Source organism: Camelus dromedarius, chromosome 25 (genome assembly GCF_036321535.1).
Source record: "Camelus dromedarius isolate mCamDro1 chromosome 25, mCamDro1.pat, whole genome shotgun sequence".
NCBI lineage: Eukaryota > Metazoa > Chordata > Mammalia > Artiodactyla > Camelidae > Camelus > Camelus dromedarius.
The window spans coordinates 17,744,296-17,857,255 of record NC_087460.1 but is presented as its reverse complement, the minus strand read 5'-3'; the positions used below and the strand labels follow the sequence as shown (position 1 = coordinate 17,857,255).

General features: G+C 42.0%; 1 protein-coding gene, 1 long non-coding RNA gene and 1 other non-coding gene across 8 annotated transcripts; 1 reads left to right on the top strand and 2 right to left on the bottom strand.

The window, feature by feature from the left end:
• The first annotated feature begins 241 nt into the window (after positions 1–241).
• On the top strand, positions 242–14,206 carry PTHLH (parathyroid hormone like hormone). 4 transcript variants are annotated; one of them, XM_031443878.2, is made up of 5 exons: positions 1,475–1,574; positions 2,498–2,750; positions 3,269–3,391; positions 9,192–9,638; positions 13,728–14,206. In XM_031443878.2, exons 3-4 carry the CDS (start codon positions 3,291–3,293, stop codon positions 9,616–9,618), a joined length of 528 nt encoding a protein of 175 aa, XP_031299738.1. In that variant the 5' UTR covers positions 1,475–1,574; positions 2,498–2,750; positions 3,269–3,290; the 3' UTR covers positions 9,619–9,638; positions 13,728–14,206. The 4 variants fall into 4 exon arrangements, with proteins under 4 accessions (XP_031299737.1, XP_031299738.1, XP_064335229.1 ...); XM_064479159.1 differs by having other exon boundaries at positions 1,476–1,574; positions 9,192–9,614; XM_031443877.2 differs by lacking the exons at positions 1,475–1,574; positions 2,498–2,750 and adding an exon at positions 242–291 and having other exon boundaries at positions 9,192–9,614.
• LOC105103526 (uncharacterized) lies at positions 10,222–108,636 on the bottom strand. 3 transcript variants are annotated; one of them, XR_010377832.1, is made up of 8 exons: positions 108,428–108,636; positions 86,456–86,514; positions 85,031–85,171; positions 82,516–82,624; positions 52,830–52,973; positions 13,598–13,777; positions 10,821–10,956; positions 10,222–10,726 (listed from the first exon to the last, which is right to left on the bottom strand). It is a non-coding gene; the product is annotated as an uncharacterized LOC105103526 (long non-coding RNA). The 3 variants fall into 3 exon arrangements; XR_010377831.1 differs by lacking the exon at positions 86,456–86,514; XR_010377833.1 differs by lacking the exons at positions 85,031–85,171; positions 86,456–86,514.
• Positions 50,397–50,469, bottom strand: TRNAG-ACC (transfer RNA glycine (anticodon ACC)). Its single transcript has one exon. It is a non-coding gene; the product is annotated as a tRNA-Gly (tRNA).
• Positions 108,637–112,960: the final 4,324 nt, after the last annotated feature.

Below are 112,960 nucleotides of genomic sequence, written 5' to 3'. Positions count from 1 at the left end.
ATATGATGTCAGAAAACAGCCTTTTCAGAAAGGTATATATTGAGGGTATATTTGAGGAGAATTTCTACTGAAAGTAACAAGCAGGGCAGCTTAAAAGAGGTACCTGCTTTCTAATAATTGCCTTGGGTGGAAACAGAAAGGCTCCTTACAGGAAATTTTTAATTCATTTAAGACTTAATTTTACTTTTTTTTGAAGAGCAACAACCAAAAAAATTATTTCTGGAAGCGGCTGCTGAGAAGATCTCCCTCCTTTGGCCAGAAGAGCAGAGAAGATTATAAATCAAGGAAAAGGTGAAGTAATAAATTAGGAGGAAAGCTTAGGTATTCCAAGTATATAAAGACTATTTATTTTTCCTGTGTCTATATTTTCTCTTTTTGTGGAGGAGAGGAAATTCTAAAAATATCTGATAGATGTTTTGCCATTAACACCAGAAAAGTGTGTGGGGGAAAAAGAACGGGTGGGGGGGTATAGAAAGGGGTTGATTTTGTTTAATTAGTAGAAAAAGCAACATAAATCAAAGCAGTCTATTGAGGCCAGTCTTTAATTTGTTCTGAGAGTATAATGAATTTATTTACAGTGTAAGTGATTTAATATTTTCAATCTGATTTTTGTTTCAACCTTTTATTGGGGGAGGGTTGACTTTTTAAAGCCTGGGTAGCTTGAAACTTGGCTAAGTACCTTCGGGTTTTTTATTGTGGAAGCAAATATTATCATTTTAATGTTAAACAACTTGCAAGTATTAAATGGCCCGTTTGTGATTTACTTTTTTTACAGATTTCCCCTGCAGATCTAACGATTGCATTAAGGCTTCTGTGTCTTTTTGGAAAGAATTTATTATAAACCAGAAAGTGTTAGCGGTTCAAAGATTAACATTTCTGAGTGCTGATACTTTGTCTTTTCATGCCATGCAAACAGGTCTAACATTTAGAAATCCTTAAACGTTCAAGGGAAGTTGTGGAAATTCCCAGATTTTTTTTAAGTAGGAGGAAGCCAAGTTTTTTTTTTTAAATAAGTGTGAAGTTTAAAGTAATCAAATGGGAAAGATAGGAGTTTCTGAGAAGAGCTGACACCCTTCCAGACTAAGCAGCAAAACGTTAGTTGAAGCTAGTTAGCTAGCAGTTAACGACGGGGAAAGGGAGCCGAGATGAGCGAGGGTCGGTGAGAGGGCGCTATTTCACCCAACCTTGGTATGAAATCTGCGGAACATCAGCCAGAAAGCCAGGCTTGATAAAGGTCAGGCGCCCTTAATCATCTCACATCTCTTAATCACACTAGCCTTCTACAGAGTATTGAAACCTTGCAGGCGGATTGTCTGTCTAGAAGACAAACATGGCTTGAATGCTTCCCAACCACCCGCGTTCATTTCAGAAAGATAGAGGAGCCCGCTGGGCGGGCGTTCACATCCGCTGCAAGCCCTCCCTAGACGACACTGCCCAGTAATTCGGAGCAGCCTTTCTTCCCCGCCCAACAGTTTGGGAAGAACCCCTGCTTTCCCTTCGCTTCTCCGAAGCAGAGAGATAGATCCGCGGTATATGCAGGCTGAAGCGACACGGCTAGAGTCATCCCAGAATATGTAACAGGGGAATTGGGGGCCGGGTGGGGCGGGCGACAGAGAAGGTTGTCGGGGGAAAGGGTGGGTTAGACTCCTGTCGGTGGGCAAAAGGGCCGCGTGCGCTCCCCAGGAGTGTGGCTCCCCCTTCGCAATTCACAAGGGGGTCTCCATCCTGTGCGCGGGTTTTCTTGGACGAGTTCCAGATGTCCTCAGCTGTTCTGAGACAGCAAGAAATGCCATCTCGACCTAAAGTCTGAAACCGTTTTTACTCTTCTAAGCTAAGGGTTCCCCCCTCCCCCAGCCGACGCTCCCCGCTCATCCTGTCCCAGGAAGGGGCTAGGGAGGAGGGTTGCCATCACGCTCCCCGAGCTCCCAAGAGGGCTTAGGGCTCCTAAAAGGCACTGGCAAGTGGCCCACGACCTCCCCGCCGAAGATGCCGGGCGCCCGGCTCTCCGCCCCGGCTCCTCGGCCTCTTCCTTGCCAACCGCCCCCGGCGGCCTGGGCGCCCGCGCGTCCCGAGGGACTGGGCTGCAGCGGCGCGCCGGGGGTCGTGGCTCCCGGGCCGGTCCGCACGCCCTCTGGGACTCGGCTCGCAGATCCGCCGCGCGGTCCGGGACCGGAGGGGCCCGGCGGGAACTCGCGGATCCGCCCACGCCCCCGGCCGGGGGATAGCGCGGCGGGGCCGCAGCTCTGGGGTGGGGCTCGGCGGAGCTCCGGGCAGCGCCGGGGGCGGCGGAGCGGGGGGGTGGGGTGGGGATGGGGGGTGGCTCCCCGCCGCTCGCCGGACGTTCCCAGCTCGGGGCTCCCCTCCGCTGGCTGCGGCCGCGCGGGGCCCGCTCGGGCCGCCCGTCGCCGCCCCCGCCCCCCGCGCGCCCGCGCCCTCACTCGCCCCGCGCGCGTTCCTAGGGCGCCACCTCTTTGCGACTCGCTCACTTCTCCGGCAGGTTTGCCTGCGAGCGTGTGAACATTCCTCTGCTCGACTTTCCACTCGCCTCCAACCTGCGCCGCCCGGCCGGCATGCCTCCCCGGCCGTGAAGCGGGGCCGCCGCCGCCCCTCCGCGCCGCTCTTAACCCGCCCTCGCTGCCACCTGGCCCTCCTGATCGACGACACACGCACTTGAAACTTGTTCTCAGGGTGTGTGGAATCAGCTTTCCGGAAGCAACCAGCCCACCAGAGGAGGCAGACAGACAGCTTAGGTATATATATGTGGGTCTCGCTGCAAGTGGCTCGGAAACAAGACGGCCCAGTCCGCAAAGAGGCTGACTTCAGAGGGAGAAACTTTCTACTTTTTTTAGGAGGAGGTTAGCCCTGCTCCCCGAACCCAGGAGAACTGCCGGCCAGATTGATCATATATTGCTATGCGAGACGTGTAAACACGCTGCTCATCACTGGTGCCTGTATAAAGCCATTTCATTTAGGTTATTATTTCAGAGGAAGCACCTCTGATTCTTTTTTTTTTTCTTCTCTTCTTCTCCTTTTCGGTCCCTTTTTGCCTGTGGGTTGGAAAAAAAAGCACAGTCGGAGTAGTTGGTTCCTAAATAAGTAAGTGCTCAGCGGCTGCAGACAAAGTTTTTTCTTCTTCTTCTTTGCAACTTGGGAGATGCCCTTGAAGCTGAAGGGGCTATTTGAGAGCCGGCTGGAGGGGGAGGCAGGGGAGTGCGGGGAGATGGAGATGCAGCACTGACGCTTTGGGCCCCTTTCCTTTCCGTCGCAGGTCCCCAGAGCTAGAGGATACGATGCTGTGGAGGCTGGTTCAGCAGTGGAGCGTCGCGGTGTTCCTATTGAGCTACTCGGTGCCCTCCTGCGGGCGCTCGGTGGAGGAGCTCGGCCGCCGACTGTAAGTACCCGGTCCTCCCCCAGGGCGCCGGGTGAGGGATCGGGAGGCCAGTGGGAGAGGGCACCAGGCTGGGGCGCTGCCGAGGGCTCGCCGCGGTCACTGATGCGCCTCGCCCGGGTTAGCGAGCGGAGAGATCCGCTACCTGCCCGGGGCTGAGTCCGGGTCCTCGATCCCGGCGGGAGAACTGGTTGAACGTCAAGGGAAGACAGGCACATTATATGTGTTTCCAAGCGAGGGAGCATTTTCCAGAATCTCTTCTAGGCAAAGATCCTCTGCCTCTAGGGAAAGAAAAAGGTACTTTCAGGACCTGGGAAGATTTTGAAACCGTGAGGATTCCAAGGGGCTTAGATCTAACGCACAGGGAGCTGAGGGATCCCGGCGTCAGACGCCTGGGTGCACTTGCATACGTGCATACTGAATGTGGGTGGCAGATTCTGTGTGAAAAGCAAAAACTTTGCGTCTAATTTTATTATGAATGACATAACTTTAAGCATATAAAACGGACCACATTACATAATGTAGGCATATTATATAATGAAGTAGTAACAACGTTGCCATGGCACCGCTCCAACGTTGGTATTGATACAGTTCAAGAACGTCTGATTCCAAAGTGAGTATTGGGTGTGGAAACTTTTTTCCGCTTGGAATGATTGCTAACAGTTCTTGAATCTGGAGTCAAATATTTGCATTGTAGACTGAATACTTGTATCTTGGCATTTCCATTTTGGTGATACTTTAAGGAAAATTTTGACTTTAAAAATAATCATACATCAGAGCACGTCGGAGAAATAACACCATGCTGTAAGACTGAAAAGTTGTAAGAGTGGTGGTGTAACACTGCCTTAAGAATCTGTTGGACCTAGCAGTTTATGCATGTGTGTAATCCCGTCCTTGGGTCATCTTGAAGCTGCAGTCCCTGTGTTCAGGATGGGAAAATCATAAAGTTTGGGTACTGAGAGGAGTTTGCCTCTGGAGAAGGAAGCAAGGAGAACTTTTACACTAACAGTAAAAACAGCAGTATCTAATATTTACAATCAAGTTCCTGGTGTTTCCCTGTAAATTTCTGAGGGTGTACAAAGAGGCAATTTCTTATATGGGCCTTTGGTCTATTATTATTAAAGCAGAAAATCCTTAAGTGAAATTACTTTAGACATGTCTGAACCTTGGCACCAACATGAAAATCTATTATGAATCTCCTAAGGCAAATTGTGTAGAACATTGTACTGAAGATAAAGGTGCACTGTATTCTTCAAATCAACATTTTGCTGATGTATTTCTGCAGATTGTCTTCAGATTTTTCCGTTCATTTTGAGACTTGTATTTAATTCAATTATGTAAAATCTATATGTAAATATAGATGAAGTCTAAATTTTTTAAAGCACACCTTAATACTGCATTTATGTGGCCAAGAAATACTGTCTTGGAACAGAGCCAATTTTTTTTCTTCGGAGTTACTTAGAAATATCTGTTTTCTCTTTTGAGAAACTGTAAATGGACCATGATTAAATCTACAGTTATGACATTAGAATAGTGCTAAGTTAGTCCTAAAGGCTATTTTTAACTCTTTCTTTGTGGCACCTTGCAAAATACACATCAGAAACCATTTAGCAGCCAGAGACTCTGTTATAGTTTTGTTTGTGGGTGAAATATAATATTGCAGTTAAACACTCACACTCAGCAGATGGTTATAAAACTACCACAAAACATTCTTATAGCTAATGGCTAATAGATCATTACATTACAGCCATGGTTTTTCAGAGAGGCTGAAATCATCAGTAGATAAAGATGTTTCATCAAATTATTACAGCCAACTGGAGTTTAAAATAGCAAGTCATTATTTTTGCATTATCGCCAAATAACAGTAAATGTTATGTGCTAGACAGAATATTCGTCTACTATTACAATAAATCAACCTAGTTTCTTGAAAGAAATTTTAACATATAATCAAATCATATGACTCTCCAATTACTTTTCACACCAAATATGAGGGAAACTGCTTTAGATGTTTTTTCTGACTAGGGGCTAACTTTAAGGGAGAGGAAACTGTTACAACAAGAACACTTCCCAGGCTACACAAAGGAGACAATACAGGTTGTAAATCTCCTGACCTGCGAATCCAAAAGACTTTAACAAATGAGGCTAGAGCTTGAGTAAAAGTTGGAAGCCTACGGACGTTCTTGTCCAGATGAACATGGCTGTTGGCAGGTGGCAATCTTTGTGCTTTAAGTTAAAGAAAGAACCCCAGCAGATTCGGAAACCTAAACCATCACTGACTGATTTGCTTGGGAGCCAGACTGGGTCTATTCCACTTAATGAAAAGCATAACTTTTAGCTGAGTCATTTGGGTTGGAAAGGACTTCTGGTGAGTCATCTTAACTCTAACACCCTAACCCTGACTCTTCCATGTACCACAGAACTTTTCTTAAACCCAGACTCCTTCCTTGGGAGGCTAGCATCAGCGCGAGTGCGGGCTGCCTCTTCCTGTGCCGAAAAAGGAATTCCCATCACTCCGGCTATTCCCTGTGTTCCTTGAGAGCTCCTTAGAAATTTAATCTTCTTCCCTGAAAACTCCCTTGAGAGTGATTTCTTTTTTAAGGCAGAAGAGCTGTATTTTGACCGAATTTAGAGTTATCTGTGTTAAGCATCTCCTCCATATTTTTGCATTTTTTTTTTTACAATAATCCAAGGAGACCATGAACATAGTGTACTTGTTTTTTCATGTTGGGTCTGTCATAAATGCCATGTGGACCATTGTGCTATGTAACGTTTGCAGGCATATAAAGTCATGGACTATCATTGAGGCCATATTTGCAACTTAAATACTTCAGAATTATCTAACTGAAAGGCTCCCTAATTAGAATTTATTGCCCACCGCCTGTGTATCTCTCATTTGTACATGCTAGTCATTTATCCTTATCTCAGCTAATGTCTTATTTTGAAAATAGATAGAACACTCTGTGCACCTTCTTGCTTGTTGACAATAAAGATACTATCATATTCCTGATCCTCTAATGCAGTTGCTCAATCAGAAATTCATTCTTCACAATATTTTACATGCAGAAGTCTTCAAAGTAGTAAGTAAATTATGTAATGGCATTTCAGATTTAGCATTTAAGAAAACTTATGTTTTGGGGGGAAGGGTACAGCTCAAGTGGTAGAGCGCATGCTTAGCATGCACGAGGTCCTGGGTTCAATCCCCAGTACCTCCTGTAAAAATAAATAAACTTAATTACCTACCCCCATCAAAAAAAAAAATACAAAAAGAAAACTTATGTTTCCAAATATATTAATAATTACCCCCTAAAGGCATCATCTCACGAGAGATGTACTGCCCTAAACTGGACACAGTGTGCCGGAGTGTAGGCTTTTTAATAAAACAGAAGGATGGAATGATCACTCCATTTCCCATGAGAACTACCCCGGGAAATTGCCGTGCTTGAGTTAGGAAGGCTCTGTGACTCACAGTTGACAGGCTCGCCAAGATGACAGGCACATACGCCAGTCAGAGGGGACATGAGCAATGGTGGCTTGATTGGAACAGACCAGCTATTAAAAGTTTTGGCTTCGAGTTAAGCTAGAATGGGCTGTATTATACATCTGTAGAGCAACACAGATGCATGGGTATCTGCCAGGGATTGAGAAAATAGAAAAAGCTCCAAATCATACAAAGGATCACTGCTTAAGAACTTCTTTTTTAATGTGACATATTTTGCTAGGAGATTATTAAACTGCACTACTTATGAAATATGCACGTATACCCATCCTGTTCTTTTAAAATGTTATTAGCTGGTATAATATATTGTAGCAAAGCCTCAAATTTGTACCTTATTAGAAGTTCCCAGGATACTAACTATGGCCACAAATTAAGTGAATACTAATCTTGTCACATGTGGCACCTTCAAAAAGGAAGAGAGACTCCTTCATGCCTCATTTAAACCAGGCTCCTGTTAAATTCCTTTCCATTAAGTCATGTCTTTCTTGAACCAGCTACATGGCTTAAAGTCAATGCACACACTGAGATGCTGAAAGGAAGCTGGTAGTCAGGCCATAAGGTTCAGAGAAAGAATGCTGGTGTTTTCGTGTCTTACCCTTTTTTGACTCACAATATAACTAGACCATCTCTCATTCCCCCGGTGCTAATCCGATCTCTGCAAATCCTGGTTCTTGATTTTGGTGATCAAAGTGTACTTCCTGGGGCAATAAGATTGGTCTTCAAGGAAACCAGGCAGTTGCTGTCCATTCGCCCATTGCCATGGTTCGCACCGCAGGCTCTTTACTCCCTGCCCTTCCCTTCTTGTTTTCTCAACATACAATTCAGCTTCAGCAAGAGAAAAGGTCGAGGAAGTTGAAAAACAATCTTGGTTTTTAGAATCAGAAGCCTTTGTTTTTGGAGCCCTGGTTTTGCCTGTTTCCATCTTGTACGTAAGTCTGAGGGCTTTAACCTCTCTGAACCTCACTTCCGCCATCTTTGAAATGTATTATTGTCACATTTCTCGGGGGAGTTAAAGAAGTTGTATTAATGAAGGTAAGAAGAGGCCAGATAAACCCATCACGGTGTCAGGGAAGTGAGACTTCATGACATGTAGCTCTGAGAAGTACCTTCAGATTCTTTTGAAAGTGAGCCACTTGGAGGGTTATTTCGGGGGTAGAAATTGGATTTAGGTGAAGCATAGTTGAAGCAGGCATAATATGACTAATGAATGTATGTAATCCTTAAATGTGGTTAATAAGGACACACAGAATAATAAAAGCATACACGAATGGACATTTAAGCAAGAGTCAGGGTGTCATCTAAAAGGATTGGCAGAGAATTTGTTTATTCTTTTTCACTACATTTTCATTAGAATGTTGTTGTTTAAATAGAAAAATCAGTTCATATTTGTTCCTAGAGGTATTTTTAAGCCAAAGAGTAAGCAGAAAAGTGAATTTCTCAATTCAGAACCAGGGATAATAAATACCTTCTGAAATTTTAAATTTAAAAAGAAAGATGCACAGATAAAATAGAACGATCTCACTTAATTTAAACACCCAAAGAAAGCCGTTTTAAAGAGACCACCCACCACTTTATAGAAAAATATTCATGCTCTGACAGTTAGCCTTCAAATACAGGTTCTCAGTAGCCCATAGTCTAATATCAATCATGTTCAAGTTCAGTCTGTTTGTCAGGTGGTTTCCTAGACAGGAATCACTGTTCACTTCATCCTTCAGTCTTTGTTTGCTTTTACTCAGGCTTGCTGTTCTTTGAGATTCAGTATTATTATTACTGAGGGTGGGGGGGTGGGGGGGCACAGTACGTCTGTGTGCACACGGGCTCCTGCACAGGTGTGCTTGGGGCGAGCCCTCAGGTGAAATCAGCCACCTTTTTATTTCCAGACTAAGACTTCTGGATTTATTTCCCCAGCACAACTCTGAAAAACACAAAAAGAAGCCCAGGGGTTCCTGTCCATTTCTTTGAATAACTGAATCATAATATTTTAAATCGAGAACAGAGCATAGAAATCACTGAATCTGATCCTTTCCTTTTAAACAGATGAGGTCCTTGAGGCCCAAGAATGTCCTTGTTCTCACCAAGGTGACAGACCCAGAGAGAGGCAGAACTGGGACTCAAGGCTGGAGCCTCCGAACGGCCGGCTCTTCCCTTCCCGCTCTCCCCTTCCCTGCTCAGCCAGCCTGCTGCCCCTTCCCCTTGTGCCCCATACCGGCCCAACTAGACAACTAAAGGGCTTTCCTCAAGTCTTTGTGGTCTCTACCAGCTACTAAAATGTCATTGTTTCCTTCTTCTGCTCTTTTTCCCTTAAAGCAAAAGAGCGGTGTCTGAACACCAGCTCCTCCATGACAAGGGGAAATCCATCCAAGATTTACGGCGACGATTCTTCCTTCACCACCTGATCGCAGAAATCCACACAGCTGAAATCAGAGCTACCTCGGAGGTTTCCCCCAACTCCAAGCCTGCTCCCAACACGAAGAACCACCCCGTCCGATTTGGGTCTGACGATGAGGGCAGATACCTAACTCAGGAAACCAACAAGGTGGAGACGTACAAAGAGCAGCCACTGAAGACACCCGGCAAGAAAAAGAAAGGCAAGCCTGGAAAACGCAAGGAGCAGGAGAAGAAGAAGCGGAGAACTCGCTCGGCCTGGCTGACCTCGGGCGTGGCTGGGAGCGGGCTGGAGGGGGACCACGTGTCTGACATCTCCGGGACATCGCTGGAGCTCGATTCACGGTAACCGGCTTCCAGGGCCCGTAGGTGAGGACACCCTCTTTCGTGTCCTCAGATGGGATGTGTAGCCTCCATTCTGCCCTGGTTGGGACAAACCCAGCATTTCTTCTCTTTCTGTCTCTCTATCAGTCACTCCATCATTTACAAGCTTACAAAGCCAAGATGGCTCAGAATATTGCCTGCCTTAAAGCAGGGTGCTCTTAACTCCTTAACACACAGGGGTTAATCACCCGCTTCCTTCTCCACCATTACACCCCAACACCAATCCTTTAATACCTACTAAATCATTTTAAATTTCACTCAAGCTTTAGGAGCTAGTGACCACTTCATCATTTGTTAGAGAAGTATATTTATTCCCCAACTCTCACACCATGTCAAACTTTAGTTTTTCTTTTCTTTTTCTTTTTTTTTTTTTCATCTCAAGAGAGAACACAGAAGACTTTGCTACAATCTACAAACACTACAGAAAAATATCTTTACCAAAAACAATTCTGAGCCATTCAGATTTTTTATTTAATTAAGTTTATTGAATTCAATTTTACATTTATTTTCATTTAAATAAATTAAAATGGTTAAGCACATGCTTTCCATTTATTTAATTAAATTGAACTCTGGTTTCTACCAGTTCAAGAAAGAAAATCATGATTTCTAAAAAATGTTAAGTATAGATTTGGGAAGGATATAAGTTTTTCTCACGTATCTATCTGTCCACTGGCAAGTTGAAATACTTTTTCTAGGGTATTGTAGGGGGAACAATAAAACCACATCCATGTGGCTTGTTTATCCTTACCTCACGGATGCTCACATTCACGGACTTTGGGGCTATATACCTCAAGTTCAAGTCCTGGGACTAAACTTATTAAAATTCACAATCTTGAGCAAGTTACTTGGTCTTTCTAAGACTGACTTTCCTTTCCTGTGAAATGAAGATATTGCTTATACCAACCTCTTTGGGTTGAGTGAAGATTAAATGATATTACACAGGTTAAATGCCTGTCATAGCGAAGACACTCAGTAAATTGCAACTTATTATCATTTTGGTGCTTTTAGATCCCATTCTGGTTGTAACATCCATCCATCCATCCATCCATCTCTCAGTTTAGGTATGTGTGTTTCTGTGAGGCAAAAAAAGAGGCAAACATTAATCTCACTTTGTAACACAGAAAACCAAGACCTCCCACAGTTAAAGGAACTGAGCAGACCCGGGACCTGGGGTAGGCAGTCCTCAGCACTGGGTTTCTTTGGCTTCTTGACACTCAGGCCCGCCCTATGTCAGTGCCGCTCTGTGCACGTGCATTTCCACTGGTAGGATCTGTTTTGTTTCTTACTTTTCAGTGCAGCACTTCTGTGGGGGTTTGAGAGAAAGAGGAAAACAACACAAGGATGCATAACACGCAGCTAATGAGCTCATTATCAATCCTTCCTCTGACTGGTAGAGAGAGGATTACAGCGTGGTGTTTCAAAGGGGATTTTGATCCCATTTATCATCACCACATCTCTCTTTGAATTTAGTTGACAAAACCCGTCAGGAGATAGCATATAAACTGACAATTATATTGGCTAGGTGGTACAGCTTCAGTATTCAGTGAGCACTAGAGAAATCTTTAGCACAGTGAATGGCTCATTGTCTGAATACCTAAAGGATCTATAAGGGGTAACAAGCCCTGTAAATCTTGGCTGAATGCACAAATTCAGCATATTTTAAAATACAATCTTAATTGTACATAGTTATAACTAATGCAAGGGCTTTGCTTCATTACCAAAGCCTGTTTTTATCAACTTTATATATGTAGTATATATATTGTGTGTAAGTTATAAAAACAGAAGTAGAAATATGTTTTAATGAATTCTATTCATTTAAAATTTGCAGTGCTCTTCAGTATCAGGAGAAATGAAAGCCAGCACTCATCAATTCTTACCCCAGAGCCATCTCTAAGTTAAAGTAGATTGAGCAAAACTGAGGCAGCGCCCTCATCAGATCCAGACCTAGGACTGAGAGAAGCGGCGAATTCTGCTTCTGTTTGCTCATCCCTGGTTCTAAGGGACGTTCATGGAAAGCGCTGTTTGGCAGCCAGATGCTGGCATTTCCCCAGTACAGCCCAACCAGAGGTGCAGGGAGGAGTGGGGAAATTCAGGAGTGTATTGATGAGAATACATGGAGCATGCCAATTTCGTAAGCCAAATAGGACCTTTTCAGAATAACTCTTCTGAAGTTGTATACACAACCAGCCTCTTATTAATGTCCTCCGTTTGGTCTCTGTGCATCATGATCCGACAACCTGAGAGGTCTGATGATGTGGCAAGCATGAACTTTATGGTAATACAGGTAGTATTTCTTAAAAGACACTGTTGTCCTGATACTAACTGGCTCCTCTCACATGAACCCTTCAGGGGGAAATACGTGGCTTTACATTTTTTTTTTGGAAATTAACATTTTGGAATTTTTGGTGTTGCAAATGGGATGTCCAGATACAGGAGGACTCACTTAATTGAGACGATGTATTTTTGCCTTGGCAAACACTGACTTAGAAATAATATAACAGCTTTTCAGTACTCAAAAGAGCCCAGACTCTGAAGCATTGTCATACTCACATGGATGATAAACATATGCATTTGTTTTGGGTCATGGTGTATGTTTTACCTGGCTGTTCCATACATGCCTCTGTTAAAGGGAAACCAGGGGGAAGGGTAACAAGCAAACTGGCTGGGCAGGGCGACATATAATTAGAAGACCTCTTCCTGGGTCCTTTAATTTATTTCCTTTGCCTCTCCTACTGAGGAAATAACTGTTCAAAAGACTCTGCATCCCCTCCTTGCTTGTGTCTTTCATAGACTCGATTCATTAAATACCATTTCATACAAAAACATCTTAAAATCGGTACTGAGTTTGACATTTACCTCTTGGGCTGTATTCAAAACATCCATCCATAGCCACTCATCATTTAAAATTTTAATCTTAAACTTTTTTTTTCCTTCGCAACTAGGAACTATTTTATCATCCAAACCATAAGTATTGGTCAGTTCCTTAAGACATGAAAACACCCTGAATGCCCAGCTTGCTTTTCATTCTTCAGGCTGCCTATAAAATCCCTGAATGGTCGAGGGTTTGCTTTTTGGTAGGTCTCACGGCCATGTAAAACTTTGCCCCTAACTCTGGCTGTTAATGCAATGACACAGCCAATCAGACTCCTTTCTGTAGCTGTTTCCTGGACACCGGTGTGTATTCCCTGAAAGAGGCCACACAGAGGGACGAGAACAGGAGGAAGAAAACATCTCCACCCTTAAATCCTGTCATTACAGTGCCTAGAAGACAAGGTGTCAATCCCCAGTGGTAAATTCTGGATAATAAACACGGTGATGTGAAATGTTGCTATTTTGTACTTTTTAATTAATTGATTCTTATTCTTCAATTTAAAATAGGCTTTCCCAATTTCGAATGCAAGATCCATTCAAAATTGTATCTTAGTTTTGGCTTCAAAAGCTAAAATCCAATAATAGCTTCATTCATTCCTGTTTAAGGGTGGCTAAAGAAGGGCAGATGTCCTCCAATCATCAACCAAACATACTTTGTTTAGTTACACATCTTCCCAACATTTACTCCAAGTCACACACTCTACCTTCACAACAACCCATTGTCTTAGTGAGACATTGGCCAAACAAGAACCTGAAAAAAGCAACCTCTGCATCACCTGCATAGGGCATGACTGGGGATAAACTTCTAAGCAAGGTGCCTTTAATGATGGATTGCACAGCCTTATTTCTGAATTCTCAGATTTGTGTGTCCCTTCTCATCCCAAACTTGCCAATTAGCAGCTTTGGAAAGTTCTCCAAGGGTCTCATTTTTCTGACATAGAATAATCAGAAATGCGGGCCCTTTTTTTTTTTCTGCACTACATTGACTGTTTGATGGATTAAAGACTCTGCCTTTAGCCAAGCTCTAGAGAGACAGGTGGATCCCACCGGCACCTCCTGCAGGAGATACTTACAAGAAGTGCCCTGAATCTCTTTCCACTGTGACTCTATGTTCCTTAACTTATAATCCTTTATTTTACGTCTCTTCCTTTGTAAGGAGAATTAACCTGTTTTCTCCTCTTCTTTCCCTTCTTTCTTTTGCAGGAGGCATTGAAATTTACAGCAGAGACCTTCAGAGGACGTATTGCAGGATTCTGTAATAGTGAACATATGGAAAGTATTAGAAATATTTATTGTCTGTAAATACTGTAAATGCATTGGAATAAAACTGTCTCCCCCATTGCTCTATGAAACTGCACATTGGTCATTGTGAATATTTTTTTTTTTGCCAAGGCTAATCCAATTATTATTATCACATTTACCATAATTTATTTTGTCAACTGATGTATTTATTTTGTAAATGTATCTTGGTGCTGCTGAATTTCTATATTTTTTGTAACATAATGCACTTTAGATATACATATCAAGTATGTTGATAAATGACACAATAAAGTGTCTCTATTTTGTGGTTGATTTTAATGAATGCCTAAATATAATTACCCAAACTGATTTTCCTCTGTGCATGTAAAAATAGCAGTATTTTAAATTTGTAAAGAATGTCTAATAAAATATAATCTAAATTACATCATGATTCAGAAGGTGAATTATATACATATATACATATATCCTTTAAGATTTCTAGTAGAAGGAATATGATGTAATTTTTTAACTGTATTCGAATATGGTCTTAAGTTTAATATGTTTATATTGGTACAAATTCCAAAATGTTCATATTAGCTTTCAGTTTCAAAACCACTTAAAATATATTTTGTCCGAACTTTAAGTTCAGTTCGGTAGAATGGCTGAAATATCTAGACACCGTTTTATGAAGTACATCCAACTTGAAGCGAAGAGTGGAGAGGGCAGAAAAAAAGCAGAGAGAAATCAGGCGGAGAAATTTAAAGAAACTTAGTCTAGAGAGTCGGCCAGAGCTTGAAAAATCGGGAGAGAGGCAGATCAGGAATTTTAAGGCCAGGGGTGATTTGAAGCAATGTAAAGTTTCATTTGAGAGGGTCTGCCCTTACATACTAGGCAGAAAAGAGCTACTGGAGCATTCTTCCTGTTAACATTTCCTGCCAGAGAAGGGAGAGAGACTCGGGCTTGGGACATGCGCAGCGACTCAAAACACCTTCACTGGTGAAGACCGCTTTCCCGTGGCATCTGGGTTGCAGGTTAGTTGCAGACGGCATGGGTGTGATGCCACGTGCAACCCTCTCCCCATTTTATGTATCATCCTAGTTTCTTGCTTCTATGCTAAGATGAAAACACAAACATCTCCCTTCTCCAGAATCTTCTTCTTTGCAGCTTAGAACTCACCAGTAAAAACCCAACACAACAAAACAAAAAGCCTATGAATCAAGCAAGCACATATTTAGGAAGTACTTTGTTTGTGCTCAGTATAGTGTTAGGTATCTGTTAGATATTTGGGGCAGGCACAGGAAGCCAAATGCTGAATCCAAGACTCTCTCGTTACGGCAGGTAAATTATGCACACATCTACATGAAACAACTGAACGCTGTACGCAAGAAACTGAAATGATCCAAGATTCTAAGAAAATTTTAAAAGGGGTGGAAACACATAAGGAGAGACTAGGCTGAGTGCTTGTGAGGAGAATGATGTTTCTGGGAAGGCGGATCTAAGGCTGAACTTCTTCATATTTTCACTTGAGTCCCTTAGCCTTCAAAACAGGGCCCATCCTGCTATTTTGGGTAAGAATTTTGAACCTATGTTCTTAAGCAAATACGAGAATTTGTGCTTAGCTTCACTTATGAATTTGTTGGATATGGTTTGTATGTCTAAGGAATATTCAGAAGTTAAGGCCAATACACTAAAACCCGTATAAAGCAACCAGCTTGGAGAGCCTTAAAACCAGATTTAACCACATTTTGCAAAACTCCATTCAAAACTCTAAATCTTAAGATTGCACCAAATCGTTATGCGTTGTTCACATGAAAAGTGTTAAAACACTAGCTTGGTAAATACTTGGACACTGGAGCAAGGAAGCATCAGATTCAAGTCATCTTTAAGCTTTCATTCACAACTAGCCCATTCCTGAAAAGAAAAGGGGGAAGTGATACCAATTTTGACCAAAACATTATTAATGCAATTATTGCCTTTAGTCAAATCCTTGGTCTTCAAGCTGGGACAAAGAGTAAAATCATAGGATAAGGGATGGAATAGGAAGATGAAGGAAGCAAAAAAAAAAATCTTTGGAAAAAAATGTCATTTTTTATGACATTGTTATTTCTATGAAAATAACTGAAATATACAATTTAAGATAATAAGTGTTTGAATGTAAATCAACTCTTAGCCAATTACAGTCTAAGTGACTATGGCTCATCCTTGACTTAAGTAATGTTTATAAAGCAGTAACAATTTAAATAAAGGCAGGATGGACTAAGTATTCTGGAATTAAGAAAATAAAACCTAATCTCTCTATTGCTTTCCTGAAGTTTTAACCAGACGGCAATCTGGTATTTAATTAGGTTCCTAATGCATGTTTTTGGCCACTGTGGCGTCCAGCCACAAAAGACAAGGAGTGGTACTTACATGTGAAAACCCTGTTCTTTTCCTCTGTATTGTCTTAGCCATCATTGCAAAACAGTGATGAACACTAAGTGGTGAACCCAAATCAGTGTCGACATTACTGGTCCTGGAAATATCTAAAATCAATATTGGCATCTCCCTTCCTCGTGACAAAAATTAGTCGGGAATGCAGGCAGCCTCAGTCTGAGAAATATGGAGAAACTGAAGCTTTTCTTAGAAGAAAGCATGGTCCCCCACCTGGCTGGTTAAGAAGTTTGTTTTAATTTTCCATTACGTAACCTTCGTACCTGTTGAGCGAGGCAGCTATTTAACTTTCTGTATCTACCCTACAAGGACAAAGGAATGTTTTAAAATTCAAAAAGTTCTTTAATATACTCTATATAATGGACCCAACAAGAAGAACAAAGTCAAGTGTTACTTTAGTTTTATCTTATCGTCAGTTCATTAAATACATCCTGAAATGTGATTTAATAGAGGCCCCAAACTGCTTAAAGAACACAAGTCAATGCCTTTTGTAAGAGATTCTGAGATGCTTAAACCATCACAGGGCATTAACGTTAGGATCATCTAGAGTTTAATTCTAGAGTATCTTACAGCTTAACTGTTATTTTTCCCTTTGGCCACAAAAATCCATGGAAAAACCGAACAAGCTGTGGACAGAAACAGTATGTTGAATTTCAGAGGGTTCCTCATCTGCAAACGGCGGGCACTTTTATTGAGAGTTCTAAGTGTTCCCAGGAAGTGTTCTCCATACACCCATCATTAAACAAAGGGTAAAAGACATCCCAAGCACGAATGTTTGCCACGTCCCTTTATTTAATAACCCAGAAGGTGTTAAGAGTAAGGCTACTCTCAAAGATTCTACTACACAGTTAGCAAAACATGGACATATGGTAAGCTGCTCCTAAGACTCAATTGAACATTTCAGGGGGGATAGTAAACACTGGTAGCTATGAAGATTCCAAAGGCTAAAGGTATTACTTCAATGAATTATATTACAATGTGTTCTGGGTTAACTCCCTAAGGGAAATACCACTCCTTCCAAGTTGTCAGTGTTACTTCCCTAATTATTTTATGAACTTCTTCAGGACAGGAACCTTGTCTTATTCAATATACACCATCCAACACTCAACAACAGCATTAGTACATAGCAGGTGCTCAATAAATATTCACTGAACAGAATTTAAAAGGTCTTTCGGTTTCTAGATGAATGGACTGAAAAGCAGAGTTCAGCGAAAAGTCTGCCGGAGGTGGGAGATGGATCAGAGTTGTATTTCAGACTCCCACGTCACGCCATTCTTTAATTTGGATAACAAGGAGCTCAAAGAATAATTAACTGCTCCAAGGTATCAACTGTTCACCAGAGTGCCTTTTGTTTTTCATCTTCTGGTTTAATAGGAACTTTTCCAGCCCTAAAAGTACAAGAAGCAAGCATTTGTGTTGAGTATACAGCAACCTCCCAGAGGAAGGGAGGAGAATTTAAAATACCAGGTTTTCTTCCTATGAATACACTGCACAGAAGCTACCTACAGGGCTCAGCCGTGCAAGGAAGAGGCACACCGCTATTTTGTCAGAAGATTAATGTACACAGTTCCCAGCCAGAGCCACCCAGCATCAGGATGAGAACATTCACATCTCTGTGCAAGCTCCGGATACACTCGTATTTACCCACGCAAAGCACAAGGGATATGTTTTCAAACCGCATTTTAATTAAACTTCAAAACATCCCCCAGAGAATTTCCTTACATTTTCCTCCCAATGGGAAGACATTTACAAATTACAAAATGGGTCACCCCTGAAAAAATGGATTGTTTTAATGGTGACTCCTACTCCTGGCCAAGTCTACATTGCTTTGGGGTCTGAAAAGCAAATCATTTGGGTTGTCATTGAAGAACTGTTGGGAAGTGGCTCCAGGGAGCCACTCCATGGACTACAAAATAAAAGCAGAAACAATAACAAGCTACGCCATGTTGGATTTGGTAATTCCATGTACTCATTACTCTTTCTTTCCCCCATCATGAGTTTCAGTAGACCCCTTGAGTCAATGCAGAATACAAACAATACAGGGCAGCATTGTTTCGTAACTGTCTGTAGGTGAAAATTTTTGAAAGCAGACATGTTTTCTTAAGATTTTTTCTCTTCAGACGGCACAGTGAGAGATTCTTCCTTGCCCTCTTCCTCAAGAATCAGAAATTGTATTCCATTGCAATATTTCATGACATTGTAACAACTAGTATGCCATAAAGCATAAGTTTGTTACCGTATAGCCTAATACAATCGGGCTAATATTTGTTTTCTATGAGTCATGATGTACCGGTTGCAGTAACCTAATTTACACTCTCATTTAACTTTTCCGAGCATCTCGTGAGCGAGGTGTCAGTTGCCTCATTTCACAGGTGATGCAGTTTGGCCGTAGACAGATTAGACAACTTGCCCGGGAGCACGCAGCTGGTCACGGGGCAGAGAAGGGGGACTCAAAGCCGGTGGCGTCTGACTGACTCCTGCATCTGGAATCCCTGTGCCATTGCTACAGCGTTGCAGTAAAGCTCCATTCAGAATAGACCTCTCTGAGACAAAACTATTTGGGTCTTGCTTTCGGGAAGTTCAGTGAACTCATAGGTCTGTTCTGCTCCATTCTCTTCCCTCTGTGAGGGCGTCATTTACCAGCTGCCCTTGTCCATAGCATCTTCTAAGGCTGACTACAGCCTTATATTCCACGAAGCTCATAAAGTGTGCTCTCTCTCTCTCTCTCTCTCTCACACACACACACACACACAGAAACATACACACACACCACACACACACACAGCCAAGAAGCCCAGGTGTTTGCACAGCCCCATGAATGAGCAGCTGTTGCTTTAAAAGGAGGGCGGCAGAGCAGGCGAGGGAGCGCTGGCTGGCAGGCGGGTGTGTAAACGTATACAGAGAGCCACTTTCTGTAAGAAGCCTAAAACGTATTTAAAACGGGACCACCTCAGAGATGAAATCTTCCCCCTCCTGTTACCTCTCAACCTGCTCCAAAACTGCAATATTCCGTTTTTCCAAGTCTCCCCCGCTCCCCCCTCCCCCTCGCGCTGCCCCTCCCTGGGGTTTGCTGGTCTCTCTGTGAGCACTTGGCACTCCGCGGAGCAGCTGCGTTCAGCAGGCAGAAGCGGCCTCTGCATTTCATTCCTTCCCCTACAAACAGACGCGCGTGCCCAGTCTGCGCGCGCGTCCAGCCCCTGCCCACACCGGGGCACGAGGAGCGAGCCAGCATCCTTTCTTTCCGACGGGTTTTCCTCTCTGGGTTGGCTGTGGGCTACTTGATGTACTTTTTTTTTTTTTTGCATTGACTGAAAAAGAGGAAAGAAAAGCTTTCCACTGAGATCCCCTTGGTTGAGGGCAGAAGAATGCCGTTGGTCACGGGAGGGCGCTGTGGAGGGGCCGAGCCCGGCCTGATTTGGGTTTCAGCTTCTGTCTGTTGGAAGTCACCCTGGGGGGGGGGGGGGGGTGAAGGTGACAGTCACAGGCCAGCTCCTGGAGGCGCCGACTTGACTTGGGTTTGCGAGCCCCGGCTGCTTGAAACCTCCAAGAGTCTGAATTTCCCTACCTTTTGAAGTCAGTTACAGCCTTCTGCTTCTGCAGCTCTCGACCGAATCGCGAAGCATCATGCCCAGCCCAGAGCTGCCTTTCTATTTTACAATAGGTGAATCTTCTAAAGAGATGCAACTCAAATACATATTTTATTACCCAGAGGAGCACACAGGTCTTAGGGTAATGGCTGCACATACTTTTATTAATTCACTGATTAGGGGTAAAAAACCGAATCTTTAGCTTTTACTGTGCTAGACTATTAAACCATGTTTCTCCAATTGGCTATAGCATTCGTTACCGATCTCCGATCTCCGTGTCCTGCATTTTCCAAGAATCACATAGAGTCATACGCCTGAGCAGTGACTGATGGCTGCAGCATGACGCTAAAGGCAGATTCAACTCTATCCTTCCCCGTGGATAACTGGTTGTCCTGATAACCACCTGCTCTTACGGTATCACAATCAAGAGGCAATTAGCTGGAAAAATAAATATCAAAACAGACTAGAGGAAACTGATTTGGTTGTTGAGCTCACAGTTCACATACTTCTTGGTCTTTCCGGATGCCATGTTGAACCTACCGTTGCTTATTTTAGCTCTTCTGATTCCAAATATGATCTAGCCACTCATTTCCTATTGAGTTTATGTTTTTCTTTGAGGGTTGGCCCAGCAGCAGTCTACTGCCTAGTAAATGCGTATCTTGTTAGTTGGGAGTGACTGGGTCCCCTGGAAACACCTTATTCATTGGAGTTGGAATTGCATCTTCTTGTATTCAACACAGACCATAGCTGAATACAAATCCCAGACAGTGTCAGTCACTTTTTACTGTAGTTGTAACGGCAACAATAATGCTAACCTCTCATGATTGTGTACTCAACCACTTCGTAATAGTGTCTTCGCAGAACCAAGTCAACCTTCGGTAATCCATAATAAAAATTCAAACTTTGAGTGTCTAAGGACATGCAATGTATTCTGTGGTAGTAAAATTGCAGGGCTTTTCTCATAGCTGAGAAGTTCCAGAGAGGTTCCACAGAAACGTAGGGTGCTTTCCTGTTGTTCCAGAGAAGTCCACATGGCAGGCGCCCTCTTCAACATGGATTCCACACACTTAATAAACATTTCTCATGAGTCAGGCCCAGAGGACACAAAGATGACTGAGGCATAGTCCCTATTTCAATAAACCAATAGATTACTTACTGCAATTGAAGGCTTTGGTAAGCTTTCTGCTGGTACCACCTGGAATTAGGAGGAGAAATATTTCTGCTTCAAATACTGCGTCCCTTGTTTCGTGAACACATGTTGTTTGTCTTCCCAGTGAAGGGAAAATATTTGTGCTTCCACTTGAAAACTATGCAACTAGATTCTAGAGGAAACTCTTCTGGGTTATCAGATTCTGATTCTGTGGGAGTTATTTCATAATTCTGTGAATTGTGGGTAACTGGTCAGAACAAAACAATTCTTGTCTATAATTTTGGCCTGTCGAGGTTCAATTAACTTCTTCTCAACTCCCCTCCCCTTGGAGAAAAAAATAGTTTTGCTTCCATTTGCACATTCACTTCAATCTTTTTTGAATGTGTTGTAATATCTGTCTTGTCCCCTCATTGATTAGTATGGGGAACAAATCTTTAACGCACGTTCATTTATATATCTATATACTTTTGATTTTTAAAAATCATCTTGTAATACCAGTGTCTTCCACTTGAGAGGTCCACTCTTTCTCCATTCCATGTGTTTTGGGGGACAAGAGGGTTAATGCAAAATTCTAGTCCATGGAATGGGTAGATGACCCAAACTTGGTCGAACAGAGAACTGCATTATCCCTGATTGGTTTAGGGATGGGCACACAATCAAAAACAGCCAATCAGAGTTTCAGAGTTCTCCCCGGGCTCTTCTGCTGAGCATGATGGGAACGATGTTCTTGCTTCCCTGGCATTCTTGGGTTGTAAGAAAAACATCTGCGTTTTTCTCATGTTCATCGTCTTCCCCAGATGCGTAAAGGAAGCTGCCCAGTACAGGAAGGAAAGAAGGCAACTCAGAAAGAAAATCAGAGACAAGAGATGAAAAAAGATAATCCTGACACCACGGTTTGTGATTTGGATCCACCTGTTCCTAGAGTTCTTAGTCACATGGCAAGGAGCAGTGGGGGGGGGGGGGGATGGGAGGGGAGGAGGAACAACCTCCTTCTCCTTAAATCAGTCTGGTTAGGTTCTGTCCCTTAGGTCTAAAGCATTCTGAAAAACAAGCCTGACTTCTGACTTTTCCTGATTTTTCCAACAGCAATCTCTCTACTGCAGAGAATGTCTGTGAGTAGTTAAGCTGCAACAGCAGATCATTTGAAGACCACAGAGATAAAGGAGTAACACACTGCTCACTTTTATGAGGACAGGCTTAAAGCAGCAGGCAGCCTCTTCTGGGGTTTCTCGTTACCACACACTTTCCAAGGCAGCAGTAACTTCTTCTGTTACCCCTGAGTTCACAGTTCTTTTTTTTATCATCCCAAGCAGACTACTACATCTTCAAGCACTGTCCACCCCTCTCCCCAGCCCAACAATACGGGCTACCTTTAGTTGAGTTCTCCAGAGAAATAGAACCAACAGGAGAGGGAGAGAGACATTGACTCGCTATAAGGAATAGGCTTGTGTCATCGCGGAGGTAAGTCCAAGATCTGCAGTCAGCAATCTAGGGACCCAAGACAGCTGATGGTGTAGATCCAGTCTGTGATCAAAGGCCTAAGAACCAGGAGAGCCAAGGGCGTCAGTTCCAGTACGAGTCCAAAAGCAAGAAAAGATTGATACCCCAGGTTGAAGGCAGTGAGGCAGAATTCTTTCTTGTCAGCCTTTTATTCTATTCAGGCCTCCAGCAGGTTGGATAAGGCCCCCCCAAAGGGAGGATAGTCTGCTTTGCCCAGCCTACTGATTCAAATGTTAATCTCATCTGGAAACATCCTCACAGACACACTCAGAAATAATGTTGAACCACACATGGGCACCCAATAGCCCAGTCAAGTTGACACATAAAATTAACTGCCACAGTGGCCTGTTGTCTTCTCCTATAGCACCCTACAAAACAGAATCAAGACCAAGAAAAATGAGGCAACAAAGGGTGACTCCACAAATCAATAAATATTTAAAACAGTTACATAAAGGAGAAGCCATGTGCTATGTGATGAAACAGTAGGGAAGGGAAAACTCTTGGGGTAGCCAGCAATTAGCTTCTCTTCTGTTGCCTGTGAACAGTTTCCCTATAGCATCAGATTCACAGTTCCTAGTTTAGCAGAAGGAAAGCCCCAAAGATAAGCAGCCTCAGCCTCCAGAGAGGGCAATGTAGCAATCCATCATTGTCCCGGGGCTGTCTCACTCACCCCACTGCGAGATGCTTATCAAAGTAGTCCTTCAACCACAATCATAGTCCCCCAAGTTTCAGAAACACAATTTGCTCCATCCTGTACACCGGCAGTGATGTTTTAACACCCTGCACAACTACCCACCCCTACGGTCTTGCTCTGGCACTCTGTATCTTTCCTACAGATATTCTTTTCACACTGTATTTTAAGTGCCCAGCTACTTCTCTGTATCCTAGTAGACTGTAAATTCCATGATGACTGTATCTTTTGCTCCATCACCAACATAGAGCATAGCTTGGCCAATATTAGGTGTTCAGTAAGAGTTTGTTGAACAGGTAAGAATATGTTACCTCTAGACTTTAAGCTCCCTAAAGGCAAGAATCTTATCTACCTCACCTCTTTTATTGTAGGTTCATCAAAGCAGTGCCTGAAACACAAATATATGTGTGTATTACATTATTATGTATTATTATTATTATTATTATTATTATTAATTACTATTACTACTACTACTTCTCTTGATTTTTCCCACAGGAAGGCTCTGACAAACCACCCTCCTGATTATGGGCACTTAACCTAAATACTTGGGTACTGTAACCTGAATTGCCCCCAGTAGCATAAACATTTGTCTACTCATCATTCAACAAAAATGGTTTACTTGCTTTCAAATACACCATATTATAAATATTTACAGTTACATAAATTATGCTCATAGGGCTATAGTTTCTAAAGTCATTTCTTTTCTCTTTTTGTTTCCCGTGTTCATTGTTTTGACCATATCCTCTGGGAGCCTTACATTGAAATCCTATTACACTTTAAGTCAAACACAAATTCCCTCATATTTCTTTCAAAGGCTTCTCCCAGCATGACCCATCCTCTAGCTGTTTTCATCCCCTGCTCTAACCTAGTCTTCACCTTCCAGACCAACTAAATTTATTGTCATGTGGTTCCTTCCACTGTTTCTTCCTCTCCTGGCTGTGAGCCTCTTCCATTTTTTCCATATCTATGGAACAACAACCAAACCACAAGTTTCTCCTCTTTAAATCACAGCTCAAGGACCAACTGCTCCAAGGAGTTTTTTTCCCACCCATCTTCCAATCCATCAGATCATCGCTGACCCTGACTCCTACCACAACCTAACCTTGAAATGACTGAATTTATAAGTATGGTGTGGCTGTAGTCCAACTTCTGGATTGCGTCAATACTCGTGGCTTGATCTCAGTATTAATCAACGTTAAATTTGGAAAGAATCAAAAGAAATATTCAATAGTCATTAAATCACCATTATAAAATTTTGCCTTTCATAGTGAAGACAATTAGGTATATTTCATCTGAGTTTAACGACTCTCTTCCCTGCCTTGCTCCACAAGGGTTTCGAGATTTCAACAACACATGGCAAACAATGACAATTAAAAATAAATATCAAGACCAGGGGAAATGTGGATAGAACAAAACACCAAGATTTCAGAGAAAACTGGAACATAAGTAACCAGGTCATAGAGTCCTCCATGGTTATTAAAGCCGAACTGCCCATTAAGCTCTGATCTTGGCGCTCAGATTATTCATCATTAAGCCCTATTTTTTTACTTAATATTTAAAATGAATCCACCCTTTCAATGATGTGAAAATGATCAGGTTACTAGTACTTTTTGGAGTCGAGGTTGCAGTATAACTTAGTGTTTTCAAAAATGTTTTGTGTGAAGCAAAGTTCCAAAGACGTGGCATAAAAAGGGGGGGTCTGTGTTCAGTTAGGGAAGCTTTGAGTAGCCCTGCAGAAAATAACCCTATTTTAGTTTGTAAAAACCCAGGACTCCCCAAATGAATTCGAACCCGAGCCCCCAACTTCCTCCCCACATAACATTCCACGGAAGTAGCTTGCAAGTGGCCCACTTGGGAAAAGCCGGTGTAGCCCGGCAACAAGGAAAGCAGAACCAAAACACCTTAAGATGCTTCAGTTGCATTTGTAATGTTTTAGTCCACAAGTGGGTGTACAGGTATTCATGATTTAATTCTATATACTTTTTGACATGCTTGATTTATTTCCTAATTACAAAAACAAAAGCAAACATTAAAAATATCATCTCCCTCCTGGAAGTTTAGCTTCCCCCAAAGCAGGGAGCAGAGAGAAAGGGGTGCTGACTTTAGCCGTGGGGTAACCTCCACAGCATGTCTCGACTGTTATTTGGAACAACAATCATTGTAACAGTAACCGTAACAGCAGCAAACCTTCAACTCCTATCAATTCATTTCGCCTTTACAGCAGCCCTCTGCCTCAGCACTGTCCCTGTTCACATCTTACATATGAGGCTCAGTAACTCGCTGCAGGGAAGGGGCAGAGCTGGGATGCCAGTCCCAGCATCCTGACTCCAGAATCTACATCCTTTACAGGGCCCTGTATTGCACAAACCCCTATGTGACACAGGGAGGTCAAGGAAGACCTCCTCAATATGGAGACTTTTGAGCAAAAGCTTGAAGGGGGCAAAGGAAAGAGGAATGAGGGTGTCTGGAAGAACAGCATTCCAGGCAGAAGGAACATCAAGCCATTGCCCACGAGACAGGCTAAAGAACTCTATAATACACTCAAAACCCTTCCCATCACCCTGGACTCCATTTAACCTTCATTTATCCATTTCTTTAGTCCCCCCATGCTTTTTACTCTCTCACCTCTGGAATTCCTCTCTACAACTACTCCTCTCTAACTCCTCAAGTCCCTACTTTTATCAGTTTAACTTCTTTGGGCCTTGCTTTATGCCCCGTCTTCTGTTATTTCTTTGACTGCCTCATACTTGGACTGTTTCCCATATATTCCAGACCTCTGCTTTTCTTCCTCCCAATAGCTAGCATTTAGTAGGTGCTCCCCCTGGGCCGGGATTATGCTAAGAACTCTGCTGGCGTCATATCACATAAATCCCATAACCATCCAAATGCAATAGGTTTTGTTAGTGCCTCCGTTTGTATGGATGAGGAACCTGAGGCTCAGAAAGATCAAGCGACCCAGCCAAGGTTACACAGCAAGACCTGGGTCCAGATGATGCCCAAACCCTTGCTCTAAGCGTTCCGCTCTTTTGCTGATCAAGCACTTATCACGCTGTTCTGTTACTGAAAGTTCGCATAGCTGTCACCCACCAAGCTTTCTGAGGCGAGGTCTACGTCATGTCCCTTAGTGTGTGGCATGGTTTCTGCTACACAAGCTAAATAAACACATGTCCACTAGATGAGTGAGACATAGCAGTTGTCTCCGTAAGCAGGCATCCTTGGCTGCTGGAGCCCCGAGGCTGGGACAGAACCCTTGGACGAGACTTAATTTGATGTTTAACAGAGGCACCATCCAGGTACCCATTTTTCCTTCAGCCAAACCGCAGCATGTGTATTTCAGATTCTGCCTTTCTGCCCACTCCACCTCCCCTGCCTGGGTACCTTGACTCCGAACGCCCCTTCCCTGTTTTGCAGGCTCCAGTGGAGACATCTTCTTCTTTTGTCTATCAAGCTTACTCTGAACAGCCTGACCCTTGGTCACAGTCTTAGTTCATGACAGTCCATGACAATCTCTCCAACAATCCAGAACTTCGCCAACAAACTGCCTTGCCGAACATTCCATAGGTGACTTCCTCGCTCTCCTTCTGACTCTGAGCTCTTCTCTGCACCCCTCTGATTTTTGTACTTAATGTACCGGATGTATTTGTATTTCTGGTCCATCACGTCATAAAAGATTCTTCAGTTGTTCTGCTTCCCCAAAAATTAATGCTTTAAGAAAACTTCAGTGGCATTTAGGAGACATTTGTTAAAATAAATTTTAAGTGTTAACTAAAAAATGCTTCATTCAAGTGTTATTAAAACTTTACTTAACAACCATGAATGTACAAAAAGAAGTAGTTTTAAATATTTTGGTGTGGGAATAAATCTATGTAATATTTGAATTACTCTTCTATCCTTTAAAACTTTATAACATATCTTACTCTGAGTCAAGTACATTTTCTTGTGTCTATTCTGAACATTTTGTGTAGGATCAATATTTAAGGAAAAACAGACTCTGACATCCATATGTGATCATTTCTTCAACATAACAACTCCTAAATAAATAAACAACTCCCAAAAAGCAACTCCTAAATAAAATAAAACGTATCAATCATTCAACACACACGCAAGTTTTTTAAAACTCACACCACGGATCTGATAGGAGATACTTGAGTAATGATGTTTTGATAATTACAGATCTATTTCATTAGCATTAGATTATCTTCATTCGTAATAATGTTAGCTAAGATTGTCTGAGCATTTCTGAGGAACCAGGCACTGTAAGTGCCTTGCATGCATTATTTTGTTTGATCCTTCAAAGCCCCTGTGAGTTGGTAGGGTTTTTATCCCATTTTTCAGAAGAGGACCTTTAGAGTCATTGGTCCAAGGAACACGCACCTAGAAAGGTCATGGTCAGAATTAGAAGCAGGCAATGAGTCCAAAGCCCTTCTCTGTTTTTCATAAAAATACGGATTCATCCATAAGTTGAGATATCATTTGAGAATTTAAAAATCAGAGTAGATCGTGAATTGTCTTTACAATTGATAAACTGGAAAAAGAAAGGAGAAAACTCAAACGCATAAGGTAAGATTTTGAAATATCCTACATTGATTTGATGTCTATTTTTTCTTCTGAAAAAAATTAACACTTCCCATTAATTACAAAATAGTTTAAAGTTATGGGATAAAATCCTTATTTTATACTGTGTCTATTTTAAAATGTTTAATTAACAAGCACCACAGATTTTCTTATATTAAAACATTATGGGCATTTTTGAGTCTCAAAATATACCACCTTTGGCCCCTGAGGATTATCTGATCATCTACTTTAGGAAGTTGCTTATTGCAAAATAACAAATTGGCAAAGAAAATAGTCAAATTTGCCAACTTAAAAAATTTAGCTATGGTGTCTATGTCTAAAGATCATCACTCTTTTATAAAACCTCTAGATTTTTTCATCATTATTAAATATTGACATTTAAAAAACCCAAACCAACAGAATTTCTTACTGTGAATTATACCATGTTAATGTAAAATGTCCAGAGTTTCAAAAAAAAATTTTTTTTTCCAATTTAAACCACATAAAAGAGAGCTGGAAGAGATTTGAAGAGGTCACAAGGTTCATTCTCCAACCACTTGCAATCAAGACTAGCATCGAGAGGACATATTTTAAGGTTATTTACTAGAATAATTTCAACCATATTGCTAGATTTTGCTTTGATTATTTGACGTGAAGCAAAACGTTATTGGCATCATCTTCAATTCTGTTGACATCCTGGGAGTTACCACTAGGTGGCGGCACAGGAGACACTCAGCCTTTGAACGGAACTTTAATTGGCATCACAGGCGGGTAGGACAGGCTAGAGGAAGGTATGGAAGGGGATTAGACAGGCCACTCCTTCTGTTGATTTCAAAATCGTGGGGCTTTTCTGGCCACCCCCTTTATGAGTTCGGGAAGACAAGAACAAGAATTTTCTTTTCATGGTGGAAAAACAGTCACCCATTAGCTTATTCCCTTTGTTTTTTCCGTCGTGTGCTTGTTTTTGCACGGTTGGAGTGACCATTCAGTTTTCTATTCACCGAATCCATTTTCCACACTGCAGTCAGATCGATATTTTCAAAATTTAAACAGAATAGTTCTGTATGCCTGCTTTAAATTTTTCAGTGGTTCAGTGGCTTCTTTTTCCTCCTTCCAAATGGCCCTGGATGGTCCATCTGGCCTTTACCTCTCAAAGTCTTCTCCGCTCAGCCTGCAGCACCAGCACAGAGACGAGCACTCAATCCATTTTTATTATTCTCAAAAAAAAATTTTTAATTGTTGTAAAAAAAAAAAAAAACCAGCATCGCATATAATTTACCATCATCACTAATTTTAAGTGCACAGTTCAGCAGAGTGTATTCACATGGTTGTGCAACGGATCTCCAAGACTCTGTCGTCTTGCAGAACTGAAACTCGTTATCCATTAAACATCTCCCCATTTCTCCCTTCTCCCAGCCCCTGGTGACCCCCATTTTCCTGTCTGTCTCTAGGAATTGGGCTATTTATGGTTAATAAGATAGGTTCAGAGATTGTATTGGTTGCCCCAAATCACACAGCTCTTGCGACAGAATAATTTGATGTTCATCACTCCAAAACCAGGAGTGATATTTTCATGACACTACATTGTGTTTGAGAATATCCCCCTTTCACCTTTTCTTCACACCATCTTTCAGAATTACAATGTTTGCTAATTTAATAGAGGGAGAAAGGGTAATTATTATTTTTAAGTACACATCTTTGATTACATGCATGGATGAATACTTCTCCACATTTTAATTACACTACCCACTCCTTACTATTTCTCCCCTCCAAACTGAACAGACATTTCCTTTCTCTGCAGACCACAGCACAAACCTTTTTACAACAAAAGTTATTCCACAACTTTTATCCTGCCTTGTGTTGTATGACTTACTCTTTTGTGAGTTATCTGTTTGTATCCTCAGCCCTGCTTTTTTATTTTTATATTTTATCAAACTATTTAATTTTTCTGAAATAAAGATATTAACCTTTGTCAGTCATACCTTTGCAATACGTTCTTGGCCAATCTATTTTCCTTTTTGTTAGTGTTTTAAAACTTATATAGTTCTTACTTTTTACGTATTTATTTTTAATGTGGCCATTCATGTTGAGCTTTTAATTTGTGGTTTCTTCTATGGTTTCTAGCATAGAAATTTATTTTAGCTCCATATATAAACCTCTGATAAATATTTATTTCTACCTTCTTGTTTTGTTTTTTTCTGTGATTCAATTTTAATATTTAAATTTTTAATCCCACTGAAATTTACTTTGAAACACTAGGGTACATGTAAATTTACTACTTTTTCAAAACAGTAGATAATCTTAATACCATTTATTGAATCATCTTTCCTTTCCTTTCAGTTTTGTAATGACTCAACTCTATATTAAAATCACTTATATGAACTAGTTAATTTTAATAACAAATTTATTGAGACATAATTCACACTAAAGTGTACAATTCAGGGCTTTTTTGTGTATTCACAGAGTTGTGCAACCATCACCAACTAATTCTAGAACATTTTCAACACCTTGAAAAGAAACCACCCACCTGTCAGCAGAAAGTCCCATCCTCCCCTCCCTCAGCCTCTGGTAGAACTACTCTGCTTTCTGTTTCTATGTATTTTCCTATTCTGGACATTTCATGTCAATAGGATTAGACGAAACATGGCCTTTTATGGTGAATTTCTTTCACTAGTTGTCAATGTTCATTCATGTTGTTGCATGTACCAATATTACATTCTATTTTATGGCCAAATAATATTCTAATGTACGGATATACTACACTTTGTTTATCCATTTATTAATTGATGAATATTTGGTTTATTTCCACTTTGAGGCTATTTTGAATAATGCAGCTGTGAGCATTTGTGTGCAAGTTTTTGTGTGGACATATATATGAATATATAATCTTTTTTTCTTGCATATATACCTAGGAGTGGAATGTCTGGGTCATATGGTAACTCTACGTTTACTCTTCAAGGAACTGCCAAACTGTTTACCAAAGCAGTGGCATCACTTTGCACTCCCAGCAGCAGTGTGTAAGAGTTCCAGTTTCTCCACATCTTCATCAACACTTGTTATTGTCTGTCTTTTTTATAATAGCCATGCAAGTGTGTGCGAAGTGGCATTTCAGTGTGGTTTGGATTTGTATTTCTGTAATGATTAATGATGGAGAACATCTTTTCATCTGCTTGTTGGCCACTTGTACATCTTCCTTGGAGAAATGTCTATGCAAGTCCTCTACTTATTTTTAATTGGGTTATTTGTTTTTTTGTATTTGAGTCAGATCTTTCTCCTAGTGCCAAAAAGATGACCTGCACACAGCCTAGATCAACACTTTGTAGTAGAAATAAAATGTGAGCCACAAACAGAAAATTTTTAATTTTCTGGTAGCCATATTTTAAAACAGAAAGAAAAACAGCTGATTTTAATGTATATTATTTAACCCAATATGTCACAAATAATATCATTTCAGCACATAATCATTGTAAAAATTACTGGGGAGATAGTTACCATTATTTTTTCGTAATAAATCTTTGACATCTAATGTGCATGTCACACTTTCAGACTATCTCAAAGTAAACTAGCCATGTGTCCAGTGCTCCGTGGCCACATGGTGCTTGTGGCTGCCGTCCTGGATAGCCAGGTCTAGACCCAAGGAACCTCTCCAAGCCAGAGAGCCACCAGTAGATGGGGAGGCATGGGGAGGAAAGGAGGAAAGATGAAAACTTGTGAGCAGAAGAAAAATGGAGGGAGAGGAGGAGAAAGGAATGAGAAAATAAGAAAAAGATGAGAAAGGGAGTGAACATTTTTCTGAACCCTTGCAGTGCACCTGCCGTTGGATATAATGTGAAGTGCTCAGAAGCGACTTGGCAACAAACTTTAGCATCGTCTGTGTTCTTAAGTGAGAACATTACCTGTGAAGTGAACTCTTGCGGACCCGTGATGACTCAGTAAGTTAGAAAAGTACTTTAACACTCAGTTATGGAAAGAAGTTATTCTGGTTCACAGGCTCAGAGTGTGGAGGCCCAACTGCCTCTGAGAGGGTGACATTCGAGAGAAACTGTTTCTCAGGTTTCTCTTTCTCCTTCCAAAAACCAAGACGCAACACCAGACATCCCCTGAGAGGTGGATCCAGGCTAATGAAATTGCAGTGCAATGCATGAAAAAGGGAGACAATGGAGATTAGAATCTACCTGTGATTCTGGGGAGTAACGAGATTGTTGTGCCCACCCTGAATCCGTAGATGAGGAGCAGACGACAGTCGGGCATATATCGCTACACAGGACATTCATACAAACTACCCATTTCCAGCGTTGTTTAATGGCACGCTCCTTCCCCTATCTGAGGGGAAGGGGCGGGGACAGGCCAGGTTCCTGCTTTCAGTCTGGATGGGGGAATCTGGCTGATCTTGGGGGAGGGCAGAACGGACCTTCAGCTGCAAGGCACAGAGAAAGTGGTACCTGAAATGTTTTCTCCAAATGGAGCAGGTCCAGAAAGCAAGAGAAAATCCGAAGCATTCAACACGAAGCTGGAGAGAAACACATGAATCAAAAACAAAAGTTGACGGAAACAATACACAGATAAGAAGGAGCAGACTCGGACGGTGGAGGCTGGAGGCCGTTGTGTGTGTGTGGAGAGACCTCTGGCTGAGCCTAGAAGGGGAAAGAGCTCGTAAAGGATGTACCACCATGTCTCCACTCCAGTTTAATGGATGCCATGTGAATTATGGGCAAAAATATTAAGTATTAGTATTTTATAAATAGGTTTTATATATTCGCCAAATAACTTAATAATACTCCCAGTGCATCTGCCAGACCTATACTTTAAATGCCCCACACAGATGAGTTGCAGTGAATGGAGCAGACCAAAATTTTCCATCCTAATTTAATTCAGGCCTGGCATCTGGGCGGGGTCTATATGTAGGATTAGCGCATTGTAAATCCATGTTGTTTTCGCTTGTTCCCTCAACTGGAGCCCTGCTCTTTACCCGCCATCCAGCTTTGAAATGTGGAGGCCCGTCCCTTTCTTAGACCACCCCAATCCCAACGGAACAGGCGGAAGCACTCCAGCCCAATGGAACTACTGCTTTAAAAAAAAAAAAAAAAAACACTCAAGACACGATTCCTAATTACTATAGAGAGTTTTCTTTGGGGCAATTTATTCCTTTTTTTTTTCAGTTATTTATATTTGTTCTTTTTACTTCTGTAAACCTTTCTAGAAGCATCTCTCACCTCTCGGTGTTCAATTTCATTTAATCAGGTTTGAAATTTGTTTCATGTAAGGTTTCCGATATTTGCTGCCTGTCTTCTTCAGGAGCAGCAAGGAGGCTGGAGCACGCTGGTGGCCGCAGACCACCAATGGCCTGTAATTGTCTGACAGCGCTGTTCTCGGCGAGGGCGAAGCCTTTAGAAACCCACCTTCTAGTAAAATGCAAGTTCCCTGCCATGCTTGAAATCTGCTCTGAGGCTGCGCAAGAAATGCTACCACTGAAACTCACACAAGACTTGGTGCAGACTGGGGAAGACTGGGTCAGCTCCTAAGCCATCGTGAAATCCACATGGGTTTCCAAACATGGAAGAGTGAGAAAAAAGGTTTTGTGTTCTGTGTGTTCCTAGAGTTTACCTTTCTTTTCGTTCCTTTTTTTTTTTTTTTTTTTTTTTTTTTTGGTGGTTGTTTTCAATAAATGTTACAATTTGGTTTCTTTAACCACCTGGTGGGAGAGAAAAACCGGAGGTGGGGAGTAGGGTGGAGGGAAAGAAAGGAAGAGAGGAGACCCACGAAGCCTGGAAAGAGGAGAAAGAGAAAATCTAAGGCCAGGCAGGACGGTGAGGGATTGAGAACATGGAATGAAGTTGTGATTTCAAAACCAGGCTTTCGTGCTCTCCAGCTGGGTGACTTGGACGAGCTGCTCAGTTCCTTAGGCTTGTTCCCTCAATCATAAAGTGGGAATAATACTTAAGTCTAGCTCATGGGATTGTTGGGTGATTAATTAAAATAACGTCTGTAAAGCAACTAACAAATGTCTGGCACATTGTGATCACTAAATGGTACAAATTATTGTCAATTAGTAGCAGTGATGCAGATGGAATTAAACAGAATGAAATAAAATCAGTACTGTACTTCATTCTGTTCATTCCATCCCTACCGTTTTACGTGTTGGTTTTCTCGCTTTGGTGTCCAGGGAGAGATGTGGTAGTGGAAACTGGATGGGTAGGAAAGTACTTTCAAAGAACGAACTTACAAGGTCATGCAAAAAGTACCACAGAGCCACACCACAACTTCCAGGAACAGAACATAGAAAAAAATAATAGTAATTATAAGAACATATCTCTTGGCAATCACCTCTCTAAGATCTTGAACCAAGCCTTTCATTCTCCTCTTCATAAAATAAAAGTAATAATTTACAGACCTGTTTTCCATTTGCCAAATCTCCGTCCCCGGCACTGCTATCTCTTCCATCCTCAAGCTTATCGCTCTCAACAATTGGGATCGGTCAGGGTTCAGGGTGACTATCCTGGAGGTAGATGAACTTCCATTCCCCTTGACCTTGGCTACCTCCACCTTGTGGTAAATGATCTGAACAAATCTGGAATGGGAAAGGGTGGGAGGCAAGAAGACTAAAAAAGAATCTTGATCGTGCTCCAGAAAGCCTGCTATTTCCAGCAAGAGCCAATTTGAGTGCAATTCACTCAGACAGCCCTAACAACGGTGGCAGTGGTTTTCTTGGCCTTTGAGGATGGTGTAGTAGCTCACTCCGTGAGCCTGAGAGCAGTGAGCCCACCAGGGTGTGAACATTCTGTCCAGACTGAAGCAGTTAACATCTCTTGCTTGGGTTACTTACCAAAGTTTCTGCTCTTTTTTTTTCTTTTTAAGGTGTTCTTTTTTCTGGCAACACCAGTTATGTGTTGGAAAACCTAAATGCATAGCGATAAACTGGATGCAGCCAACTGTCAGGGAAGAGGCCCACCCATCATCCATAAATGTGCTCAATTAAATTTTTAATTCACACACCTCACACAATCATATACGGTATGCGGCCCACAAGAGGTTGCTCTGATGAACTTCGACCACATGCGAGAGTAACGCAGTATCATGATAAAGTAAATGTGTTTATGTATATTGCAATATATTACAGAATGGCATGTGTGTGTGTATTTCATACATACTGAAATATATTTAGAATATACCGAGTTTGTCCATTTCTTCACAGTAGGTACTCAACGAATTCTTGTTGAATAAAAGCATGAATGTGTAATAAATTATTTCATTGGCTGCTCCAGGCAACCCTGTGAGTGAGGAATCAAGAGGAACGTCACTGTCAGCATGTTGTAGCGGCTTGGCCAAGGTCACCCAGCTAGAGAGCCGCAGAGTCAGACTGAAGCCGGGACTCAATGGCCTCCCATCCCACCCTTTACAGTGAGTAGATCTAACCTCTTCGTGAGAAAACAGAAATCACTTGTTTCCTTCTTTACCAAGTAACGTCTCTGGGCTAAATTCATTCCACCACCTAAAGCTAATTTTCTAGGTTCAGGGTTCTCTGGCGTCGGGGGAGCCGAGAGATTACTATCCAGTTCCTCGGGCAGTTTTCATTCTTCTCCACCTCTCCAGAGCCCTCTGGACACCCCACTGCTTTTCTTTTCCCCCTAACATGCTCTTCCCCACTTTCCTTGTTTGTGTTTCTCTGTCTTCCCCTCTCAAGCAACTACTGAACAAGAGAGAGTAAACACTCTCGCTTGGTGGGAAAGAACCACTAGGAATCCTTTCTGCTACTCCAAGCCCTTGAGATACCTTCCTAAGCAGCCACGGTGAAAAGAATTAAAAAGTAAAAGCTCCATTTACAGGAAAGAGGGGAAGCTTAGCTGACACACCAGTCACTACAAACACACACACGTGCCCACACGCACGCATGCACACACAACCCTTAATCCTTAAAAAACCTTGATCTTGGAGAGAGATGTTTGGATTCAGAGTGAATCATTAGCCTCTCATTTCTTTCTTCTTTCCACCAAACATAAGGAACACTGGATAATGAGTCCAGTCAGTGGCTTTTTTATTAACCACTGGATATTTAAAAAAAAAAAAAAAAAAAAGCCAAGCCCATGAGGTGTATCCATCCACCCACCCACCCAGGAGATAAAGAGACGATGGGCAAGAATTGAGGATTTGCTTGAAAACATTTTCTTATTTTAGGGGAATAAAATCAAGTCTCTGAAAATTATGGTGTCCGTGGGTATGAATGCCCACTTAGAATTTAGCATGTTCAGTTCCTTGCTTCCAGGCCCTCCTGGCCAAATTTATTGCCCATGGCTGAAGAAAGGATTTTTTTTTCCCCCATGAAACTTGTTTTGGCTTGAAGTAAAGTTCAAATAATATTTACCAAGATTATTAAAAAACTCTAAAACTTTTTTCTTCTTCAGCATTCAGGGATGGAATGTCAGAAAGTGTTGACATTAATTTTTAAATTAATATTTTTGGAAGAATGTTCTTTAATAAAAGATCAAATGATTACCACAATGTTGGAAATGGGCTGCCGATCGGTAACAATGCTTGTCAACAGCAAAGCTCAGAACTTCACGTTAGCGCTCCCAAGGGTTTGCACACAATGGAAATACAAATTGTTTTCTTAGAATTTTTTGACTTTTCCCCCTTGCTCATCTTCAGCTTTCAGGCTAACCTCAAAAACATTTTTGCTGCTAGCCAGAGAAAGAGTGTTTCTTAACTGGACCATATGGTCCTCATACATGCTCCATCGCCACGTGCAGAAGAATTCTGTAACTGCCCCCTGAGCCATCGGAAAAGACTCCTCAATAACGGATTGTCTTGTATTCGCCCATCTTCCTTTGTTTCAGCACGTAGCTAAGGCAGATGGCAAGAAAACAGAGAATGATCGATGCAAAGTTAAAGTTTTTAATTATTTATTTTGTAGAATGAGGGGGATAACAGATGGTAGGTTTTTTTTTTTAATATTCTTTACTCTGAAATAAAAAGCTGGTACTTTAAAAAGATAGAGAATGAGCTTTCTTCAAACTGACCTGGTTTACAGCCGACGTTCTGCCACTCAGCTGCGTGACCTCAAGAACCTAATTCGTCTCAACCTCATTTTCTCACTTGGAAAAGTAATACAATAAGAATATCTTTCTTTCTGAGTGATTGTATCACACCCCCAGTCCTCATTTTTTAACTTTATTTTTCTCCATAAAAGTTATCATTGTGTAAAATATTCTACATTACTTACTTAACTTGGGTAATCATCTTTTCACGCCCCCTTCCATTAGAATATAAGACCCAGGTGACAGTGACTTTACCCACTGCTGTATCCCAGCCAGCACATAACAGGTACTCAGTAACTATTTATTGAATGTTGAATAAATGAAAATAAAACCCCTAGCACAGTGTTGGGGTGTAAGTCCCTCCCTTCCTCCAAGCGTACCAGTGAACCCACTCCTGCCATGGTCAAGATGCAAGGAATTTAATTTGATGGAGACTTTCCCAGAGTAATGTGCTTATTTAATTCCATCCTTCTCACCCCGCTGCTCTCTGTCACGGCACACCTGGTGGAGAACACTCCTTTCTCTCCCTGCTTTCCTCAGCAGGCACGTCTCCCCCATCTACAGACACAGCCAAGGAGATTCTCAATCAGGACTGAACCATCCTGGAAATGGAGCGAGCGAAACCGGAAGCTCGTCAAGCTGAGAGGCTGCATCTGACCTGAGTTTTCCTCTCTTTACTTTTCACATATTTTGATTTTTTTTTTTCTAAAAAAGCAATATTCTCAGTTTCTCAACATGAGGGTTTTCTTCGCCTTTCTTAGAGCTCGGTCTTCTGTTCAGGTCTGGAGACCATCTGATACATTGGCCTGGACTTCACAACCAGGGACACTGATTCTCCAAATGACCAGGCATCAGGAATGTGCACAGAGCTGAATCTCCCAGGAAGGGGACCAGCCAGCTCCCGCTTTTCCTGGAGTACAGCTGGGGTGACTGAGGATGGAAGCAAAGCTAAGTGAACCATCAGAGGAGGTTATGAGTCTCAAGATAGTCAAAAGTTTTAAAAGCAATGTCAGAATCTGTTCTCTATTTCTGAAATCAGTCATTAAAAAAATTCTAAAGACCCAAGCTTTATTTCATGGTAAACAAAACCTGAACCCTAACTTCCCTTCCTTCTTTCAAGGGAAAGACCATAAGCTTTGGGGGTGGCCAGGTCTGGGCTGGAATCCTGACTCTCTACCTATAGGCATCTGTACAACTTTGAGAAAATTGCCCTTTCCTCATGTAAAATGAGATAGTAACATCTAACTCTTAGGGTTATAATAATAATTCAACCAGTTAATGCTTGTGATGTATCTGGTACAGTGCTTGGTACGCAGTAAGCATTCCGTAAATGTTCACCTGCTTCCCCTTTTCTTACTTCCCTGGCCAAGCTCTCTGATTAACTACGTGAATCTGAGTAATTTATTAAATTTCCCTAAGTCTCAGGTCCCTCAGTTCTAAGATGTGCATAATTCTTATCTCCTAGGTGACAGTGAGAAAACATTATTGTTCCAGCTTCAGGGTCTCGCGTTTCATAAGCGCTCAATACGTAGAAGCTACTCTTACTATTAACTTCCCTTTCTTAAGCACCTGATTCGTATCACAGCCACAGGACTTGTCTTCTGGCACTTTAAATACATGACCTTGTTAATTTAACCTTTAAAGCAACTCTCACTATGAGGCAGGCGTTCTTATTTTTATATCAGAGGTAAAGAAACTAAGACACTAAAAGTTAAGAAACGTGGTTAGATTTACACAGATTGTAAGCATACTTGAACTCATGTCTTCTTGACTTCAAAGTCTGTGTTCCCCCCATAATTACATTATAATGACTCCCAAATTACTATTCTTATTGTTATTTCATCATCATCATCATTATCATTATTATATATCTTTATTATCATCTATTCTTTCTGTCTGTCCTTTGCTAAATCAGACCTACTCTGTACAATGCATGAGTCCCCAGGGTACAACTGTGTCACCTTAGTAGACTGTGCCCAGATGGCTTGCCAGGCCCAGAACACCAAGCCCAAGTGCATTTGGGTCTGGAGAACAGGGTGCAGGCTACTTTGTAACTGTTTGCTTCTTGGGTTTGCATCTTCCTTATAAATGCCCTTTCTTACTTTGGAATATGTCACAGCAAAAGAACATGCAGAAGCCAGAGAGCCATCTTCGACATGCCTGAAAAATGGTTAGAAAATCAGACACCAGCAAGAACCTTTAGCAGAACAGAGTAACATAAAGTTATAGCAAACTTCATTCAGAGGGCAGAGTGCCAGCCAAACGGAGAACGGTGTGCAATGAGAGAACGCAGAGACCCAGGGCTGGCCAGGGGAGTCGGGGCACTGCTGATAGGGAGCAGCACGGCCTGGCATGCAGTAAGCACTCAGTAAACATTAATCTGATAAATGGAGGAAAGAAACCATGTTCGGGACATCAATTGGCAACCGTGAATTCTTAAAATCACAAATATGGAACCTGGGCCCTTTGTGTGATGGTCAGACCCTGGGCATATCCTGTCCTGAACTCCCCTCATTTGGGGAGTGACCAACCTTTCCCTGAGTCCTGTGGCCCCTCCAGCCCTGACCCCATTGTTGAAGGGACCTCAGAGGACGTGCATCCTCATTTTGGGCCTCCTGGTCAGTCTGTCCCAGAGTTTTTAGGTTCGAAGTGGGGGTTCCAATGACTAGGCTAACATGAGAGATGCCAGAGGAGGGGCCAGTGCAGGGCCACCTCCAGTAGGGATGGGACGCTTGAGGCTAATGACTGTCCCCCAAACTCTTAACAGGTTGTCACAGTGCATGTAACTGTCATCCTTCAGTGCTGCATAAGATCTAGAAAGAGGGGATGGGAAAGATCGCCTTCTCAGAGAGGCTGAGTGCCAGCACCTTCCCTTGGCTGCAGCTCCATCCTGGCTATCGAACCACGCTGGCCTCTTCACCCTGCTCCCACCTGCAGGCCTGAGCACACTCTTCCAGATGCTGCATTTCGCCTTGGCAAGAGGCATAGACGAGTCTTCCTGGCAGAAACTGTTGTCTTGGTTTCAAGACATCCCTGATGCTGCTTCCTGCTGTCTTGTTCCTGACTCTCCCTCCCCACACCATTCAGCCTTCACCTCATGAACCCGGAGTTTCCTGGCTTCTGCCTGACTCCTGGCTCCCAGATCTCTCATGCTTGCCAGATTCCGGGCACTGCCAGATTCAGCCAACTGCCTCGTCTGGCCCTGGGCCTTCCTCCCAGGCTTCCCCTGGCTCTTCTGGTCCTGATTCTCAATCTCTGGCCCACCGCCACTCGGTCCTTTATAGCTCTGGCTTAATACCTGCTTGCCCAGCGGCTGAGATCTTGCATCTGCCCCACAGTGATGTTTTCCTAAGAAACCTGGTGCAAACAGACCTAGTACCATGACTGTCCTTATCATCCCCAGGTTAGGATTCAGCTAGAGGTGATGCTGAGAGCTTTCTTTGTGATAAACAAGGGACCCAGGAGGAATATTCGGGGAGGCAGATCCCCAGACTTTGAGCTCTTTGTAGGGAAGGTCTCCCATCAGCCCTCCCTCTTAAAGGAACTTCCATTTTAGAACAGCCAGGCATAAAAATGTAAGGCTACATTCATTAGCATCCTCTTCCAGGCCACCTGATTTTCTCACCACCACTCTCGGCAACACCCACCAATAATTTTAACACTTTAAATATTTCTCCCACTCTCTTGCTATATATTAATTCTTTTATTCATTTCCTATATATTCTTTATGTTTTAAAACACACAATTTATCGCATAAAATCATTTGTGTAAAAGAACATTTCATTGATCCACAACGGAAATGGTTGTTGAACTAACATTTGATTGAGCTTCGGGAATACTGATGTCAAGAGACAGGCACTTCCAGGGAGGGACCCCTCACAGGGTGAAAAGTGCATGATGTCTCCATTTTTGCCCAATGAGGCACACCTTAGCTAGGGCAGTGTTTCCTGAACTTTTAATGTCCTGGCACACCTAGAAAGTGGCCATACTACTACAAAGGACATTGGGGTAAGTGGAGAAGGCAACTTGTAGTGGGAAAAAATTGCTCGGACCTTTGGCTGCCCCAGACCCTGGCCAGCTGCTTCGGGGGTGAGGGCGACCATCTCTCAGCATATCTGTAACTCGCCAGTTTACATCAGAGGGTGGGGTCACATTGGTAACCTCTGACTTCCAATAAGGATCATTCGCTCACTCATTCAAATACTCTTGCGCTCCTATAAAAATTTTGAGTGATTGTACCAGCCCCTAACTTGGGCTACACCAGTGAACCAGAGAGAGATCCCTGTCCCACGAGCTTTGATTACGTTGGGAGGAAACATAAGAAACTTGTATTAAACATAATAAATGAATAGAGTCTATAGCTGTGAGAAGGGATAAGTGCTTTGAAATTAAGGAAGCAGGCGAGGGGGCTGGGAGTGGGAAGGACAGGGCAGTTGCTGAGTGAAATAGGAGGCTCCGGGGACATCTCAGGAGAGAGTGAGCCAAGACTGACGAGCATGAGGATATACGCCAAGGGGACGCCAAGTGGGGCAAGAGAATTACAGGCAGTGGGAACAGCCAGAGCAAAGGCCCTGAGGTGGGAGAGTGTCTGGGGATTTGTAGAAATGGCAAGGAGGCTAGCCTGGCTGGAGACGAGAAAGTGAGGGAAGAGACAAGATCCAGACCAAGGAAGAAATGAAAGATCTCCGCTTTTATTATTTTTTTTTAATGTATTTATATGTGTGTTGCAAATATTCTCCTTCAGCTTATAGTTTATCTTCTCGATTTGTTTTTGTGTCTTTTTTTTAAACAGAAATTTTCAGTTTAATATAGTCAAATGTATCAACTTTTCAATTTTGGTGTGCAATCTTTGGTGTCCCTTTTAAAGAAAGTCTTCTGAACAGAATTTTGTATTTTATTTAAAAGCTTTACACTTTTGATTTTGTCTGTTTAGATCTTAGTAAGCGTGGAACTGAGATATTAACATGGTAATAAGCAAAGGTCTTATTTCTTTTTCCACAAAGATAATCAATAGTTTCAGCTTCCCTTATTCATTAGCCCATATCTTCCTCCACTGATTTATTTAAGCTTTTTGTGGGGCATGGGAGTGTGATTAGGTTTATTATTTATGTTTTTATTTATTTTTTAACGGAGGTGCTGGGGACTGAACCCAGGACCTCGTGCATGCTAAGCACACACTCTCCCGCTGCGCTATACCCTCCCCTGCTTTGATTTTTAATGCTATCCTGTCACTTGTCTCTGCTTTTAAATGAAAGGTATTCTTGGTCTTACCGAGCAGGTCACCAAGCGGCAGAATATTGTCTGCCCTTGCCCTGCTATCTTACCAATTATGACACTGAAAGAGACTATGGAATAAGTGATTTTTAAAAAATAATAAAGGAGCAAGAAAAAAAGCAGCAACACACAAAGGCCTTAAAAACTAGGACCCTCCAACCTAACCAAATTCACGTGTTGAAGATGCTTGCCAATGGGACAGCGCCTGACTCAGACACCAGGAGGAGGTGGCTAGTCCCCTGGCCAACTCTGCAGATTGGTCTGTCTGCTAATGTCCTACCCAACCCTGGGACTCGAAGGGCCAAGTCCGCTACAGAATGCAGTCTTCTTGACAAGACGGGACAGCAGCTGGTGGACAGTTACATTACACGGAGAGGTAAACAGAAGAGAAGGCTGAAATAAGCAGACACACTGAAAGAAAATCCCAGCCAGTAAACCTTTATTTCCAAGTTTCAGCTCCTTTTGCCTGAGCTTCTTATTCTTAAACAGAATGACGTACATCCCTAGGATTACGACTGAGAGTCAACAGGTTAATTTCTTGAAAGGTGAAAATGAACTTACACTCTCCGTATTCTCCTATGGCTCCCCGCCTCCTATCCCGGGTGTCCTGTTCCGAGAGACCGAGGGCAAATCCCCAGTTCAGTGCTCAGCCCCCAAAGCTCACAGCCCCCTCATCCCGCACAAGAGAGCCAGGGAGCTATAAAGGGCCCAGATTTCTCTCCCCGCAAGTGAAACCCAAACGGCTCTGAGCAGAGGCGTGATTACAAGAACGCATCGTCCATTCATTTCTGCCCCAGGCCCAGCGCTTGCCTGCCGGCGGGTCTGGGAAGAAAGCCTGATGCTTACAGCATTTCTATTTTCCATGCTGTGGTGAATTTGGAACCTTCCCCCAGCTCAAGACAGAATAAATTTACTCCAGCACAAATCTCTTGATCATTTCTCCTTCAAATGTGGGAAAACAGGACTGAGAATGTGGAAAGTGCAGAGCACATCATAAATCCAGGGACACAGGAACTCAGAAAGCTGCGGGAGGCACATAAAGGAAGCACTGTGCTTTAATATTATTTTCTGTTTAAAATCGACATGTGTGGTTTCGGACAAAGGCCTTTTAGTGTGGAGGAGAGAAGTTTCAGTGTTTCTCTTTTTGAGAAGCAGAGGAGTGTCGGGGAGAGACAGTGAAGAGATGTGCTCTGGGGTATAATCTGAAGGTAACTAAAAATAAAACGACTGTACTTTCGAATAACTGCCCCAAGGAAGTAAAATCATAGAGCCGTCTTCCCAGGAGGTGAGCGTGTGTCTCCGCGGGCCAGTGATTCCTGTCCCCGTGTGTTACGTCTGCGTGGGAACAGGTGTTTATTGATGAAATCCCCAAGTTGGGCTCCTGGGGGAGAGATTATCAACTATCATTTAAAATGTCCCTGTTCCCGATGCCCTTCTGTTCCACACAGCAAAGATGATCAGAGCTGCCCATTTTCTTGAAGTATTTTGTTCTAAACATTTGTTTTGTTATACAGAGATTCTGAGGTAGATCACATGATGGATAGGAACACAGAGTAACCCAGACTGCCTAGGCTTGAATCCTTACTCTGCTGCACATGGTACCAGCTGTGTAGTCTCGGGCGAGTTATTTAACTTCTCTGGGCCTCAGTTTCCTCCTCCATAAAATGGGGTTGATAATAACACCCACCTCTTTGGGTTATTGAGGGAATTAATTAATATACGGAAAGTACTTAGCGATATACTGACTCACGGGGTTCTGTCATGTTTACTACTCTTAATGAACAAATCCTCTTCACAGCCTGACCTTGAACCCTGACCCTAGTGTCTTGGCTTTCCATCTTTTAAAGGTGGGAGAGGGAGGTGCTGCTCTGAACTGACAGAAAATGATTTTTAAAAACGATTGAATCCACTTGTCCTCCCTTGAATCTACTTCTTCCTCAAGTGGCCACTTGTCAGTTTTGTCCACTTAGCATCCTCCTGTTCAGAGCACAGCACCGCGATGTGGCTTCGGAGAGCTCTGGCTGCGTCTGGATCACCTCCTGGCCAGGCTTCTTTCTATCAGGGACCTAAACTCCCCTTTTCCCCCACTCCCTCACCTCTCCCCTGGGGAAGGGTGGACCTGTGACCCAAGCTTGGCCCATCATCCTCTCTTTCCCTGGCATTTGTGTCTTGAGCATAGGGCACCAGAGAGCGGGGGAGTGGCTGACCGCATGCCACCAGGCTGCACCACCTCAGGGCGCCTGTGATTTTGTTCCTGCCACCCGGACCCCCAGAGCTGGCCCTATCCTTGTCCCTTTTGTGACTCTTTGGTTTAGCTTTTCCTGGAGCTACTCCAGATCCTTCCAATAAATTCCTCTCCCCCTGTGTTAGCCAGAATGTCTCTTTTTGGTCCCAACCGAACATCCTTACTGATGCATCTCAAGGACCTGCGCGCACACAATTCTACCGCAAGAGCACCACTTGGCTGTGGTTGTTGTCGACTCGGGCGCTCTAAGGAGCTGGAAAGCAAGTTACAAGGAAGGAAATACTCCTGGTCCTTTTCATCAGGCACCGAGTTTTAAAAGCTGACATCTACGGGGATGCCATGAAGGTCAAAGAGAGTCATGTCGAGAGGAGGGCTACCCTGCCCTCTAGCAGTGACCGAGTTGCAAACAAAGAATGAGGTGCACATTGTAGGTCAAAGAGAGAGGATACAATGAAGGCAGGTACTTGGCAAGAAGAGTTGGGGGAAATGGTAATAACCAGCCATTGGAAGGAAGAGAAGGGACGGTAGGAAGGATGGGTAAGGAACAGGAGGGTGAAGTGCGAAAATGGGGGCAAGGGAGCAACTATTAAACTACCAGTCTCACTGGTGGAGGGGGGGTGCAGCCTGGTTATTTGTGCCTCAGAGCTTCCCTGAGTCCAGCAGCGCCTTTCCTGCCAGGTAGCTGTGGTCGGAGGGAGGGTGAGGAAAGCATTTTTGACAGTGAGGAGGGGTGTGGACTAACGGAGCAGGAGAGGGGCCCGAGATGAGCCCTCTGACTTCGCGCTTTGGCTTTGGGCTTCCTCGAAGGTGAGAGAAGCCCGGTGGGACAGAGAAGCACGTGATGAGAGAAATCGGGTGAAGGAAGGACCATGAAAAAGAGGAAAATGGCAGAAAGCAGGGCAAAGAACTGAAGTTCAAAAAAAAAAAAAAAAAAAGGATCAGAATCAGCAAGAACCAGACATGGCCTGCTAACTCAGAGCCGCCCGGCCCGTGTCCAGGTGAGGGGCCCCTTTGATAATTTGGCGCCTCTGGTATCCGGGCCACGAAGAGAACAAACCTCCCCATGAATGAGTGACCCAGGTATTTTGTAATACAGGCAGGGATGTATTAGCCATGCTCAGTTCAGGGGCGATTTCAAGGGCATTAGCATTAATATTCTGCTTTTACCCTACTTAGCACTGTCTAAAACCTTAATGTTTCCAAAAACCCAGGAGACCTTTGGATTTTTCTCTCAACTTATCTTGGCGTGACATCTGAGACAGGGACCCAAAGTGAAAGGTAGAAGAAAAGTAGCCCTGAAAAGAGCAAGAAATACAGCAAGATTAATGAGAGGATGCAGGGCCCGCATCCCATTTTGCTAGGAGTCCGGTCCAAATGGAGAGGGCCAAATGAGGCCCCAGGGAGACCAAAGCTGCCAGGGAACAGATGCGCTTTTATCCTTCTAGTGTGAAGACAGGTCCCCCACATGGGATGGTGTGAAGCATGGGCAATGGGGTGTATTTCCCAATTATTAAAGATGCACGTGGTACCCACAAACGTACCTTATCATGCCATTGAAAGAGTTATGTGGATTTTAAGCTTGATGTAAGCTTTTTTCTCCCAAAATGGTTTTTAGTGTCACACACACACACGCACACACACACAGAGTCTTTCTGCTGAATCACAAGCTAGAAGAGAGCTCCAGGTAACATTATATACAGCTAGTGTGACCCACTTCTCCTCTTAACAAGGAGTGCAGGAACTAAAACAGAAATGACAAACAGCACAGCCAGGAAGGATGCTATAGGAAAGAATTCTCACTTAAGAAAAATAACATTTGCTCTGTTATTTTTAACCTGGCTTTATTTATCATGTATTCTTCAACTAGATGTACAAATACCTCATTACCAAGAGCAAAAATTGTCTTTTTGTTCATGGCACACATACGAGCCATTTTTCCCTTTGAAGGGGGGAAATAATTGCCATGCATTGAAAGGAAAAAAAAATACACGGCTACATTCTATGACATGAAAGACAGGCAGAGGACTTCAGTTCCCCAGATCGCCCTCAGTCAGATTTCACGTGAGGCGTCTTAGAAGGATGCACGTCTGTTCCACTCTTCAGATGCCCACAATGCTCTTTCCCTGTAGTCTGAAATTTAATAATTTTTTATTTCTGAGGGCACTTGTCCTTCATTCAAACCTAAAATCACCCTTCTCCCATGATTTTTCTTATTATCTTCTCTGTGAAATTAAAACGTAATGTAGATCTCCATCTAATTATTAATATTTTATATGGAAAGGAAGAATGGTATTAAGAGGAACATTAATCACGCTCACAGAAATGTCACCTGTTATGCCCCAGTAACGGACATTTTTGTTTTATAAGTGACTTTTAAATTTTAGTATCTTTTTTTCTACATTTTAAATTATGGAAAGAGTCAAAGTATACAAAAATGAAGAGAATAGCACAGTGATGCCCATGTACCCCCTTCAATGATTGTCAACTCATGTTTCATTTGTCCTCCCACAATATACTCCCCTCACCCCTCAACAGTATTTTGGGGTAAATCCCAACTGTGATATCATTTCATGAATAAATATTTCAGTCTCTACATCTAAAAAATAAGAACTCAGGGTTTTTTTAATTATAATAAAATTATCACACCCAAAGAAGATGGAAAGTCATTTTCTAATTTCGTCAAATCTCCAGCTGGCATCTGTAGTGGACACTGTACGATGCTACCCTGCTCTCCCTTCAGGACCGGACACCTTCTTCCTCCAGCTGCTGGCAGTGCTACCAGCTGACAGCCCTCAATGTTTCACCCTTTTTCCTCAAAGTCACGCACCTGTCCCTGGAGCTGCCCACATCCAGTGACTGGTCAATGCAGGGTTAAAGGCGCACATGCCTCGCCCCAACTTGGTACCGCCCTGAGGCGCCATCCCGGCTACAGGGCTCCCTGCGGGCTTGGCAGCATCCTTGATGTCTCTACATCTGAGCCCAGCTCTCGCTCTGTCCAGCCCTACTGCTGTTCCTCCCGCCACAGGCCCTGATCCCAGGAGCAGCCCCCAACAAGTTCCCTGCAGCTAGACTTTGTCTCAGTCTACTTTCCAGAGAACACACCTGCAGCAGCATTCAAGTATCTGTTTGTTTTATAATATCATAAAGGACACAAATGAACCATCAGATGAAGAAGTGGGCAGGGGAAGAGGGAGGGCTGCCGGGTTTCCCTGCCCAACTCTGGGCCTGCCATCCTCCCAACCTGGAAGCTCCCTTAGCCTCATTCTTTCTCAGTTTTTATCTAAGTTTCATTACTTGGTCATGATTGATTAAATCATTAGCTGTTGGTAAATGAACTTGATCTTCAGCCACCTTCCCCTCCCTGGAGCTCAGAAGTGGGGCTAAAAGTTCAGACTCTCAAATCACACGCTTGGTTCCTCTGGTAACCAGCCCCCTTCCTAATTCTATTTAAGGCTCATCAGGAGTCACCTCATCCTAATTATAAGAATTTCTAATTTATAGAATTTTGTATTTTTTTACTGCTGCAGCACCCCACTTAGAATGAATCAGAGAGGAAGGGAAAATAGAAGGATGTTGGTATTTACGGAACAGTTGTCACATACCAGCCACACTCCCGGTATATTTAACCCTCACTGTAACTCTCAGATGTTTATATTATAATTATAACCCCCATTTTATAAATGAAGAAAGGGAGGCACAGAGAGGATTGTCCAAGCTTACTTGCCCAGCTAATTAGAGACAGAACTGATATTGGAACCCAAATCTTTCTCACTCCAAAGACATGGCCTGTCAATGAATATATGTATGTTCGTGTATAACTGAAAAATTGTGCTGTACACTGGAATTTGACACAACTTTGGAAAATGACTATAATTCAATTAAAAAAATGTTTTAAAAAAAAAAAAAAAAGACATGGCCTGTCAAATACAATTTCTCTCCAATATCCCTGACCTGGATTTCTCCGCTCAAGTCTAAAGAATATGCTTTAACATTTACTTTCTCTCCTCCTCCATTCCAAGTGTCCTATGAGATAGAGCATTTCATCTCTAGTTCCGTGCTCGTACTTTACAGTCTCACATATTTCAAGTTTTTCTGTTTATAAATAAGAAACAGAGATGTAATACACAAAAAGATTTGAAAAGCCCTGCTGGCAAGTATCAGGACCACCATACACTTTAGCAGAAGATTTCTGACTCAGGCTGGGAAAGAAATCAGGATGTAAGATCAATTCTATTTTTAATTTCAACATTTGGAGTCAGTATTCGGCAAGATTTTCTAATTTTCAGGTTACTAATAGCATCATGATGATAATATCATCAGTGTCATTTTAATGTAAAAGAAAAAATAAACCAAGATTGCTCCCTGGAGGAGTTCTGGGCGGAAACAGGAAGGAGCGGGTGGGCAGCGGACACGGGTAGCCCTGTGTATGAATTAGGTTTGACCTACATTAGAGGAAAACTGCCCCCAAAATTTCCGGACCTATCAATTCTATGTGTTTGTCTTTAGAGGAGCTCGTTAACGGGCCTTGTAAGATATATATCTGGCCCAGAACTGAGCAAGAGGACTGGACTTAAACATCCCCCTGTGTATGGTAATAGGGACTCGAAGTTTTCAGGCGGCACCTCTCAGAGACTGGATGAGGACCCGGGACCTCAGAGCAGATGAGGGGGTTGGGGAAATGATCTTGGTGGAGGAAGGGTACCTGACCAAACCGGAGGCAGCAAGGCCTAAGGAAACATCAACCCACAAACGCTCTGCTGTGGTCCCTGTCCACGCATCCGTGTTCCCCAGTTTTCAGCAGCTTTGCTGTTCTGTGCTTTGGAGAACGAGAGGGACGAGGCTGCAGGTAACACTGTACGGATGGAGAGAGACGTTCCAGAGGCAAAGCCACAGACAGGGGTTGAGCGTTCACACGGAGCAGGGATTGGGGGCCGCTCGTTCCCTCAGAGCAGGCATCACGTACCCCATTCTCCAGCGCCCCACCCCGGGCACCCTCAGGAACCTCACGAAAGGCACCAATATTCCCACACAACAGTTCACGCAGATGTTACAGTAAAGTTGCTCCAGCAAAGTCAGAGGCTGAAAACATTAAGACTATAATAAAAGTGGGAGGCTGTGAAAAATACTGTATCATGGTTTATTTTTTAATTGAGGACTAAAGCTATAATTATCTTTAAGATTATAATGCCTACGATGAAAAACATTTGTTACTTTTTAAAAAAGAGAGACCAGTATTCATTTTCACGACTAGGAGTTACAGCTGGATGCCTCCAGAATACCACTGTGAAAAGCTAGAAACTGATCAATCAGGAAAGACAGGGTCTGAGCACCATGCAAGTTTCTGGGGTGAGGTGGCAGAAGAAGTGATACATATAGGATGCAATTCAGGGCAGTACATTATCTATATTTTACAGAATTTATTTTTATAGTGTTGACTACCGTCATTATTAGCCTTGTCTCCTCCAAGGCCTGTGCTGTTTCTTTTCTGGTATTCATCCTTCCTCTTTTCTCCATTGCCAACTTCTCCCTTTTCTAAATAAGATACAATGACATTTTAGAAAGAAGCTGGTTTTGGAAACATTGTTTTTCCTGACTTGGGACTCAGTTAGCCTGGGGTTCAGATCTTGGGTTCACCACCTCCACATTGAATGACTTCTGGACAACTTTTTCCTCCTACTGAGAAAAGGGAACAGATGTGCCCAACTTCATGCGGCTGTTGTGAAACTTAGGAACAGGCTTCTGGCACAATGCTTGTTATATAAAATTGTGACAATATGTCTTTACGTTCAGTAAACCATGGCGGTGGTAACAGCAGTTTTGTTATTTCCTTTTCTTTCATTCACTCCTCCAAAAACCCTTCCCTTTATACTTAGCTTCCCTGCAAGAACCACCCACCTCTCCTCCTGTTTTCACCAAGGCCCCAAACTGCAAGTATATTAATGCCCTCTCTCTCTCCAACTCTCAGATCCTAAGCAAGATCCCAAAGCATCTGGCTTGGGCTGTTGGAACCCAGATCCATGTTCCTCCTGCCACCTTCTTGGTGAATGTTGCTGCCCCACCCCTCTGAGCCCAAAGGTCCCCAACTCCTCCTGTAACACAGCCAAAACAGATGACCAATTTCAGAACTGCCCCTTCATCCCAATATTGAACAGGGAAAATTTTTTTTTTAATGGAGATACTGGGGATTGAACCCAGGACCTCATGCATGGTAAGCATGCACTCTACCACTGAGCTATACCCTCCCCCGCTGGAAAAAAAATTTTTAAATTATTTCCAAATAAATTTTGAAGCTTGCCCACAGAATTCTCTATGGGCAACATTCATTCATGTGCCTTGGGCTGAATCATATTGTCAGTGAATTTAAGGCCATGTAGATCTCCTAAACCACATAGGTAGAGAGCTAAATAGCCATCTTACAACATGGAAGAAAGGCCTACTGTACGATTGAGTACCTAGGGCAGGTCAGTCAAATTATTAGAGGCTCTAATTATCACCCCCACAGCTGTTAAATTCTTTACCTGCAGCAGCGTAGAGCTCCAGGGGTGAGAAATTCTTTCCTGCCTTAGAAAATGCCCAGGGGAAAAAAAACCCAAAGGATTACCTTCTAATACGAACCTAAGAGATCAAATCTACACTGTACATGAAGACAAGACAGGCAGAGGGATGGGCACCAGCTAATACAGCAAATAACTAATGGTACGGTCAAAAGTCTAGTGCCGATTTCATTTAGAAATTACTTCCTGCTGTGAGACGGGTTCACACACTTGAGGGCTGTAGCTGTGAAGAGCAGCAAACAGTGAAAAGAAGAAAAAAAAAAAAAAGAGTAAAAAGAAATCAAGGACAGCCAGACCCTACAGTATTTTTCACTCATTCATGCTTAATTGAGCTGTAAAGAGGGGAAGCTAAGTTATCAATCAGACACATGGAGAAACATGATGAATGGAAGTGAGGAGACGGAACAGGAGGAAGTAAGATCCTGCAGAAAGGTTTCTGATTCAGAGAGAGAGACGTCTCCTTTGATGATTAGCATTACCTTTTAGGGAAGAAAGATTAAGGTGGACTCCGTAGAAAAGGAGCTTTCCCCAACTTTTCTGTGAATGACCCACCTTATCAAGCACTCCCCCCTCTCCTACCAAATTCATTGTTTGAAATTTCCATTAGCATCCATCTCATAGGAAGTATCAGCAACTTAACTAAGTCAAGAGACTGTAAGAATATGAAGATGAACATATGTATATATATGTATGGCTGAGACATTACGCTGTACACAAGAAACTGACACACTGTAACTGACCATTCTTCAATTAAAAAAAAAAAAAGAAAGACAGAAATTATAGAGTGTCGACAGCTCCCCCAGCTACCCAGAGAGCATCCATTCTCAACGAACATCACCTGTAGCCCCTTCAGAGGTGAAATCAGTTTTTAGTGGCAAGGGTCTGGCTTCTTTATCCTTTTGTTTTCTGTGCCCACTTTTTATGCCTGCACTAGACATTTAAAAGATGACTGATGTGTGAATCACCAAACTTGAAGGCAACTATTCGAAAGGTGTTGAAAGCCAAGTCTCTGAGCTCAAATCCCTAGACTTCTGAAATGTCATGGAAGGATTTCTCAAGAAACTTCAGCCTAGAGCTAAAGCATTAAAGGGGAAGGAGAAGAGGGGAAGGAGAAAGGAGAAGAGAATGGGGGAAAACCTGGACACACATTCATAAGGGTAAAAATTAGAGGGACATGGGGTTACATGATTCCAAGTGTGTATTAAGTAGTGAATGATTTTTAAACTCTGCAAAGGCTCCAGTAAGAGCCAAAGCCCCACCAACATTTGACAAATGACCTTTACTTTCTTTCCTACTGTGTTTGTATTTCCACGGGGAGTTCATTTTTTCTATCCTATGAGCATCTACAATATCTGGGTAGAAACCACAGAATAATATTGCAAAAGATTAAATATGAAATTGACACCCTAGAGGACTCTCTGTTGAGGAAGGTGACAATATCATACACTGTGGCAGCAGACTGTCCTTGGAGTCTACCTACCAGCACAATAGACGCAAAGGGACATCCCCACACCATTTGCCAAAGTCATCTGAGTCTGGGGAACACAAGTCAGGTCGTGCCAGTTTAACATCTGGATTTATAGTTAGGGTTATAGTTAGGTCATTTCTTCTAACTTTGCTGATTTTAGCAGGGGGAGGGGTCATTATATCTATTGATTTGCCACGTAATTAAATTCATCATAATGATCTAAGGTGTCCTCCATAATCATGTTCCAGGGCTTCAAATACATAAATGATGATAATTAACAGAAGCAACTGCATGTTCTTACTTCCATCTCTCAAAACTGAATGGAATGTAACAGAGTTCGTAATGCCAGATACAAGGTGCGACAGAGGCTTGTCTGGTGGCCCTTCTCTGTTAGGGACACTGACGGAAAAGCTGCAGCACACAGACCGGGGCACACGAGAGAGCTGGGACAGTTCACAGCGTGGACCTGGAAGCCACAGGGCTCGCGTCTGCCTTGTGCTCACTGTATGGACTTGGGGAAATTGCCAAATCTTTTCAAAGTTCAGTTTCTTTATTGACCAAAGTTAAGGAATGACATTTACCTTGTTTGGGTTTGGGAAATCATCAAATCATACATCTGAAAGTCGTGTGTCACCTGGGACGTGGTCTATGCTCGGTATTAGTCGTTATTACTGCTCAGTACTCATCATGGTCGTCATCGTCATCATCAGACTGTATCCAGGCTTCTGGCAAGAAACAGAGGGGCAATTTAAAAAGGGTCCACTAAAAAGACTTCTTACAAAGGCAGTAGGCCAGGTGTAGGGAAATCGTGAGGGGATAGTGCAGTGTCTCAGGGGTTGGAATGGCTACCCTTTTACACCTAAGCCTTAATGAAGCCTCAAGGAACCCCCAGAAGGAAGGCTGTGGGGAGGGACTGTCTCATGGGAGCTGCAGTTGCCCCCAGGGGCAGAGCTGGGGAATAAACACCCGGCCCCACTCTCCTCCTGCCCTCCAGCCCCCTGCCAGTGCATTTCATTGGCCAACACAAGGGATGATCAGAGGATGAAAAAGCCCTTCCACAGAGTCTATGTGATTCAGCCTCCCGGGGCTCAGTCCAGGACAGAGAAGGGTGGCAGAGCAAATTGAAGGTATGAGCACAAATTCAGTGTCTGTGAGGCTACAGTGTTACATGACCAAGTCATTTCCTGAGTGTCTAAGACAGGATCTAGCACTAGGCAGCTGCTCAAGAAATATTTTTAAATGGTTAAATAAATCACCCTGTGATATACATACCCTACCTTTTCCAGAATACATATGGCAGGCAAATCATTTGTCATTTATCCCATAGTTTCAAGTTAAGTTTAAGCTTGAGTCTGAAAATAAGGTCCATTCCAGAGGGTACCATAGGTCTGGAAGTAGGATAAGTGGAATTAGGAACCAAAGTATTGGGGTCCAGGGCTGTGCAGAGAGGTGGATGATGACTCCTCCAACCACACACACACACACACACACACACACACACACACACGCACACGCTTGGCTGACAGTGTGAACAATGCCTGGGTTGTGTTTTCAGCCTCTCAAGCCATAACATGCGTGAATGAAGAGTCATCATGGTTGCGACATCTGAGCAAGCGACGGAAAATGCAAGCCCACTCAGCTCACATTTTCCTCTGCTAGAACAAGAAGAGGGGAATTTGCTGCTGACTTCGGAGTCAGTGTTGACAGATGATTTCACATGAAAAACAACACCCTTGTAACGCCATAGCTCGCGCTGGGGGTGATGGAGAGAAAACCTCACTCAGGAAGATAAGCAAGCAGGGCTCAGTGGGCTGCTCCGCACAGCCGGGGACCAGTCAGAAGCAGAGCCCTACACGAATGCTTACTTTGCAAAGTGTTTGAATCCTACGTGTACATGAATCCAAGATTTAAAATGTTTTAAAGTTGTTATGGAGAGTAAAACTTTGGGAAGCGGGAGGAGGTGGAGACGAATATGAACACAACAACTGATCTTCTAAGTGGACCACACTTCCTGGTAACATTTGTCACCCAGACCCTTGCAACTCAGGGGTGGAAAACTGTCCCTGTCACTCTAACCACTTCCTCACATCACCAGAACCATTCCCAAAGTCTTAAACTACAGTAAGAACTCTTTCTAAACTTTAGGGGGAGAAAAATTGGAAAAAAATACATAATTTTAGATCTTATTATAAATCAACTACCACAGTGTTCATCAATGTAATCTCTGCAAGCAAACAACTATTACAGGAGAAATCGTATCTTTGAATATCCCCAATCTCCATGCTTTAAAGATAAAATATAATACGACACATGCAAAAGAATGACACTGGATCATTAACTTACACCATACACAAAAATTAACTCAAAATGGATTAAAAGTTGGAACATAAGACCTGAAACCATAAAATTCATAGACGGAAACACAGGCAGCACCCTCTTTGACAAAGGTCTGGATGATTTGGGGGATTTGACACCAAAAGCCAAGACAACAAAAGCAAAAATACACAGGGGGCTCCATCAAAATAAAAAGCTTCTTCATGGCAAAGGAAATAATAAACAAAATGAAAAGACAATCTACCAAATGGAAGAAAATATTTTCAAGTCATATATCTGATAAGAGGTTAATATCCAAAATATATAAAGAACTCATACAACTTAATAGCAAAAACAAGCAAATAAATCAATTAAATATGGGCAGAATTGGGTTATGAATAGGTTTTTTTTTTCCCAAGGAAGAACAGATGGCCAACAGGCACCTGAAAAGTTTCTCAGCATCACTAACCATCAGGCAAATGCAAATCAAAACCACGATAGGATATCACCTCCCACCTGCTACAATGACTATTATCACAAAGACAAGAAATAACATATGTTGGTGAGGATGTGGGGAAAAAGCAAACCCTGTGCACTGTAGGTGGGAATGCAAATTGCTGCAGCCACTGTGGAAAACAGAATGGAGGCTCCTCAGAAAATTAAAAATAGACTTACTGTATGATCCAGCAAACCCACTTCTGGATATTTATCCATAGGAAATGAAAACACTAACTCAAGATGTTAGATGCATGTATGTTTATTGTAGCATTATTGACAATAGCTAAAACATGGAAGCAACCTAAGTGTCCACCAATGGAAGAATGGATAAAGAATATGTGAGCTACACACACACACACACACACACACACACACACACACACACACACACACAGAGGAATATTATTCAGTCATAAAAAAGACAGAAATCTTGACATTTGTGACAACATGGATGGACCTTGAGGGCATAATGCTAAGTGAAATAAGTCAGACAGAGAAAAACAAAACAAACACTGCATGATCTCACTTATATGTGGAATCTAAAAAAAGAAAAAAAATAAAATATAAACCAAGCAAACAAACAGACAAAAACTGAACTCATAGATTCAGAGAACAGATTGCCAGACCAGTGAGTGGTGGTCTAGGGGTGGGGGTTAAGGGAGTGGGAAAAATGCACAAAGGGGGTCAAAATGTAAAAATGTCTGGTTATAAAATAAATTAGCCCTGGGGATGAAATGTGCAGCATGGTGACTATAGTTAGTAATACTGTATTGTATATTTGGAAGTTGCTAAGAGAGAAAAATCTTTAAAGTTCTCATCACAAGAAAAAACAAATCTGTAACTGGGTGTGGTGACATATGCTTGCTAGAATTATTGTGGTGATCGTTTCGCAATATAGGCAAATATTAAATCATTATGTTGTACATCTGAAACTGATATAATGTTATATGTCACTTTTATCTCAATTTTAAAAGATTAAAAATAACCAACATTAAGAGGTACAAACTACCATGTATAAAATAAATAAGTTACAAAGATATATTGTACAGCACAGGGGAAACAGCCAATATATTATAATAGCTTTAAATGGAGTATAATCTACAAAAATATTGAATCACTATGTCATATACCTGAAACTAATATCATATTGCCTATCAATTGTGCTTCAACTAAAAAAGGAAGTAAAAAGATTGTCAATATTGTGATTACAGCGCAAAACTTATCTGATGTGGATTTTAAAGGCTCTCTCTTGCTGTAGTCATTTTTAACCAGGTCCAACACTACCGCCCAGACCTCTCTGAGAGGAGAGGGGCAAAACGAACCCTTTCACTACCTGAAACATTTCAGTATTTCAATTTCCCATTACTGGTCATATTCACATTCGTCTAAACTGCTTCCTCAGAAAATTCCTAAAGGAAAAAAATAAAGATTTTGCACTAATATTTCAGTAAAGCACAAGAATTTATTTTTTAAGTACACTTTCAATTTTAGAACAGCTTTAGATTCACAGAAAAGTTGCAGACAGCACAAAGGGTCCCCTTAGATCCTGTGCCCAGTTTCTCTGTTGTTAAGCTCTTTGAAACAATAAATTTATCATAACTAATGAACACATATTGATATATTATTACTAACTAAGGCGGTGCTTTATTTGGATTTTAATACATTTTTTAAAAGACTTACTGTGTTAGAACTCTGGGGGAAAAATATTTCACACTAATATATATGGATTTTGACCTCAACTGTTCATTTTATCTGACGCACTTCACTGCTAACTCAGGCGATCTCAGAGACGGTGGACCAGGGGACAGAACACCTGTCCGGAGAAATGTGTTCGTGGAGAAATGTGTTCGTGAAGAAATGTTTTAGCCTTAACTTTGTTCTGCCTTAGAAAAATCATTCAGACTTTCTTTGAGCCTGAATTCTAGTTCTTACAAAATGAAGAAATTGAACTGGCTGACCTCTTAAAGCCCTTCGGCCTGAAAATCTGTTTCTGGGACACCTGAAAACATTGTAATGTTTCCTTGGCAAAGATTCAGAATTTAGGGCTGGAGGTTGTAACTCTGGCTTTGTCACCAATTTTTAAACTAGTTTTTTTAATTTCTCAATTTCTAAATTTGCCCCAAGGCTAATAGTACCAACAGGCATATTAAGAAGCATCAGGTACATAAAGGTCTTCACTTACAAAATGTAGCTAAAATTTATAAAAATTTACAAAGTCAGGAAATTAGCTGATAGCACAGAACACCAGAAACTCTAATTCAGTGTTGACTTGAATGTTGTCCCAGTCTCTTCGGGTCCTCTCCTGAAGGTTTTTCCTGCCACTTCATTTCTTGTCATAACTAACTCAGAAAGACCTAATTTTCTTTTTCTTTAAAATAGAAAAGTAGACTGTAAATTCTGGTAAACAGTCTAGTTAAAATTATTCAGCAGTGATGAAACAGCGTTAAAATATCACACCAGAATTTTACTTACAATATAAAAGCCAGCTTTTTAATGCCTGAATATGACATACAAAATATTGTCCAAACAAATATTGTCTTACTGATTCAAGAGTGAAGAACTATTATAAAGATAAGGCACATTCAGCGATTACAAGATTTTTTTCAAAAAGCGACCAGGTTACATTCCCAAACTAGAAAACTCAAAGGCAAGAAGAGAAGAAATAAGATGTTCACTTATTTGAAGAAAAGATATATTCTGTTGTGGTAAAAACAATCAAATGAGCGTATTTATGGAAATAAGGGTTACAGAGGAAGAACATAATTTCACAGTCCAAGAAAAAGGAGTTTATGATAGTTGAAAGGAAAATCCCCAGCTCTTTCAAGGCTTCTCCTTTGCCCTTAAGAGGAATTACACATTTGCAATATTCTAAGTGGCATTCACCGGCTCTGGAAATGAAAACACTTTTTCTTTAAGTGAGGTCTTGAAGCAGGCCCCTCCTCAAAAAACAGCAACAACAAAAATAGAGAGAGAGAGAGAGAGAGAGCTGATCCTTGAACAACACAGACAACACAAGTTTGAACTGCACAAGTCCTCTTATATACGGATTTTTTTCAATATATTCCTAAATACTACACAGTCTGTGGTTGACTGAATCCGCAGGGCGAAGGTTGGCGCCCCAACTCCTGTTGTTCAAAGGTTAATTGTATATGTATATATGTAACCTTTGCTTGTGAAAACACTCAAACATATTCCTAATTTCATAGCACAGCCAAATCAGGGTGTACGACTTACTGTAGCCCCAACCGCAAAGGCAAATTCAATAAACAACACACAAATAACATTTTTAAGAGTCCAGGAATAACTACATGAAATGTTGAGAATGGGAGGGTTGAATTTTTAGTGGATTCATAGATATTTATTGTATTTTTCATGAATTAAAAACCAACATAAAATAATACTAAATCCTAACAAAATAATATTCATAAAAAAGGAAATTTTAGACAGTATCATTTACAAATATTATTACAAATCCTAAATAAAGTGCTATATTCTACATTCAAGAAAGCTTTATCTTAGGACTATAAAGATGGATGATTGTTGAGTAATCCACATAATTCAATAGAGAAAAAATTACTTCAATAATATGCCACAAAAGCATTTGATAAAGTTTGACATTCATCACTTATAAAAAGTTTTTTTACATAATAACTCCCAACAAAACTGATTTATATACATATATAACATGTCTCAGAGGTTTAATTTTAAGATTGCAGAATTAAATTAGCATACTTATTTCGCTCCTTCCCGAAAGGTTTTTTGTTTTTGTTTTATTTTTTACATAAAACACTAAGATGGTGTCTAAGCCTGTGATCCTTGGAAAACAGAGTCCAAGGCAAAGCTTACTAGCACAGTAATGAGGGAGCTAATCCTTAAGTCACAAGAGAAGGAAGCAGGGAAGGTGGAAATAAATACAAGGTGGGGAGTGGCCAGACTGGTCACAGCTTCACAAGAAAGCACAACCATTTGCATCATCACATAGGACTTATTCAGAGAGGCCTGATGGTATCGTGGTTCTAGGAACAGCTCCTCTTTCCCATCTTATGTCTCTCACTGGGTCCAAGTCAGCCATGTAGAGCATTAATGTTCCCTTCCCCACCCACCCACATTTCTAGGCTATATTGCCCAGCCCTGCTAAAACAGCAGCTGACGAAGCAAGATCCTACACCCTACAGTTTTATGTCTCCTCTGAATTGGGGGGGGGGGGACAAAATCATCTGTGGCTCAGTGGCAGCAGAGACAACAGTGATTGTGCCAAAGCCTGACCTTCATCCCAGAGCAGGCTTGGACAGTTGGCAGTGTTAGGAGACAAAGAGGCAGCAGCAGCCACCAGGGCTCCCCCTTGAGCAAATGGATGAAGCCCAGTGGGTAGGTGGAGACGAACAAATCTGAGGAGTTGCATACATTGGTACAATAGGAAGAATAAAAAAGACCAAAAGTAAGCTAGAATCTGGAAACCAAATAGATTAATGGTATCTCACTTAGCAGACTAAAGATAGCCAAACCCTAAATGGGCAGTGTGGAAAGCTGAAAAAACAAACCACTGGGACAAATTGATACCCTGGGACACCTAGGAGAGATGTAGCCAATGCTTGCCTCCTTTCCAGTATGATTTTCCTGGCCATCCCATCACCATCCTTGCTGTCATCAAGGGAGAAATCTTCTGAGAAACTATTTTATTTACAACACAGAATTCTCTAAAAGCCCAAGAACAAACATCACCCTTTCCTCTTGGAACGGAGCTGAAAGTTAATGATAGGAAAGGGGGAGCAGCAAGGAGGACTGAGTGAAAATTCTTTGAAAAGCAATTAAATTCTCAAATCCCATCTTCCACTCCAAGCTGCTGGGTGACTGTCCTATCCCCTTCTTAGAAGAAATCTTGAGATTAAATCACTGAAGAGGGTAAAATAAAAGGTTTCTCAACTGGGGAGTACCATACTAAAAATAGAGAACTAAATTAAGTTAAGCTTATTGAATGCCAAATGCTGACACTGCTGGCCCCTACCCCAGTCCTAACATGGTTTTAAAAAGGCTTTCAGCCAGTCCTCTACCTCCCAAGCAGGAGATTAAAAGATTCCTCCCTGGCAAACCTGACCAGCCCAAGATAACATCCAAGTTCCTCTACAATGGCCTGACTGCCCTAATAGTGAAGTTCAAAGTCAATAAACCCCATCCATATGCTCAGAGGTTCCAGTTTTCTAATCTCTCACTCTTAACCATGAATAGACCAGTAACGATTATGAATATCTGACTTCTAACGCTGAATATAAAAACGAAGAGAAGAGAAAAATAACAACTTGGAAAATGGAGACTAAGTGTTTTTTTTTTTAATCTTCAAAAAATCTAATAAATAAACCTGATTACCTATCAGGGAGGGTACAGCTTAGTGGTAGAGCGTGTGCTTAGCATGCATAAGATCCTGGGTTCAATCCCCAGTGCCTCCATTAAAATAAAAAATAATAAAAATTTTTTAAAAATCTATCATTATTACCCCCAGAGAGATAAATGCTTTTGCATCCATAATGAATGAACAGGGTAATCTTTTTAAAAAAAGAAAATTCAGAAGGAAAAGAAATAGAGAAATTAGAGGAGAGAAAAATAGCAATAAAATAATTAAAGAAAATTTCCCAGATGAGAAGTACATGAGTTTACAAATTAAATGAATTAAATGTCTAACAGAGTGGGCAAAATAGATCCACACTAAGGTACAGTATGGTAACATTTCCAAACACTGAGGACAAAAATTTTTTAAAGAAGCCAAAAAGAAAAAAAAAAAAAAAAAGACCACCTAGAAGGAATAAGGAATTAAAATTGCTTTGAATTCTTAACAACAACACTGATACCATACAGCAGAAATTTAGAATAAAGCTTCCAAAATTCTGAAGAAAAATAATTTTAGCCCCTACTTCTATACCCAGCCGAACTATCAACCTAATGGCAGCATGGAATGAAGAATATTCTCAGATGCAAAAATTCAAAGCATTTAATTTCTCATAAACTTTTTCAGAAAGGTCTTTGAAATTGTGTTCTATTAAAATTAGCAAAGAATAGAAATAACATGGGGGACAGATAACAGAAGAACCCACACTGGAAAGGCAAGGGAAAGCTCTAGAATGATGGTTGTGTACCAAGGACAGCAAACAACCAGGGCACATGAGAGGAGGCTGGAAAATACATAGCAAGGGAAGGGCACACATGTGGAGCTACTGTTACTGCCTGACTGAAAAAAACAAAAATAAAAAGAAAGTCGACAGCACCCACAATGACAACTACATGACTGAGACTAATGATAAAAAATAAAGAAATATGCCCTAAAAAAAGGATTACATGGAAATCTCGTCTTTTTCTTTTAACTGACGTCTTGGTAAATGCCTTAGCCTCTCTATACACTGTAATTTAGAAGAAAGGACAGATCTGCTTCAATAAGAATTCTACTATATTTATATACATATTTATAAATGTCTGGTATCTCCCTGAGACAATAAGAAAACAGCTGTCTGTCTCTAACAATGGCTGCCTCTAAAAGGAGAACGAGGTGGAGGAAGAAAAGAAGTATGAAAAAGAGTTACTTTTCACTATTTACCCTTTTGTTTTTCTGCACCTTGGGCATGTGTTAACTTTTCAAACAATGTTATAAGAAAAGTCCTTTACATATGTGTGTATACTTCAAACCAAGAGCCAGCATCATTCTTAAATAAGCATTTAGTATCAAGTGAAAAAAAAGTCTATCATCATTATTATTTAACATTTTTTACTAAGTATTAACCATTAAGAGGGAAGGGGGGAAGGGTGTAGCTCAGTGATGGAGTGTATGCTTAGCATGCACGAGGTCCTAGGTTCAATCCCCAGTAACTCCATTTAATAAATAAATAAACAAACAAACCTCATTACCTTCCCCCTCAAAAAAAGTAAAATAAAAAATAACATAAAAGATAAGAGGAATAAATTATCATTATTTGCAGTTGACATGACTCTAAATTCAAAAAAACCAAAAGAGGAACTTGAAATTTATGAGATAATTTAGTAAGAGAAATGTGCTAATTATAAAATTAATAAATTCTTAACTTTATTAATAAATGTGTTTATTTATCTACTTATTTTATATAATTCATTAACATATTCTTCTTTAAAAAGCGTTAAAACAAAACAAGAACATACCAGATAAAAATGTTTTCCGCCCTATTCCATTGACCCTCCCATAATCTTATAACCTAGATTCTAGTATAACCCCCATTTTATAGCTAAGGATTTAAGTATAAATAATAAAACAATGAAAACATTAGACAAAAACATGACTGAATTGGTTTTCATCCTTTGAGTAGAATCAGCACATCACAAATTTCAGAAGCCATAAAGAAAAAGAGTGATAAATTTTACTGCCTAAAAATTAAAATTTCCCATGTAAAATACTATAAACATAATCAAAGTATAAATAAAAAACTAGGGAAAATATTTGTGACATTTATGACAAAGGATTAATAATTGTATCCTTTCTACAAAACAGCCTTTCTGAGTCAAAAAACAGACAGTAAACAATCTAATAGAAAAACAGGCAAATAAGTTGGCCAGATAGTTCACTGAAGAAGAAACAAAAGGATCAACAAACACGCAACAAAAAATGTCCAACCGCAGTCACAACTACAGGATACAAATTAAATTAATGACTTGCTGCTTTTTATCCAACAGGTGGGCAAAGATGGAACATCTGATGATATCCAATGTTGGCAATAGTTTGGCAAAACCGACATTCTCTGTACACTACTGGTTAGATACAAATTGGTACAATGTTTTGGAGGGTGGTTTGGCAATATAAATAAAAACATTACTCACAGGCATTCTATGACCCAGCAATCCTACTTCTAGGAATTTACCTGAAGGCAACTATTGCACAAAGGTTTAAAAATATACGTGCAGAGATGTTCATAGAGAAACTGGAAGAACAAAAACCCAAAATGGCATGAATGTTACTGGTTAAATACAGCGTGCTACACCCATAGAATAAAATATTTTATACTTTTTAGGATTTTAAGTAGATCTGTATATTGACAACTATGCAAAGATGTCCAAGTTGTATATTAACTGAATAAAACAAGTTACAGAACAATGTATGTGTAGTGCTGTCCATTGTGAGTGAATACATATGTAGCTATATAAATAACTATACAAACATACATTTATATATACTTCTATGTGCACAAAAAATTTCTGGAAGAGCACACCAAAAATATTAAGAATGACTAATACTGAAATACGGAATTAGGAATCAAACGGGGGAAAGCAAGAGATTTATTTTTCGTTTCTCACCCCTCTGTGCCTCTTGACTTTTCTACTGCTTATCTTTTGTGCACCTGATGTTAAACCTATGGAGAAAAGAGGAGGATTTTACATTTTTTGCAGAATCTAACTTTGCAGCAAAAGAACAACTGTATGTCCTTTGTATTCAAAATCATCATCATTTTCAGATACGTCTCAGCTTGAAGATAAATAATACTAAAAATTCCATTGAATAGGTTAACTTATTTAAGGGTGTAGTTTGCCACTAAATCATCTTGACATTCATTGAGATGCAAAAATTCCACAGGAACCATTTTAGGCTAATTTTTGAGAGAAGTAATGATAATGCCTGTAGTCACTATTTTTTTCACAAACATTTAATTTTCATTTCTTAACCATCTGGTACTCTGGGCTCAATGAAGCACTTGTCCAAATGTAGATACACAGAGACTTTGTGATTTAAAAACAAAAACAACAAAAGCATTCTTGGCCTCCAATACCAGTGCACCTTGCAGAGGTTGAATGTTTCCAAACCTGGGCAAAAAATACAAGTCTGTAGAAAATCAAAACTCTGATATTTATAGCTAACTATAACTCTGTCACCTACATACCTGATTGTGAGCTGGCCTTAAGATGAGTTAAGGCAGTGGGACCCAAGGCCATGATCAGAACATGTATGTAGTATGCTACATGCATGTGTCAATTACATAAGATTTAGAACAAAGAAAATAGAAGTATACATGTGCTAGAGATATTCTGTAAGCCTAATGAACAAAGAAACTCAGATTGTGCATGTGCTGGCAGAGAACAGATAAATAGCAGGACAGGTGCAGCATAGGCGTGCACCTCCCTGTGGCAATAAAGTGTTGTTAACCCCATGGTGTCTCCGGCTGAAGTCTGTCCGGCAGTATGGCAACTCCTCGTGCATTTTTTCATTTGGGCTGCTCACCTCCTAGAACCCCACATCAGCCTCCCTCGGCTGACAGTGATATGTAAGCATATGTTGTATTTGTATCCATCATGAAGAATGTCTCCTTTTCGGCACTCCACAAATTCAATCTCTAATTTTTCATTGTCCATCCCCAGTCAGGAGCCTCTCTGAGATTATTTATTTTCTGGAGGATTAAAGGACATTCTAAACTCCATCCCTGAGCCATGTCCAATCACTAGACATTATCTTACCTAGACAGTATGGTCCCAGTTACTTCCAGAGCAAGGTAGATGCAGAGATGCACCACAAGACACTCCTTCAAGGAAGGTCTTGTTACCCAGTTGCTGGGAGTACTTATTAGTGGAGACTGCCTCCAGCTGTCAACTGTTGGAAGGAGTGCCTCGGCTCCAGACCAGCTCAATATCACATTCTTTCAGGAGTAGCCCACAACCAGTGACTGACTGAAGCAGGGAGATACAAGTCCTGGGCATCCTTGACCAAACATTCCAACTCTAGCGCTCCCCGCAGGGTGTGACTGAGGCTGATCGGCCTGCATCACAGTTGGATTTGTCCCTCTGCCCAATCCTCCTTCCATCCCCTCCTGCCCACAGATGTTGATCTTGAGAACACACCCAATAAATAGTCCCAACATGATACGCCATCTTTAGAGCCAGCTTCCTTGAGAACTCACACTGTTTCAGCAGGAATCAATTCGGCGTCATCCCCTTAGTTTTCATCAATCTGCAGCATATGAAAGGGTCAAGAACGCTCATCAACTTCTGGAAGTCACAGATGAACCCATGGCAGTTTTCTCAAGGCAAGGCAAGACAGAGGCAAGGCAGAGGACAAGCTCCGGCCAGAGCGTTCCTCTAAAGAGACCTCGTACACATCACGGTTCAGGCAAATGGTCCGCATAAGGGGCCAAGAATAGAAAGATACGTAATAAGTGATACACCATAGTGATGACAAATACGGAGCAGAAATCCATGGGGGATGTCAGCCCAAAGGCACTAGGGTCCACCAGGAGTTAGCAATCTGGAGCTGCGCTGCAGGCTCAGAGTGAAAAAGAGCAAAGACAAGGCAGAGCCCAGTCTTAGGATACATCTGCACTTGGGAGAGTAGCTAAGGTACCAAAACGGGAACTCAGAAAGAAGGGGCAAGGCAGAAAGCCAGTTATAATGCTGAGATGGGGTTCAGACAGACCAATTCAGGTACTGAGTGAGGCCACCACACAGAAGCTGGGGCCTCAGAAGCTCCTTGCTCAGCACCAGGCACCACATCTTTGGTTGGAAACACAGAAGCATGATTCAACACCTGTCCGGCAGAGATGTTGTTAGGAGTAAAGTTCAGTGCCTGGACCATGGCAAACACTGAAAAAACACTGGTAGTTATCAGAGTGTGGTTTCAGATTATCCATGTGTTCTCATTCTGAAACCCTTATTGCTCTATGAAGAGGGGCCCCTTTCTCAGTATCAATAAAAAAAAACAAGCCTACAATTGAGCTCAATAGACCTGGCCCTCAGGACGGGCACAGGTGGAGGCAGCAGTTGAAAGGCAGGTGCTCACGATTTCTCTCTTGATACATAAGAGAGACTATTAGCTCTTATTTGGTATTGAGATACCATTGCCTTGTTACGTTTCCCTCTTTACTCAGTTGCCGGGAAACTTAAAACCAAGCCTAATACGCAAGAGACTGTCCCTTCTTCCCACCTAACTTCTTATTCTTCCTCTACCACCTTTTTAAGTATAGTCCATTTACAATGTTGTGTTAGTTTCTGGTGTACAGCACTGTGATTTAGTTATACATATATGTATATTTCTTTTCCTATTCTTTTTCATTATAAGCTCTCATAGTTCCCTGTGCTACACAGTAGGACCTTGTTTATCTATCTTATATATAGTAGTTAGTATCTGCAAATCCTAAACTCCCAGTTTATCCCTTCCCACCCCTTTACGCTCTGGTAACCATAAGGTTGTTTCCTATGTCTGTAGTCTGTTTCTGTTTTGTAAATAAGCTAGTTTGTCTTTTGTTTTAGATTCCACTTAAAAGTGATTTCATATAGTATTTTTCTTTCTTTTTCTGGCTTACTTCACTTAGTATGACAATCTCCACATCCATTCATGTTGCTTCATATGGCATTATTTCATTCTTTTTTATGACTGAGTAATATTCATATGTGTGTGTGTGTGTGTGTGTGTGTGTGTATACACACATCTCCACAAGTACTTTATTCAATCATTTGTCGAACATTTAGGTTGTTTCCATGTCTTGGCCATTTTTTACTACCATTTTAATTGCTTGACTTTTATTCCTTTATCATTCTTTTAATTGTGACTTATGTCAAATCCTTTTGAAAAATAGAAATAGGAAGATAAATGAGTAAATCCAAATAAAATTTTACTTGTAGAGAAAAGTGTGTCTCTTTCATGGAGAAATCTCCCATTTTAGGACATCGTTGTTAAAGATTTTTATAACATGTTTTCCATAACTATAGTCATAAGCTAGCTTTTAAAATTCATTCTTCATTCATTTATTCATGTATGCATTCAAAAAATATTATTGACCTATCAAAATTCCAATGATTTTTTGGAAGAAATGTAAAAGTCCACTCTAAAATTCATATGGAATCTCAAGGGGACCCCAAATAGCCAAAACAATTTTGAAAAAGAACAAAGTTAGAGGTCTCACAGTTCCTGATTTTAAAACTTACTGCAAAGATATAGTAATCAAAACAGTATGGTACTGGCCTGCAACTAAATCTATAGACCAATGGAATAGAATAGAGAGCTCAAAAATTAACCCTCATATATACAGTCAAGTGATTTCTGACAAGGGTACAGAGACTGTTCAATGGGGAAATACAGTCTTTTCAACAAATTGTACTGGGAAAACTGGATTTCCACATGGAAGAGAGAGGGAACCAAGACAGAGTGTCTTGTGCACATTTTGTTTTACAGAACTAGCTGTGACCTGAATATATTCAATAATTCATTAAAAAAAAAACTTACTGACCAACTACTTTCAGTTAGACACTCTTGCATGGAAACTACATTTACTGTGAGAAAAATAACCAAGAGCCAGATCTACCCTGTCGACCAGAGGGTTCACTCCTTGTGCAGCTCTGGAAACAAAATACATTCCAGAATCTAAGGCAAAGCCATTTCTTAGGGGACCTCCTGGAGGTAAAAGCAAGCTCCAAATAATTCTTTTGGCAACACTAGCCCCCTAGATTGTTAAGATTCAATGTATAAAACTGAATGCCCTTTAACTTACAAATTTTTCTTCCCCTAGGAACAGTCAACTTATTTACTTTAAAGTTCACCTTTTCCACAACAAACCAGTCAGCATTATAAACCAGTGTATCTTAAGCATGAATGTGCATCCGAGGCATCTAGGATTCTTAACAATTTGCTGATTCAGCGGGTCTGGGGCTGGACCTGTTCTGCTGTCCTAACGAGCTCCCAGGTGAGGACGATGCTGCCGGTCCCTGGACCACACTTTGAGCAGCAAAGCATGCCAGTGATGCACAGCCCTCCCATCCCAGCAATCACAGCTCTGCACACGTCTGCTCTTTGGTGCTGGTTTAAAATTGATGATAGTTTGGAGGTAAGGGGTATAGCTCAGTGGTAGAGTGCATGCTTAGCACGCATGAGGCCCTGGGCTCAATCCCCAGCATCTCCCCTGCCAAATAAATAAACCCAGTTGCCTCCTCCCGTCACCAAAAAAAGGAAAAATCTTCGTGATGCTTTGCCCAACACTAAGAACAAAATTTTACAGCTTTTGTCAAAGTAAAAATGTTTCCAGAAAAAGAAGAAGAAAAAAAAAAACCTTTTAAGTTTGGATGAAACTCTATTGCTAATTATAGGCTTTCATAAAGCAAGCCTTAAGGGTAGGATTCGTTTTTAAGTTCATCAACTGCTTTCACTCAAGGAAAATTAAGGGTTGCCCACAGTTGACAGGTATTTAATTACACCGTAACAGAAAGAGGGCTTGATTACAGTCCATTGTAATTAAATCTTTGCATATTCTTCAGCTTGTGAAAGGTCACATGAGGAAGATGAATTTTTAAGGGTTTTTTCTTTTTTTTGAATTTAATTAAGAAAATGGATCAAATTGTTGGAAACAAGCGTATCAGCCCCATACAGAGAAAGATCAGTGGATAGGTAAAAAAGGGGACTGCTTTTAACTCTCATAATTTATTACAGTGAAAACACTGCATAGTTTGCCTTTTTTTGTTTGCCCTGACTTATGAAATGAGCAAACATTATTAAATCTTAACAGATTGATCTACTCTTGTCAAAACCCACATTATGCAGCACAAGGCCTTCCCAGAAAGAGATGACTCTTTCCTGGAAAGTTATTAACAGTTTTAAGAAAATGGTATACACTCCAAGACCACATCAATACTTCTAGGAATCAAAGACTGCCTGTAATCCATACAGTTGTAGCCATTTTCTGAAGATAACTTTTTAAATCTTTGCATCAAGTGTTGCAGGGAGTGAAAACACATTCACAATTTTGCTCCCACAAGCTACACAAAGATCATTAACTATTGTGTTTAGTTTTTCCATATTGAGGGGCAAACCAGAAATTCAGAGGCTAATTCTCTATCATTATGTTGTACCTTTTCTTCCATTATTTCATAATATTTTGGTCAAGCTGTCATCAGAAGCGCCTTCCAATCCGACATAGGTTTAAATTCAGGCCTGGAGATGTAGCTGAGATCAAGGTATCAAGATTCCGCAAGTGGCATTAATCCAGTCTCGCTTTTTCCCCTGAAACAAATCAAGTTCCAGAAAAGCCCACAAGATATGTAGCAAATTCCTGTGTGACCACAGATCCCCTCACTAACTCTTCTTGTTAATTCTTGAAAACTCTGGATGGCCAGCCAGCCCAGATAGCACCCTGTGCTCCCCCGGCTGGCAAAAGATGACATAATTGTGTTAGTCTCTCAGTTCTTTCTGCGATTTTAATTGAAATGGTACTTTTGTTGAAAGCTGCCATTGCTTTTTGACTAGCCACGCAAATAATTATGTTGTCCAGGATATGAGAGGAAACAGGCCAACCCAAAAGGAAACCAGGCAGAGGCTCGGAGGAATCTGACCAGGATTCTGAACACAGTAACCTCTCCCTCTTTCCTCGCTGCCTTTCTCTCAGGTTTCTGTGAGAATCTGTCTTCCCAGGTTTATGAGAACCACAGAAAAAACACTCCAGGCAGCGGAAGTGACACAGTGAAAATAGAATGGAGCAAATTATCTTCGGTGGCCGGCAGAGCAAAAGGACCATGGTGTGTGACCCTGACGGGCCCATGAGGAGACCAAAATTTTCCCATGCACATCCCCTTAGGGCTCCCTCTTCTTCCACTGGCTCTGACATGCCAGGAGCCATGCCACAGCATCACAGTGTAACCGAGCAGGACCCTATGGGGCCTCCCCAGGGCAGACCTGTCTCCCTCATCCTCTGCTTTCGCTCCTCTCTGAAGTCCCCAGATAACAGTATCTGGTGCAGATTTCCTGGGTTGTTCTACAGATGCTAAAACCACCACCAAATGGAAGAAATTAACTACTTAATGACCCTGAGCATGTAGCCCCCGATGTATTGGTGCCTAAGGACTGATAACTTTAACCCCTGTGACATCACCCGTTACCTCTCCATCAGCCAGTCAGAATTGCGCACGAGCTGATCACATATCCCAGGACTCCCCCTCCCTCACCTGGCCTTTAAAAATGCTTTGCTGAGACCCATCGCCGGCGAGTTCGGGTGTCTTGAGCACCAGCTGCCCTGAACTCCTTGCCTGGCGCCCTGCAATAAACGCTGCACTTTCCTCCTTCACAACCCGGGTCAGTAGATTGGCTTTACTGCATGCGGGCAAGTGGACCCAAGTTTGGTTCGGTACCAACGGCATCACCAAAGGGCAGGCTTCTGATGTACTTAGGGACACCCTAAGGGACACTTTCTTCCTGAAGGAAACTCAGCCGCTGACAGACTCTTCCCCAGGAGGCATGTAGCAGAGCAGCAGCCTCGCCCAGGGCCTCGGGGTGCAACTTGACTGGCAGCTCCCACCTTTCACACACACGGCCACTGGTCATTTCTCAAAAACCGTTGTTGTTTTAATGACTTCCGAATGAAAACTGGAAAGGACAGCCCCAAGCTCCATCTCCCCAACTTTCCAAACACCCTTGCTTCTTCACTTACGGCCTTTCTCTCTGTCGGTAGAGAAATTTCAGAAATATGTTCCACCTCTCTCTTAAAAGTCCATGTTTTCCAGATGACAACCAGGCTCTAGCTGTACACACCCTCTCTCTTCCAAGGACCTAATAAAAGTTATGATTCAACAGAGGATCTCCTCGTCTACCACTTAAAATTCCTCAGCTACATTAATTGTACTAATAAAAGCAATTGAGAGTTTTCTTATTTGCAAGGATCAGCCTAAAAGACAGAGACCACCCTCCCTAGTGGAAGAGAGGGATTTTTCCATTTAAAGGTTGTTTTCTTGAATAGTTTAACTAGGCATTAAACTCAGACCGTCCAGAGCCTTGGGCCTCTCAAGACTCCCTCCTTCCCTCCTGGCACAGGAAACTCGGACCTCGGCTCTCTCCCAAGCCTGTCAACACTGCTCCCAACAACCGCCAGAGAAACCATATGGTCTCTCCACACCCTCCCAATGGGGCCAAGCGTATTATCTCCCCAACCCACCCACAGCTAATGTATTTGCAATTCAATTATTGGGTAGAACAACTGAGTTCCACACTCTAATGTCAGGTGTGCCCAGGAAATGTCTTCTAATTCTAGTAGTGTTGTCAAAATAATCTACATACTCAGGTAAATAATAATTTATACACGTAGGTGTTACGCAGAGTTTTAAGGCTTTTGTGTTTCCTTATTGGCATTTTCACCTTCAAGGAGAAGGACAATTTGGAAGTATTTCTGGACGCTGCTATTTCAACACAGTATGGGAAGGTAACTTTCTAAGTGAAAGAGAAAAAATGTTACCTGGGCCAAATGTTGCCAGAGTTTTAAAAATCATGATAATTTTCATAGTAAAAAAAAAGAGTTCTGTATAATTTTTTAACCTTAAACACAACATTGCAGCTCAGATTCAGAAAGTAGTTTTCACAGGCACCAAACTCCATCTGAAAAATGGCCATGGACTATCCATCTACCCATCTAGTCACTTTTATTTTTATTAGAATGCATACTTAGTTGTGGTCCCTAATTTTGAAAAGAAGTATGTATCCCCAGTACTAAAAAGACAAAATTGGAGGTTCAAAATTACTTTTATGAGAGAATAATCACATGAAAGTCCAGATGTCTGACCAGACCACTGCTCTGGGATTTGACCTGAACTAGTATTTCCACCCCCTACTTCTCACCATCCATCCCACTCAACACCTCATAGACTGAGAAATCCTGTAAAAAAACACCGTGGCCAAGGGACTTTTCTAAGATGCCGAGAGACCACAGACTGTATCTGGTTGGCCCGTCTCCTCCCCATACTCGCCTGGCTTCATTATGAAAAGATGCCAGAAATAGCATTCCTACAGGATTTCCAGTACGGAAGCCACAAGAACGCTCTTTCTCATGGTATGGCAATCGTGCAACAATATGGCGTCATCTGGAAAATTACAGTCTTGGAGACAAATATTTTTTCCCCTCTCCAATGATTTAAAATAGACAGGGTGTCGCCCAAAAATTATGCTTTCCTTTCTCCAAGATGGAGGACTCTTCTTGGAAGGCTTCCCCTGGGGGCAGCAACCCTTGCTGCTGGAACCCCTGAAAGACAAACTCGCACACGAAACTCCTTGGACAGCCCTCCAAAGATTTTGGAAACTACTCAAAGCATGTCTGATGAAAAGGAAGGTATTTTAGGGTATACTACCAAGTAAAAATTTCGTTCTTTGATTTGCCATGAAAGCAGCTCGCAGTTAAAGTGAATGTTCCATAGAACTGAAATTTGCATATTATGAAAAGTATCAACATTATTACGGCGGTTATTGTTTTGGGTTACATTTATTTTGGATACACTCTGCACAGAAAAGAAGATTAGTACTCCAAGAACTAGTCATCAATTTAGGAGACTTTGTATAGAGGGCCTTTTTAAGGACTCAGAACAGAAGAAAAAGTTCTCAGAAATATAAGTAGTGAGTTCCTTAAAGGTGTGTCTGCCAGATTCATAGCTGTATTCCGGTATCTAGCCAGGTTGGACTCATGATAGAAACTCAGTACACATTTGGGGAAAGAAGAAAGAGGAGACAGTGGAGCAGATGGAAGGGCAAAGGAAGAATAAAGGGTGCCAGGTGGTGCTCAACATCCTGGTAAGTGAAGCTTCTTTATTAATTAGAAAAGACTCTCAGTCACTTGCCTTCACTTGAAGAAACCCTGGCACTCTCCTTTCTGAAATGGGGGCTGTTTTTCACTGTGATGGCAAATAAGGCTGCAGACCCTTGGGAGAACCCACCATCGGTTCAGGCCATTTCTACTTCTTGCAGGACAGAAGCCCACAATTATTTGCAGTTGCGTAAAGACTACATACATATGCCTCCTCCTGGCTCTCAGGTTCCAGATTCCTCTCTAATCTTGACTGTGTTTTTCTGGGTTAGACAAAACTGCCAAAAAAAAAAGGAATAAGGAACACCAAGCAGGGGTTTTCTGTTTTGTTTTTCGGAAAGAGAGCTTCTTATTTCTAAACAAATGAGGGTTTCATGAGAAGGGTCTTATCTCTAATGTTTAGCCTCTTTGTTACCAATTGCTTCCTGTATTTCTTGGAACTCTCTAATCTCTAACCCCAGATGTTGAGGATTTTTGGAGCTCCCACAAACAGAAACACAGAAGCCAAGCTGATTGGAACAAGTGCAACACCAGCATTACCCACAAGCAGAGACAAGTGATCACATAGATAAACCATTGGAGCCCAGTGCCTCTGAAATGTGGCCGCCCCCCACCTCCCCGCACGCGCACACCATCCAGAAAAGCCACTGGGCTTCAGAGGGCTCCCTGTGTGGAAACCGCCTCCTTGTCTTCAGAGTCAATTCCCCCATTGGCAGTTTCCCCCAATCCCCGCCATCTGAAATCTCAGGGGGGTGATTCCATGGACAGCTCCGGAAAGGCACCACCTCCAACTTTCACCTTGACCTCAACCCTTGAGGGGAAAAAGGAAGTTGTTTAATGACTGAGAACCAAGACACTCAAGTAACCTAAAACATATTTGCTGGCAAAAATCTGCCTTCTACAAAGCGGCCGAAGGATGATAACAGGGTGTGGAGAGATGGAATCAGCAGTTAAGTGGATATCCGCCTGTCACTTAACCTTCATTACATAGCATTAGACACCAGCGTCTGGCCAGCTTGGCACTCAGTCTTCCCACATCACCCCACTGGCAAGATGCCTCCCCAGGTCCACGGCCTCCAGCCACAACACTTTGGCCTGAGGTTACAAACTGTAAAGGGGGTGGACAGTACTTGGATGAGATCAGGGGTCAATTTGGACTGGATTCAGGCCCCGGGTCAACAAGATTTTGCCCAACGAATCCATCCACTCCCCTCTCCTCTTATTTCTTTCCCTTTCTGGTCTTTGTATTTTGAGCAGCCTCCCCCACCCCCCACCGCCCCCACCTCAGATCCAGATGCACTTCTGTTTTTCCTAAATTCTTCTCACCCTTACCGGACCCCAAAGTCTTCCTTCCTCTGTCTTTCCAATGTTTCCTCTTTTGCTGCACTTATATTTCTTGAAAACCAACATGAATTGGCTGCAAGCAAAATAAACAGATGCAACTAAGAGAATCATAAATCACCAAGTTGGAGAACGAGATTCTTCCCAGTACAGGAAACCGTCTCTCGGTTGGTTTCAGAGAAGGAGATAGAGGAACAGAGCTTTGGTTCCCCTTAAATGTCCTGTTCCCCTAACGAGACCTCTGGGATCAAATAGGAAGTATGCTAGACAGATTGGATATTCAGACAAGCTCATATAGAGTGAATTAAAGCCCTCTTCCCTGGATGCACCTTACGTCATAAATATGGAAAACAAATACAAGCCTTATCTTTTCTGAAACTCCGTGTGTTTGGCTCCGTAACAGTCACACGCCAGAGCTCACTAAAGCCAACTTTCAGCCAAAGTGCATTGTGAATCTAACTTGCCTCACCGAGCTGGAGCCGCCTGCGCCACACCCCCACCACACACACACATACACAAGCATGGGCACACACAGACGAACACACGGACACACCGTCCCAGTTCCACAGCACCAACCACAGAAAGTGGCGCTCGCATCCACCCAGCTGTGCAAGCCACACCCAATCAGTCATCCCCTTCTGCTGAGTGTACCTGCCAAACAGTTCTCATTTCTCTAGCCCCCCCATGCTGTCACCGTCTTTGGGTCATCCAGGGGTGGTCAAACTCTTTCTACCAAGGGCCAGATAGTAAACATTTGAGACTTTGTGAGCCAGACTGTCTCTGCCACAGCTACTCAATTCCACTGTTGTTGTGCAAACGAAGCCACAGAAATACACAAGCAGATGGGCGGGTGGGGCCCACAGGCTGGAGCTGGCTGACGGCTGGTGTGGGCTACGAGCATCTCTCCTCCAAATTACCACAGCAGCCCTTCTAACTGGTCTCCTGTGTCCTGTTTGGCTCTTCTCTAACTCATTCTCTACCCTGCAGTCAAAGATCTTCCAAAAACATAAATATGAATGAGTCACTCTACTGTTGAAAAACTCTGCAATAGCTTCCTAGCTCCTTTCAGATAAAACTGAACATCTTTGACCACCACCCAGTTAGCACTTGAGGATGAGGCCCCTTGACCTCTCCACACTCTGTGCTCCAGTCCTTCTGAACATCTGTCCACACATACATCTAGCTGCTCTGGCCTCTGGGCCCTCAAACAGGATGTTTCCTCTCTGAGTGGAACAATTCTGTCCCCTGAAGCCCATCCTCCATGTCCTGTGTCCTTTAGATCACCACTCAAAAGCCATCCCCTCATGGACGTTCTCTGCCCACCACCCTAGACCACTCAGGGACTCCAGCTAAGTGTTCTCCCAGTACCTCGACCTTGCATCGTGCTTTGCCACTAGGCCTTGTTTAATTGTCTGTCGGCTGCTAGACTGTAAGTTCTGGGACCATGTCTGTCTTCGATGCTCCCATGTGCTCAGCATCTAGGGTAGTACCTGGATGGATGGATATGATGCGTGCAAAAGAATGTTATGTCAAATGAGTGAATAAACGAATGAATGAGAATCCAAAGCAGGATCGTAGAATGTTCCAAATTGTTCTGTAATACTATATGTAGTTGATTACCCATAAGGACTGTAAAAGTACACTGTTCAACAGGCATCAAAAAAAATGAATAAATGCTCCTCAATAAAGGTGAATAATTTAGTTGTTAAACATATTGGAGTTCATTATATAATCCAATTAATTGGTTAAATATTCATAAAATTATTATTAAGCACTTTAATGTGTATAGAGGTACAACTGTACCAACCTTACTTCCTATACATCACATTCCTGCTGACCACTGTCCCATACGTCATCAATGAGACACGGAGACACTACCACCTCACTAGAATCATGATGTTAACGATTTTTGACTCCTTCCCATTCACACAGGCAAAATAATGTCACTCTGAGTCTTTTTAACAGCCTCAAGTGTAAGGGGTGCAAATTTTCCAGGGTACTGGAAACCACTCGTGTAAGTAAAATTTGATAAGAAAGGAAAGGAGATCTCTTACTGAATGGCTCTTGGTACTCCAGAGCTGAGTAATTCTTAACTTGGTTTGCTCAGCAAGGATTCTTATCAGCAGTTCTAGGGAGAACTAGGCCAACTGCCTTTTTAAACAGACTCTCAGGGACTCCAGTATGAAGCCTCAGTTAAACACTAGTTGAGTGGCGACCTCTTGAGGGCAGCAGCCGTGTCCAGGCCATTGCTTGATCCCATCTTGGCCCAGAGCCTGACACGCAGCAGGTGCTCTGGGCAGATTCACTGATCTAAATTGTAACAACTGTTATCTGGGATGGCGGTGATTAGTGGAAACTTTCACATTTATACACCTTTGCATTATTTTTTGAAATGAGCTTGTATGTTTCTTTTCTAACCAGAAAAAAAATAAGTAGATCATCATTCAAATTTATTTAAATATATATGGAAATAGACTAGGGTAAAATATGTATTTTTGAGGCAGAGAATTAGATTCAAAAAAGTACTGGTGAATAGGATAATTTGAAATTAATAAGCTGTTATGTAGAAGAATAAAACACTATGAAATATAAAAATTTCTCATAACAGCAACCATGAAACAACGCATTCCTGGACCCTGCTTTCAAGGCATCACCAGTCTCGTTAAGTTAGATCAAGTGGCATTTAGGTCTACACCTGGTGTAGCCAGTATCTTGAGTAGAGTTCCTACTTAGTTATTTAGAAGAAAAGCTTTATATAAAAAAAAAAAAACAGAACAAAACAAAATAAAATAAAAATGGAAGTCTTTCCGCTCTAGGACAATGATTGAATAGTTTACCTTCCGGCTGTTAATACTGCCACTTCTTCCAGATAACCCAGGATTACACCTTCCACCCGTCCAAACTGGTGGGAGAATAGAAATCACTTCTTCTGGAAGCTTGATTGTATGCCTCCAAAATCACTTGCGTGCTCTGAGATGTTCTTTTTATTTTATTTTATTTGTTTTCATTTTTTAACTTTGGGGGTGTAATTAGGTTTATTTATTTTTATTTATTAATGGAGGTACTGGGGATTGAACCCAGGACCTTGTGCATGCTAAGCATGCGCTCTACCACTGAGCTATACCCTCCCCCACGAGACGTTCTTATTCCAACGAGATGAGCCACCTTCCAAACGTATTCTTTTATTTTCCTTGTTCTTTCGATCCTGCCCACTGGTTTCACTTTCCCATAATTCTTAGTTAATTGATTTTCCAATCTGTTTTTCCTAGAAACAAATTTAAGAAGCGTTCACACCAAGTTAGGGTATTTAATAGCTCTCTCCCGGGCCACACCCCAAACCACATACACACACACACACACACAAAAAACCATAAAAAGCTGCTGCCATTACCTTCTCACCAGTCAAGCTATTTCTCAACTTTGCCACTTATTCTCTGCTTTGGACTTTCATCCCAGCCTCATCTCGCTGGTTTTCATCTCATTATTAGTGTGTGCATAGATTTTCCCCTGACTTTCCAGGCCCTTCAAACGGACAACTCATTTGGAAAGTCAGCCTTGGCTTTGTCTCCTGTCTAAGATGCTGCAACTTGGATTAACCCCTTTGACTCCCTACATACAACCTATGGTCAAAAAGTATTCCTGGCTCAGCCAGAATCTTCCGTAGGGACCCATCCTGGACCACAGAGACCTTGATTCCCTCTTGTCTAGGAGGAGCGATGAGATCGTTTGGAAAAATTAATCACCTAAAATGTTACTAAATTATTGCACCTGGGTTCAAATTTATCCTCATAAACCATGTTTTGTCACTGAATCACTGCTGTCACTACACTCAGGATTTTAATTTGATGAAAGGGTACTTACAATTAAAAAAAAATTTTAAGTGAACACAGAACAAGAAAGAGAATTTGATGCTCCCCCAAACCCATCTTGCTCCAGGTCTACTTTGGAGATTAGACTTTGATCAGGGTTAGGCCTGTGTGTCTGATCTTTTAAGAAACATCGAATGGCCTTGGGAAACAACACAGAGATTGAGGGGTTTTTTCACCCACTGGGAGGACCCATTCATCATTCAGATCATTTTGTGATCCAACATGTAAGTCAGTTAGTACTTGCTGAGTGTCTGTGTTGTGTGAGTTATAGTCCCAGTTGGCTCTGTTTTCACCTCTGATGGACACAGTATATTAAGCCGATTCCTCGGGGATGTAATCTATGGGCTACGGAGAGGACAGGAGAGGCACAAAGACAGAGCTTCAATGTGCCCTTGAAAAATGACGGCAAGTGAGAAGGCCCTGGAGGGTAGGAACCCAACCCCTCATGAGATGTCTTGGTCTAAACCGCCTTTGCTGGTTGCTCTGCCCCAACCCTTTCCATCCGTCTGAGCTGGAGGTGGTCTTGGATTCTGCCCTCCAAGAAGCCGTAGGGCAAATAAAACAGAATGGTTACCAGCACTTGAATATTCAACACATAACCCCTCTTTAAGAAGTAGAAGTTCAAAATCCGGGACCTTCCAGCTGGGCTGTGTACAGCTGTTGTACCCTGAGTCCGTGCCATCCCTTTGAAACAAAAAACAAAGCAGCGGTAATAAAAATAAAATTTGTGCTTTAAAAAAAAAAAAGAAATGTTGGTCCCTTCCCACTCATGTTTATGTATAAACCAAGCACCAGCAAAACAAACTGGTGGTTCAACTGGCATTTTAGTTATGAGCCATTGCATTAACCAAACAAGCTATGGGACACCCACAGGCATCTCTTATTTTTATGATGTCCAGGTAGGTGTCCAGGTACCCTACTGCTCCCGGAGAGGCCTGCAATCTTCACAGACATCGATCTTAACAACTGCCCAGAGACATTGATCTTAACAACAACCATAAGAAGGTTTAGAAACTTTAGAAGGAGCAACCCTTTCTAAGCTCAGACATCAAAACCGTTGGGACGAGAAATAAAAACTCTAAAGCCTGACTTCATGGCTGGGTTGGTGCTATTTCAAGTGACTGCTTCCCGCTCTGGTCACTCGCCCCTGTTCCTTGTCACCTCCCCAAAGACCCCACTTCTTGCTCACAGGAGATACGTACGGGTCGATGCCTTTAGAAAACCCCATTCTTTCTGAAGCTGCACCGGCCTTTGCCAACTACTGAAGGAGGGGATTTCCTAATGGACTTAGGAAAATGCAGCTCAAGCTGATGAAACCATCTTCTACTTATTATTAGGCCCAGGGTGTTGGAGACAAAGTATGACAACCTACACTGTCCGCAGCTGGCTTTTGAAAAAAAACAGCTTCTTGAAATTAAATACAGTGTCTGCAGGGGCCTGACCAGAGGCATTCTGGGAAGGCACCTGTACCCAGGCCGAAACCAGGGACGACGAAAGGGGGAGTCCCCCAGGGGTGGTGAATCTGTGGTTTTGACTGGCGTAACCAGTCCCATTTGGGTTAAGAAGTCAATGGAAAAATGATCCTTCCTCAGTTACTTTTATTTTGTTTTTGTTAAAATTTCTTTTGGAAAAATTAAACATCTGGACCTCTTTATGGAAAGAGTTGTTATGGTCACTGGGGGGAAAAAATTATATATATATGTATTTTTTTTTTTTTTCATGGAGTTTGAATCGATTTGGTCAGGGAAGGCCTGGAGGTATATAGAAAGCCCCAACACAGGGGGGCTGCTTCTCCAGCCTTCATTTACACACTTGGGGGGAAGGTATAGCTCAGTGGTAGAGTGCAGTGCTTAGCATGCACAAGGTCCTGGGTTCAATCCCAGGTCCCTCCATTAAAAAAAAAAAAAAAGAAGAAGAAACACTTGGAAAGTAGACTTTCTGCTGAGCGCATTCTGGGGCACTGGACTAACAAAGCATTCGGGCCACAGTCACGAGAGGCAGCAGCGTTTGACAGTTGTCTCTAGCAGGAAGGCCAGCCTATACCCAGCAAAGGGGGAGCTCTCCTCCCCTCGGCAGGGAAATTCCTCTGGGGTTTGAAGTTGGATGTTTGTATTGCTAAGTTGCTGGTGTAATATTTCCTCTTCCTGGAGCTGATGTTTCATATTTGAGGGGGGAGAGGAAAACAATGCATTTGTGCTGTTTTTCAATCAACGTCTTTCCTCGGTGGAGCACGTCTTTTAAGGGAGACACTTTGGGGAAGAATGCTCTACCCTCTCACCCTCATTATTTTTTGAAAATAAGTTGTGGAAGGAAGTGGTTTTTCATGCTCTGCTTTCTTCCTGAGCATGGGGCTTAGGGAAAAGGAGACGCTTTTAAAACCCTCCAAATTGGTATTTTCTTGAACTTGGGCCGATGTTCTGGATTCTGATCAGAGCTGAAGTTCCCACCCCTCTTCTGCAGGCTGCTTCTGGAGCCCATTTTGAGAGCAGAAGTCTTCATCCTTCAACCCCGAGACAGAGAGAAGGTAAAATCCAGTGAGACAGGAAAAGCATTCACACCTGTGCCTTCTCCGCCCTCTGCCTCAGTGAGTGCCCCGCACACAGCAAACACTCAATAACACTTAACCCATCTTGATAATGTTGAATCTTCTAATCCAAGAGCACAAGATAGCTTCCCATTTCTTTGTATCATCTTCAGTTTCCTTCATTAATGTTTTATAGTTCTCAGAGTAAAGGTCACCTCCTCGGTTTAGTTTATTTCTAGGTATTTTGTTGTTTTTGATGTAATGGAAATGTTCGTGCCAGTTATAAAATCTGGTTTTTGAAGTGGAAAACAGAAAGTGAATGAAGGGCTGCAAACGGCAAAATACCGTTCTTTCTTCTTACGGGTGAGTTGTATTCCATCACGTATATATGCAGCATCTTCATTATCTATTCAACTATTGATGCGCACTTAGGATGCTTCCATATCTTGGCAATTATAAATAATGTTGCTGTTAGTAGCAGGGTGTATGTATCTTTTTGAATTAATTCTTATTTTGTGGTTGGCTTTATTCCTTTGATAACTATGCAAGTTAAAAAAGCTGAAGCTCTTAACATTCTTAAAAACAATGAACAGTACATATTCATAAATTTTTTAAAATATGGGCAGTATATTGTGTATATGTATTTACATGCAATACATTGTATATGTGCAGTCAAATTGTAACAGTGCTACCTAATATAAATGAAAAATGAAAAAAAAACTTAACCGAAAGCTCACTCTGGGTAATCAAATGCACCTTCCACATGGAATCTCATCATTGTTTGTTTCCTTTTTTTAAAAAGAGTCTCTGAAACAGAAATGACTAGAGCTCCATGAACCCATGCTTTTCCCTCTTAAAAGTTGCCCAGCAATCAGTTTGAGATCATGCAGATTGCTAAATGGACTAATACTGTGCTTGACCAAAAGTTCTTACTTGCCTATGATCCTGCTACTCAATTGCTTTAGCTTTTCAGTTTGTAAATGTGTCCTATTAAAATGCAAACGTCTTGGGGGAAAATAACACCGTATTAATAATAGTCATAATCACCCCTGTCAGCCAAGACCGCTTGAAAGGCGGCTAAGAGCAAGTCACCATGGCCAGAAATGAGGTGCAGCGAAAACAGAAACGGGGCAGCAGGAAGAGGCCCAGGTGCCAGCAAGGAAGGGAGCAGAGAGAGAGCCCCTTGAAGGGGACCTAGAACGATTTCTCAAGCCCAGTTTCATAGAATTTACACTTCACGTGATTTACAGCTGTGCTAGAAGCCAGTCCTCCTCCCGCCCACAGGGGATCCACAAGGAACACTTTGAACTCTTGGAAGGAAAGGATTTAGTAAATACAAAATATGACTATCATTGCACCTGTTTCCTAGAATAGATAAGGGACTTTCTCTCCAGGTGTCTATTATCCCTTTGTGTCTTCAGGGTTGAGGAGGTTCATGTATACTTCCATGTCTGTTTCGGGAGAGGAGAGATAGGCAGAACTGAGGGACGACGGCGGAGGATAAGGCAGAAAATATGGGCAGCAGGTGAGAAAGAAGAAAAGCAGCTTACACATTTCAAATGGCTCATGCTCGGGAGACCAAGAAGAACGGAAAGCCTGTCTGACTCTGGATTCCCCCAGAAGCAGATCCTGAGACAGGGACTCGAATGCAAGTAGTTTATTTGGGAGGTGATCCCAAGAAGTAGCCGTGGGGACTGGGAAGAAGCCAGGGACGGGCCCAAAGTCAATAGTTCGTGTATAATCAGGCAGTTTACTAGTGTGGGCAGCGGAGGGTCAGCCCCGCTGGGTAACTCTGGGACATGGGCTGGAATATGCCTCCAAGTCATTCCATGGGAGGTGTGAGGAATCTGGGATGGTTCTGTTCCAGTGCTCATCCTTCAGGGCTGAGGGCTGCTCTCAGAGGCATGAACTCCCTGCTGCTTCTGACCTGCCCTGCCGTGGGCTGGGAGGCAGAGTCAGGGATGCTGGCAGGTGGTGTGAGCTGGAATAGTGAGTGCTGGGGAGATGGGGTGGGGGCAGGGGATGGCCAGGCATCCTGAGGCAACTAGGGTTGCCACGAAAGTCATGATGAGACCCTGTGGGTATGTACAAAGTCGTAACTAAGAAGTCGTTCTCATCAATTCAGGATCTTCAAATTCATTGAAAAGTTCCGACTTTTCTGTGCTCCTCGAGAACCTCCTCTACTTACCTGGCTTCAACTAGCACTCCTACAATGGCTCCCACGCCTGCTCCTGCAGGCTGTACTTCGCTGCTAAATCCTCGCCCCAGGTTTCTTGCTGCTTAAGGGGCATCTCCACCTGGGGAAGAGGATCTCAAATTCAGTATGCCTTAAATTCTCTTCTCCCCAAGACCCATCTTTCTTTCCTGTCCTTCTAACTCAGTCCAAGGCACCACTATCCCTCTGTTCAATCAAGTTACAAACTTTGAAGTCATCTTCAATCTTCACTCTCTTGTTTTCTACCCAGTCACCAACCCCTGGACAGCCTTTCAAGTATCTTTGAATCCATCCTACTCTCTTCAGCTCCTCCACGACTGTGATTTTTCTGTATTGTCATCAGCTGTCACCTGAATTATTACAACATCCTCCTAACTGCTCCCCCCACCCCTGCCTTCGTTTTCTCCCTCCCTTCGGTCTAGCAGGAAGACAATTTTAAAACCCTCATCTGATTACACTTATCTCTCTTTAAAATCTTCCAGTAAGCTTTCTTTGCCTTCAGGACAAAGTCCAAACTTTTTAATAATCCCACAAAGCTCCTGACAATCTGATTCTAATCTATCTCTCCAGCTCTGTCTTCTTTCTTCATGGTCCTCCAAGGCAAGGTTCTTAAATACACGCAACATAAACCAACTCTAGATGATTTAAGAAGCAAACTAATTGACTCAAAGAATATTGAGGCACTCGCTGAATCTCTGGATAGGCCAGAGAACCCAGATTAGAAGGCAGGCAGAAACAAAGGGAGCTTTTTTGTTTTTTTGCTGTTTTGTTTTGTTTTTTCTATTGTACAAATCAAACAGAATCCTTGTGGGCAGCCTGTCAGTCTCAGGCCTGGGGACCACAGGATCGTTAGCCATCCTGGGGAACGTTCTGGGGACCCTGTCCACAGTGGTAAGTACTTTTACTTGGCCTCTGCCATCCTGAGCTCCTCTCATTTCTCAATGAAACCCAGGAGCTCATTTTTTTTAATTTATTTTTATTTTTTGATTTACAATGTATTAGTTTCTGGTGTACAGCATAATGATTCGGTAATACATTTTTTTTCATATTATTTTTCATTAAAGATTACTACAAGCCATTGAATATAGCTCTCTGTGCTAGACAGTAGGACCTTGTTGTTTATCTATTGTGTACATAGTAGCTTGTATTTATTTATTTTTTAATGGAGATACTAGGGATTTAACCCAGGACCTCGTGCATGCTAAGCATGTGCTCTACCACTGAGCTATACCCTGCCCCCACCCCAGGGAGCTCATTTTAAATGCAGAAGCTCCCATCAGCATTCCTGGCCTACAGAAAACATTCACTAAAGCACCTTTCAGAGTAAATACAATGATGTATTTACTAAGATCTTGGCAAAGAAAGCACCTTCTATGCTGTCTTGTAAGAGATCAGTTGTGTATGATAAACCCACTCCAGCTTTCCCTATCTTCCTAAATCTTAAGATTCATTCCACTATATTATTCCAAGGAATTTATGATATCTCCATTTTATCCAAAATAGGATATTGTCTAGTTCAAGTTTAAGTCACCCAAGTGAATAATTAATAAAAATTTACCCAGCTGTTCAAGATGGCCAGTTGAATTTTAACTCTCTGAGAGTTGCACCATCTCAAAAACTTTAAGCTGACTTAAAATTATACTTTTCTCTCCTTAGTTTAGCACCTTGAGAATCCATGCCCACACATATTCTACAGATTTTTGCAGAGATAATTTTTTAATCTTATTTTATTGGTGTGCAACATTCTTCTCCCAAGTGTGAGTTTATATCTGGCCGGGCTGGGATCTAACTTTGCTTCTGGGTCTAAGGAAAATGAGTGGCTGGTGAGGGGAACACAAGGACAAATGCTTTCTCCCCGCACGTCAATCCCTGACATGGAACAGTTATATGATCTCAAAGGGAGCAGCCTTATCCAAAAATGGAGAAGGAACGTCTTCGGGTGCTGTATTTTCTATTGTCACTGTAACACGCAAAACGTTAGTGGCTTAAACTAACACAGATGTATTACCTTATAGTTCTGGAGGATAGAAGACTGACGCGGGTCTCACTGAACTAAAACCAAGGGGTCGGCAGGGCTGCACTCTCTTCTGGTGGCTCTAGGGGAAAATTCATTTCCTTGTATTTTTCAGCTCTTAGAGGCTGCCTGCATCCCTTAGTTTGTGGTCCCCTTCCTGCATCTCCAACATCAGCAATGTTGCATCTCCCTATGACCTTGCTTCCACGGCCACATCCCCCTCTGGCCACAGCTGGGAAAGGCTCTTCACTTTTAAAGTTTCCTGTGATTTGATTGGGCCTTCCTGGGTAGTCCAGGATAATCTCCCCATCTCGAGGTCCTTAACCTTAATCACACCTGCCAAATCTTTTTTGGCTCTGTACGTACGTAACGCATTCATACGTTCCAGAGATTAGGATATGGACCGCTTTGGAATTATTCTATCTATCACAACAAGCAAACGGAACTTGCTTGAGGCCTGAGTATTTAACGCACCCTGAATTTTCCTTTCTGTTCTCTGGATCCCATCCTTTCCCAACGTACATCTTTATTATTCAATAAAAGATATGGTAAAGTTGCACATCCAATTGATGTTGTAATTGGCAAGGCTCAAATTAAAGTCCATTTAGTCTGCAGCTGAAAGAGATGAGAAATTATTTTAGCACAATCATAGAAATCCCCTGAATTTTAGGCCTGAATTATTTGAGTACAATCATAGAAATTCCCTGAAACTCCCTGAATTAAAGCCAATAATTTAAGGTCTTGAACCTCACATTGTCTTTCTTGAGGCTGTTCAGAGATACTAGAAGTAGTGCTCTAACCCTATGGCTGTGGAATTTCTCACACCCTTCATCCTGGTCTATGACAGTGGCCTTCAGTGCTTGTTACAGACTACATAAACCATGACTTCGTTATTTCTTCATTGTATTTCATGAGCTACAGTTTGCCATCTCTTAAACATTGCTATGTTTTCACTGCAATTAGTCCAACAAGACCCAAATTCCCCTGCACTAATTTCCCTGACCTGTTGTGGCCACTCGTTGATGATTAGCCAGGGTGCTTCATTGTAAGCAACAGAAAGCAACTCTGATTTAAGTCAAAAATAAAATGTATTAAGGGATAAGAAGTTGCTCCCAGAATTGCTGGAGGGTCTTGAGAACCAACTCAGTTAACCTAACAGGAACCAAGAAAGCCAAGGCGGCCAGAGTCAGCCAAGGTGACCTGACAGGACCGGTCTGATCATGGAGACAGTGGTCCAGCAGCCACCACCAGCCCAGGCCACAGGATGCTGCCACTGACATTCTTACCACTATAATTCTGCCCAGAATGAACCCCTTCCTTCCTCGTTTTCTGCTTCACTAGATCAAGATCCCAAGTCCGGAGGAGAGGCATCTGATTGGCCAAAACTAGGTGACATTCCTGTGTCCTGGTTTCCTGGAAGACTTGACAGGCAAGGAGCTGGCCTCTTTTGATCAGCGTAGTGAATTATTCGGACCTCTTGGAGTTCCCATCATATTGTGCTTTAATAGCATAGATGTTTGTCCTCCCCACTAGACTGACACTGAAGGACAGGTACCATGGCCTAACTTGGTGTCCCCAGAGGCTACCACACTACCTGCCATACAGCAGGCTCTCAATAAATAAAAGATTAAAAAGGTACATTTATTCCAGGGTTTTCTTATGACCTTAAAAAAAAAATCCAAACTGAACTTATCAGGGAAATGAGGAAGGATGGAGAGTGTGAATGATAATAGGGAGAAGTAAGTCTGTTGGATGGAGGTGAGGAGAAGGGAACGGGTGGGATACACGTGAGTGTGTGGGGGTGATAGGTGGGTGTGCTGCAGAGCTGGACAGAGGCAGAGGTGAATAGAAAAAGAGAAAGTAAGAAACTAAAATGAGCAAATTGAGCAGTAGACTCACCCACATGTATTAGCGCAGCTCTAAAAGCCCAAGTGACCTGGAAAAAAATTACCCCAAACCTAAAAGAAATGAGTACGTAGGTAATTAATAACAAGCCGTAGCACTGAAATACTTAGGGGGGCTACTAATCCCCAATATCCTCAAATTATTTTCCCTAAAACAATAGTTTCATCATGTAACTCCTGATTTAGAAACTTTCAAGGGCTCACCAGTGTCAGAGATTAAAATCCATATTCCTAAATGCAGTATTCAAGGCCCTACCGAATCAGTCTTCCAAAACGAAGTCAACTCTCCTCTCGAGAAATGCCTTCCTTGTTCCCACCTCTGTGATTTTTCTTAAGCTGTTTCCTTTCCCCATTCTGAAAAGAGCTTCCTTGCTTCTTCAACTATACAAATCTAATCAGATTCCAATTAAGACTTCTCTCTCCTTAAAAGGAACCCTTCTGCACTGTTGGTGGGAATGCCATTTGGTGCAGCCATTATGGAAAACAGTATGAAGATTCCTCAAACAACTAAAAACAGACTTACCATATGACCCAGCAATCCCACATCTAGGCATATTTCCAAAAGGAACTCTAATTTGAAAAGATACACACAGTCCAATGTTCATAGCAGCACTATATACAATAGGCAAGACATGGGAACAACCTAAATGTCCATCAACAGATGACTAGATAAAGAAGTTGTGGTATATTTATACAATGGAATACTGCTCAGCCATAAGAAAGAATGAAATAATGTCATTTGCAGCAACATGGATGGACCTGGAGATTGTCATTCTAAGTGAAGTAAGCCAGAAAGAGAAGGAAAAATACCATATGATATCACTTATATGTGGAATCTAAAAGAAAAAAGAGGACACTAATGAACCCATCTACAAAACAGAAACAGACAGACATAGTAAATAAACTTATGGTTACCAGGGGAAAGGGGATGGGAAGGAATAAATTGGGAGTTTGAGATTTGCAAATACTAACTACTCTATATAAAATAAAGAAACAAATATCTTCTGTATAGCACAGGGAACTACATTCACTAGCTTGTAGTAGCCTGTAATGAAAAAGACTATGAAAATGAATATATGAATGTAGATGTGTGACTGAAACATTATGCTGTACTCCAGAAATTGACACAACATTGTAAAATGACTATACTTCAATTAAAAAAAAAAGACTTTTCTCTCCTTCCCCAACTCTTCTAACCCTCTATCATTTTAGAACTCAGGCAGTGATAATAGTACCACCCATTCAACCCTAAATCACATAAACCCTCCCCCAGCTCTGTAAAATTATTCAGCTTTGGGGTTATTCATGTTACCACCACATTAGGATGAGAAAATCAAATTGCTAGACCATGACTTCTTCATACTCTCATGTTTTGACAATGTTAAAAAAATTAGCTTAAATAAACAACAGTATTAATACAATTACTTTCATATACATGAAAAGGAGAGGAAAAAATTATCCACATGAGAAGATGATTTAAACTTATGTGCACACCTTTAGTAGGTACAGATCTCACAGTTTAGGGGATGATGGATTCTTCCAACCTGGGCTAAAATCCCAACTTTCCCGGAAGAACTTTCCCAGAAACCCCAGCAAACCTCTCTTCACATTACCTTTGTATTCGGACTTAAGGATGGGGTCAGTTAGAAGTGAGAGGTTAAGTGAAAAAAAAAATTTAGGTCCTATTTGAAAAGAGAAAGAGAGGAACGGATGCTGGGTGAGACTAAGAATTCTGCAAACCCTCCCCACCCCAGCAGCATGACCTGATTCTTTTGAACACTCAAGTCTGAGTTCCCATGGAATAGATTACACATCCGAAAGACAGCCATTCTTTCCATTCATAAGTAGCCTATGTCTTAAAACATGTTCTCGACATTTCATGAAATGCTCCCTAATTTTAAAAAATCAGAATTTCAAATAAAACATCCACTCTTCTTTTTAATTGAATTATAATGGACACGCAGTGTTTAGGTTCAGGTATACAACATGGTGATTTAATTATTTCTATACATTACAAAATGATCACCAAGGTAAGAACAGGTAGCATCTGTCAGCAGTGAAGTTATCACAACATTATTGACTATTTTCCTGTGCTTTATACTACATCCACGTGACTCCATTCTTCATTTTTAACCAACAAGCCTTGCAGTAATAAATAATAGCTCAGAACGGCCACTGCCCAGCCCTGGCATGCTCCTTTCTTTGATATAATACTCCAGGGTTTGTTGGCATAATGCTTTACAAGTTTATATTATCAAATCTGATTCTGTAAAAAAAAAGTTTACTGATAAAGAAATTGATGCTGTGCTGTTGGGAGATTTGCCTAGCATCCTGTGGGTCCAAAGCAGAGTCCAGATCTTCCAATAGAAGATGAGGCAGTGTGGAAAGAAATGGGGTTTGGAGTCCTCTTGACCTGGGTTCAAATCCCAGGGTTGGACTTAAACTAGGTAATCTGCAGAAGTGACTTACCGCAAGAGCCTTGGTTTTCTCTGTGAAAGGAGGTCACTGTCCTGCGCACAGTGATGGAATGAGGATGGGAGAGAGTGTGTGAAAACTGCCTGGTGCTCGGTGGGCCCTGATTAAAAGACACGTTGTGTTTTTGTTTTTTTTTTTTCCCCAGCCTTGTCTCTCTTCCCAAAGTGCAGCCCAGGACAGAGGATCCTGGAGGGTGGTCACCTGGAGAGGCCTTCAGAATAGGGCGAGACATCGCTTCGCCTGGTCAAAAAGCAAGACCGTACCAGCCTCTCCTCCGACAGTAACGAAATCGGAGGGAACTCTAGGTTTTGGCTTCCTAGGATGGTTTACTAGGGCCGTAGAAGGACTTCAAGATGATTCTCATAAAAGCTGTTTTCCTTGTGATTAAGTTGTGTTTGCCTGTTAACTATGTGGTAAACAAACCCTCAGCTCCCACCTCACGGATCGAGGGCAGCCGCGTGTTAATTGGGACTCGGAGGGTAGCGGCTTGGCAAGGCTGCCGGGGCCAGGAAGCCAAGAAGCCCAATTTGGTTATCAGTTCTGTTGACACGAGCTGAGCCGTGTGTGGTTGTGTGGCGGGTCCCGCAGGTCTAGCAGGGGTTTTCCCGGCTATGAAAGGCCTGTTTGAAACGCTTGGCCTGGAGTCAAACAAGGGCTTCAGATCAGGGTTCCCACTGCCGTCAGCCCATCGGGGAAGGGCGGACCGAACATGTCTGGTCTCATACTTGGTTCAGGACTGAGCAGAGAGGGAAAAGCAGGCAATGACACGGGCTGCACCTGGGGCTTAATCGGCTCCTCTGAACACCCACCACAAACCCACACCAGACAGAAGAAGATCCCTTTTCCTGTGAGAGCCATGGGCAGCTGAAATCTTTCCCTCTGTGTCACTTATCAAGGCTGAACTCAGACACACTCAATCCCCGAAAAAAGGCTGCCAGGGAATCAAAGGGGTGGGAGAGGTTTGCTGGGAAATTCCCCTCAGACAGTGGATGCACCACTGGAGAAGACAGTGGGGAAGAAATTCGCAGTGTAACGTGCTACCCTCCCCCAGGGCCAATCACTGTCAAAGACAATTTATTCTAAGCATTTTGTAATTATTTCAGCCAATGGTGTGTGTGTGTGTGTGTGTGTGTGTGTGTGTTACAGAAAGAGGGGAGTGAGTGAGTGTGTGTGTTTAATCACTTGCAGTTAAGTCTGTGTTCACAAGAGCTTTTGAGTTCAGCAGAGTCCAACCGCCAAACCCACACCCAAACACTTTGTAGATAACAGAAGACCCATTGCCGCTTATGCCTGTCTGACTGTACACAGACAAGCTTTGTGGCAGTGCGGGGAGGACCCAGGAGAGCGACCACGGACGTGAGGGCTCTGCAGTGAGAGTCACAGCAAGTCATTCCACTGCATCTGAAGAAACGTTTTGAGAAACTTCCCCGAAAAACCATTCATTCTGCTCCTCAGTCAATGAACGTAATTAGGTGCCTCGTGGGTCCCGCTATTGAGTGAAGTGCTGTGAAACAGGATGAGCATTTATTAGTAAGATTTCTGGTCATTCTTATACTCCACGTTAAATGCTCACAAGACTGGAAGCAATTATGCCAGGATGTTAACTGTGGTTAATTCTGAGTGGTGGGGGTAGAAGTGGGTGGTATTTTCTCCTTGTATTTTTCTACAGTTGAGACATTTCTACAAATGAATAATTTAAATACTTACTGGACGAATGAATGAATGAATGAATGAACCTGGTAGGTCTACCTGAAAACAGGCCTAGCTTCCTGATTTCAAACTGCTTCTGTTCCTAAAGAGACAGGACGGATGGCAGTGTTCCCAAGCAGCTGTTTCTCTGGGATTTTTGTGTTTGTTTCTTTGTTTTGTTTTGCCTTCTACTTTCTTTTCTTTCTTAGGGTACTTGGAGAATGAAAACCAAGAGGCAGTGTACACAGTGGGACAGCAGAGTTGGGGGAAAAGGTTGAAAAGTTGTGGACCAAAACGAAAGCCAGATGATAATCATTTAGTTTTAACAAGCGGCTTCCTCTGAGGAACATGGAAAGTTGCTGCCGGCTGCCATACTCGGGTGAGAAGGAGCACACCACAGAAGATGACAACCATCCAACGGAAGCTCCCTGAGGGCAGGGACCATTCGGCCCTGGATTTCCTGTCCCTCGAGTGTCTGGGCATAGAGCACACTCAAGAAATAAACAAGCTTTAAGTTATAAGTGAATCCATTTCTTTTGAAATCTGAAGAAAAGGGGAAAACAGCTTTCAAATTGTAATACTTAGAAAATGTGGATAGAAAACAGTTCTGGCTGTGAATTCTTTACAACGTTATCGAGGATATCAACGTGGGATTTCTAACCTCCAGAGATTAATAAGAAAAGAGATTCAAAAATACGTTAATGACAGTAGCAGTAAGATTCAAAAGTCCTACATACAAGCCAGAGAGACTTCTCTGTTCCCTTCCTTGCTCTTCTGTTGGTTTAAAACTGGTGCTGGGGATTCCTGGCTATTGGCCAAAGACTGGAGCAGTGGCTGGCAAATTACAAATCGCTCCTCCCCTCAGCCCGTACTTGGCAAATGGCTCCACGTTCAATCTGTACCTTAATGAACTTGATATAACTATTTCAACACTTAACAAGCCAGATAGAACCATGTCGGGCTTTACGATCTCTTTCGTCAGTAAAAATGTGGTCAGTTATAAGTAAATGTAAAACTATACAAGGCTGGCTTGTCAGGAATACGATTTAAAGATCTGAAAGAAGGGCACATCGTTTCCCGGACCACGGGCCACACAAAGACATTCAGCAGTGTCCCTCTTACTTAAAAGGTCTTGCCTGAGTGGTTCAAGTTTTGAGGGCCTTAGTCAATGGACAATGAGACCTGCTGCTATGTCTTTAATAAGTCCCCAGGACCTCACTTTGAAAAGATGACTCAGAGAGAATATTTTGTCAGGCCAACTAGGCCATAAAAAAATTAAGGTGGTTTTAAGCAGTAAAGGTTTTTATTATCCTGCTCACTTCCTGTCATGAAGCATTGCATTAAATTGGACTTTAAAGGGATTAATGACCTGCTTGCTATATTTCACAAGAAATTCATTATTATAAAATTTCTAGACGCATTGATATTAACACTAGGGCTAGTTTAAAAAAAAAATCAGAGGTGCTCAAAAAATATTCACGGAAGTGAATCAGACTTGTTAAACATAAAGGCACAATACTGTTGGGATGAAATTTCATTTGAATTCGTTTTTATCCCAGAGTTGCCAGACTTCATCTATCCTCACAGAATTGTTGGGGCTGCCATGAGGCGACCATCAGAAAAGCACACATACCGTGCTTAGAACTTCTTACAGCTCAGCAGGGTAAGGTACTTTGTTCTAGCTGGTTGAAACCCACAAGCATTACCCCCACTCACCCTTTTAAGCCAATTAGCTGACGAGATTGACGAAACCCCTTTTCAGCGCTATTGTCTTTTTCAAATCCAGCAATTTAAAAAAAAGTCACTTCTCTTGGTGATAATTGTGTGAGACTTAACAATTCACTAAGTCATCTCTCCAACAATCAACCAGTTTTGTGCTTTGCTGAATCCTGTCTACTGCTTCAGGCCACGTTATCTTCAGCAATTTCTGTCTTCTGAAATTCACAAGCAGTGGGAACCACTAACTGAAGTTACTTAAGTGCCTGCCTCATCCCTTCCTTCGATTCAATACTTGTCTCTCACATTCCCTTGCCTGTTCGGCATTCTCTTTGGGAAACTGAGGGTAAGACTGTGGATTGCTTGCACTAAGACAAATGATGTTTTACAGCAATTTGCTAACAGCCAAGTCTTTTGAAAACAACTGAACTCGTCAGCATCGCAATTCTCAGGCCCTAACTTTAGCAGCATCTCAAATGTGATATTTCTATCTGTATTGCAACTTCTCCGTGGCTGAAACATGTTCATCTGATGGGTGAAGTTCAGACCTGGTACCCGTATGTTCCTCCTTAAGTTCACTTTGTATTATTACACCTCCCTGCAGGAAGGATATTGACTAGTGCTTCCAGAAGAGGGCAATGTCCCTGAGTTTCACTTTACTAATAAATTTTCCAAACACCAAAAATTCACACCAACTTCAGATTATTTATCCAAAAGCACTCTCAGGCTGAAGTCTGAGCACTGATGACTTTAGGAAAACATTGGATTTGTACAGATTCCCCTTATAAATATTACTGTAATTTTCCTTTTCTCAAGAAATTCGAAACTATTCTATCTGTTTGACATAACTCTTCTCTGGGGCCTAAAGTTTCTGGGAAATGTCTTTGTGCTCTGCCAGGCTCTTGGCGTAATTATGCTGACAGCTCACAAACTTTTGAAACTGCTTTCCCCCTCGAGACTGAAATATTGATGTTATTTTAGATGGGTGCCTGGCTACAAAGATCACCATCTGATCTGCAAAGAAAAGGACTTGGGAAAACACACTGGATTGTCCCTCCTTCTCTCAAATGCTTGAGTTAAGCCGACTCCTGAAACCCCAGGTCATAAATTACTCTGTTGACTACCCTGAACATTTGAGATGTATGACCCTGAGTCCTCACAGGGACCCAGAGTAAAAAACTAAACTTTCTCCCCGCTGAAAACTGCATGATTATGTCAGGGGCTCTTCCTAGAAAGAATTCTCTTTGAACTTGAGTGCAAAATAAATAAATAAATAAATCACCAACTCCCTAGAAAGATTTTTTTAAGTCTGCTCCAAAGAATTCTAGCCCCAAACATCCTATGGAAAGCATTTCAAGAGAGTCGTACTTATTTCAGATGGGTTTTTGGTGGCAAGTGCACTGTGTCTCTCCTAAGCGTACAGCCTGTACCAGCCAGGCACAGGGCAATAAAAGTGACCTGCCAGTGGTACGGGCATCTCCCAAGGAGAATTTTGCCTGAAAGATCTCAAAAAAGCAAAGCCAGCTTCCATTAACCTCTCCAACCCTATAAAATTATCGCCTAGGTGGACATCTATTTATTTATTTGCTTTGTTTTGCCTGCCAACATCCCTTTGCCTTTCTTTTGGCTAAGAATTCTTTAAAAATGGGCATGTGATCCCAGTTTGGACAATCATATTTGCTCTGCTTGGAATCTGACTGAATGAAGTGACGAAAGAACAGGAGCGGTGAGGTGCAATCCTCTCAAAACAGCCCAGTGGACAGACTGCCCATTGGTTCCTGCTAGATGCTCAGAGCTTCCCTAGGCTCTGCCCCTTCTGAGACCTGGCCACCGGCTTGCCCTGGGATTCTGTGAGCTGAAGTTAACCAGACACAGTCTCTGTTGTTTGCTACCCAACGGCCCCAACCAAAACATCTGAATATAAAGGAACTCTATGAATCCTAAAAGCCCACTGGACGAGTATACCACAGACTGTTGGCCAGAAAATTAAAAACAAAGCCTTCTAAAAAAATCTATAAAAGGCATCCAGTTTTCAGTTGGAAGAGCCAAGATGGCTCCAGTCGCTCCAAAAAATCATCTCAAAACCAGGAAAATAGAAAACAAACCGTACTATGTATTTTTCATGGAAATCAAAAAATCTATAGCCCTGAATCAAATGGCAAAGGTGAACAGGAGAACTATAAATCATTTAGGTGCGAGGAGGAGGGCCAAACTCAATGCCTGAAAAGTAGGGGGAGTTGAGGGGAGATATGGTTTTGAGAAGCAAATGCTGGAAAATTCCAGAATTCAAGGCATGTGTTAGAGATGAGGCCAAGACACTAAAAAGAGAAGACATGTCTGAAAGTCTGTATAAGGAACACTTGGGCCCTGGGTCCTGCTCCCACCCTAGGCTGTCAGGTAACGCTGCCTCTCCAAACCCCCTGCCCCTCCATTGCAGACAAGGGGCTTTCTCTCCAGCAATGCTTCCCCTGGAGAAACTGAACCAGGGAGATGCCAGACACAAAGCACAGAGAAAGACCAGGGTGATGCTCTGCACAGTAAATAGATGATGCCTTCAGACCCTTCCCCTCCCCAAAGATGGGGGTGAGAGGAGCGGAAGTAAGAAAGTACCTGACAGCTTCAACTGTGCAGTGAAATGTGTTGATTCATAAGCTTGTTATGAAGCTATTGGAAGGTGTGGGAAGGTTTCATCATATGTTCTTAGAAAACTAAACAGTTGAAGAAATGAAGTGACTACAATATAGTGACTATATATTAATAAATATTACTAGTCACCATAATTCTATATAATAATATTACCTCCAGGTAGAAGAAAAAGTTGTACAAAAGGACAAATAACCATAGCAAACTACTTGGCTTGGCGGTATTAACATAGTCATAATAATGACAAGACTGAATATTGTATTTGAGCAGAAATTGAGGACAGTACTAGAAGTCAACAAACATATAAAATTCATAAATCAAAAGACTGAACTAAAAGGTTAATGCCAAAAAATACATTTATATAAAGATTCAAAATGATCACTTCTGGGGATCAGGACAGGAGTAGAGATGAAAAATGAGCAGCCACTATTTTCCGTAACAAGGCATTCAACATCATTTGGTTTCTAAACTACCTGTTGATACAAATTTAAATGAACTTCTTCAATCCACAGGAATTAGTTGGAAGATTAATAGTGTCATAAAAACTAAGGAATTTTTATGAAATAGCAACTGTAAATTGTTAAATTACACCAATAACTACATAAACCTGACCATTAGTAATAGAGGCATAACCCACATCTCTCAGTTTCCTTGCTTGTAATATGATGATGATAAAAATTCTTTGAAAATGTTGTACTAACAGATAACTTTTTAAACTTTGAATACAAATTGTTTTGGGTAGTGGATTAGGCATGAAATACTTTAGGAGTCCAAAGCCCTTTAAAAAACTAAAACTAGCTTACCGTTATTTGTACTTACTTCACTTAAGGCTGGGCATTTTTTAATTTAAATTTTTTCATATAAAATGTCATAAATATATCTCGCGTTCAGATACAACATTTACAAACTAAAATCATCTCCAGTAAAAATGTATTTATATAAATGTAAACATTAAATATAACATTGCCATCTTAAAGTACTTACAAATATTATTAATAAAAATAAATGTTCCAAAAACAAAGTCACTAACATGAAAGAAAAATACGGAGGGAATAGTCAAAGGTTAATAAGGAATATTATTTAATATTTTAAATGTTATCTTTAAAAAAAGCAATGTGTCAGTTTTAAATAACATACACATTTTCACAAGAAATTTTCCAGCTGTTGACAAAAGCTTTTTCTGACTCTAACAGTCTTAAGGTCAATGAGGAGATAATTATGAGCTAACTTTAGATATTTTCCTCAGGTTCTTATATCTTTAAATAATGTCATCTTTTTGTTAATAATTTTAAGGAGATCTTTTTAAACTTTTTTTTATTGCAAAAGCTGTCTTTTATTGATAGCAACCTATAGTTTTTGTTTCAAAGAATGTATTTATGACTTATTCCAATTCCTTTATTTTATCACGTTTAAAGTTCAATACTAACCTACGGTATAGCACAGGGAACTATATTCAATTTCTTGTAATAAGCTATAATGCAAAAGAACCTGAAAGTATAGACATTGAATCATTGTGCTGTACACCTGAAACTAACATTGTAAATCAACTACACTTCAATTAAAAAAATAAAACTTTAAAAAAAGATTTTACAAAAAGTTCAATACTATTGTGTTCACATTCCACTGGTTCGAAAAATCTTTGAGCAAAAATAAATATTCTTGTAATAGAAACTTGCAATAGCACAATCCAGTTGCTTATTGTATCTTGCACAGAGCAGATCTGTCTAGACTTGTAGACTGTGCATCAGATTGTCTTTTCATTTCAGTTGAAAAATTGAGTCATTGCTCTTGTTCTTTGAGACAAAATTGATTCAGGTTCCAGGTATTTTAAATAATAACATTACTATCCAAGTAAAATGTGATGATTTGGTAGTTAAAAATAGTACAGTATGCCAGACTACTGGAATACTGAAAACCAATAATCCCATCCCTTGCAGAAAGAGAATTCAAAGTGTTCTACACACTGATTTTCAGTTTATAGAAAAATGTTACACTGTTCATCTTCATCCATAACACAATAATTTTTCAACTGCTAAGTTACATCAGTTTGTATCAGATAGAAATATCCAATTTAATCAGAAATTCTCAGGCTAAATATACATTTTGGAGAAAGAAATATATAGTTATTACCTGATGATAATGACTTAGGGAAAGCAGTAATTCAAAATTCCTGTACCCATAGTGGGAGTGTAGAGGTGCAGTTTTGCCGGCAATCGCTCCATATTAATTCACCGGCACATCATTAAAAGCCTTCATCCGAGAGGGTCTGAGATCTACTTCCTGGAAATCGCCAAGTATGTGTTATGGTTACAGAGCAGAAAGAGATAAGCTTAAAAACTAGTGATGGTTTCTAGTCTCTTTTCTTAGTTTCTCTAAATGCTCTGTTCCTCAATTTCCTACATGTGCAATAGCGGGGAGCTTGTCTACCTTTAAGTCACGCTGAAGGTTAAAATACATGAAGCTCTTTGAGTAGGCTGGCAGGAGAACCATCTGAGTGGACAAGTCCCTAGTGGATTTTAGAGGTCGTTGTAGAAGTCTGCTTCCAGACAACCTATGTTAGTTGACTGCCACAAGAATCAAATCCATCATTAGACATTCACTTCGGGAGTTAAGCCCTGCCCTCTGCATTCAACCTCTGAAGCCCCTGGGAAAAAAGGCACTTTCAATCACTGTCATGGGGGTGTGGACTTGTGTTTCAGGTGCTGGCAGGACAAAGACGGAGCACAGAACTGCATTCCACGAGAGAAAAACAATGCAGAGAGCAAGGATAAAGAGACCAAAGACCATCTCTCCTGGCTCCCAGACTTTTCCCTGGGCCCAACTTTAACTTTCTTAGTTCGAGGCTGCTCTCTGTGTTAATTCTCCATCCTATGTCTTCCAGGTTGCTTTCCAATTACATTTGGAAGAGTCAACTGCCTACTCCTAACTTTGAACTGATGAAACCCTGAAGTTAATGGTTGCTTCACAGATCACAACAGGAAAGACAAACCACTGTGAGTACAGAAAGTGACAACGCTGAGTAGGAGGAGAAAGGGCTACAGAATGAATGAACGCGCAGAGCAAGGAATTAATGGCTCGATGCTACACGCCTGAAGTTTGGGAGGTTAAAAGTACTCCTCCAGGATGTGCCCAAGCTTCCAGTCGGTTTCAGCTTTTAGATATTTAGGCTTTGGCACACAACAGTTGGACTTCTCTTTGAAGAGGTATGGAAAGTGAGAACTATCTCCTTTTAACCCTCTCCAGTTTAAACACCCAATCCAGCCTAATAAGTTATACTACCACACAGAGTTCACATCTGTAGATAATTCTTAAAGACAAAAAGGAGCCTTTTTGGATTGGTCCTGATCTCCATAAGCTCAAAGGGTGGTAAAAAAAAATCATAAATACATTTATTTTTGAAAAGGTAATTCTGCACAACAGACAAACCCGTAAGGAACAACATCTCCATCTGTGGCGTGTTCTATGCGACGTGCATACATCTCTCTGGGGATCGTCCCGGTGGCTGTTCATCACACACACACACACAGTCACATCACTTGAGTGTGAAATGCTCAGATATGTCTCAGTGAAACCAGTCTGGCCTCTGCAGATTTCATTCCATGTCATCATTTCCAATGCTAGAAATAATCACCGGAACATTTTGCTAGAATCTTCCCAAGGGGATACATGAATAAGAGGGGTGGGAGGGAGAAGATGGCAGGGGGAAGTATCAGTAAAGGCCTTCAACCCCAGGGGGGCTGCTCAGGAGGAACTCAGAGGAACTTACAGACCCCCTGGTGATGTGGAGGAATCTTATCTAAAGCTGGTCAAATTCAGAGTCAACGAGTTATCCTTATTTCACTTCTCTGGGAGGAAAAAAAAAGAAACCCAAACGCAGACTACTAGGCAAGGGTTCAGTTTATCTGGTTCAATTCTGTCATCAGCTGCCAGGAGAGTTTCTCTAGACCCTGAGGGGGTGTGGGAACACTGAAGTACACAGATTTTCTTTCAGAATGAAGACATCAGAGTGACAGGAAGACGACCCGGGGCCCCAGAGATGCAATGTGGCGTGTGTATCCTAAGCTGGGTAAATGACACGTGAGCTTCTTGCCCCCAGACCCAGCAGCACGCAGAACCCAGACACACGAGCCCCACTCAATGAAGGGAAACCAGATTCCACCCGATCTGATCTTCTCTGGTCCTTTTTCTCTTCTTTCTTTTTCTTTCTTTCTTTCTTCCTTTCCTTCTTTCTTCCTTTCCTTTATTTCTTGTTGTTGTTGTTGTTGTTATTAGCCAGGTTTATTACTTTAAGAATCATCAAAACCAAATGAAAACTAGGTGGTCATGAGCTATTTCAACCCCTCGCTCTGAGTTCTCAAACTGGTGTCTTTTTGACAGCTCGCAGGGCTGTTGCATTTCACCAACATCCCTCCTTCCAGACCCGAGCTCTGAATTTACACACCAGGCAGAAGTGTTTCTTCGCCTGGGGATTCTCAGGATGCCAGGCCCGGCCAAGTGGGAGTAGCTTTCCTCCTAGACCACAGTCTTGTGGCCCACCGTGGAGGCTGAAATAAAGCTGCTGTACTCGGCCTCCCAACCTCACCCAATGCCCACTAATAACATCTGCTTTATGGCCTCCGTGCCTGCAACCTGCTCCCTCCTGGCTCTCTCGCCCTCTCCGAGAGGAGGTACTCTGCTCTGCGGCAGGTCTGGTGGAAAGTTGACAGTCTCCAAGCCAAGAGCGAAAGCAGCCAGCCCTGGATAAATGACTTGAAGTGCTTTCTCTAGGGACCCTTTCCAGGTACAGGAGCCCTTCTTAACCAGATTTGGCCGGTGCTGGCAGACAGCCTCGTTCAGGAGCACATTAAAAATCAAAATACAGACACCGTTTGGAAAGCATAGAAAGCTTGACTCTAACATCTTATGTATTAAAACATTGTTACATAAAAATGACCGCAAAGCTCCAAATTCATACTTTCCTACCTTGTGAGACCAGTTGCCACCAGGAATAAGCCCGGGAAAGTGTGAGGCCGACTGCGGGGCCTCGGGAGGCTGGGGGATGAGGCTGGAGCCTCGTTCCAAGCCTCGGGGGCAGACCAGTGCCCTGGCCCTTGAGGGCAGCCCCGTCTGAAGCGAAGTGGGTGAGCTGGTGCCTTCATCTCCCCACACGACTCAAGGGGCCAGCGCCCAGCCCGAGCCACGGTGGAACCGACGGTCTCTTCCGAGGCCCCGTTTCATCTGCCTCATAAAGCCCCAGACAGATTGGCACTGCTCACAGTTTTTAATGAATCGCCGGCTCCAGGCTGGAGCCAAAGGGGCATTACAGACGCAGAATGAACTTCTTTCATACCCTCGGAGATGGTGATACAGGAGGCCAGGCCTCCGGAATAACTTTCTGCCGTGGAACCCAATACCTGTCAGGTAATTCATTTCGTTTTTTTCCTCATCAAGTCTTAGTGGCATCCAGAATGGATGACTTTCGTCTTTGTTTTGAAGCGGACCTGAAGCAGGGCCCTGAACAGTTGAGATGACCAGCCCGCGCTAACTGGGGCTGGAACGCGAATCTCTTAAGGACCCCCAACCACGCGAGAATGTTTATGGAAAGCTGACGACAGGCCCAGCGCTGCTCGGCTTTACGTGCACTGCCTCACTCAGATCCAGCAACATCCCATGGGAAGCCTACCATTTCCCTCTTTTATAGATGAAGGACCCCCAAGTACGGAGAACGTGAGGTCTTACAGTTAGTCCCATTCTGTCCCTACTTGGTCAACATAATCCCTTTGACGTGGTTCAAAGATGAATGAATAAGGCATGATGTGGATGGTTGGACACTGGGAAGATAAAGTATTTTGAGGTCACTAGACACTTGTTTAAATCCAGATTCTAATACTTCGCCATTTCTTCATTTGTAAAATGGGGCCATCTGTAGACTCAGGGTCTCTGTGCTGGACAGAACAGTCAAGTACAATCCAAACAGGGCCACCTAGAATTGTATGATTTGATGTTCTTGTCAAGACTTCAGCAATTCCAAATTGTTCATAAATTCTGTTTGCCGTTTTTCCTCCAGAGAGAGCACGGTACTGAGGTGAAGGGAAGACGCACTTCGATTATTCTTAGTTTTGAGTCATAATTCGTCCACATACTGGCTGTGGGACCTTAAGCAAGTTACAGTCTCCTGAGTTTTTCTATCCCAGTCTGGGATGGGAAATAAATACATTGATCTGGAATTACTGTCCTAAAGGTTTTGTTACTTGGAAGGGGAGTACCATAACCAAAACCTAAAATGTGAGAACAGCTTTGGAACCAAGCAGTGGGTGGAAACTGGAAAAGCTGTAAGGAGTTTGAGAAGAAGGTTAGTGAAAAATTTAAGTGCCGTGAATACACAGGCCATATAATTTTGGACTTTGAGGAAAATGCTAGTGACGTCTAAAAGGAAATTGAAGAAAATCTTATTGGAGACTAGACGAAAGGAGATTCTTGTTATGAAGTGGCAGAAAGTTTAGCAACACGGCCACCTGCCACTGGAGACGAAAGCACAACATGTACGCAATGAACTGAGTGAGCCTCTGCTATTCCCCACCAGAGTATTAAAGTGATACCGGGTTTCTTCCTGACATTTACAGGAGGTAAGCCTGTCATATGAAAGCCTTAAATTGAACGTGCCAGGAAACCATTAAAACCACTAAAAAAAACAATGGCCTTGAACATTCTCAGCCCTTCCCAATGGCAAACAATGATAAATTTTACAAAGGGCTTTCAAACAAAGATCAAATACAGGACACTTTCAGGAAAACATTGTGCCTCCGAGTACTATTCATTTAAATGGAGGCCCCATAAAGATTTTAAGAGCTTGACTCACAATCAAACAACAGAACTTTTAAGATGTTTAGGGACATTGTCCCTCAGCAGAAGCTTCGGCCCTTTAGGAGGACCTCTCTCAAAGAGATCTATGGGCTTTTATCTAATGGAATAAACCCCGGTAGGATTCTCAGGAGGCCCACAAAATTTTTTAAAGAATTATTTCAGCTTTGACTGAAAATTACAGAGAAGAGGAGAAAATGAAAAGAGGCCATTAGACGTCAAAAATTCTACTGAAAAGACGGTTAAGAAAAATACTCAGTTGCAAACACATGCTCATTTTCATGAAAGAAGGATGACTCAGAGGGCAGAAATAGGAGTGCAGAAGGCAGAGGAAGCGTGATGGGGCATAACCCCTCATCAGGAGTGTGCCTGAATCCTAATCCAGGAACGTCCGCATCTGCCCGGCTGAATTCCGGAACAGTTCAGGGTCCCTGCGTGCCTCCCACTTTCCCCACTTTTGAGCAGAAATACCGACAGTGGTTATTCTGTGCCTTTCTAAACATTGCCTGTTGAGTGCATGGGGCAGAAAACTTGTCTCTTCACCCCCAGGTCTACACAGAGAGAGGAATCATATTTAAGGAACTATGTAAATAGGAAACCACACCTGCCAAGCCTCTTCTGTACCTGGACCCGATTTAGATGACAATATTCTAGACCGCAAGCTGATGCTCTAATGCGATGAGATGGGGGACCTGGAGAGAGAAGTGGATGTGCTTTGCCTGTGGAAGAGAGACGAACCATTCAGCCCTAGAAACTGGACTGTGGTAGCCAGCTTCCAAGATGGCGCCTATCATTCACGCCCTTCTCCACTGTACCAGAATTGGTCTGAGTGATTAATAGAATCTGGCAGACATGGTGTTATTTCACTTCTGAGATTAGGTTATAAAGGACACTGTGGCCTCTGGCTTGTTCTCTCTCTCTCGCATCCCTCACCCTGGGGAAAGCCAACTGCTATGCTGTGAGCAGCTCTATGGAGAGGCCTGTGCAGTAAAAACAAAAAAAAATTTTTTAAACAGAAAACAAAAACTGAAGCCTCCAGCCAACAGCCATGTGAATGAGCTTGGAGGTGGATTCTCCGGCCCCGTCAAGTTTTCAGACAACTGGAGCCCCAGCCAACATCGTGATGGAAACATCACACTGAGCCAGAATCACCCAGCTCCTGGATTCCTGAAGCTCAGAAAGTGTGTGAATAACAAATGTTTGTTGTTTTAAGCTGCTCAGTTTGGGAGAGACTTGTTATGCAGCTATAGATAACAGATACAGAGAGATAATACAGAAAAGTTTCTTTAAAGTGTCACATTAATGTGGTAAAAAACAACAAATGTCTGTGTGGTAAAAAAGATTTGCTACCTAAAGACATATTTTACTAGAAGACATGGAATATAATAATTAAGATCCATTTGCTACATGTCACTCTATGTGTGTAAAGGACATGAACGTACAGAAATGCTTTCTAGAGTCAAGGTGTCATCTCTGGAGAAAGGAGCACAGATCTATACCTCATTAGTCTTTAGATTGGTTTAAAAAAAATCGTTTGCTTTTACCAATGGGCCAAGAATGTCTTCTGAATAAATGCATTCTCTCTCTCTCTCCCCCGCCCTCATATATATGGTGCCAGAATAGCTCTATAATTGGAAAAAATGCTAGTGTTTATTATTCTGTATGCTCCCCACCTGGGGGTAAGAGGGAGATTGGATTTTAATCCACTCAAAAGGGCTCAAGAAGACAGGCGTGGATGAAAGCAGGGGCCGGGCATTCTAATGACCACAGCACAAACTCTGGATCCCCACCCTTGGGAAAGGATTTTCAAACCCAATGTGACAGACAGTCAGGGTGGAGCCTGGGAGAGGAGAGACAGGGGGCTGGAAGAGCCTGAAAGAGTAAATGCTGTTATAACCAAAGTTTCCATCCTATTGGGGATAACTGAGGCATCTCCCTACCGCCTGACTGGGACAAAACAAGCTGTAACGGCCTGTAACTAAATAAAGCAACAGGAAAGGGAAGACATTCTTGTCAGCAATTCCCAGTTTCAGCGGGATGTTTTGACTACAGAGTGAGTAGCACTCGTCACTGAAAACTGACAAGAACAAATCTTCTAAGCGTCAAAATACATCTCCTGGGGTTCGTTTCTTTCGGAAACCTCCATCTCCCGCCTCCTCATGACCCCAGTAGAACCTGGGATCCTGGGCCCAAGTTTTGTTTTTGATCCTCTCCGTGGAGCCATTTAGATGTCTTTCTTTTTTCATTCCTCCCTTTCTTTCTTTTTAATGTGCGTTTAGTGCCAGTGAGAGAAGCCAGATGGAAACTAAAGCTCTCTGTTTATGACTGAACAGGTACACCACAAACAGCAGTGTAAATGTTCCACCCCGCTGCCTCCCACACACCCAGACTGCCCCAAACGCCACCTGGAAGGACCAGTTTCTCGTAGAGGGATGATGGTTCCGTGTCTATGCTTTTCGAGCCTGGTAATATTTGCTTAAGAACAACATTTGAATAGAGGCCCCTCAGAAAACTCACATTTCCATATTTACTGGGGGGTTTTTGTTTATTACCGATGAGGTTAAGAAACCATTCCATATACTTGCTAAGTGAAAATAAGCAGGCTACAGAAGAGCATGGCCAGTCACCATCATCGTAGTAACACTGTTAGCATTTCCTATACATCGGGACCTGTGCTGGGCACGTCAGGTCCGTAGAGGTGAGTGGATGTGACATGCGCTCATAATGCCCATTTTACAGATGAGAGACTGAGGTGCGAAAAGGTGAAGTAACCCATCCAACTGCAGATGACCACCTCTGGGGAGGAGGGTAGACGTGCGGTAGAAGGTATCTTGGACTCTTTTATACTGTTAGGAATTATTTACCATTTTTATGATTTGATGCATTTTTAGTGAGAAGAAAATAATTTCTTTTTTTTTTTTTTTTTAAAAAAGGCATTGGCTTAATCGTGGTGAGTGACCCAGGAACTCCAGAGCCAGTTTATCGGGCTCCCCAGCACACAAGCTCTTCATCACTCTGCTTTGACTCTACTGTTAGGAAAAAAAGAATCTATAGACCTACAGGTGCCTGGTTTTGACCTCTACAGTCATTACCTGTCAGCCCCACGGGGAGCAGCAGGACAGAGTGACCACATAAGCTATCATCCCAAAGAAACACTTTTGAGAGTAAAAGGAAGTGCTAATTGGACGGCATCTGTCCTGGGTGGACTCGTGTGTATGACCTGATTGGGAGCAATGGTTTTCATTATGCTGTGCAGACATCAAATGTTCTGTCTTGAGCAGGGATCGTTTCAATAAGGAGAGAGGCAGTGCAGTGCACCCTTTTTTTTAAACAAAGACGCTTTTAGTTCTGACTCCTGTGGATATACATTTTTTTCATCCAAATCATAAATTAAAACTCGCATAATTAGCCTTGTGAGACCCAAATCCCAGGACCCGGTCAAGTCAAGCCTGGACTCCTGACTTGCAGAAACCAGGAGACAGTAACTGTGTGATCTTTTACGCTGCTAAACTTGTGGCAATATTGCTCACGCAGCATTAGAAAACTGATACATCCTCCCACCAGTGGTGTATTAGAATTTGAGATACTCTCCACGAAACCCCTTGTATTGTCAGTTTGGCCGTGTGGGTGGGTGTGGGTTGTGATTTTAATTTTAATTTTCTAGATGACTAATAATGCTGAGCACTTTTTCATATGCTTATTGGTCATCTGAATATACTCTTTTATGAAGTGCCTTCATAAGTATCAAGTATTTTTCCCATTAAAATAGAAACGAGTTGTCCATCTTTTGATTGCTGAATGTAGGAATTCTTTATTTATACTGGGTATGAGGTTTTGTAGGATACATGGATTAAAAATCTCTTCTCCCAGCCTGGAACTTGCCTTTTCATTCTCTTAATTGTGTCTTTTAATGAAATAAAAGTGTTCTCCATTTTACTTTAAACAAACTCGCATAATTCAAATTATTCACCACCACAGTCAGAGAAGTGCTGACGGCCGTAAATGTGGCAATCATTGTGATTGAAATGCTCATGTTTAATCAAAGTGCTTGGAAACTACTCTGGAATTCATCCCTCCCCAGCAGCAGGGCAGCAACCCTGCGATCATGGCTTCTGCTGTGCAGGTGGCAAACCCAGAGCTCTGGGTCACCTCCCCAGAGGCTACCCTGCAAGTTAGTCAGCTTCTGCTCCACCTAGCACCAACTTCCGCCGCTCCCCTGAGCTGCAAGACAGTTTCCAGCCCTCCGTGGCTATTCATAACTTTCTCCAAAGAAATAAAAGCCAGCTTTGGAAGAACATATGTGTTACCTTGGCCACATCATGCACCAGTACACAAACACCATTTCCATCTAGCCAAGACTATCAGTAAATAATGTAATTTGACTCAAAACGGGGCATGAGCATTTCTCAGTAGGGGCAGCCTCGTCTGGACCAGTTCGGATGACTAAGGAAACTCAGGATGTGGAATCATGAATCAGAAAGCGACCTCCTTTCCTCTGACTCAATGCTGAGCTCATGAGCCCAGGTGGTGCTGGGGGTTCTGCGTTCCTGGAGGGGCTGAACTCCTCGCAAATACACAAAAACCAAGGAAAAACTTACGAGCTTTGCTACTGCTCCCTAAACCAGGCTCTAAGATGGCACTGTACTAACTGCTGTAAACGTATTGTTTAATCTCAACAATGTGTATTCCATATTATTGTCCCATTTTAAAGATGAAGAAACTGAGGCTCAGAGAGCTTGCCAATGCTCCCCAACCAAGCTTATGCCTTACCAGTGCTCTTTCTCGTATATTACCCTGCCTCACAATAAAGAGCAAGAAGCAAGAATTAAAATGGTGTGAAACATTCTGCGAGCCTCTTACGCGTGTTTCACTCTGATCGCTGTCACTGTCACTTAAGTTCTATCAGTAGTAATACAGCTTTTAAATACACATTTCATTTCTTCCATTCTATTCACAAACTTGGGAAAGTACTACTCAATTTTGAGTGCATTTATGGTAATTAGAGTATTATCCGTTTTTCCCTCATATACCGAGAGGCCTAACATGTATTAGTAAATTCTTAAGAAGGAAATAAGCAGCGAACTTTGCCGGCAGGTGTATTAGCTCCAACCTCAAAGGCAATGCGTGAGTCGCCCACATTTCTTTGGGTCTGCTGGACCCTCTCCCCCGAAATGACAGCGCATAGCTAACCACACATGGCCCCTGTGGTTACAGAGGCTGGGGTCTGTCTGGCTGACCCCTCAGAAGCAGTTTGAAGCCTCTCAACGTGATTCCAAGCACAACGCTTGCAATTTAGATTTTTACCACTAGGTGGATGGTAGTGCTTTGTACACTTGTTAACAGTTCTGCTGAATAACTCCCCAGGAACTGATAAACATTTAAGTTTATAAAGTCAGTTATGCCAGCTTTAATCAAAGCTTATGAGCTCCACTAAAAAACAAGATTTTATCATTTAAAAGGGACGAGAGAACAATAAAGCCATGTGGTATAAAAAAAAAATCTCATTGATAATACCAAACCCTACTTAATTATGTTGTTTTGTAAAAGTAACCTCTTTTCTTAAATAAGCGTAAGAACTAACTAATCTGATTTGGAACAAAGGGAAGCCTTTAAATTGCTAGAATTTGGTGCCTTTCTCACTAAAATTCAATTACTGCTGATTACTGCTGAATCTAACTTTGGTTTTACTTTTTGTATTTTTAAAAAGAAAACTTTAAATTTTTTTTCCATATGTGGAATCTCGGTTGTCAGAGGAGTCAGACTTCAAACGTGACTGAGGTTAGAAGCTCCTACAGCCTCTCACGGCACAGCTAATCCGCATCGTGAGAACTCGGGGGAAGAACCTACCTCCCGGCCTCTCCTCGAGCTTCTGTGACTCTCATGTGGTGGAAGACTTAAACGAGGACGTGGGTGGCCTTTGGCTTGTCCCATTCCCTGGTGACCATCCCCCTGACTGCCCTTTACAATCAGGAATGATTTATTTCTCCAAGAAACTCCTTTCCATTCTAATTCCTGGAACTTTGAATCCTAGAATCAGCATAGAACTATAATAATGATAATAATAAATGTAATAGTTAAGGCTTCCACTGTGCTTAAAATAGGCCAGTCACTACATAAGCATTTTATACATATTTTAACTCATTTTAAGGTATGACACATCAAACATTAATTATCTAGAAGACATTCCTAAATAGCTTCATAGCTCCTTTTTAAATGTTTATGCCAAATGCCTATTGAATGATGCCAGTTTTAAACAGTTTATACGTTCATATAAATCTTACACATTCATATACGTAAATATGTTATCACATGTACACACCTCTTCTCCCCTCTTCCTGTCTCTTACTTTCCCAGGTGGTTTGTGGGCTCTGAAAGGTGATCTTCCCTTTTAGCTCAACCTGTCATTCCTCCACGAAAACCTTTCTGCTCGGGAGCCCTGTTCTCTGGCCAGCAGCACCTGCATTTACCACGCGCTTGTTAGCAAAGCAGAACCTCAATCCTTGTCCCAATGCAAATGAAAGCATAACATTAATGGCAGAAAGCAAGATGCATTTCCCTCAAAACTCTGACCCTGTGGACAAAATAGCACATGTTAGCAATTTACCTCTTTTCAGATGTCTACTCGAAATTATCCAAGTGTCTCCCCTTTTCAGATCCATTCGTAATTAAATGGAGCAGGCACCATGGCATTGCTTCTGTGAATGTCCCCATGTGCACCCCAGGCTTGAATCTGAAAATGTGGACCGTGAGGGTGGGAGCTGCACAGAGTCACTTGGACTCTGTCTCATTGGCAAACTCAGCAAACTGCTTTAATATTTGAGAGAGTTCATTAAAACTGAGGAGCACGAAAGTGCATTCTTTAGATGCCAAGAAGCAATGAGTGGTTCTAGCAACCATAGAACTATGTGTTTGTGAAATTAAGACTCGGAGGAGGGGGTGATCTGCAAGGTTACAGCTGCGCCCACCCCAGCTCCTGCTACCCCACCTCCCGGGCTGCTGCAAGGTTGGGGCTGATCGTTTTAAATCTTAGGAGATGGGAAGGAATCATTGGGAATAAGAGGGTGAGAGAGAAGGGGTGAGGCAAAGGGAAAGTGCAGCTAGTTCCAGCCCCCTGTCCTTAGACTAGGATAGCAGCCTGGGCTGCTCAAATACCTCGTCAAGGGAACATCTCTCTGGAATTCCTGTTAACACTCCATCTAAGAGTTTTAAACGTATATAAGAATGTTAATGACAAGAATTAAATATATATTTTTGACATTCTCAAATCTTGTTAAAGAAAGGCGAAGAAATTAAGTGGATGAGAGACATCCACAACAGATACCTTTGCTTTCTTGACTTTGTGTGTGTGAGTGGTTGGATTTTAAACAATACGCTTGCATTGTTATTTATTATTTTAATTTGTGAAAATAACGTGGCTGTTTTGTTTTGTTGCATTCTTTTTTATTGAAGTATGGTCAGTTCACAATATTCAGCCAATTGGTAGCACCATTTCTTTTTCTGTTGTTGTGTTTATTTTGGGTGTACAGCATAATGATTAATTTATACATACGTTACTTTTCCCTATTCTTTTTCTTTTTTTCCCCAGTTTTATTATGTAGAATTATTACAGTTCGACTGCACATACACATTATATTGCATGTAAACACATATAAACAGTATACCGCACATTTTTTTAGTTTTCATATATGTACTAATTATTGTTTCTAAGGACAGATTAAATCTTTAGCTTTTTAAACTTACATAGTTATCAAAGGAATAAAGCCAACTACAAAATAAGAAACAACAGAACGCAGTGATCCAATCATAAAGGACAGTCAGGTGTGCTTACACATATGCAAGAAATCAAAATGAAAATTAGCTTATTTGTGGCCTTATTATTATTATTATTATTATTATTTTTAGATCCCTCATATAAATGATGTCACATGGCATTTTTCTTTCTCTTTCCGGCCCACTTCACTTTGAACGACAGTCTTCAGGTCCATCCATAGTGCTGCAAATGGCATTATTTTATTCTTTTTTATGGCTGAGTTCTTTAATATCTTTTTTACTAGTGGAGGTCCTGGGGATAGAAACCAGGCCCTCATGCATGCTAAGCATACGCTCTACCACTGAGCTATTATCTGCCCCTCTTAAAGAATGTTTTTTAGACCAAGTTCTCGAGGTCGATACCAAAGATGACTTTTGGAGGAGCAAACTGCCTTCCCAGCTAGGATCCTTGGTCTATTCTTCTTGGCCAGCTGACTCGCAGATCCATTTACCCTAAATTCCCCCCAAAATCGGGAGGTGTCCACACACAGTGGTTAATGCCACCTGGTCTTGGTGTCGCTGCCTTTTTACCAAACCACTGAGCACTAAGTAGAACCAGAGTTCTCACAGAGATGGAACTGCCCTCTGTGGGGCATTTTGGAGACTGGTATGGTCTTTCAGTGGTTATATTTCCTGTACTTAGTGCGCAGTATTCCCCGTGTGACATATTCTGCAATAAACAGAATGGTCCTATACAATGAGTTGTCCAGCAACTTTTGTGCAGCCCAAAGACATTTGTCGTTAAAAAATTCTGTTTATAACTTTCTTGCCTAGAACCTAAGTCCATTTTATATACAGGCATCAGCATAGTATGACTGTATGCTGAATTGTCCAGAAATATAACCACGTATAAATCAAGAGATGCTTGTCTTCCTTTTTTGCGTTCAAAATTTTGCCAGGAGTTATTTACTGTTGTGGAAATCCACGTCACCAACAGCACGGCCATGGCAGGTACGTGAGTCACTGGCATAGCACACCTTTATCAGTTTGCATTTGCAGCCGTCACGTATGCCATGATTCCAAGTAGGTACAGGTATCTGACGACTTCATTGTCTCTTTTAACATAGTTGTGCCCAAACGTGTACATATGGGTAAACATATTACTTATTTATGGATTTTTTTTTATTACTCCTTCCTCTCGCCATCAGGGCATCATACGGATTTGTAATGAAGTGTGCAGGGAGGCTATGTTGTTTATAAACTACATCGCAAAGTAGAGGAGGGAACATTTAATATATATAATACAATAAAAAGGAATAAATAGGGTTGAGGTCACTGGTATAAGCAATTTCCCTGGAACCTAAAATCCAAAAGAAGATCAAAAGACCAAACAAATAGAAACACTAGAATGAGGACCTGGAAATTAGGACGTGCTTCTGTTCTACAGACAGATGGCTCTTGACTTCTCAGATTTGCCTTCTCAGATTTGCCTTCTCCTGCCTGCTTCTTGAATGTAGGTGTTGCCCCATTCTCTCACTCTGATCGTCTTCCGTGGAAAAATGTATCCACTCATAAAGCTTCAGTCACCATCTCTACACAGCTGATTCCAAATCTACACACCAGGTCTGACAGATCTGAGCATCTAACAGAGGCATCAGTTCTGGTTTTGGATGAGACACATCCATGTTGTGCTATACCCCAAATTCATGTAGCAAATCACATTCATCACCTTTTCCCCAAAACTTAGTCTCTGCCCTGGTGTTTCCACTACTGACTAACAATATCCTTATCCTCCAAGTCACCCAGAGTCACAACCTCAGATAAGAAACGTCAGAACCATCTGAACCATTTTTCAACCCCAACCAATCATCAGTTCCACCCAAATGTCTCTCTGAAACCTTTCTTGGTGGCGTGCTAGTAAAATGATATCAAAAAGATGAGACTTTTTAAAGCCCTAATTTGTAGTTTTTGCCAGTTTCTGTAGTATAAATATTCCCACTATGATCAACTTAAAACTACCAAAAGTTTAACATTTAGCTCACCAAATTCTTAAAAAATTAACAATTAGCTCTTGAAAGTTGGTACTCTTTTCTATTTCTACCGCTCTCCACACCCAGTTAAATCATTTGTTATTTATTTTCTGAACGATTTAAAAGCTTATAAGTTAGTCCACCTACCCCTCACTCCAATTACATGTGTGCATAACATACTCTTATATTTCTTTGTTACGTATAAAATAAATGTCAAGAACCTTAGCCTTGTGTGCAAAATCTTCCAGAATATGGCCTTTCCCAGTTCCTTTCCACTACACCCCGAATCCACCCACCGCTACATCCTACACACTCACTCACACATACACACACACAGAGCTCTTATGCTCCAGCCCCGCAGGGACACCCAGTATTCTCTGAAAAACAAGGCACAGTGCAGCTCAGTTCATACACATGTCTTTCATAGAATCCAAAGTATAACTGAACAGGCAACCCTCAGAGAGGGTTGGAACTTAGCTCCAGGACCTTAGCCACAGAAGTTCACAAACCTGTATTTCAAGGCTCTGGAATGAATGTGACTCAGCTCCCAACACCTTTCTCTTGTGTCTCACAGTTTAAGTGATAAAGAAATTCTGATTGGCCCAGCTCTGGTCACAAGTGCATTCTAGGTCCAACCAACTATAACCAGGGCCAAGGTCACATACCAAAATTCTCAGGCAGAGAACAGAGATCCCAGCCTTAGCAGATATCTTCAGTATTGGTTACTTTAGTCAGAAACATAATTACCCAGGGCTGAGGGGAGAACAAACACAGCCCAACTGTATTAGTTAGGAATGCTTTGGGCAGCAAGAGACACAAAACATGGTACATAGCTTAAATAAATGAAAATGTATTATTCTGACATACCAAGGAGTCCAGCTACTGGCATTACTAGCCTCAGGCTGATTTCTCTATGATTCTCTTGGCCTCCCCCTCATGGCCCTGGGCTGTTGTACATCCATATATGCATTTGAGACTTAAAAAGGAGAAAGAGTGGTATTATCTGTAATCATTCCTGTTTATCAGGGGAGCCCAGAAGATTCCCCAGAAACTCCCAGGAGATTTTGCTTAGTTGCTATTGCTACATCTGGTGCATATGACCACTCCTCACAGGAAGGGAGATCAGAAAAGCAGGAAACAGAGTAGAATCAGTTAGCTTAGATCGACCATGATCTAGAACTAGGCACACAGAGGACCGCCTCCCCCCCAAAAAAATTGAGGTCAACCATCACAGACTCTAGAGTGACCCCCCACTTTTTGGCTTTAACACTCTTGCTCAATTCCTTCTCCCTCAGTGTGGGTGGGAGCTGTGAGTTGCTTCTAGCCAATAGAATATGGCAGAAATGATGAAACGTCCA

Coding starts and splice junctions, on each gene's coding strand:
- PTHLH (XM_031443877.2), top strand. CDS start 3,291: ATGCTGTGGAGGCTGGTTCAGCAGTGGAGCGTCGCGGTGTTCCTATTG. Junction 3,392..9,191: donor GAGGAGCTCGGCCGCCGACT/GTAAGTACCCGG, acceptor TTTCCCTTAAAG/CAAAAGAGCGGTGTCTGAAC.